We start from the raw sequence: 105,166 nt of genomic DNA on the forward strand, positions 1-105,166 counted from the left end.
CTTTTGGTCACTGGTTTCTAGGTCAATAGTTCGATTGTTTGGTCCAAATGGATCAACCCATGACATTTTGAAAAATAAAAAATGACCCAGGAATTGATTAATTGTCTAGTTCCATTTTATACCCAAGTGGTCAAACCATTCGAGCTAGGAATCAATCAATGACCCAATTCCATTTTATGCATGGCCAAGATTTTTTTTATAAAAAAAAACATCTTGGACTCCTGTCCCGAATGGTTGAACTGCTAAATTGTTCGATCTAGTAAATGGTTTTTTAGTTATTTTTTTTTATAACTATATTTTTTTTTCTAAAATTTCATGGGTTGATCCATTCGGACCGGACAATCGAATTGTTGACCTATAAATTAGTGGTCAAAGTGGTTCCATTTTAGGTTGTTTTTTAAATTACCTTACTTAATTGGCTTAGTTTACTTATTTAGATTGATTAGCTTTATTTATTTAATTTAATTAATTAACTGAGTTAAATAAGTTAAATACTTTAGTGTTATTTACTTAATTAACTTTATTAAAGTGGCTCGTTTTCAAACTTTAAGGCCGAAAGTAACATTTCTCAAACTTTAGCAGTGCCACATAATTTTTCAAACTTTAGGGCCGAAAGTAATTTACTTAATTAACTATATTTGTCAATGTTGTTTCAAATGCCGTTTGTGTTTGCATACAAATGGCCTTTTATCAAAGTTTGGGGTTGAAAAAGGCCCTTTTTATTCTGTAGGATCGAAATTGGCCTTTTGGCAAATTTTAGGGGTTGCTAGAGCCAAAAATCCTACATTTAAGGTATTAACTCTTAATCTCTTTCATTAAACCCAATATTTAAAGCATTTCTACTTTTTACCATTGATTTTCGTTGAAAATATCATTAATTAAATCTATAACACATGAATTTAATAGTATAGAAACCTATGTTTTTAAAATAACATAAAAATGCAATATTGAAATTATCATCTAATTGTTGACCAAGTCAGTAAGAAGATTTAAAACCAAGTATTTAAATTGGAAGGTAATAAATCCACTAGTACACCAAGTTTCCATTACATATCTTTATTACATGGGTTTTAATGAGAAATACAAAGAAACCATCGTGTCATCATTATTTCAAATTGCCATATGCAATAATAGTAGTAGTAGTGTATTAATAATAACAATAACATAAAGAAAATGAACATCAATTGAATGATGATGATGATGCATTATCATCATTATTTTAGAGAGAAAACTAGCTAAATGAAATTGACATGTATATATGTGCATGCATGCATGTATGTATGTATGTATGTATGTATGTATGTATGTATGTATGTATGTATGTATGTATGTATGTATGTATGTATGTATGTATGTATGTATGTATGTATGTATGTATGTATGTATGTATGTATGTATGTATGTATGTATGTATGTATGTATGTATGTATGTATGTATGTATGTATGTATGTATGTATGTAGGTTTGTATGTATGTATGTATGGATAAGGCATTAACTCTGAATCTCTCTCATCGAATATCCTACATTAAAGTATTTTTGTTTCTCATTATTGAATTCCACTAATTTTCAATGAAAACGTATTAATTAAATCTATAACTCATAATATAGATGGCAAATTAATGTATCACCCACCTAAGTCAAATGGATCAACCTATGATATCATAATTAACTAAAATTAACAATATATAAAATAAAATAATTACAAGAAAATATAAACATTTTGTAGAAAAATTGAGCACTTCTCTAATATTATAAATTCACCAAATCACACAAAATAAGTGTGATAAATAAGATTTATTTTGTTAATTATAACTACAGAATACAAAATTTAATATTTCCTTGAAAACAAAATCATTTTTCTTTAGGCAACAAGTTGACAACTCAACTATTTGGGTCAACACATGATGTCACAATTAAATAATAAAATTTAATAATAGATAACAGTACACAATACTAAATAAAAATATATCAAAATTAGGGCTAATCCCTAATATTATATATTCATCATACTAAAAAAGTAAATATCATAAAAAGAATTATTTTTATTAGTGACGAAAATGGAATAAAAAATTTAAATTAACATAGAAACAAAATCATTTCTCTATTTGAGTCTAACTAGTTAAAGCATGATGTTAATTAAATAATAAAATTTTAAAACTAGATATAAATATAAAAATTTACAAAAAAAATACAAAAGTTTTGTAGAGTAACCCAAACTCATCACTAATATTTTATATTTTTCATATTAAGCAAAAGTAACGGTGATAAATATAAAAATATAAAAATATAAAAATATAAAATTACAAAATTTAACAATTTTGAAAAATAAATAGAAATAAGAAAATACAAAAATTGCAAAAATTTGTAGAAAAAAACTTGGGCACATCTTTAATATTATATAATTATATTAAAAAATAAGTATGACAAATAAATAATATTTTATTAACAATGGAAATGTAATATAAAATTTAAAACTGACCTAAAAATGGAACTATTTTCCATTTAGGTGGTAAGCTAACAATTCAATTGTTTGAGTCAAATGAATTACACCCTGATGTCATAATTAATTACAAAATTAAAACTAAATAGTAATACAAAAAAAGATATAGAAATATATAGAAAATGCTATGCACCATCTCTTATATTATACATTCATCATAGTCATGGTTCAAAGTATTAATTGTCAACACCCAATTTTTGCCTATTCCCTTCACCCTACCTGTTTGTACCTTCATTTTAAACCCCAAAACTTGAAAAGACAACTAGATTGACTTAGGACATGCCAAAATCCAAAGTTTCCTCTTTTAATGCAATTCATATGGTAAACAAAAATATTTAGATCAACATTAAACATCCAATTAGATACAATCCTTGGACATATGAAATAATAACTAAATTGTACGTTAAAATTCATGACCAAATTCTAAAGATCCACCATTCATTGCACCAATTTTCTCTCTAACGGTCTCAAACTATGCGAAGTTTAAACCTCGACTCCATAACATCAACTCCCAAATCCCACCTTAAATCTACGACAATCAACCTCAATAATGTCAAGATTCCATTTCAACGGCCCTAAATGAATAGAGCCAAACAACCCAGATCAACAAAATCTTTCTCAAATCTGAACCATCCACTTGATTCTTCATTTCAATCCATGCTTACATGCCAAATTTCATTACAAAATTCTCTCATTTAACCATCCGGTCAACAAAGATTCTAATTTGACGCCAACAATTAAACCACACAAAAAGTCATATCCTAAGTCCATAATCCTCAAAAAAACCACCCACCAAATTCACCATTAAATTCCTCTCTTTCCTTCAAGAACAAGCAAGATTCCATTTTGTACCTTTCCATTGTCTAAAACCTTGACCTAAACCAAATCTTTCGATCCACATCTCCGATCATAGATCCATCACTTCCATCAAATTGAAGACATCCAAAAATGTTTACCCACCAAATTTCATCCCAAACTTTCCTTCTTTGACCCTCCATCGAGCCAAGGTTTCGTTTTAGTAGATCTCGTTGATTAGAGCATATTAGTCTTGGATCTTCATCATTAAAACCTTATTTGACCACTCAAACCTTACCACTATGTCCAAAAACCCAAAAAAAAAAAAAAAATAGTACATCAAATTTTACGACCAAACTCCTCCATTTTGATTGCTAAAAAAGTGAGATTTTGTTTCAAGTTTCTTCATTAATTAAAAAACCATAGGCTAAAACCTAGACTCAAATCAAATCTTTAAATCCACACCTATGATCAAAGATTCATCACTCCTATCAGATTTAGGTGTCCAAAAACATCTACACACCAAATTTCATTCCAGAATTCCCTCATTTGACCCACCATCAAGCCAAGATTATATTTCAGTAAATATCATTTATTAGAGTTTACTAGTTATAGATCTCCATTATTGCGGCCTTCTTTGACCAATAATACCTCACCACTATAATCAGAGACCCAAAAAACCCTAATACGTCAATTTTTCAAGACCCAATTCACCGGTTTGACCATTAAACTAAAAAGATTTGATTTCGACACACTAGAATAAATCACCTCTCTTCATTTGTCCCAACTTGAGACCTCAAAGGGGTGATAGCTGATGTCAACCCCATACATAGCCTATTTAAACACCTGGACCAATAAAATTGAGCCTAATAGACTTAGAAAACCCAAAACTCAAAGATACCCCTACTTAAAGATAAGAAAAGACAAAGTAGTTATTATTAGTGTGCCAAATTTACATTTTATGCCACTAGCAGCCCCAAATACGAGACTATAATGACAGATATGCCCCAAAACCTCATTAAAGGCACAAAACACATGAAAATCAACACCAAATTGAAGAGCGTCATTTCTCCAAGAAGGAAAGCTTGACTGAACACCTTTTTCTTTGAAAATTTTTAGCCTTTTTCATGAAAAAACTCTCTTGAAGTCCGAGCTCTTTAATTGGGCAAATTTCGGACTTATTACCCTTCTTTTTCTCTATAAATAGAGACCCAACTCAAGCTCTAAAGGCGATTTTTAGAATAGAGAAATAGACGGAAAAGCAAAGAATCATTCGTAACCCTATAGGTGCCCCATTCATGAGAATACCCCCAAGCATTTGAACCTAAAACTCCAAATCTGCCAATTGCATTTTAGATCTATGATTTGAAAAAAATCCCTAAGAATTTGATAGTTTCAGACTTCTCTTAAGCTCATTCAAGCACTTTCCTTTTAGTTTAACTACTAGAATCTCAGTGCCAATGTTGTAAACGAGAGGTAAGCCTCTCACTCCATCTTTTAGCTCAAATTTGTATTATTTGGGCTAGTCGATGTTCTGAGACTGGAGAATTTGTGTTCTCAACTTCTTTTGGACTGAAGTAAAGAGGCAGAGAGACAACTTGAGAATAGAGGCATCCTAGATGAGAACTATTGCAACTTGTTTCCCAAAATAAATCAACTTGAGAATTATTATATCTTGATGATAATACTTTTGTTGGTAGTTAGTAAATTTAAATTATTAATTTGGTTAATTACTTAAATATATCATGTGGTTTCACTAAACTATTTAAATATGAAACTGGATTCATTCCTCACAAAATTTGTCCTCACCCCATCCTTACAACATTTACAGTCATTCATTTAGAACATCTCCGTACTTCAATTTTTTATTCATAGGGAGATGTTCATAATGCAATATTGCAAGTGTTGTAAGGATGATGTGAGGACTGAATCCGGGTTCTTTAAAATACCCTATATAGGGTGGTCCCACTTAACACATATAAACCCTCCATTAGTAAAACATTTTAGACCATTTGCTAAATATAATACTTTACTAACATTTTCAAATTTACTATCGCTATTGTTTCTTTGAATTGGGTATTATCTTTAAAAGATTGATGTTGTTATAAGAAATCATGCTTAAAACCCTTCCCCCAAATACTAAGCTTCTTATTAGTTCAACAAGATGCAGTAGAATAAGGCTTAGTCAATGGATTCAATAGTTAATCAAGATGCTACTCTTAGTGATTAACTTCATTGTTGAATCAAGAGTTGCAACTATAAGAAACAAATAAACAATATAAGCAGGAGCTACAGGGATTAGCAATTAACAGATATAGAACAATGAAAGTAAATAACTACTAACGAGCAAATAGTAGCTAAAATCAAATGTAACAATCAAATATGCAACCTACTATTGTGTTAGTAGCAATGCAATTAGCAATAAATGCAAATAACTTCAAATTAGTAAAGGGCAGTTGAAAATAAATTAACAATAAAACTAAGAACTGCACTCCATCTCAGAATTCTGAATTTCATTGTAGACCTACAATAATTCAAAATTCAAAATAACTCCACTTATAACATTAATACTCGCCTGTAAATTAGCATCAATTCTGAATTAGCACCTATCCTATACAATGGAGTTGAGATTTATTGGGATGGACTGAACACTAAAAACCCCTAAAAGTAAATGATAACTACACTAGTGGTGTGTATCTAGATTAGCATCTAGAGAGAGAAAACCAACCACTAACAGGTAGCTAAGAAAAGGACCAGCTACAAAAACGTAACTGTGAGAAAGACTAAGTACTCAAATAATATCATTGAGATTTAAGTTGTTGGACTACTATCGGAACCTTAAGGACAAATCAAACTATAGAAATTAAGTAAATGATATAAATGAATAATAAATAAATAAGGAAAGAACTAGCCATTGTTGAATTTCAATGGCACCAAACACAACCTATATTTCAAACATGAGTAGTCTGCTTGTCGAAGTTGTTATTAAGGAAAGAACTAGCCTCAATACAAGTAGTAACATGTTTTGGATTCCTGAAATCAGTTTTTCTTTGAAGATGTTAGGGGATTGACCCATGATTCAGACCAAGGTTTTTAAAACCAGCTGGACAAGAAACTGTTGTGGGGACTAGTATTTGGGTTGAACGGTTCGACTGTCCAGTTCAAATAGACAGCCCGTTTTGACTTAAAAATAAATAAAAAAAATGGTCAAAACTGTTGTCCAGGTCGACGATTCAATGGTTCGACTGCCCAGGTTAGCGGTTTGCCAATTAAATTAACGTTTTTTGGTCAAAAAGCGGTTTTGGATGAAACGGAACCAGTCAAATGACCGATTTCTAGGTTTTCCAATCCGATCGTCCGATCTGGTCCTATTTTGAAAACCATGGTTCAGACTATTAGACTATTACAAACGCTATTAGCATTGTTTCAAACTCTATTCGACCATTACATTCAAAGTGAAAGTTAGGGTTGTCAATGGGTCGAGTCTGAGTCGGGACTAGCTAGAACCAGAACTGGTCCAATAGGAAATATTGAGGACCTAGAATGAACCAGACCCGATAGGGTCCGTAATTTTCAGACCTAGAACTGAACCAATCGGACGTTCTCGGGATAATCGGGTCTGACCCGGCAGACCCGGTTATAATAAATAAATAAATAAATGTGTTTAATATGTATTAAATATTATATATAATTTGCTATGTATTATATGAATATAACTGTCTGAATTGGTTCGGGACTGGCTGAAACTGGTTCCATACTAATAATAATTGGTTCCAATTCCTGTAACCAAAACCGAGCAATAGGTTCGGGTTCATTGGGTCCGTTGGGTCGGACCCGACCCATTGACAGCTGAAAGTGTCTTGCAAGTACATCACCCATCATTTTGCATGGAAGATCAGTCTCTCCATAAATTCATAGTGTTACCTATTTATCAGTTTTTGTCCATTGAAATGTTGAGAGGATGGATTTTAAAATGAATTGTTTTGAGAAGTCACAAATTAAACCATTAATTTAGCAACATCAAGGAAACTCACCCACAAGTAGGGTACTGATTTTGGATATCCAAGCTTATATATGATCTGCCCTTATAGGATATAAACAAACCATTAATTTAGCAACATCAAGGAAACTCACCCACAAGTAGGGTACTGATTTTGGATATCCAAGCTTATATATGATCTGCCCTTATAGGATATAAACAAATCCAGTATCTATTGGACCATTACATTCACTTATCAGAAATGTGCTAACATCATGCATATGATAGTTATTCACATAGGATACATTAGACAAGAAAAAAAAATTAAATTTGAGACATCAGATTTGTTCCTCGTTCATTTTTAGCCGTTGGATCTGAAATTTGCTGATTAGTAGTGTAAAAAATGCTGTCATCAATCTAAACTATTCATTGGGATCAAAAGTGTGTAGAGTCTATAGATTACACCATCAATGATACATACTATATTCCTTTTTCAACACTTGAAAAATGACAATAACAAACGTTTACCAATAGCATGGTTGGAGAAATCAGCACTCCCATGCATACGTGGCATAAGCTATGGCATAAACGTTATCAAACAGGAGTTTGGATCATTTGCCAACTAAACGCGTTCCAACCCTCTATCAACATTATCTCACGCAGCACATCTCATATATGGCGGGTCTCACTTTTATGGTGGGTTCGGGTCTTATTGTGAGATGTACAATGTAAAATGACGTTGGTAGAGAATTGGAATGTGTTTTGTTGGTAGATGATCCTAATTCGAAAAAGAAAAACTAAAACCAAAAGCCATATCAAACATTATTAAAGCTGCATTTGATATTTCTTATTTTAAGGAATTATTTTGTTTTTACAGTTAAAATGTTTCTTTCAACATTTAGATTTTAACAGTAAAAAGAAGATAAGACCTTAAAATAAGAAATGCCAAATATAGGTCAAGAGTTCCAAATTTCGATCTCCTCCCAACTAAATGCATTCCAACTTGTATGAGGTGTGATGTTAAATCAGGTAGGGGTGTTGGAATGTGTTTTATTGATGGGAGAGCTGATTATTAACATCTCTTCTAGTACATCGCTGGCCAAATGGGCGTAATGAATATGTACGGGAAAGGTATGATACATTAGAAATGCTGTTGGATGTGGGGACAGAACGAAAATAGGTGTTAGGTGTTCTCGTGTAAATAAAAAGGAAAGGTTGCCCAATCAAATTGAAGTGAATTTGGTTAGGTTTTTTCATCTATGTTTAGTTTAAAGGAAAAAGCAGAGAAAGGAAAGGAAAGGCAAGAAAGCCTTTACAAATCTTGTATAGGTTTTGATTTCTTTCTCTTCCTTTCCCTACCTTTTCCTTCAAACCAAACATAGCCTAAAAGGAAAATTCTCAATTAGTACCCTATAATTTGGGCTTAGTGTCACTTTTGTCCCTGAATTTTAAAATGCAACAATTCAATATTCGAACTTTCAAAATATGACAATCCAGTACCTGTTGTTAATTAGCCGTTAACCAGCCATTAAGTGGCATTTGAAAAAGACAAATGTCTTTCGAGTACCATATAATTTTCTTTATCAACCTTCCAAACATTGACAAAAAATTAACAGTCTCAGATCCTTGCCTTTTCTATTCAAGAAAGTTGAGGTCACCAGAATGCGCACTGAAACATGACCCCAACTTTCTTCAATGGAAAAGACAAGGATTTGGGACTATTAAAATTTTGTCAACATTTAGATGGTTGATAAAGAAAATTAAATAACACTTGAAGGGACAGCTGGTTAATAGCTAGTTAACCGCAAGTAGTAAATTGTGACATTTTAAAAGTTTGGATATTGAATTGTCACATTTTAAAGTTTGGAGACCAAAATGGCATTAGGCCCAAAGTATAAGGTACTAATTAGGAATTTTCCCTATATTAAACAGAAAAGTCATTTAGATTCTCAGTTTTAAATGAATTGAATCAAATTAAGTAAAAATGCTTATTCCCACTTTCAAATAAAAGCTTTTATTTTTAATATGTATTTATCTACTCAAAAAATATATAAAATTCAAGATAATTACCCTCATTAAAAAGAAAAAATAAAAACTTATTTCAAATTATGTAGGATCCATAAAATGGGGTTTTATTTATATATTAAATTTGATTTAATCTCCTAAGTCAAATCATAAATCTATATATATATATATATATATATATATAATATCAAATAACCTAAATATACAACATAACAAATGGATGTCAAATAAATTTTATAAGGATACATGAATTAGAAAAAAATATCAGATTACTGGCCCCACTGTTTTGTAAACAATTATCATTTTGTAAATTTTTTATGTATTGGTAAACATTTCTCTTTTTTTCGGGAAATTATGTGATGCTAAAAATATATGGTATGGGAAGAGTTTTGATCAATTAAAACACACCCATTAATTTTGATAACTAACACCTAATTGGCTGCAACTTTTATGATTCCAGTTGACTGATCAAAAAATTTCTCATATATTATATCTTTTTCATATTATAGTCGAACCCCTTTTTTTCAGTTCAGAAGCTCGGCAAAGAAAAGGTAAGAAATTTCAAACGAGTTAATTAGGGTTGATAATGCAACTTTTTATATGGTCCTAGAATGATGATGGCTTTTTTTTTTCCTTTTTGATATCAGTGTTGAAAGGTTGAAAAAATCAAATGAAGAGAGAAAATTAAAAGAGAACAATTACCAAAGGAGAAGACAGATAAAATGTAGGCGTAAAAAACTTGATTCACTAATTTATATAAGAGGCATTGCCCTGACACTTCTGTGATTGTCAAACCAGCTGGGTACTGGGTAGTCTTCTTTATCCAAAATAAACCTTTCATTTCCTTCATTACTTCTCAGGCCGATCTCATGGCATCCTTCACCCCTTCAAAGTATCCGAAGTATATGATCTATCATCCTGAGAAAATACGGATTTCTGATATACTTGGTGCCTTGCTGTTTAGAAGGAGGTTATCAGTGACCTCAAATTTTGTTGAAATTGGCCATCAAGAAGAAACCAAGCCTGGGATTTCCTTCTTTACTTTCATATCCCTTATTACACTAATCGTCGAAAAGATATTACTATTGCTTGACAGACCTTTATATTATCTTGGTTTCATTGTAGAGTTCACTTGGAATCTGTTTTCGCTTAATGGTGGAATTATTGGACTGATTTTTCGAATCATCAAAGGTATTTCCTCAATAAGAGCCTCTGAACTGAACATCATATATATACTCAGTATACTATCTGAAAATTTGCATCAAATGGTCGTTTCTCTCTCTCTATATATCTATCTTTCTTTCTGGAATTCCAGAAGTAAGTTTTGCTTAATTTTCTGTTGTGCAGCGTCAATTATCATACCAAAGCGAGACTCTGTAAATTTCCGGTCAATAGTTGGCTACATAGACGGAAGGAAGGATCTCTACTACTACAAAACATCCTCTGATCTCAGTTTGCTGCCCGAGCAGGCGCTGTTGGACTCTGCCGAAGCGATTAATCCAGTACTAGATCTTTGTGTAATGGCTGCAAAAGTAGTTTACGAGAACCGAGCATACGTGGAAAATGTTATTACAAACCATTGGAAGGTATTTTTCTAATAATCAACGAGAATGGGCAGGGATCTGCTGCCAAAGACGGTACATTGGAACATCTTTCCTGTCATTCATGGGTGGCATCGAGAATCTGCTCCTCATACATAGGCGCCTCACGGGCACATCCACCGTGTATTGAGAACATCTCCCGTAAATAATAATCTTATAAGTATGGGAGATGTGCCCAATACATGGTAGGATGTGCATGTGAGATTGCTGTGAAGAATAGATCCGGTCTCCATTGAGAGCATCTGATTTGGCAGTAGATCTGAACCCAATGAGAATAGGCCTGTTAATCAGATCAGATCAGGTGAAGAAGTCTACACAATATTACATCTGCACCCCGACATTATATCCAAACCATGCATTGAGAAGATCTCCCAGTGACAAGTACGGGAGATGTTTCCAATGCACGCTCAGATGTGCATGTGGGGCACAGATGTAAATTCAGTCTATACAATACACACCCAGGTATCTTCCATGCCGGAAGCTTTAGTCTTGATAATCATCTGTGAGCACAATGATTATCAGGGTGTTTGGTTCCGTTTATGTTTATTGAGTAAACGTTTTATACTTGTTTGATTGTAAAATCGAGAAAAGCAATTAATGAGGGTGTTTATGACACATAGGTGCTATTAGGCACCACATCAGCAAAATGCCAATAAATGGCTACCCGCTTCAAGAAGTTCCAAAATGAAACTTCCTGAAACGGGAGAGGCGCATAAAAACCAAAGGTTGCTTTTACAAATTTCGATACACACAAATGCAATTAATGGGGCATTTGCTGGTGAGACGCCTATGTGACACCGTCACTAAACATTTACTTAATAAACATAAACGAAACCAAACATATACTATATAAATACTCCATAAATTTTCTTACACTTGTCTCATAGAATCCATAAATACTCCATAAATTTTCTTACACTTGTGGGTAGGTGTGAGTACGTAGTGTTTTTGTGGGTAGCAGATCCAGACGTTTAAAACACAGTAACTTACCTTCGAATGCAAATTTCCAAGAGGGTTGAGTATTTATTGAATTAATGCTTATTCATCATGCTCTAAGTAGAATTCCCATGAGAGCCATGTGCACCCACACTACATCTCAACTATATATCGGAAATATATAGATGTTTTCACGCTGAGACGTGCATGTGAGACACGCTCTGTGGGGTGCCAATTGATCTACAAGGGTTTACAATCCAAATTGCTTTTTCAGCAGAAAACCTCTTGCCACCTATTTAGAATAAACAGTGAATTTGATTCTTTACAGCATGATATAGGATCAATCACAACGAATTTACATCTGCACTTTATAGAAGGTGCTCCACAGCATATCTCAAAACGTCTTCCACTGACAACTTCCAGAGATATTTCTAATGTATACTAAAATATGCACGTGGGGTGTTTGTGGGGCACTTTGGTATCACCCAGTTCATTTAAACGAATGAATTTGATCTTGAATAACCCCATTTTGTAGTTAGCAATTTTTTAAGTATTTAGTGATATATTAGAATATTTTGAACCTTGTTATTTTAATGAATCTAATCTTGAATAAACCTATTTTGTATCTTACAATTTTCTCGAGTAAAAATCACAAAACTTGATACACCATTGGGATGGATTTAGATTAGACTCGTAGGTTTATTGGATCTTACTAAATTAATGCTAAACATAGAACTCTGTCAATTAAAATTGAGTCTTACCAGATACCAACAGTTGTAATTAATAATGGGATCGATTTGGGTTTGTTATCTAGTTTTGGACTGGTTATGCATATTTGTTTACTGCATGGTTTTCAAAATCGGACCGGAAAAATTGGAACTTGAGCGGTTTTATTTTTTTTCAAAATCGTTGATTTTAGTCAGCAAACTGTTGAATCGGCCAGTTAATCATTCGAACCGTTTTTCAATTTTCTTAAAATTTTTTATTTTTTTTTTGTCAGAATGAGCCGACTGTCCAACCCGATAATCGAACTCCTGACTGGTTCGATCTCCAGATCGATTTTAAAAACCATGGTTTACTGTGACCCAGATCAGACCTGACTCACCGATGGCACTATGAGCTCAGAAAACATGTTTAATTTTTGTATTTGTAATTAAAATTTTGTTGGTACAAATAATTCTTGTTTTGTCTTATGCAGATGCACTTCGTCGGATTTTATGATTTCTGGGATGGTAAGGCTAACTCTAAATCTTCACACAAAGTGACATTTTCTTTTCAACATTGTTTGTTTGGAGCAAAAGAAAAGTTTCGCTGAAATTTAGTAGCTAATTTATTTATTTTTCCATTGGTTGTATTATTTTGTATGTATTTGCATTGAATATATATTTACATTTGTTTTCTTTTCAAATTGAGTCTTGATAGTGAAAAACAGATTTTTTCCTTTTATGTTAAAATTAAACAGCCTAAGTGAATTAATGAAAAAATAATAAAAAATGATTTAAATATTAATAATTTAACAGTGAATATATGATTCATGTGGCCAGCCCCATATAGGGATAAGGCATGCATAGAAGATGATGATGATGATGGTGATGGTGATATATGATATAAAGCTTTCAGTTTTCAAAATGAAAAAAAAAAAAAGAATCCCCTTCGGCTATATTTGCTTTTATGTAAAAGGTGTTGGAATGAAATTTCTGTGTATCAGCCTAACAAGGGAAAAATTACAAGTATTTCAAAACAAAAAATTTTGCGTTCTTACAGCCATGACTTCGTTTTCTTTCAAGGTATATAAGCAAATTCATCCATATAAAAGCCAGTTTTTTCACCAGTGTTATAATTTTAATGGATTGAAAATGGAAATTTTCCCAAGAACCTTCCGTGGACGTAGGCACAAAATGCTGAACCATATATTAAATCTTGTTTTTTTAATTCTTCTCTTCCTGTCACAACAGATATATTAATATTTAGAATCAAATTAAATCTTATTCATTAGATTCAGATTTAATGGATCAAATTAGGATATTCAATGCACTTATTAAAATAAATTAATAATGTTGTATAATTTTAATAAAACAAATTAAAAATAACTTTGGTATTATATATCATGAATAAAATGGCTTAAATTAATTTTCTACGATGCTTGAACCTGATTCTTTTAACAAACATATTATTTTAATTTTATGTAGGTATCAAATCACGTCTGATGGAATTGAGGTGGATCCATGTATGTAAAATCCAATTATAAACAAATTGGCATGGTGCCAACCAGTTGGTTGGGTAGGGATAGATTTGAGTTGAGCCGAGTCGAATATTTGATTATTTGAGCTCGGCTTGTCAGAAAGCTATGAGGTTCAAGTTTAAGCTCGGTTTGAGCTAGAGAGTTGAATTCAAGATCGGCTTGACTCAAAATCTTATAAGTTTGAGCTCCACTGTGAATCAAGCTTCTTATAAAATTAAAAAATTATAACTATATATTTTTTTATTTTACATATAAGAATTTAAGAATTATAAAAATTAATTATTGTTAGACATATAAAAATTAAAAATATTATATACATAATATATATTTGTGTATATTATCTTTATATGTATAATATTTTATTATATCTATATATAGGCCCAATTAGGTTCACGAGTCTTACAAGCTGAGTTACATTAGGTTTGAACTCGGCTTGATTAGAAACGAGCCTATATATTGGTCTTGAATTCGGCTCAAAGCTTGTTTTAGAATAAACTGAGCTCAAATAGCTCGTGAAAGGCTCAATTCATTTCCACTCCTAGTTATGGGTTTAGGGATGGGCTACCCCCATTGTATAGACATAAAGAGCAAACTTCAAAAAGTAAACAAATATAAACAAGTCGAATTCTGATTACGTTAATTCATCAATTTTATTCAAATTTGGATTCAAACAAATGGATACCATTTGCAACACTATTAAATGGATCTTATTTAACATAAATTCCATTGTTGATATGTGGAGGAGAGAAGATAAATGAAAGAAGCAAGAAGATATCAAAGAAAGCCTCTATACCTTAACACATTACCTATATCTATTTAGGTCATAAAAATTAAATCAGAATAACTTATATTGTTTCCCTTCTATCTTTATTTGCACACATGCATAGCATCTGCCTCTTTAAACTAGTTTTTGTTAGTTATTTTTGTATAGTAACTAGACCTGTTTATGGGCCGGGTCAGGCCGGGCTTTGCCCTTACATTAACAGAATATGTTCGGGCCCGAGCCCAGCCCAACCATCGAGCCTAGGTCTTGAGCTTGAGCCCGACCCTTATATAAAGCTTGAAGCCCGGGCTCAAACCCGAGCTGGGTTAGAAATTTGGGAAAAAGATTTTTTTTCCTTTTTAACTCAATTAAAAGTTATTTTATTTATACTAAAAGACCCCAAAACCTAAAAAAATAATGAAAAGTCTCATTATTACTTAAAAAAAGAGAAGAAAAATAAAGAAAATTATATTATATATATGCTTTTTTATTATATAAAATATATTTTTATTAATATAATACATTATCAAGTCAGGCTCGGGTTTGGGCTCAAGTCGAGCTTTTTTGAAAAAACCTAAGCCCAGCATGAAAAAAATCAGGCCCGATTTTTTAGGCCCGAGCGTGTGGACCTGAAATCTTGTCCAAGCCTGACTTAGGTCAGGCGAAGCCGGGCCGGCCCGTCGGACTACCCTGCCCATGAACAGGTCTAATAGTAACCGTGGACCTTACAAAAAAAATCACCCTTCTATCTTTACTTGCACATATGCATAACACGTGCCCCTTTAAACTAGTTTTTGTTAATTATTTTTGTAGAATAACCATAGACTTTACAAAAAAATAAAACCGTCATTTTTATTAGTTAACACATCCGTGATCCAACCCACATCAAAGTCATTTTGACCCGGCCCAATGTCCTCTAGGTAAATGGGCCTTCTGAAAAATAACTTGGTTGATCCTCACTTACCATAACAGATCCCTTGTTGCAGAGTATAGGAAGAGCAAGTCTACCCAAGCTTCCATCTTCTGCGACAGGGCAAAAGATGCTCGGCTGATTGTTGTGGCATTCCGTGGCACCGAACCCTTCAATGCCAAGGACTGGATCACTGATGTTGACCTTTCCTGGCTGTCTATGGGCAACATGGGAAGAGTTCACAGAGGATTCATGAAAGCTCTCGGCCTTCAAGATGACAAGGATTTTCAGAAAGGTTGGCCCAAGGATTACGACGGAGACAAAGAATTGGCTTACTACATCATCAGAGAGAAGCTCAAGACATTGCTTGAATACCACAAAGGTGCCAGGATAATAATAACAGGACACAGCTTAGGTGCTGCACTTGCGACAATATTTCCTGCTATACTTGCATATCACAAGGAAGATCAAATCATGGATAGATTGTTGGGTGTTTACACCTTTGGGCAGCCTAGAGTTGGAGATGAAGAATTTGGGAGGTTCATGGAGGGGAAGTTAAATAAAGTAGTTAGGAGGTATTTCAGAGTGGTTCATAGATTTGACATCGTTCCAAGGGTGCCCTTTGAAGATAATATATCACAGTTTTCTCACTTCGGAGGATGCATTTACTACAAAACCTGGTATAACGTAAAGGTAAGTTATATCTACAAGTAAATCAACTGCATGTCATTCATACAATCATCATCTGGCTCACAGCCCCATTGAAATCGGAGTCAGAATCAGAATTAAAATCCTTCGGAATGATTTATTCTCATAGTCTGTTTGCATGGTTCAAACAGTAGTGGAAATGAGAATTGGAATCAGCAGAAATGGAATTTTATTCCCAAGAGTAAGGTAAAGAATGTCATTCCAATAGGAATGGGAATAGGATTCTGATTCCACTCAACCAAATAATTAGAACTGGAATAACCCATTCTGATTCTGATTCTATACCCCTATTCTTGTGAACCAAATGGAGCCTTAGGCTTGGCTCTTTGAGGCAATATTAAGCTCGAGCTGCATTTAAGTAGCACACACTTACTTCACCATTAATTCAAAATCATATTCATCAAAGAAGCCCATATGATAAAAATCGTCATCGTTGTTCCATTGTTATCAGAGCCTTATCCCAACTATATTGACTGCCCTTCAATCCTATTTTATCATTATCTTTTGTTTAATGTCATATCTATTATTAAATTATTAATATTTAAATCATTTCTTACTTTTTCGACTCATGCCTTTTTTTTGTCTTCTCCTTTTCATCTTGCAAAGGAACATTTATTCTTATGAATGTTGCCAAATATCTTCTATGAATGTGATTAAACCATCTAAGTATAATCTCTTTCTCTTCTATGCATGTGATTAGACCATCTTAGTATAATCTCTCTCTCTTACAATTACTCCATTTACTATCATAAAGAATTGAATTGGCTTTCTGACTTTATCGGTTTATATTTGTTTGTATGGAACACTAGGTGCTGAAGGAAGAACCTAATAAGAACTACTTCGATCCCAAATACCATTTACCCATGTACTTTTACGCTTGGTTGGACATATTTCTAGCTTTGTTTGTGGGCATCTATGAAGGAAGAGATTTCCATGAGAGTTTTACTTCTATCCTGTTCAGGATTGTGGGGCTTTACATTCCTGGGGTGTCTTGCCACAGTCCAAGGGACTATGTTAACGATGCAAGACTTGGGAAATTAAATCTAGTGAAGAAGTCGGAGGATGCAGAGAGTCTTATTGTTTAATGATAACCTTTTATGTGGTTTTCATCATGTTCAAAAGTATCTTTATATATTTAGGTCATATATTATGTTTGATGTTTTAAATGAAAAATAAAACAACCAATCGACTGTAGAGCTCAATTGGTAAGTTGTCTGGCTGTTTGTAGTAGAGAACTTGGGATAAAATTCCACTGCCACCCGAGTTTGGGGGATGTTATGGATATGGGGACCTGCCCCCATTGTGTAGCCCTATAAAGTAAATGAAAATATAAGTTGATGTATTGTTTTAGTTATATTTTAGAGTTCATTCATGATTTAAGGAAAATTGGTCAATGAAATTTTGGTTTTATATCATAAGTGAGTAAATAAGGGAAAAATTATTAATACTTAGATGGATAAAATTGTCTTTTTCAATAATGACCTTTTATTAGAGGTGAGCAAAAAAAGCTGGAAAACCAAATTGACCGAAACCAAATCAAAAAATCAGTTAACTAAACCGGTCAATTTGATTTCAGTTTGATTATATTAAAAAACTAAAAATTTTGGTTTGGTTTCAGTTAACCTTATACAAAAACCGGTGGTTAACAGAATCGACCAATGTATATATACAATAATATATCTTGTATAATGTATATATTATAATATTATATACTATAATTTTATTTTTATTTTAAAAATTGAATAACCTTGCTGCTGCGCATCTGTCACTCCATCCGCTGGCGCCTTTTTCAAATTTCAAACTAAGTCCAAAAAAAAGCAAAGCACCTTACCTTTCTATATAAATTTATTATTTTTTAAAATCCAAATATACAATAAACAAACCTGCGTGCGTCTGTCTCCGCCTGACACCTTTTCACTTTCTCCTTTCCCCTCTTGAGACCTAAACCATGATAGGCAATACGCTTTCTCTCTCTTACTCTCTCTTATGATTTTTCACTTTTTCCTCCTTCACTCTCTTCATCTTCTAGTTTTTTGTCTAGCGCGTCCTCCGACCGATGACCTTTCAAGTCTAACATAATGGCTAATTCTCCTCTTGCTTAGGTATTTACCTGTTCCTCTTTCTCTCTCTGTCGTCTGTCATTTCTGTCTTTGGTCACTGCCTCAACTCCGCCAGTACCGTCACCTCCCAGTTGTTTCTCTCATATCTTATCTTCGCTGCTCTGTCACTTCTCAAACTAGGTAATTTTTTCTCTTTTTTCTTAATTTTAAATGCAAAAAAAAATCGAAAAATTGAGTCACGGTTAACCGGTCCATCAGTTAACACCGGTTAACCAGTTACTTCGATTCAGTTTTGATTTAAATTTTAAAAAACCGATCAAGTCTATTTGGTTCAAAAAAACCTCACAGTTCAGTTAACAGAACTATGAACACCCCTACTTTTTATGGCTAAAATAACTTTATTGTATTATTTACTTGAAAAAAAAGAATAGAAATAAATGTACTTACCCCAAATAAGTAACTTCCCATAAACAAAACAAAACCTAAGTAGAAAGTTGCAAAAGAGAGGTTTGGGAACCTAACTGTTATAAATTAAATTCAAGGAATTTTATTTGTTAATGACTCATTAACTTCGCAATTGACAACAACCATATATATGTGGGCTTTAGTTGTTCTGGTTCCATAGAACTATTTGACGAAATTGAATCAAATTTAAACATTTGTACATCTGTTCCTTCCTCTGTTCCAATACAATTCATTTTACTAATTTTATAGAAAAAAAGAGAGGAGAGCATCTTAGACTTTTGAGTTGAGGGAGAGTGAATTCGGTTCATATTGGTAGGGGTGTCAATGGGTCGGGTCGGGTCGGGTTATTGGGGTTTTTCCAACCGACCCGACTTGGTCGGGTTACCTGAGGTAGAAACCGAAATCGACCCGACTTGGTCGGGTTACCTGAGGTAGAAACCGAAACCGACTCACTGATAGGCCAAACCGACCTGGTCGGTTTGAGTCGGGTTGGGTCGGTTTCGGTTTTGCTCCTGTACAAAAGAACACCTAATTGAATTTTAATTGTAATTGCCTAATGGGTTGCCTATTTGGTGTAAAAGACTATAGAAAGTTAGAAACTATGATAGATTGCCTATTCTAATTGTAATTGCCTAATGGGCCTTCTAATTCTAGTAAAAGACTAGTTATAGTTAAGTAGGAAACTACTCAAACTAGGAACTACCGAACTAGTAGAAGACTAGTTCGGTTCGGGTCGGGTTGGTTTTGGTTTTCACACAAGAAAACCGAAACCGACCCGATATATCGGTTTATATATTTGCCCAACCCGAAACCGACCGATACTGATAAAAACCCAGCCAACTCGGGTTGGGTCGGTCCAGGTTGGTCGGTTTGGTCGGGTTGGGCTTTCTTATGAACAGCCCTACATATTGGTTCATTCGGCTTAAAGTCAACATTAGGTCTCTCCAGCCCAATTAAATTAAAATCTAACTCTATTCCCAACAAACCCAATCATAATATCAGGTCGGGTTATGCTTTAGTTGGGATAAGAGGCAGAGACAGAGCAGGGTGCCATAAAGGTCCACTGACAATCTGACACATTACTAGCCTCATAGATCGTGAAAGACGATCTCTTTTCTCAAAGATGGCTGAAAATTAGTGCTCCAACCTGGAAGAGAGAAATAAGAAGGCACGCGCCTACATCAGCTAGGGATGGCAAGTGGGGTGAGTTTGGGGAGGGCTTTCTATATTATAGATTTTATCCGTCTCTCTAAATGTTTCAATCAGTACTTATAAAACCCTCCCCAACCCTATCCTCCCCACATTCAAGGATAGGGCAAGTTGGATTTACAACTCGCATCCAATATATTATTATTTTTCGTCATGTATAAGCAATAAATAAGTAAAACAATATAAATAAAGAACAAAGTTTCTAATTATTTGATTAAAGTATTATTTGGGTCATGGTTGAGTTGGTCCAAAAAGACACGTGGTTGTCTAGTCATCACCTGGTCAACCCAGCCACATCAGCATAGCTTGACCAGATCCATAGCATGCATCCATTTCGCAGCCCAGGCTAGGCTACGCTATTACAGTGGCACCCCATCTTAACTCCTCAACCACGTCAACTATACGTCATCCAGATAAGAACGACTTCAGATAAGAGGAGGGAAGACAACTCCGCCGAGGATTAGGACTCCTATCGCAAGAACCTCGACGGAGAGTCTCATTCTAGCAACCCCGGAAGCCATGTCTAACTAGGACATGGACCTTCGACTATAAGTAGGTATTCTCTGCTCAAGGTAGGGGCATCATACTTCTAGCTCTTAGACTCTCTTATACTTGGCCTAACTTTCCTCTTGCTCGGTCCATCCTTCCTCTACCTCCTACTCACTTAAGCGTCGGAGTATCTACCCGAGGATAAATCCTCGGGCCTCTGACATCCTTCTTGGTTGCAGATCTTGAAGCGTGGTTTCGTCCTTCCACCTCGGCTTTGCCCTGTTGGCAAGGATTATCTAGTTGCTCTCCTTAGTTCGTGCACTTCCTTGTATTGAGCAGCATCAGATTGGTGCCGTTTGTGGGAAACGCACAAAAAGCCTTCCCAAAAACTCTTTCTCACCGCACAGTCAAGAAAACAATCAAGATGAACAAGAACTAGTCTGAGCGATCAACATGTCTATCCCCATCTTTGGAATCCCGACATCGTAGCCCATCGCACCAAGAAGTCCCGCTAGTCCGATCAATGCAAGCAAAAGGTTGACAAGATCTTCAAGTTGATGCAGACACTAGGATCTGTGACACAGCCCAACTGGGTCGTACCCCCTCTCGCTCCAATGCATACCAAGGACGATCCTCGCTTGAACGACCCCAAAATGCATCGGTTAGACAAGAAGGGAGCATGGTCCAAACATGAAAGACAAGACACAATAGAGAAGACCACCTCTACAGCCCGCTCTCGAGAGTGTGACGACTGAAGCAAGACACGTCAGACCACATAGGTTCCTGCAAAGGAGAGGCTCGGCAAACGGACACTACCCTACGTGGTCTCCATTTTCGAGTCCAACTCGATGAAAGATTGCCCCGCATGGTCCAAGAAAGAAAGAGCCACACATACTACAGTACCAAACAATAAGGACACCAAAATCCAGGATCTCCAATAGTACTTAGAAGAGCTAGAGCGCAACTAAGTCCAGAGGAGTGCAGCACCCATAGATCAGCCTGCACAACCGATAGCTATGCTTGCCAAAGAGCCGCCTTTTATTCAGGAGATCATGGATGAGCTACCCCCTGCCAGATGGTGAGCACCCCAGTTTGACAGATACGACAGAAGTTCCAACCCCGGAGATCACGTTGTCATGCTAAAGGCCCAGATGATGCTACATGGAGCTTCCAGGGGATTGATGTGCAAGGCACTTATGGCCACCCTCAAAGGCCCAGCCTTGACATGGTATTCCTCCCTTCCCCCACGATCTATATCCTCGTGGGAGCAGCTAGAAGAACAATTTCTGGCACAATTCACCCCAAGCCAGAAACACTAGAAGACCTCGGCTAGCTTGATGCAAGTAAGGCAAAGGAAGAAAGAATCTCTTAGGGATTACCTGGCGAGATTCAATACCGAGGCACTCCAAGTCTGCAACCTGAACCAGTCAATGGCGGTCATATCCATCCAACAAGGACTCCGCCAATCCCCCTTTAGTTTCTCCATCTCTAAAAATCCTCCTCAAACCATTGCCGCACTAATGACTCACACGTAGAAATACATTAATGCCGAGGAAGTGCAGGCACTGCTACACGATGAAGAGGAGAGACCTAAAAAGAAAAGAAGAGATACGGAGGAGCATCGGATGGAGAGAATGAACCAAGATCACAAGAGATAGGATCGCCGACCCGAATGTCAACCAAGGACACTGCCACTGACCTATCAAAACTCCACGCCGCTAAATACTCCATAGTCTGAAGTTCTAGTGTAAATCTACAACCGCAATTACGTTAGGTGGCCCGTGAAGATGAAGACATAGAGCAACAAAATGAACTACAACAAGTATTGCGAGTTCCACAAGGACCACGGCCATGACACAGAAAACTACTTTGACCTGTGTAACCACATCAAAGACCTGATCAGGCATAGATACCTTGGCAACTTTATTGATAGAAGTGAATGACCGAACCAAGAAGAATGGCGTGTAGAGGATGCTCAGGAACCACCATCGGAGGAGAGAGTAGCTCAGGGCATAAGAAGTATGCCCGACTGTGCGAGATCGATGACTGGGGTCACAAGAAAAAGCACGGCCAATCAGTCACCTTCACTGGCAATGACCTTTGCAAAGTGCAAACCCAGCACGACGACGCCCTAGTAATCACAACCGAGGTGGCCAACTTCAAGGTGCGATGGATCCTGGTCGACATGAGGAGCTCCGTCAACATGCTCTTCGTAGATGCATTTGAGAAGTTCAGCATTGACAAAGAGCGGCTCGCACCAATCAACACTCCCTTGATGGGATTTTCCAAGGAGTCCCTCTTGCCCACTTGGAGGATAACCCTTCCCCTCCTGATTAGGGACGATGACATCACCGTGACGGCCATGGTGGACTTCATCGTGGTCCATTGCCCCTCATCCTACAATGTTATCCTTGGTAGATCGACCCTCAATGCTCTGTAGGCCACGATCTCTACATTCCATCTCACCATGAAATTCCGAACCAAGTACGACATAGGGGTAGCATGTGGAGACCAGAAGATTGCATGGTAGTGCTCTACTCTCTTGCTGAGGACCACACCTAGTCACAGAAACCTTGATGGCAGAGGCCTACAACTTGCGGGACGAGGTAAGAGCATAGCACGGCCAACTCGTGGAAGACCTCATCCAAGTGCCACTCAATGAAGAAGACCCCGAGAAAACGGTCCAAGTCGGCTCCCTTCAAGATGATCGCCTCCGGGAAGAACTCGTACAACTGCTGAGAAGCCATGCTGATGTATTTGCTTGGTCGGGGTAGATATGCTAGGGATTGATCCCGAAGTCATCACCCATCGCTTGAACGCCGACCCTCGCTACCGACCTGTCAAGCAAAAGAAAAGAAGTTTCACTACAGAATGGTGGCAAATGATCGCAGATGAGGTACAAAAATTGCTCGACGCTGGCTTCATTCGGGAAGTCAAATACCCCAACTAGCTGGCCAACGTGGTGATGGTGAAGAAAATCAATGGGAAGTGGAGGATATGCATCGACTTCACCAACCTAAACAATGCCTATCCTAAAGACAACTTTCCTCTACTAAGGATCGATTAGTTCGTCAATGCCACGGCAGGCCATGAACTCCTAAGCTTCATGGACGCTTTCTCTAGGTACAACCCGATTCGAATGCACCCTGACAACTAGGTGAAAACGGCTTTCATCACCGACCACAATTTATATTGCTACAAGGTAATGCCCTTTGGCCTCAAGAACGCTGACACCACTTATCAGCAGCTGATGAATGAGGTATTCAAGGATCAGCTCGGCTGAAACATGGAAGCGTACGTCGATGACATGCTTGTGAAGAATAAGAAGGCCGAGCACCACCTTGCTAACCTAAAGGAAGTATTCATCACCCTTAAGAAGTATAAGATGAAGCTGAACCCAACTGAATGCACTTTCGGGGTCGGCTTCGGTAAATTTCTGGGGTTCATGGTGACATAGAGGGGGATTGAAATCAACCCAGAGAAAATACAAGCCATACTCGACATGCAATCACCCCGATCTCACAAAGAAGTGCAACGACTCACCAACAAAATAGCCACCCTTAGCAAGTTTATGTCCAAATCCACGAATAGGTGCCTGCCCTTCTCCAAGGCCCTCAAGCAACATAAGGACTTTTAGTGGACCGAGGAGTGCAAATGGTCATTTCAAGAGCTAAAGCAGTACTTGAGCTCACTACATCTCCTCACCAAATTGAGCCCAAGGGACGAGCTACTGCTCTACCTCTTGGTCGGGGTTGAGGTCGTCAACTTGGTATTGGTAAAGGAAGAGGATCGGGTACAAAGGCCGATCTACTATACCATCAAGGTCCTCAACAACACAGAAACCCGGTACTCCAACTTGGAGAAAATGGCACTAGCATTGGTCATTTTGGCCAGGAAGCTCAGGCCATATTTCCAAGCCCATAGCATCAAATTACTCATTGACCAACCCCTCAAGCAGGTCCTTCAAAGGCCGGAAGCATATGGCCGCCTAATTAAGTGGAGCATAGAGCTCAGTGAATTTGACATCGAGTATGCACCCCCGTCCTACGATCAAACCAGTCTCTGGTAGACTTCATTGCCAAGTGTACCTTTACTACCGAAGACCTGGCCCTGCCGCCGCGAGTATGGACTCTGCATGTGGATGGTTCGTCGAATTGATAGGGCAATTGGGTTGGCCTCATCCTCCTCGGTCCAGACAACATTGTGCTAGAGTGCACTCTCAGGTTTGAGTTTAAAGCATCTAATAACGAAGCTGAGTATGAGGCTTTATCGCTGGACTTTGCCTCGCCCTGGACCTAGGCGCTTGGAGAATAGAAGCATTAAGTGACTCTCAGCTAGTAGTCAACCAAATCCACGGCCAGTTCAAAACACGAATGCCCGCCATGGCGAGCTATCTATAGAAGGTGCAAGATCTCGTCCACCAGCTCGAGCACTTCAACATCCATTTGATCCCTCGAGTAGAAAACATATGAGCCGATGCACTGTCCAAACTAGCTACCTCTCCTAAGTCCGACCTTGACACGGTAGTTCGAGTAGACACCCTAACCCAACCAAGCATCACGCTGATAGCCCTCCTCATCCTCCAGCCCATTGTGGATGGATCCCATTGTATAGTACCTCCAGAATGGCACACTCCCAGAAGACCAGACAGAAGCAAAGAAGCTCTAACATTGGTCAACCCGATACTGCCTCATCCAGGGGCAGCTCTACCACCACTCACACACTCTTCCCTTCCTGAAGTGTCTCCCACTAGTCGAGGTAGACTATGTCCTCCAGGAGATCCATGAAGGCATCTGCAGAGATCACCCCGGCGCATGCACCCTAGCGCACAAGGCGCTCTAACAAGGTTACTACTGGCTGGCGATGAAGCAAGATGCAGCCCAACTTGTTCAGAAGTGTGATAGTTGCCAATAGCATTCCAATCCCCATCATCTGCCCGTAGTCCCACTGAAGCCGATCATCAGCCCATGGCTATTCGCATAGTGGGGTATGGACATCCTCAGACCATTCCCCACCGCGGTGACCCAAAAGAAGTTTCTCCTAGTAGCAGTGGACTATTTCACTAAATGGGTGGAGGCTAAGGCCCTGGCCCGCATCATTGCGCACAATGCCCGCAACTTCTTTTAGCAGAGCATTGTGTGCCGATTCGGCATCCCACAGGTCCTTATCACCGACAACGGGACACAGTTCATTGATCAAAAATTTGAGGCTCTCTACACCGACCTGAAGATCGACCATTGGACCACCATCATACATCGACCCTAGAGCAATGGGTAGGCCGAGGTAAAAAACACATAAACTATCAATTATCCTTCACCTAAAATTCAAAATATTATCAAATTCAAGACCTAATACATAAGACTGTGTTTGGTTGCGGTATAAATTTATCTGAACTACTACAAATGCATGGGAGTGCAAATAAAAAAAATGCAAATTCTCATTAAATTTTGTTTTGGGTTTTACTTTATTCTGCTCCATGTCATAATTTACTTCATTTGTACTGTAACCAAACAAAATAAATTAAAATGTGAAACAAAATAGGTTAGAGTTTACATTCAAATTATTTGCACTGCCATAGTTTTGTAGTAGTGCAAATTTATTTGCATTGCAAACAAACACAGCATAAGTTTATATGCTTTCCAGCAATATACAGGTTGGGAAGGGTTGGGTTTAGCCTAATATTGTACCCTACCCATACCCATATGGATTGTCGAATCCCAAAACCCGTCTCTGCCCAATATCCATTCTTCAAGCAAAAATACCTACTCTATCGGGAGGGTAGGAGTGGATACCCACCTGAGAGGCTAACAATATTCCTACCAAAAAAAAGGATAGGCTAACAATAGAATAAAATACACCTAGGAACTGTTTTATCCGAATTGGCCAGAAATTCATTGGAGACTCTTAACCCTACCCAATATCTGTTTCTATATGTATTTAACTCATAGTATCTATATATTAGACCTGATCCCAACGTTTCAGTCCAGCTTTTTAGGTTAGGGCTAAAACAGAATTGCATGTTGGGTCTTTGACACCATAGCAGATCAAGCCCCTTCAGATTAGATAACTCATGGTATCTATATAGAGTTTAAATCAGCCCCACGCAAGATTGCTCCCCACAACATCTCACAGTACATTCCGGTTATGTATTAGAAACATCTTCCAATGATAACATCATCATTTTTTATATTATCATTGAGAAATATTCCCAATACATGGCAGAGATGTGCCGTGGGACATTGTGGGTGGCAATCCTATGGGGGCTGATTTGATCTCATTTATATACTCTTCACCACTCAACTTACACTAGGCTAAACGGCTTTCCCGCTTACCTAATAAGAATTGGAAAAACTCTTATGTCGTCCAATGTCATCCAATAATAGTGGTATTTATGTGCATAAAAAATATTCATTTCCAAGGAAGTAAATAAATAAATAAAATTTTCTTTTATAAAAAATAAATATAAATAATAACAATAATATAAAAAAGGAAAATATTGTTTGTGCATGAAAATGTTATACAAATATAACCAATCTTACATTAACATATGATTTATTATATGTCCATTGAAAATTTTCAACATATTGAGGATCAAATGAGGGCCTATAGTCATTTTTCCATTAGAGTTATTACTTATTAGAATCTGTAGCCCACACCTCTATATTTGGAGGGATACATTGACTCACCCTTCACCTAGCTTGGGGATCTACAGGTTGGGGGAGGGTCATCCCCTGTTGTATATATATCCCATTAATTAAAAAGGAAAAAAATTAATCGGACAACGAGGAACATCTCCCATACCTGTCATGGGAAGATGTTCCCAATGCATGGGTCTGATGTGTTATGGGAGCACCTGTGGGATGAGCACTATGGGGAGCTAATGCTAATATTCGTGTACGAGTGGCTCAGTTAATGCCTTTAGGAGTGTTAATGACCGAGAGATGAGGACCTGGCACATAGGCTACTATAGTCAGCAATTAAAGAAACAATTTGTTCAGTGGAAGCTTCAGATAAAAAGAGATTATTTTCTGTAGATCTTCTACGATTGTTGTAATCGGTCTGAGGAGTAATGTGAATTTAACCCCTAGAAGGCTAAATCTTAAGGTGCAATGCAAATTTGAAGTAGATACAAATTTTGCACTGGGTGTTTAGCTTTTCAATTGTTTGATTATGATTTGCCTTCTTACCTGATGCAAAATTTGCATCACTTCAAATAAATAACCTTCGTCCCACCTCATTTTTCTTTGTATAAATGGAGACCACACCATTTTACTTCCTATTTCACTTCTTACAAGCAAATAAAATGAGGTCAAATCTAAAACAATGTAAATAAGGATTTACACTCAGTCCATTTGTATTCTTATACATTTAAACCAGTGCAAATGAAATTCAAACTGCAAATCTACAATCAAACAGAGCCTAAGATTCACTTGGAATGCTTTTAAGAATTGCAAAACTAGTACTATGTTTTCCTTCATCTAAGCGCAAGACCGATACGTTAGGAATTTGCTCTCATTGCAAAACTAGTACTATCTTTCTGATGGTTTCTGCAAATTATACATTGCCCTTTTAAGGAATAGCCATGTTCAAAGGTTTTGGTATAAATAACTTAGGGTCCATTTGGTTTGTAGTCGGAATTGGAATCCTTTAGAATCGGAACTGGAATGGTCTATTCCCATAGTATGTTTGGTTCAGACAGAAATAGGAATGGAAATTGAAACCAACATGAATAGGATTTCATTCTCAAGGAAGGGATAGGAAATGGCTATTCCCTCAAATGAGAGAATGTCATTTCAGCAGGAATGGGAATGGAATTTTGATTCCACCCAACCAAACAGTTGGAATCGGAATAACCCATTCCAATTTTCCAATTCCAAACCCCTATTCCCGCAAACCAAAAGGAGCCTTAATTATGACCTCACTTAACTAGGTCATTATTATTCTTACCATAGATTGAAGTTTTTCCACATGTCTACTTTTATGGAGAAAATAGTCACCACCCCAATATATATAAGAAAGCAATAGTTCCATTAAAAAATATATATATTTTATTGAAGACTTTTAGGGAAGGTATTAGAGTATTAGACACCACCCCTAGAGAGTTAGCTTTCACAACAAAAAGTTTGGTGTGAACGCTTAGTTTGGACTTTGGAAGGATTACAAATAATATGTAGAGTGCAAAATCTTGTATTTTGTATGTATTTATATTTGTATTTTTTCCAAATTAAACCGTGGCTCAGTTTGGAAAGAGTACAAATATAAATATGTACAGTACAAATACATGTAAAATATAAGGTTTTGCACTCTATAAATTTGCATTTATACTCCTTTCAAACTGAGCCTAAATAAATTTGACAATGCAAAAGTTCTTTTTTTAGTCTTTAAACACCAAATATTAAGGATGTACAAAAGTGGTTTTTATACACAAGAAATTAGGATCATTTACTTGGACATTTTCTATAATTTTGTGTATTTACTAAAACACATCCCATAGTTTGCATATTATTAAACACCCCTATAATTTGCAACCACTTTACTTATCATTAGATTTTTTAGATGGGAGTAGAACCTTAATATCAGTTAAGACGAAATTAATCAAAAAGAAATGAAAAAAAAAACAAAATATTAAAATTTTCCCTATGGTTTTGTTTCTCAAGGTTGATATGAGAGCTGCTATGGATATTTTAGGAATACCCAGATGTAAATACAACAATTACTGATAGAAGATCAACCAAGTAAAGTGATTATAAATTACAGGAGTGTTTTGGTAATATGCAAAATATAGGATAGGTTTTAGTAAATGCGTGGTCTGTATTTACATGCTTGAGGGAGCAATCCTAACGGGTAACTAGCAATGAATACCATTGATAGCATATCCCAATAAAATAGGAGTCCGGATCCCCTGTTCACACAAACTATTCCCACCTTTATCGCAGCGACACATGGAGAACATCTCATCCTCTGTATAGTATTATGCAGGGGAGATGTTCCCAATTGACGGGAGGTAGTGTATTGTGAATAGATGTGGGCAGAGTTCTCATGGACAGGAGATCTAGAGTCATAAAATAGAATTGCATATGAAGTAAATTAAGACTCAAAGAAAAAGTGTATCAGAATTTGCATTCTTCTCATTTTTTTCTAAGAAAACTCAACTCACTTTCATGACAAAATACAAGCAATTTGAATGTGGATGTCAGACATGGCTCAAACCATTATTTAGTCGGTTTCATGCTTAATGAGTTGAGCTTGTGATGAACTTGTGATGATCGTGTGTTTTGCTCTATGGGTCCAAAATCAACATTTTTTCATCATATTCATCCATACGCATTGATATTTACAAAAGTTGCTTTTGATTTATGTGTGCATCGACGTGGAGGAAATTTCATTTTAACGCTTCCCCCAACAGTTGAGCATTTATTTATTATTCTAATGATGTGGCACCTAATTGTCCATAATAATTTATCAAATACTTTTCTTGATTTTGAAGACAAATAAAATACTAACATTTATTTAATAAATGGAAGCTATACCAACCACATACTCAATGGGTACAGTCAAAATAGTGAAACGGTAATCCCTCTAATTTGGGCTGGACTATTGATGAATCAACCGTGTTGTCATAGTTAGACCGTCCACAAACCATGACCCAGTGATGAGTGATCTGATGGGCTATGTAGATCCCACCTATTTAACAGTTCTAGTAGGGCTGCAATTTGGATTCTATGCATATATGCATATTTATGCATTCATACACATACATATATATATATATATATATAATATGCATTTATGTATTTATGTTATGTATGCTATATAATTATGCATGCATTTTTATTTTAAAGACATTTTTTTAAAACGTGATGTTTTAGGCGTAATTGTGCTAATATTGAATTAAACATGAATCCTAATTCAACTCAAATATGACCTTGAACTCAACCCAAAATTTTAGGATTGGGATAGGGTTAGAGTTGGAGGTTCAAACAACTTGGATCGGGTTTGAGTTGGCTTAAACCCGACCTAATCAAGTCCGATTTGCATCCCTAGTTCTAAGGGGTTATATCAGTTAAGGGCAACTTTTGGGCCCTAATATCAATAAAAATAACATATTTAATAAAATTGCAAAAATAAGTTAACTTTGTAAAAATAATATCAAAAGGGGGCAAAGTTACTATTAATCTTCTTCTTAGAGCAGGGGTTACCCTACTCCCCTCATACGGAGCCAATTGTGAAGCATTCACATGATCATTCCAAGACTGTTGTACGCTTTTGTATGGCTCCCATCTCGGGCGTTCATCTCCACCTACCTCCAGGTAGCTCAAGTATAAATAGGGGTGCCCCCCTCCAGGTAAGGGGAGGGAATCAGAGCTAATCTGATACAATCTACATCTGGATCCGAAACTGGTCTCAAAAACTATATTCTGGTTCCCCACTTTGTACCTCGTACTAATTTGACCGTCGAAGACTCTGCCTCGGGTTCTCACCCGGGTCCTCTGACGCATTCCATCTTGTAGTGCCTCGGCCATCTACCTTCGGCTTCTACAATACTCGGAGCCCATTCTACCTCGGCCTCAGCACAAGCCCTCCAAACCCTCGAAGCCTTCGGGGTCTAGGGGCGAAATTACTTTGTTGTCCTCGGCCAATCCGAGCACCAACAATTGGTGTCATCTATGGGATACGTTGCTAAGACGTTCCCTAAAAAGAACTTTAACAAGCTATCAAGTCCCTAAGCTCCAACTAGCCAACATGGTACAACGAACAAGAAATACGCAGAATCTTGTCACCAATGAATAGTTCCAGGCTATACTCAACCGCCTGGAGTACTTGACACAACGAATCGAGCAGAATTACCCCCAGGCAAGAGGTCGCCCCCAGGGTGACCGCCCCGCCGGGGAGTTAACACAGCCTGGCCGGCATGGATCCACCAGCCAACCGATCCCCAACCTCGGCCATGCGTAGCGGGCCGAGCCCTCAAAGTCTGGTAGTAGTTGTCCAGCCGACCCGCTCTCCAAGACCTCCAAACCTCCAGACCTCCCAGCCAAAGGGAGGAAGAACCGGCATGATCGGAGGATAACCATCAGCCCTCCGAGCAGCATCACCGATGCCGAAGGGCTAAGCCGAGGGACGAAGGCGGACGTCGCGATTGCCCCAGCGCCCACTCCAAGGTCGAGGGCCGGCGTCGAGTCTCTTCCCCTCATGTCTCGGACCTTCGGGACATTCTAAACGACCGTCATGCTAAGCGTGAAGCACACGGTCTCGCCTCCGAGCACTCCAGAGTCCACGTCGATCGCCATCGTGCCCATGAAGACCGGGATGGCACACAGGTCATGCCCAACCCCATGTTCGCCGAACTCTGAGCCGAGTTTGGTGCTGCCAAAGCCAAGCTCCGACAGGTTAAGGAGGGCCGAACCAACACCTCGGTTGGATAGAGCAATTCCCTAGGGAGAATGGATGCCTTCTCCCTTGATATCGTCGTCAAGCCTCTACCCTCGAACTTCAAGGCTCGCACCTTGGAGATGTATGACGGGAACACAAACCTGGACGACCACCTAGAGAGCTTCAGGGCACTCATGATCCTGTATGGGTACTCCGACGCCTTGACGTGCTGGACTTTCCAGGCAACCTTCAAGGGAATCACTTGGCGGTGGTTCTCCAGCCTCCTACCTCGATCCATCACCTCATGGGAGTAGTTTTCCAACATGTTCCTTGCCCGCTTCATTGGCAATCGACACCCCCAAAAAAGAGTTATCTCGCTGATGACTGTCAAGCAGAAATGAGGAGAAAGTCTGCGGTCATACATCGATCGCTTCAAAAAAGAACTCGAGGTCCGTGACCTCGACCCCCAGGTTTCCATGCATGCCACCATCAGCAGGCTCCTCCCTGACTCAACTCTCAAATGCTCCGTTGCCAAAAGCCAGCCAAAGATGAAGCTGGAGTTCCTAGAAAGGGCCTAGAAATACATTGCTGCCAAAGAGGCTTTCGCTATGGATGCCCATGAGAGAGGCATAGAGCACCAGAACGGAGCCCCCGGGAAGAAGAGGAAGAACGGAGACCAGGGCCGCAGCAACAACAACAGGAAGCCACTGGCCTCGGCCTTGGCTTACAATTAGTACACGCCACTCAACTCCACCCATACACAAATTCTGATGTTGATCGGGCAGGAGAAATTTATGAAGTGGCCTAAAAAGTTGAAGAAGAATCCCCGTCGGGGGAATCCCAAGAAGTATTGCAAGTTCCATAGAGGTACCGGCCACGACACCGAGGACTGTTAGGATCTCAAAAACAAGATAGAGTCCCTCATTCATCGAGGCTACCTCAAGCAATACGTTGAAGGCGAGGTTGGCGCCTCGTCCTCTCAGCAGCAGCAGCACCAACAAGTATCCGGCGTCATCGACATCATAGTGGGAGGCATAGCCTCGGGGGGAGCTTCGGCCTCAGCCCGCAAGGCCTATGCCAGGAAGTTGAACATCCATGGGCCGGCCCTCAAGAAGCAAAAGCAAGAGTCTCTCTCCTTCACGGATGAGGACCTGAAAGGGGTAGCAGCCCCCCATGACGACGCATTGGTGGTTTCGGCCATCATTGAAAACTTCATAGTCAAGAGGATCCTTATTGATAGTGGCTCCTCAGCCGACATCCTTTTCTACAAAGCTTTTGAAAAGATGAAGATAGCTCCGGAGCACCTCCAGCCAGTAGAGGCCCCGCTAGTTGGCTTCTCCGACAACATCATCAAACCAGAGGGCAAGATCTCCCAACCAGTCATAGTGGGGACGGAGCCCCAGTAGATGATGAGGATGACAGAGTTCCTAGTCGCGAAGATCGGCTCACCCTACAATGCCATTATGGGGAGGCCAACTCTTCATGCACTCCGAGCAGCTATCTCCTCCTACCACCTCACCTTGAAGCTCCCCACCAAGCATGGTGTCGGAGTTGTTCGTGGGGACCAGCACGCCTCTCGCTAGTGCTATGTGGCAGCACTAAAGGGCAAGAATAAAGAAGCTCTGCCACTAGAGGGTCTTGACCTCAGGGAGGAGCTAGCGAGCCGAGGCCAACCGGCCGAGGACCTCGTCTTGGTCCCCTAGACGAGGACGAACCCGACAAGATAGTCCGAGTGGGGTCCAACCTTCCTCCCGGGAGCCTATCCGAACTGGTAAGTTTCCTCAGACTCAATGCTGACATCTTTGCTTGGTCCACAACTAATATGCCCGAATTTGACCCTTGGTCATTACACATAGGCTAAGCATGGACCCGAGCTCTAGGCCAATCCGGCAGAAGAAGAGGAACTTTGCACTAGAGCGTTGGAAGGCCATAGAGGAGAAAGTTGAAAAGTTACTCGACGTTGGCTTCATATGAGAGGTACACTACCCTAACTGGTTGTCAAATGTGGTTATGGTGAAGAAAGCTAATGGGAAATGGCGAATCTGTATTGATTTCACAGACCTTAAGAGAGTCTGCCCCAAGGACAGTTTTTCTTTGCCAAGGATAGACCACCTTGTTGACGCCACTATAGGGTACGAGCTACTTAGCTTCATGGATGCCTTCTCCGTACACAATCAGATAAAGATACACCCAGATGATGAAGAGAAGACCTCGTTCATCACTGAACATGGGACATACTGCTACTGTGCGATGCCCTTCGTCCTCAAGAATGCTGGGGCCACCTACCAGCGTCTTGTCAACAAGGTGTTTAAAGAACAGATGGGGAGGAATATCAAAGCCTATGTGGATGATATGGTAGTGAAGAGCCTGAAGGCCGAGACCCACATCTCAGACCTAGCCGAAACCCATGTCTCGGACCTAGTCGAGACCTTTGACACCTTGCATAAGTACAAGGCCGAGACCCACGATCTCTACATTACACCTTGTAGAAGTACAAGGCCGAGACCCACATCTCGGACCTCGTTGTCACTCAAAGAGGCATTGAAGCTAATCTTGAGAAGATACATGCCATACTAGACATGGTACCCCCAAGGACGGTGAAGGAGACCCAAAATCTCACCGGCCGAATAACAACCCTCAATTGCTTCATGTCAAAGTTAGCCGAGCACTGCCTACCCTTCTTCCGTGCCATCAAGAAGATGAAAGAGTTCCAATGGACGGAGGAATGTCAGTACGCCTTTGACAAGCTCAAGGTGTACCTTACTTCGCCTCTTCTCCTCGCCCGGCCGGTCGAGGAGGAACCTTGTAACTGTACCTCTCGGCCGGGGATGAAGCAGTCGGTTCAGTCCTCATCAAGGAAGATGGTGCGCAGAAGCCAGTGTACTATGCTAGCAAGGTCCTTTGTGACGCCGAGACCAGGTACCCCAAGGTAGAGAAGTTGGCTTTTGTCCTCGTGGTTTCGGAAAGGAAACTTCGGCCATACTTCTAGGCCTTTGACAAGCTCAAGGTGTACCTTACTTCGCCTCTTCTCCTCGCCCGGCCGGTCGAGGGGGAACCCTGTAATTGTACCTCTCGGCCGGGGATGAAGCAGTCAGTTCAATCCTCATCAAGGAAGATGGTGCGCAGAAGCCAGTATACTATGCCAGCAAGGTCCTTTGCGACGCCAAGACCAGGTACCCTGAGGTAGAGAAGTTGGCTTTTGTCCTCGTGGTTTCGGAAAGGAAACTTCGGCCATACTTCCAAGCCTACACTGCAGTGGTCCTGATGAACCAACCCCTTCAGACTGTCCTTGCCAAACCCGAGACCTCGGGATGCCTGACAAAGTGGGCCATTGAGTTGTTTGAGTTTGACATCCAGTACCATCCGAGGCCCGCGATCAAAGCATAAGCTCTGCCAGATTTCATAGTAGAGTGCAGCTTCAGCCGAGCCCTTCACAGCCCCCAAAAAATGCTGAGGGGGATCATGTAGACGATGAGGCTCAACCCCAATAGAAGCTCTTTGTCGACGGCTCCTCTAACGCTAAAGGAAGCGGAGTGGGCCTCATCCTTCTCACCTAGATGATTTTGTCCTGGAGTATGCACTAAGGTTCGACTTTTCAGCATCAAACAATGAAGCCAAGTATGAGGCCCTCCTCGCTGGTTTGCAGCTTGCTAGGGACCTCGGCTCCTCATACATCGAAACCTTCAGTGACTCTCAGCTGGTGGTGAATCAGGTGAACGGTGAGTACGAGGCCAGGGAATAAAGTATGTCCAAGTACCTCGCCAAAGTCCAAAATCTAGCCCACCACTTCCAACGCTTCTCCTTGCAACGGGTCCTGCGAGTCGAGAACGCACGAGTCGATGCCTTCTCCAAGTTGGCAAGTACCTCGAGCGGATCCCCTGGCCGGACCGTGCACGTCGACAAGCTGCTTCGGCCCTCCATTGAAGAAGCCCAAGTACTCCCAATAGAGGCCAAACCTTCATGGATGGATCCTATCGTCAACTTCCTATCAACTAGACGGCTACCTAAAGATAGAAATGAGGTAAAATGACTCAGACGACAGGCAACCCACTACACCCTATTGGAAGGGAAACTATATCGAAGATCCTTCACCTTGCCTTACCTCTGATGCCTTCGTTCGGAGGAGGGCATCTATCTGCTACGAGAAATTCATGAAAGCATCTACGGTAATCATCTCGGCGGGAGAGCCCTAGCCCAAAAGTCCTAAGGCAGGGTTACTTCTGGCCTACCCTCCACAAGGACACAACTAGATTGGTGCAAAAGTGTAAACCATGCCAGAGGCACGCCAACTTATGCCACCAACCAGCCACCACTCTCTCAACCCTCAGCAGCCCATGGCCCTTTGCCAAATGAGGCATGGACCTCCTTGGCCCCTTTCCTCAAGCCACGAGGGGAAGAAAGTACCTCGTTGTTGCAGTAGACTACTTCACCTTCGGAGATTCTACCTCGGGTTCTCACCCGGGGCCTTTGACGCATTATGTCTTGCAGTGCCTCGACCATCTACCTTCGACTTCTACAGTATTCGGAGCCCATTCTACCTCGGCCTTAACACAAGCTCTCCGAACCCTTGAAGCCTTCGGCCAGCCTTCGGAGTCTAGGGGCGAAATTACTTTGTTGTCCTTGGCCAATCCGAGGACCAACATAAACAATCCATGAAAGCTTTGTTCCCAGTCTTCATCACTAGTTAACCTGAAAGCTCTATTCTCGGTCCTCATCACCGGTTAACTAGAAACATTAGCAACGATGGAAATCTGACCTTTCCATCCTCCCTTTCCGTTTTGAAGGAAATTTACATTTAAGGGGATCGTCATTTCCCATCAAACTTTCGATCGCAAACCATTTCGCCACCGTTGATTGAGAAAACAGTTCGGAGCTGAGCTAACTGAAATCTCCCGTGTACATCATCCTCAATCAGTTCAAAATCTGCCCAAGTAAGTCCTGCTTGCGTCATTTTCTTTTTTTCTGGGTAAAATGCAAAAACCTCCCCTGAAATTTCTGACAATCATAAAAACCTCTCCTATAGTTTCATTTTAGCAAAAACCTCCCCTCTATTTTTAACAAAATTAACAAATACCTCCCTTCTGTCAATTACCCAGACGGAAAGCGTTAAAGAGATGATATTTTTTTCAAAATACCTATTTTACCTTTTCTCGAACACTGTTCATCTTCTTCCCGTTCGAACCCAGAAGCAGAGGTAACGGCGTTACCCCTCTAAATCCGATCTCTTCCTCATCTCTCATATTCTTGGACTTATTGTTCTTTTTCGTACTTCTTCTTCTTATCCATCTTTTCTACTTATTCTTGCTCTGCTTGTTCTTCTTCTTCTGGCATTGTCCCCTTCCATCGCACCTATTTTTTTCCACCGCCATTGCAACTCTCAGCAGCGGCGGTGCTTCATGCGAAACCTCTCCCTTTCCGCCATTTTCTCCCTGTTTTCTACCATCTTAATGATCTACTATGTGTTTGCATTAATAATTCCTTTGTCCGCAATTAATTTGATGGTTGGAAGCTTGGACTGAATTATAAGCTGAGGAGCCCAGGATATGCACGGAAACCCTCAAAGAAGCTTCCAAATCTATGTGTGTGTTGTGTACCTTATTTTTTATTCAGTCGGTAAAGAACTAAAGATCTCTCTCAGACTGGTTTTTTAATAATTTTTCGGTGAGCTGTTCTGAAGCTTGGTTTGCTACCTACATAAAAATGCATTTATTTTAATGATTTCACCGCTCAATTAGTGTTTAGAACCACTAGGCTCAGTCACCAATTCGCTATGGAAGGAGTGGGAGCTCAAGCCGCCGAAAATGGTGGTGCCGGTGTAGGAAGCGACGTTCAAGCCCGACAAAGTCAGAGATTGGCTGATTTCTTACAAAGCGTGAACGTTAAATATGTGAAGTTGGGGTATCATTACTTGATGAAATATCTTGTCACTTTATCTCTTGTTCCGGTGATGGCTGTGACCTTGGTCCAAGCGTTGTAGTGGAGCTTAGAGGATATCCTTGAGCTATCACTTGATTCACATCAGCTTGAGAACAATTTGGTGAGTGTCGCCATTTGCTCTGCACTGCTTGTATTGGGTGCTACCATCTATTTCATGACACGACCACGCTCCGTGTATCTGGTGGACTTTTCCTACTACCTCCCTCCCTTAGACCTGAGGGTTAACTTCAAGGATTTCATGGAACACTCAAGGCTCATTGGGGACTTCTCCGCTCAAGTTCCAACTCAAGATCTTCAAGCGCTCCGAAATGGGTGAGGAGACGCACGTCGCTGACGCGATGCACTACATTTCTCCACGGCCGACGATGGATAACACTAGGGAGGAAGCCGAGTAGGTCATGTTTGGCACTCTAGAAAACCTCTTCTCTAATACCTCCGTGAAGGCTAAGACTAGTCGTGAACTGTAGCTTGTTCAATCCGACCCCTTCGCTGTCTGCCATGATTATCAACAAGTACAAGCTAAGAGGTAACATTAGGAGCTTTAATTTGGGCAAAACGGAATGCAGTGCGGGAGTGATCGCCATCGACTTGGCCAAGGACATGCTCTAGGTTCACCGCAACACTTTTGTCATCGTTGTCACCATTGAGAACATCACCCATAACTGGTACTTCGAGAACAAGAAATCATCATCTCGAAGAAGATGAGAGAAGAGGAAGAGATCGGATTTAGAGGGGTGTCGCAGCTGCCTCTGCTTCTGAGTTCAAACGGGGAAGAAGATGAACATGTTCGAGAAAGGGTAAAATAGGCATTTTGAAGAAAAATATCATTTATTTAACGTTTTCCATCTTGGTCAAAGGGAGGTATTTGTTAATTTTGTCAAAAATAAAGAGGAGATTTTTGCTAAAATAAAACTATAAGGGAGATTTTTATGATTGCCAGAAACTTCAGGGGAGGTTTTTGCATTTTACCCATTTTTTTATATATATTTCCGTTCCTTCTCCTAGTTTCTTGCCATGGAGTTATAGGCGTTGGGCCCGCTCTCGGAGCCAGTGAAGAAGCTCCCTGCCGAACCAGCTTCAGTCAAGTTCCTAACACACCCACCTCTACCGTATTCCACATACTTAATCTATGGTTAACTAGTTATTTATCTTCTTTTAGTTGTGCTTATCTTTTGCGATTCTGAATTAATATATTTGTTAGAAGTTTCTTAGAAAGAATCAATATCTTTTGCGATTCTGAATTAATATATTTGTTAGAAGTTATTTATCTGCAACTTTTTTTTTTATCTGTTTTTGTTTTCTCTTCCGATGATGCTTTTGCTTGCCCATGGTGCGTTAGTTTTCTTTTTCTTTTTCTTCTGTTCAAGGCTTAGACTCTGTTTAGAATAAAAAGTCTGAAGTTTCAAATCCTGATGTATCATTCCCTTTCAATCAGTAGTTCTATCGATCTGTTATTCGTTAGGTTTGCTTTACTTAAAATTGATACTGGCATGGAATTTGCTCTGATTTCAAGAGTTATATTTCTTGTTCTGTAAGTTAGATTTAATGGTCTTGTTGTTTTTTTCTTTTGAGACTGAGATGAGAAACATGAAGTCTATTTAGTTGTTGGATGTCACTGAATTATGATCTCGGAGGCGATTGTTGGTGTGATACTCCCGATTCCCGATGTTCGTTTCATCTGCCTCCGCCCACCTCCGACAACATTGTCGGAGGCGGAGGCGGAGGCGGTGGACGGCGGTGGGCAGCGTTGCTGGTGAAAAGATTGCAAGAAGAAGAAGATAAACAGTGATTTTATCCTTCATTATATTATTTTAAAAAGTTAATCATTTTTTATTTTTTTTAAAAAATATTATTTTATTGATATTAAGGCCCAAAAATTACTCTTATATACTATTATCCTTAATTCTAACGATCTGAATGAATTAACCAGATGGTTAACCAAGTAAAACCACGACCCAGTGGGCTTTACGGTTTTTGATCGACCCAACAATGCCTTGGGCTTGGATTGAGTTTAGGCCGGGATCCATAAACTCAAAAAATACCGAATCTGCTTCTTACAAAGGGCGCCTCACACCGATCGCACACGCACATCCATGGAACTTCTCCCGTACCTATAAGTTATTATTCACGGAAGATGCCTGTGAGGCGCTCCGTGTGATGTGAGGCGACTCGTGTGAGGAGTAGATCCCGTCTATGTTGCCACGTCAAGAATGGACACTTGATTACCGTCTTTGCCACGATGGTCGTTGCTTTTCATGCCCAAGTCGTCTGCAAACTGCAAAGCTTCGACGAAACCCATCGCCATTAGGCTTTTCATGCCCAAGTCGCCTGCAAATTGCAAACTTCGACGAAACCCATCGCCATTAGGGTTCTTCATTTAGATTGTTGGACGGATTGCTTCTCATTTATCAACTTGTAACGAAAAGCATTGGCTTTTCTAATCCCATCGATGTTGGAGTTCCGGACCTTTCTGACTCTGTGATAGCCTGAAATTTCACTTCACCATCGGGCATTTCTGCGACATCAAAAAGGTAACTTTCTATTCTTCTCATCCTATTTCCCCAATTTCATTCCTATGCATCTGTTTTTTTTTATTTTTTTTCTGCATTTCTTCTTTTATTGGAGACATCTTGTCCGGGATATGGGTTCAATTTGAAGCAGAGAGGATCTGGCGTTCTGCAAAACCCTAGGGGCATATTTGTCATTGTACTGTGCCTCATGCTTCTGCGCTGTTCCTGGATTCTTGGAAGTTAGTTTCTTCGCGGCTCAGTAGGCAAAATACCAAAAACACCCTTTCTTGTACTTGTAAAGTGTAAACTTGGGTGTTTTGGTCGAATTGAAGTTTTTTAAGAGTATTTTGGGAATCTCACTTTAGGTCCTGGACTTTCAAATGCTCACACTTTATTACCTGAACTTCGAGAAATCTATATCTATACTACCTATAAAAGAGCGAATGAACCTTCTTTCTGTAATTTTCATTGGACATTTTCTACCCATTGTCTAAGCATACAACGGGCATAAAGAGCGCATATGTCCTTTACTCTCACTTTCGAAACTGCCCACTTATAACTGTTCAGAAACTGCCCATGAATCATAAATAATTTTGTCTTAGAGATATTTCCACTTGCAAATGCAAGTGCATGTTTACTAATATACATTAAAGCCCGAAACTGATAAACTAAGTGCTTGTTCATTTGCATCATAGTTTTCAAGGCACCAAGGCGCTTTGTCGCCTAGTCGCCTATGTGATGGATTTTTTATGTAGAAAACATAGATCCTAGGGTAGTTCCCTAGGTATCATAACCACATTTCCTTAAGAATTATTCATAATTTTCATAAGAAAAGTATAGAATTCATGTTAAAGTATAGAAAATCAACATATTCATGAGAAGAAAAAGAAGGAAAAGAAAAAAAAATATAGGGGCTGAACCCTTATTTTTGTTATAGGAAAAGAAGAAAAGAAAATGTGTTGATAAGTTCTTCCTTATTGGTTCAGGTTTTAAAGTCTTTGGGGGTTCAATACAGCATTTAGCAATGTTTATATTGATTAAACCCCAACAAATAACAAAATAATAAAAAGAAATTAGTATATAAACACACAAAATGAATATTTTAGTTTAATAGTGCCTATTTTATAATTATACTATCAAAAAATAAAGAATAGCAAAGCATTTTATAATACATAGCACAAATCTGTTTGGCGATTAGGCGAGGTGAGCCTCAAAGGGCACTTGTCGCCTAGGCGTCGCCTTGACAACTATGATTTGCATTAAAGCCCAATTTGGCCAATATGTGTCGAAATTTCAAACCTTGCAATAAACTCCCCTTTATGTGTTGCAATTTGCAAGTTTAATATTGGATCCTATTAGCATGGTGGCTTGAACCCCACTACTAGTCTCTTGAGCAAATGAAGAGCATAATTACATTGTGAAAATCTGATCTCTAATTGTGGTCAACATATTTCAATCCCAAGGAAGTACCTCAACTTCCCTAAGTCGTTAGTATGAAACCCTTTAAAAGAAGACATAAGAGCATTAATTCCACATTTATCATCACCTAGAATAAAAGTAATATCGTCTATATAGATTATGAAGATGATTGGCTAGAAGAAGAGCTCCGAGAAAACATCAACAAATTAAACTAGTATTTTTTTAACCCAAAGTATATTACAACCTCACTAAACTTACTAAACCATGCATGAGAGGAATACTTAAATTCATAGATAGCCTTTCTGAGATCATAGACCTTCCTAGACTCCCCTTGAGCAACAAAACTAGGGTGTTCTCCATAAACACCTTTTAAATGTAAATCACCATGCAATATCAAGAAGGCATTCTTCACATCAATTTGAAGAAGTGGCTAGTTAGGTGATCATAGGATGGGCTGAATTGGGCCTTGCACCTAAGATAAGGGCTATAGCTGAAGCCTAGCCTAGTCGGGTCTCGAGCCGGAAATATAATCCCAGGGCAGGGCTTTGGGCCTATGTCATTAAATACATTTTACTTAATAAATAAAATAATTTGTATTATATGACATATAAGATATGTATAATTTGTTATAATTTTTACAAATATAAAATACTACATATACTATCTTATATGTATCATTTTATATATATATATATATATATAAATATATAAATTAAACATATGAACATACATACATGATACATGTAAGTAACTTGCATGGAAACAATAATACATATAAAAGATACTTGATAACAACTAGAATGGTCTCAACATCATCTCTGCCATATGTTTTAGTAAATACCTTATCAAGAAGATGAGCTTTCAAGCTCTCAATAGAGCTACTCATTAGATACTTTATAGTGTATACCGAACAACACTTGATGCATTTCTTATTAGGTGGTAGCAAGACAAGTTCTAGTGTACCATTGTCATGTATGGTTGATATTTCTTCTTCCATCTAGCCTAGGCCAATGTAGCTTCCTAAGTAGAGGAATGGTTATAGATGATGAAGATGAGATAAAGCCACGGTTAGTGTCGGCTGTATAGGGGCAGTTTGGTCCTTTTATTTATATTGGGAGTGGGGTGTAATGTTTGACTTGAATGATCTGTGTGATGTGTCCCACACTTTAAGTAGGGGACACATCTATGGATGCCTTCTACGGATGCCTCTGTGAAGGAGATGATGAGTGTCCCATGTAGTGTTTTAAAAGCGTAAGGTGCAAAAAAGGCGTAGGGGTCAATTTGCGCCTGAGGTGCAAGGCGAGGCACGCGCCTTTTTGAAGAAAGGCACAAAAATACAAAAAAATAAAAAATGTTAGAAAATTCAAAAAAAATATTAAACATAATATTAACAAAAAATATAAACTTAAATTTTAAAATAATGTTTTAAAAAACCTATTATCTAAAATTAAAATACATAAACATAAGATGTAAAGCATATTCAAATGAGAATTTAAAAATAAAATCAAACATATAAAACATTTTCAAGCATGTAAAACCTCTAATCTCTTTTTTCACTTAATTGCATTACTTCAAGTAGTTAATGTAATGTAAAACATATTACATTCCTGATTTTATGAGCCGCCTTTGTGCCACGCTCCTCGAGGCAAGCCCAAACAAGTCCACGTTAAGTCTTAAATTCTTAGTTTTCACACAAAAAATAATGATTTTATAATTTTAATTGCTTTTTAAGAAGATATTTTATTAGGATGAATGAATGAATAACATTACCAAATTGGGGGTTCTCGGAGCTTCGGTTACTTGTTCTGTCTTTGAGTCGTCTTTTTGTTTTGGATTGTGAGTTGTGTCAGTTAAGGAAGCATCATTGTGTTCCCTTTAGTCCTAGGTTGACAGTTATATGTTGTCATTTTTCTTTAGTTAATTCAGACATTTGGGGTCCAAATAAAATAGTGTCATATAATGGTTACAGATGCTAAGTAATTTTAGTTGATGATTATTCAAGGATGACGTGACTTTACCTTATGAAAGAAAGGAGTGAGCTGTTTTCCATTTTTTAAAAATTTTATACTGAGATCCACAATCAATTTGGTTTGCACATTAAGATTCTTCATTCTGATAATGGTCAATAGTACTTTTATACACCGTTTCAGGAATATTTGGAACAACATGGCATTATCCATCAGACCTCATGTACCTACACCCCTCAGTAAAATGAGGTGGTTGAGAGAAAGAACCGCCGTTTTTTGGAAACTTCTCGGACCCTTTTGCATCATATGAATGTACCCAAATGTTTTTGGAGTGATGCTATGCTTACACCTTGCTTCCTTATTAACCGGATGCCCATGCCCATCCTTGAAGGTCATTCTCCCTTCACCACTTTGTTTCCTATCTTGTCTCTGTTCCCTCTTACTCCCAAAGTTTTTGGGTGTGTGTGCTTTGTCCATAATCTTGGGCATGGAATGGACAAATTATATGCACGATCCACCAAGTGTATCTTTCTTGGATATTCTAAGACTCAGAAGGGGTATAAGTGTTACTACCCCAGTTCTTGCGTTCCTTTATGTGTCCTGATGTTACTTTCTTTGAGTCTATTTAGGGGTGGATGCGAGTTAATCCGAGCTAAATAGCTAGCTATTTTAGTTCAACTCGCTAAGGAAGTTTGAGGCTTGAGCTCGGTTCGAGCTAGAGAGTTGAGCTTGAGTTCGACTCAAGTCAAAAGCTCATAAGCGCGTAAGCTCGAGCTTGACTATAAGCTAAATGTGTTATAAAAATAAAAGATTATATTTAAAAAATATTTTTATTTGATAATTAAAAAATTAAGAATTATAATAATTAGTTATTATTATATATAAAAATAAAATATTATATATATAACATTTTTATTTTATATATTATTTTTTATGTATATATATATATGTTTGTATACATATATACATATATGTAGAAGCTTGATTAGGCTTGCAAGCCTCACAAGCCGAGCTTTATTGGGCTCGAGCTCGGTTTAAACCCAGCCAAGCCGAGATCGAATAGCTCTTGAAAAGCTCAGCTCATGGCCACCCTTAAGTTTGTTCCATGTTTTTTTCTAGGTTGGATGTTTCTTCTTCTTTTTCTCTACCTCCTCTTCCAGTTCCCGTTGAGGATCCCATTCCTCTTGTTCCAGTTGTGACCAATCCTTTGCCTCCAGTGCAACTTCTTGTTGAACGACCACCCATCCGCCAAGTGTATACGCATCGACATGTACCAGCTCCTCCAACTATTTCACTGTCGACAGATCTGGTAGTTGTTCCCACACCAGCCCCACCCTTGTCTCTGACTTTGATCTTCCCATTGCCTTGCGGAAAGGTAAACGCAGTTGCACCCTTCACCTCATTTCAAATTATGTTTCTGTATCTCACCTTCTTCCCATCGCTAGTTTGTTTTTATGTTGTTTTTTGTTTCTGTTCCTAAGGATGTCTAGGAAGCTCTTGCCTTTCCAAGGTGGCGCCATGCAATGGAAGAAGAACTCTTCGCTTTGGCTCATAATCATATGTGGGATCTAACCACACTCCCTCCTGGTAAACATGTTGTAGGTTGTAAGTAGACCTGTTCATGGGTTGGGCTCGGGCTTAGCTTTTGCCAAAATTTGAATGGGGTCCGACCTGAAGCTCGAGGTCGACACAGTGTAAGTCAGGCTCAAAGCCCGACCCATGAACAGGTCTAGTTGTAAGTGGGTATACAATATTAAGTATTACCCAATGGTAAGAGCGGTTGAAAGCTTGACTGGTTGTCAAAGGTTACTCCCAAATGTATGGTATTGACTACACAGAGACCTTCTCTCCTGTTGCTAAGATTGGTTCAGTTCATGTTTTGATATCTCTAGCCGTTATGTATGCTTGGCCTTTGTTTTAATTTGACATCAAGAATGCATTTTTACATGGTGATCTCCTTGAGGAGGTCTATATGGAGCACTGGGGTTTGTTGCTCAGGGGGAGGATGGTAAGGTGTGTAGACTAAAGAAGGCCATTTATGGACTTAAACAGTCCCCTCGTGTGTGGTTTGGTAGTTTAAGTGAAGTGGTAAAGAAATTTGGCAAGAAACATGTCAAGTTGATCACTCAATATTTAGCTATGATTCAGCTGTTGGGAAGATTTTATTTGTAGTATATGTAGATGACACTATTATTACTGGCAGTGGTAGGTTGGGGATTGATAGGCTGAAGACTTTTTTGAATGATCACTTCCAGACAAAGGACCTTTTTTGGATAAATCATCTAGACAAAGGTTTCTTGGGGATAGAAGTAAGATCTAAGCAAGGTATTAATTTGTGTTAAAGGAAGTATGCTCTTGATTTGTTGGAGGAGACAGGATTGTTGGGTGCCAAACCAGATGAAACACCTATAGAACCAAATGCCAAGTTGAGTAGTGATGCAGGTGAGGAGTTTGAAGATCTCAAAAGGTATAGAAGGTTGGTGGGTAAATTAAGCTACCTAACCATTACTCGGCCAGATATTTCATTTGCAGTTAGTGTGGTGAGCCAGTTTATGCAAATCCTTGGATTCCACGTTGGGATGTAGTCCTAAGGATTGTACGATATTTGAAAGGAGCTCCTGGTTGTGGCTTTTTATACAAGAGTGGAGGAAGCCTTGAGATAGAGGGATATAGAGATGCTGATTGGGTTGGTTCTGTATCTAAAGAAGGTCCACTACAAGTTATTGTACCTTTCTTGAGGGTAATTTGGTGACATGGCACATACAACTTGTGAACTAGTGTGGTTGAGGAACCTCTTACAGGAGATGGGGGTATTTGATTGATACCCCTATGAAGCTTTATTGTGACAACTACGCTGCAGCCCACATCTTTTCCAATCTAGTTTTTCTTGAGAGAGCAAAACATATAGAAATTGATTGTCACTTTGTGAGAGAGAAGGTACTCAGTGGAGTGATAAGTACTGCATATATTAACACAGGAAGTCAATGGGCAGACTTATTCACAAAAGAATTGAGTTGTGGGAGAGTGGACTACATATGTAACAAGCTGGGACTATATGACATATACAAACTAGCTTGAGGGGGAGTGTTAGTGTCATCTGTATAGGGGCAGTCCTTTTATTTATATTGGGAGTAAGGTGTAATGTTTGACTTGAATGATGTGTTTGATGTGTCTCATACTTAAGTAGGGGCATAATAGTAATTGTGTTTTATGTTAGTAAACTATAAATATATCAACCTAGCCGACTAGAGAGAGATTTTTCTCTCTTGCTCAAACCAGTTTTTTCTTCCCCTCTCTTCTCCTCTCTTCCTCTTCTCTCTTCTCTCTCATTCAATATCTTTCTACTATTGTTTTTAATCCAATACTAGTGCAGATCTGAATTTTATCAGCCACAATTAATGTTTTGAATATCGTAATTGTATTGTAAGTCGTAGATAAAGTTGAACTGAATCAAATTGTGAATTGTATAATAAATTGAAAGACTATTTCTATTTTTTATAAAGTTCTCAAAAAATAAAGACATATTAAAAGGCTGAATGTATATAGCCAAGTAACTTCACCCTATTTTTAATCTATCTACCATATATATACTTAAAACAATAGAATTTACTACTTATAATAGAAGCCTAAAATGATATAATCAAGTTTGACTTGGAAGTCAAATAAATCCACATACAATGGCTCTTTAACCTACATATGATGGAAAATTAACTCAATTTCTGGTCTTAAATAACATAAATAAATCATTTTCTAGCAAGGGCTCTAAAAAAGTCTCCCTTGACAAAACTAAATATAAACAAAAAATAACAAAGTACAGAACTGATTCTTAATTGAATTTATTTGAATCACAGTGAATCATAGAAATCATATAAATTGTAGGATTTGTGAACCAAAACATAGGATTCAAACAAAAAATCATAAGATTTTTACAGAAAAGGATTCAGACATAAGATTCGAATTAAAACCCTTGAGATTCATGATTCAAATCATGAATCATACCATAAGTCATAAGATTTTGACAATATTCTAACAATTTAGTAAACATTATTGAGTGTCTTATTCTCCTAGAGTCAATGATCATGTGTCTAAGAGTCATTTTAATTAGTGCGTTAAGTTGTTTGTGGTCTCGTGCATATTACTTCTTATATGGGATATCTGATATTGGTATTTTGTTACTTTTGTAGATGATTATCTCTATAACATGGATATTCTTAACAAAAGATAGTTCTAGACTATGATACCCAAATACCTATACATGCTGAACATACCAATGTTGGATTTGATAACTGATACTACATTGGAGACTTCTAAATGTACTTTATAGCATTGAAAATTTTAAAATATGTAAAATGGTATGCTTTAACAAATTATAATATGATAAAAAATCTACACGACAGAAATTTAATTAAATTTGGCAAGACAAAAGTCTTGAAAACAAGCCAGATCTTGATGTTATAACCAATCATGTGATTATTTATCAAATTCGGGGAGGGGGATTTTGATTTGTCAAAACCCTTCCGGTATAATGTCTTTCCAGCAACATAGTTTTTTCCTTGTGGAATAGACCCTCTATTTGAATAAATCCAAAGAGGGAATGATCAAATGGTGATATGAAGACTGTAGTGAGCAGAATTGTTCAATGTCTGATGATTTTGAGGTGTCCTTATGGTTGTGATGCTTGAATTAAAATTGATGAGTAATTTATGGCAATTGTTATGTGATCTAATGGCTGAGATGCATTGTGAAGTGTGACAAACTGAGTTTTATGAGGTATAGTGGCTGGGCCTGGGCATATGAAGCTGTGAAATGTGGATTACTGATTGAGTTTGTATATACTATTTGTGACTGCCAAGCAACTATATAATTAATACTTTGGTTTGTGCCTTGAGTATTTGTAGAATAGGATGGACACGTAGGCATCATCCAAGCTGTCATCTGATTTTTTCTCTATTTAGATGGCATCCATTAAGTTGACTGGTGAGAACTATGCTGAATGGGTCAGTAAAAGGAACTTATTTTAATGTAAAAGGGAAACCCAAATATTTGTTTTGAAGAAAAGCCCAAATCTGAAATTCTAAATGGATACAAGAAGATTCACAAATCAGAACTTGGTTGTGGAATAGTATGGAACCTATTGAAGTTCGACCTGCCCTAGAGTTCTGTTATGTTTGTTGACTGAAAAGTAAAGTAAACAGCAAGAAGTAGGAGAGGAAAGAAGAAGGAAGAAAGAGGAAGAAGGAGAGAAAAGGTCTAATTCGAATTAGAGAAAAGTATCTCCTAGTTTCGGCCAGACCTGTTATTATATTATTAATTTAGTGGAAAAGACTTAAGTGCCCTTATTTAAGTAAGAGGCACTCGCACTAACATAACAGTACACATCAGCATTCTCAACAGGTACAAAGACCGAAATACCCTTTCACTAACACCATTAACACTCCCCCTCAAGCTGGTGAGTATATATCATATAATCCCAACTTGTTACATATGTAGTCCACTCTCCCCCGACTCAAACCTTTTGTAAACAAGTCTGCCCACTGGTTTCCCGTACTAACATATGCAGTCTCTATCACTCCATTCAGCACCTTCTCTCTCACAAAATGACAGTCAACTTTGATGTGTTTGGTTCTTTCATGAAACACCGGATTGGAAGAGATATGAACCGCTGCCTGATTGTCACAATAGAGCTTCATTGGAGTACTGATGTCATATCCTATCTCCTGTAGAAGGTTCCTTAGCCACACTAATTCACAAGCAGTATGTGCCATGGCCCTATATTCTGCTTCTGCACTGCTTCTTGCCACAACTGTTTGCTTCTTACTTTTCCACGTTACTAGGTTACCCCCTAGAAAGGTGCAATAGCTTGTGGTAGATCGTCTATCAGACATAGAACCTGCCCAATCAGCATCGGTGTATCCTTCTACTTCTAGTTTTCCCCCACTCCTGTACAGCAAACCACAGCCAGGAGCTCCTTTCAAATACCTCACAATCCTTAGCACTGCATTCCAATATGGGACCAAAGGTTTCTGCATGAATTGACTCACCACACTAATCGCAAATGAAATATCTGGCCGAGTAATGGTTAGATAGTTTAGTTTGCCTACAAGTCGTCAGTATCTGCCAGGGTCTTCAAATACTTCATCTATATCACTGCTCAGCCTCGTATTTGTTTCCATAGGTGTCTCAGTCGGTTTAGTACCCAACAAACCTGTTTCTTCCAATAAATCAAGTACATATTTCCTCTGACACAAATTAATGCCATGCTTAGATCGTGCTACCTCTATGCCCAAAAAATATTTCAACTTGCCAAGGTCCTTTGTCTGAAAGTGTTCCTGTAGGAATGCCTTCAGTCTGTCAATGCCCATTTTATCACTCCCAGTCACAACGATATCATCTACATACACCACCAGTATTATTTTGCCTGCCGGAGAGTCAAGACTGAAGACAGAGTGATCAACTTGGCACTGTTTCATACCAAACTTCTTGACCACCTCACTGAACCTACCAAACCATGCTCGAGGGGACTGTTTAAGTCCACATATAGCCTTCTTAAGTTTGCATACCTTACCATCCTCCCCCTGAGCAACAAACCCTGGTGGTTGCTCCATGTAGACCTCCTTGAGCAAATCACCATGCAAAAAGGCATTTTTGATATCTAGCTAATGTAGAGGCCAATCATACATAGTTGCAAGGGAGATGACGACACGAACTGACCCTATCTTAGCAACCGGGGAGAATGTCTCTGTGTAGTCAATGCCATAGGTTTGGGAGTACCCTTTGGCAACCAGCCGCGCCTTCAGGCGCTCAACACGACCATCTGGCAAGTACTTAACAGTATACACCCACTTACAACCGACAGCCTGCTTCCCAGGAGGAAGAGCGGTGAGGTCCCAAGTGTGATTATGATGGAGAGCAGAGAGCTCTTCTTCCATAGCACGACACCACTCTGGAGAGGTAAGGGCTTCCTGTTCATCCTTAGGAACAACCACGGAGGATAACAAAGAGATGAACTGGCGATGGGAGGCGGAGAGGTAAGTGAAACAAAATTGGAAATAGGGTGAAGGGTGCAGGTATGTTTACCTTTCCGGAAGGCAATAGGAAGATCAAGATCGGAGGCTGGTGTCGGAGCTGGAGCTGGATCTGTCGACGGTGATGAAGCCGGAGGAGTTGCAGCCGGTACACGTGGGCGATGTGTATACACGTGACGGATGGGTGGACGGTCAACAGACGGTGGCACTGGAGGCAAGGACGTAGGCACGACTAGAACCAGGGGAGGAGGATCAGCCACAGGAAGAGGAAGAGGAAGAGGAGGAGGTGATGTGGAGGAAGCAGCATCACCGGACCCGACGAAGAACGGAGTAGACTCGAAGAATGTAACGTCAGCACATACCAAGGAACGACGAGAACTGGGATGATAACACTTGTACCCTTTCTGAGTTCGGGAATAGCCAAGGAAGATACACTTCAGGGAACGTGCATCTAACTTGTCAGTCCCGGGACCCAGATTATGAACAAAGCAGACACACCCAAATACCCGAGGAGAAAGCGGAAATAGAGACATGTTGGGGAACAAGACACTAAAGGGAGAACGACCATCAAAGAATAGACGTGGGCATCCGATTAATTAAGAAACAAGAGGTGAGCATGGCATCGCTCCAAAAGGTTTTGGGAACATTCATGTGGTGCATGAGGGAGCGTGCCGTTTCTACAAGATGTCGGTTCTTTCTCTCAGTAACCCCATTTTGTTGTGGAGTGTAGGTACATGAAGTTTGATGTATAATGCCATGTTGGTCCAAGTATTCTTGAAAAGATGAAGACAAGTATTCACGGCCATTATCAAAACGGAAAATTTTGATGTGAACTCCAAATTGATTGCGGATCTCAGCATAAAATTTCTGGAAGATGGCAAATAATTCACTTCTTTCTTTCATTAAATAGAGCCACATCATTCTTGAACAGTCATCAACAAAAATAACAAAATATCTGTATCCATTATATGACATCACTTTATAAGGACCCCAAACATCTGAATGAATTAAAGAAAAAAGACTCGACACACGGTTATCGACTCTAGAACGAAAGGGAACACGATGGTGTTTCCCAAACTGACATGACTCACAATCTAAAACAGAAAGTTGACTCAATGAAGGGACTAAGGACCTCAACACTTTCAGCGAAGGATGACCAAATCTACAATGCCACTGGAGAGGAGAAATGGATGACTGAAGGGCCGTTGACGTTCTTCCACCACCATCAAGATAATACAGTCCACCGGCTTCCTGCCCTCCACCAATCTTCATCCCCGTCTTGAGATCCTGAAAAACACACATAGAGGGGTAAAATGTGATGGAGCAATTAAGGGATTTGGTCAGCTTACTAACAGACATAAGATTAAATGGAAGCTTAGGTACATATAAAACAGAGGATAGGGATACAGTGTCTAGGTCAACATTACCAACACCACAGATAGATGATGTGGAGCCATTAGCAAGGGTAACAGATTGTGATGTTGAGCAATGAGTGAGAGATGAAAACACACATGGAGTTCCCGTCATGTGATCGGAGGCTCCAGAGTTAATAATCCAGGGGTTGGGTGTGGATGCCAAACAAGCCATACCTGAGTGTGCAAAGGTAGCTGTGTTCTGCTGCGACTTGGATTGAACCAACCTTTCATACTCATCACGAGGAACACTCACCATCTCCTTGCCTGGACCATCTGAGGGAGTAGAAGGCATCGGGTCAACTGACCGGTTCTCCTGTCTAGAGCTGGAACTGGTGTCACTAGTCATGGCATGGTTGGCCCACGTCGAGGGTGGACCATGTAAGTCATAGCAGTAGTTAATAGTATGTCCATCCAAATCACAAAGAGTACACTTCCGTGGATGTGTAGATCCACCACTACCACTCCGGCCAGGCTGGGCTCCTCGAGCCCCACTTCTGCCACCTCGACCTCTCAACACTGCAAATTCTGATTTATCTGAGACATTAGAGTCCATAGATCCAATGGAAGCCCTCCGAAGACGAGCAAACACCTCCTCTAAAGATGGAAGGGCAGATCCTCCTAGTATTTGGGCTCGTACTGGTTCATACTCAGACTTCAGCCCCACCAGAAACCGAGTCACATCAAGCTGCTCTCGCTATTGTGTTGAACTTTGACATCAGAAGTGAGAGAATGATAGACATTTAACTCATTCCGGATATTTCTCACACTGGCATAGTACTCCTCCAGGCTCTGATTTCCCTGTTGCAGATTGAAGTATTCCTGATACAGTTGATATACCCTAGTGGTATTATCCTGACCAGAATACAGTTTCTTAGCATGATCCCACACCTCTTTGGCTGTGTCAAGAAACATGAAGTTCACACTGATTCTGGGTTCCATACTGTTCCACAACCATGTGATGATCTGTGCATCTTCCTGTTCCCAGTCTTCATATTCCTGAGAATTAGCAGGGGGTTTCTCTTCTCTTATGTGCTTTACTTTCTTCTTCGCCTTTAGAAAAACTTCTACAGACTTGGCCCAAGGGACATAATTCTCTCCATTCAGTTTAATGGAGGTCATTTGGACATTCAGGTAGTCAGTAGATATCATGACACTAGGTTTACTATCACTGTTAACTGCCATTGCCGAACTCCCTTATCACTGAATTCTGAGCACTACACAATGCACACTGCACACTACACAGACACTACACCGAAATCTGCACACTGAGTTCAGCAATAATAAATGCTGAAAACCGCACTTGTAATCACCACAAACCCTAATCCACAGCTATCGGAAGTTTCACCATTAAGTAGACACTACTGCCCTTCGTATCACACACAAACCAGCATAAACCCTAGCATAAACCCTAGCATACTGCAATCTGAAAACCCATCATACGAACTGTACCACACCTCTCATGTATTCCATAACAGAAAATATGCATAAAAAGGAGCCTTTACCTCATCGCCTGAAGGCCAACCACACGAGGAAATGAAACACCACTGCACCACACGTACCAGCCCTAATTAGGGCTTAGAAACCACAGCAACCAATCACCAACGACACAACCGGAGGCATAGGAACCTCCAAGGGAAGAGGGCGATCACTCCTTTTCAGCCCTTTTCCTAGTCTCCAACTCACAGCTGAGAAACCCAAGAGAAACCCTAGTTCGAATGCGCAGAAAACAGAATTCTAGCTAGTCTGATTTGTTTAATGTTGCTCTGATACCATGTTGAAGTTCGACCTGCCCTAGAGTTCTGTTATGTTTGTTGACTGAAAAGTAAAGTAAACAGCAAGAAGTAGGAGAGGAAAGAAGAAGGAAGAAAGAGGAAGGAGAGAAAAGGTCTGATTCAAATTAGAGAAAAGTATCTCCTAGTTTCAGCCAGACCTGTTATTATATTATTAATTTAGTGGAAAAGACTTAAGTGCTCTTATTTAAGTAAGAGGCACTCGCACTAAAACCGAAATACCCCTTCACTAAAACCACTAACAGAACCTAAGATATTTGGTTTTCCTTGATGCCACAATGGATATTTGGTTTACCCTAATATGCTAGGTGTTTTAAAAGTTCTTTAGCATACAATTGGGTGATAGGAGTATTACGAAGTACTATTCTCAACTAAAAAGGTTACATAAAGAGTTGAATATTTACCAATCAATTTCTCCTGATGTAAGGGTTATGACAAAACAAAAGGATGAATTTTTTATCTGGCAAGATTCTTATTTGGTCTCAAGGCGATGTATGAACCAGTTATAGCTTTGATCTTAGGAAGCCCAGAGGTGCCATTGTTACCAAATATTCCTTCCAGGATTCAAAATGCACCATTATGTAGACATGCTAGCTTTGATAGAGGGAGTAATGTGGAACTTTTCATGGAGGTAGAGAAAGCACATGTGGTGAATGTAGTGGTGGTGGAAAAACTCCAAAACATGGTTGTGGGAAGGATACTCTGTCTTGCACATATTGTGGGAGAAAGGGCAGACTATTAATTACTACATGATGTTCATGGTGTTTGAATACACTCTGATAGTGATACTATGTGTTAAAACAACCTGACCTTCAAAGAGCACTATAAGGAGCAAGAAAGAGAGATGAATAAAGGAGAAGAAAGAACAGGTAGAGAGAAAAGGAATGATCATATGAATCAAAAAGTTCTAATCTCTCCCATACATCCCACCAACTATATATATAATGATAAGGTGTCTTAGTTACATGGACCATACTAAAGAGAAGAAAATGACCACTCTGGTACTTTTAGTAAATAGATTATTAAAGGACTAAACTACCCTCTTTTAGTAATCAATAATGATGTCCCTGTTAAATAGGCAATGAGAGAAGAAACAAAACTGACAGGAAAAGAGATGTACTATCCTGAAGGGATGATGAGAGGACTACATTATCAGACTTCAGCAAAATCTGGGTTGGGAAGGGATTTTTTTGTATAGTGCAAATTTCTATCCTTTTTCTTGAGTGGGTTTTTGATCTTGTTTTCAAGCCCCTGCTTGTACATTTTCTCATGTACATCCTTCCCTTCTCTTTTGAATGAAAGTTACCTTTTCTCAAAAAAAAAAAAAAAGAAAGATAAGAGAACCACATAATGGCATGGGTTTAACAGAAGCCAATATAACCCTTTAGAACAGTCTCATGAAATTTTCAAATGATGTCCATTTTATTATATATGCAAATAATTCCTAACAGTGACCATCAAGTATCAACTGTTAAGCCATTATAACAGGGCCCCATTATTAAAACCAAAAAGCCTATAGCCTTATCCTTCCTAATAGTAAGATGAATCCATATTAACTAAAATACAAGGGAGCTTCAAAATGATAACTATTGAACAATCCTAGAAAAGAAACAAAATGTAAGGTTCTTTTCTTTAAAGAGTAAAGACATAAAGTATAATGTATTAATATTAAAAGTATAAAAGGGCCTGTAAGGTTCTGAAGGAAATACTCACAGAAAGATTATTGCAAGAACAGAATAGTTTTTGTCTAACTTGTTCTGATCAAAAGAAGCTGTCTTTTCCAGTTGATCTTGCTGAGAAACCTCCCTGTCTATTTAGTTAACATAAAAGTCATAAACAAATAAATTAATTTTAACAGAAAAAAAATCATAATCAGAAAAGCAAAATGAAGAGTTAATTCAAGGCGGTGATTCAATCAACTTGCAATTAGATAAAACTGAGAAAAAAAAATTCAACCTTGACACCCTCATCAAAGAATGGCAGCATGGGTTGGTCCTTGTTCTCGGATCGGACACCTTAAAGGATGCACTTGCTGATATCAGATATAGAACTTAAAGCTCAACCAAAGAGTAAGAAAAAGACACCTGAGAAGGATGACTAGGGTACATGGGGAAGTCAGAGAGAAATTGAATGAATTAAACCACCTGAATGCAAGTTAGCATAGAGAAGTAGTTGGACTTGCAGAATTGAATCAGCACACACACACACACTGCTTCAAGTTAATAAAATATTTTCATCACCATTAGCAGATGCAGCAACCAGAGTCTGACATGAGATTTGGTAGTGCTGGCTTTGACAGCCCGGAGCAATTTCTTTCTGATCTCGTTGGAGTAAATATGAAGATTCTGGGCCCCATCATCTTCAGCCGAGGCGGTGATGGTGGCTGAGAAGGTGGAAGTGGCTACCTTAGTGACATGCATCCATAACACGTTGTGAGATAAAGAGAGTAGAGATAATTGGATTTTGAAGGTTGAATTCATCATCATGTGGATTGGTTTCCAATAGATGATCAGATTGTGAGGGTTGAGCTTGTTGCCACCAATGAAGGAGAAAGGAGAAAGTAGAGGCAGGGTCAAGGGTTTTGGGTTTCTCTTATGTGGAGAATAGCAATAGATTAGGTAATGGGAAATTTTGTCCAGAAAAATGCTGAAAATATCTCTGACAGTGTTTAGAGGAGAGATATTCTCAGAAAGATTCAGAGTTTTCTTGATCATCAGAGGGTGGGTATGTGAACAACATGTAACTGCTGAAAAGAAACTTTTTCAGTGATAGGAGGTTTATCTTATGCCACTTACGTAGGAAATTTTGAAATTCCTGGGAAAATACGGTCATATTCTTTTTCTAAAAAAACTTCCTGGGAAAATATATACCAGCTATTTGTTTTTGGCTTCAAATATACCAACTATTTGTTAAGTGGGATAGAACCTGATATTGATTTAAATAGCTTTTTATATCCAGAAAAATAAATCTAGAAATGGTTTCTCTCCCAAGAGCATCTCAGACTCTCCATCTCTTTCCATAGTAGTTACTTCTATTAATTCCTTGTTACTTCTCTCATGTCCCAATTACTCAACAGGAACCCGCAGAAAGTCCCACAATGTCAGTAGCAAGACTTGACAAGACTGCAATGAAGATATCAGCCGATTTCAATGGCAATCCAGCTTCACATAAATGGCCCCAAGGACGGGGAATCCAAACTCCCATTAGAGCTACTGGTGCTGGTTCCAGGTTCTTGCAAGTGGGTCATGACGAACTAAGATCTCATCGTCGAGTTCCAACAAAACCTATGGGTGCAAAGGGTGAAAATATTCCTGTTAGATTTCAAAGTGTGAGTGATGATTTTCCTGTATTTATAGAATGTTTGGTTTATGTTTTCCACATTTTCTGTATGTTTTTCATTTGATGGTTTGCTGCCTGCCAGGTTTTTGGAATTATGCATCTCATCATTTCACTTGGGATTATCCTGGTGATGGATAAATTCCTGAAGCGAGCCTTTGTAGCTGCTGCCATCAAGTTCCCAAGTGCCCTTTTTGGGATGTTCTGTATATTTTCTATTCTGATGATTCTTGATTCTGTTGTGCCATCAACTGCGATGAGTTTGGTAAACTTCTTTGAGCCAGCAAATATGTTCATTCAGAGGTGGCTCCCACTGTTTTATGTTCCCTCATTGGTGGTTTTACCTCTCACTGTAAAGGATATCCCTGCAGCTTCAGGAATTAAGATCCTTTTCATCCTAGGTGCTGAATTCTACCTTGTTCTTTGTGTTTTAATCCTTTTGAACTTATGGAATTTACTCAAAGTGTTAAATGGGAATGTTGTACTGCAAACCAGTTTCCCCTTTTTTGTGTGTGTTTATGATGTTGTTTTCTTGGAATTTGATGGATCTTTTACACCATTCAATTGGCTTTGTTTTTCTTTTTTTTTGATAAATGAATTTCATCAATTTTCATTAGAATCAAAGGATAACATCTGTTGCAAGCATCCCAGTGGGAGGTGCAAGGTGCAGCCTCACTCTTTAACAAAGAAATACAAAGATTTACAAGCATCTCATTCAATTGGCTTTTTTGATAGTTTTTTTTTTTGGTTAGGAACAATAATAGTTCCAAAAATATAATCCTCCTGACTGTAAAAAAAATGTCAGCATTGTAAACTGTAGAACTAATACACCCTCTTTGTTGTGTTGCTATTTTTCAAATCCTCATAATCACACTATAATTCTTTCTACCATTTGCACAAATTATCAAGGCATCCTGATCACAAGAAACCCAGCATCACCATGCCCATACCTAAAAAGAAGAATACATCAAAAAACCATAATGGTTTGCATCATATTCATCCAATAAATCATAAAACTGTTAAAATGCCCTTTCTAAACATAGTCTCCTGAAAGTTCAGATCAACAATTTGCAACTTCCTTGTGATTACTCCTAATTGTTCCTTTGGTGATCCTTTCTTGCACATAATTTCTCCAACTAGTTTTGTTAACTGTTAAAAAATCTGATAATGATTGATAAAAGTAAAGATGAACAGCAGAAAAAAAATGGAAGAAGAAAGACGGAAGAGAGGAAGAAGAAGAGAAGAGAAAGTTGGAGGAGAAATCACTCAAAATTGTGGGTTCATTGATGCAGCCCACTATCTTTTATATTAACTGATATAAAAGAAGAGGAAAGCTGCAATCATTCCCCTGATCAGGCGAAAGCATCATCATCATGATCCAAGCCTTATCCCATTTATATGAGATTGGATACATGAATCCTGTTTTGCCGGTCTGAAATCATTTCTTACTACTTCTACCCGTCTTTTTTGGTCTACCCCTTGCCCTTCTAGCCCCTTCAATTTATAACAAATTACTTCTTATGGGTGCTGTTGATGGTTTTCTATGCACATTACCAAACCATCTTAGGAGCCGTTTGATAACAGCTGGAGATGCTGGACTGAAAAGCTTATTGCTTTGTCATTTAATGAATAAGTTTTTAAGGAGGTTGTGGGCTCCTTAATGGCTGAAACTGAAGTTGGGTAGATCACTATACCCTTGAAAATTTTATTATTTAATTATTTAATTATTTTAACAACTAAAAGGCAAAGCCGTAAGTTTTTCAGTTAAGCAGTTATCAAACAACCCCATAGTGTACTTTCTCTCATTTTATCACCTATTGGAGTCACTACAAAGTTCCTAAGAATGACTTCATTTCTGATCCTATTCTTTCTGTTTTTTCCACTCATCCATCTTAGCATATGCATTTCTTCCACATTATTTTTCTGGACATGTTGTTTCTTGACTGCCCAACACTCTGCAGATCAGGCAGAAGCAATACAGAAATAAAAAGAAATAAGGCTTATAAGGCCCATAAGCTCAATAAACAAATAGTCCAATAAGAAATAAAATGATTAGACAAACAGCAAGACATGGCAGCTAATATGGACCATTATCATTATCAACTCAACTAAACAAAGCCTCATCCCAACTATATGGGGGCAGCTAAATGAATCCTGTTCCACCATTTGTTCTATTCAGGCCATGTCCATTGTTAAATTATGGGCCCTTGAATCATTTCTCAATACTTCAAACCATGTTCTTTATGGCTTGTCCTTAGCTCGTCTAGACCTTTTAACTTGGATCAGATCACTTCTTCATACTAGCAGATGGTGTTCTATATGCATGTCTGAAAAGGGCCAATACCTCAACGTTGGTCCCAGCTATCTGGGGTCTTGGAAGGGGTAGACTGGGTACAGTCCTAACCTTAAGCATTTTTACCCATAATGTGGGGACCCTCCGACAAACATTCCATATACATGTCTAAACCATCTTTTATTCATGTTAGTCTACTTGCCCTCATTTTATCATCTATCAAGGATACTTCCAGATTCACATAGATATGGTTTTACCACTCATCCATTTCAATATTTGTATATCTATGCTGTTAACTTTGCTCTAAATCATCGAATGGTTGTTTGAATCAAATGTATTTTTGTATTCTCATTTGCTTCTTATAACATGCTTCTCCGGTGAAAGCCATCAGGTCTCAGTTTGAGTATCATGTAGCTAATAGACTTCCTGATTAAACTAGTTCCTATGTTTTATCTTGCATGTCCCCATTGATTGTTTTTACATGTATGCATAACCATGCAATGAATACTGAAATTAGTGTTTGATAAATGGAAGTTGATGGACTTTATTTAAGTACATCAAACTGGATACAATGATTTTATGAACTTTGAAAAAGTGTCTATACAAATAGTAATTATCATGCTAGTTTAGATTTTAGAACATTAAATAGACGTGGACATTTTTTACCAGAGACAGTCTATTAAGAAGAGGTTTGCAGATCCAGGATCTGTCATGTGGGATGTCTGGGAGGCTCCCAGAGAGCAAATACCATCTCTTCATATACTGTTCTGTCACTCAAAGATTGTGGGGGCACTTGCTGGAGTCGACTAGACTCTTCTGAGTCATGCCACACTCTTTTATTGATCTATTATTGAGCGGGCAGCAGCAAGGCATGTGTAAAAAAGGGAAATTGATGTAGAATATGGTGCCTGGAGTTATTGTATGGTCTATCTGGGCTGCGAGAAATAGAAGGGTCTTTCTCAACAAAAGTAAGTCTTCAGATGAGATTATCAACCTCTTGGTTGGTAAGATTGGGTCATGGGCCTTTGCTGTCAAGGGCAGTGACTTTTTATCCCCTTGGCAGTCTCTTAAATGTATTGGTCTCTGGATGTAACTCTAGTGTGTCTTGTTGTGTAGGTTGGGGTTCGAACATATTGTCTCTGGGTCTGTGCCTCTTGTTGTATTATCTTCTCCTGGGTTCTTGAATAAATTTTAATTTGCCTTTATTCAAAAAAAATATTTAAATTTTAACTATGTAATGATTATTTCTCTTTTAGGAAATTAGTGAAAGTTCTTCCTTTTGTTTTCTACAGTTGGGGGTTGGCTGGCTTCGTTGTCTGTTGCAGGTTACACAGCCATAGCAGTACGGAAAATTGTAAAGACAGAAACAGTATCTGCAGAGCCTATGCCAAAACCTTCTCCATTCTCACAAATTGAGCTGTGGGCATGGACAGGGATTTTTGTTTCATCATTTGTTCTTGCAGTCCTATATCCAACTGCACTTGGAACAAATGCAAAAACATGTCTTCCTTTCTTACTTGCAGCTACAGTTTTAGGTTACATGGTTGGTTCCAGGTAAAATGCTTGTTTCCTACTTATTTTATAAAGAACAATGTCTGTTCTATCTAAATGTCATGTCATTTTTCCTTTCACTGCAGCCTGATTATGCTGCATGGTTTTGGTTATAGGTGGCAATCTGATGCAAAGAAAGCTCTTCATCCAATTATTTGCTGTATACTCTCTGCAGATCTTTCAGCACTAGCTTATGGGTATTTCTCCCAGTCTGGACTGGATGCTGTGCTAGGTTTACAACCTACTTAATTGTCTATAATTCTTTTGTTTATTCAGTAATTGTTTTCTCTTATGTTTTATTGACATGTTAGATCTCCTTAAACTATGCAGAAGGATATTTATAGGTTAAAGTCTATTTTGAGGATACCTACCCTTGGGTTCCACTACAATATGCAGAGGGTTGGGGTCTATCATCTGAAGGTTCTTTCTAGGAAATATTACCAACAAATATATTCTTCCTAATGTTGTGGTCCCAAAATCTAATTGTAGGCTTACTGTTATTGATATAGAATTATGCTACAAATGCAAAATATCAACCAGCAGGCCCAAGAATATTACTGTGAGCCCATGTGCATGTTAGCCTATGCTCCAAGGTCAGATGTGAAGACTTTAGGAACTTATCAAGTTTTATGCTTAACTTCTAGAGTTAGAAAGCTTTTTTTTATATGAACCTATTAGCTTCTAAAGGTTTTCAGAATGTTTTAAACCTTCGTATGTAGGTTTAATTTTTCATCAGGTGTTTGCACAGAATTAAGGTTACCTCATAGAAAGTCAGGATGATTTAAATTTATCTTAGGAGCATTGATATGCAACTTAAATTTTAAACACACCCATGAAGCTTATTCCTTTTATGATTTCCCTGTTGTCTTGTTTTTGTTGGATCTTAGTTATTGTGTTTTGATAGGTTCGATTGGTTCAGTAAAAAACATTTTAATTCTTTGGTTGTAAGGTTGATTGCATCAAGCATTTCCATGAAGCAGTTGCTAATGTGCCATAGATGCTCCCTTATTGCTTGATCTGATGAATCCTTGAAGACCTTTGTGGTTCAAGATTGGCTGTATTTAGTTGCATGTAAAGCAAAGGAAACAATTTGTTTTCTCATGGAATGAATCATTTCCTAATTTTCCAGGTATTTGGCTCAACCTGTAAAACAAACCTAGATGCTCTGGACAGACACTCAGACAGGATGTCATGCATTTTAATTAGGAAGCTTGAACCTCCTTTAAGAAAATGACAAAGAAGATTGGAAAGATAGTCATTTTCCTTCAACTACTCATTTTGTACAAAGTGTTTGTTTTCCACAGCCAATTATGGGAAACCAAACACCATAAAATAGTATTTCTTATGGAAATCTTTGGTTTTTCTCTACTTCAGTTGCAATGATACTGAAATTGTAAAAATAAAAAAAAAAGAAGGGGAAGAAGTAGCACAACCATTTTTCTCTCTATTGCTCTATCTAGAACATATAAAAGAGAATTTTTGTATTTGAATTGCCTAAATAATTTCTTTTGTATAAAAAAAAAATTTCCTGTTCGAAGAGATGAGAATCAAGGGGAAGGTAAGCCTGAAGGTAAGGGAAGCGAAAAAGGGTACAATATTGCTGGAAGGATTAGAAGTGATTGAGTGGCTAAGAGAGTTCATAGCTGGAGCCTGTTCAAAAGGTAAGCAGATAAACTGGCAGGATTTTAGTACATTAGAAGGGAGAAGATATGTTGTTGAATGTAAGAGGAATAGAAAAGGCTTCTTCATAGCTTTGGCTGAATTTTTTGGTAAGGGATGAAGGCAACTGGTGTGTCTACCAGCAGGAAAACAGAGCCAAGGATGGGGGGGAAGTTGACTGGTTGCTCAAAGAGTTTTTAGCTCATACTCAAATGATAAAAAAGCCTCCATAAGGGAGAAGAAGGCATATCTCAGCAACAGCAGGGTAGAACAAGGGCCAGTGGTCATGGCAAAAACAAAAGGCCAATGCAGAATGGTGGGAGGTCTAGAGAGAGAAGAGTGTGATAGTAAGTTTGTGATACAAGCCAAGGAAAAGGTTAATGATTGGAGGAGGGTAGCTGACTTACTGGCAACCAGGTTGAAGCTGAAGAGTGTCTTCATAGTAACCCCCTTTGATAACTGTAAAGCCCTCCTAGATCCAGTAGAGAATGAATTGGAAATATCAGCTATCAATATTCAGGCTGATTTCGGATCATTCACAGTCTTTAAATGGAATCCAATATCCAACACCAAGGATTTATTTGTCGAAGATGGTGTGGTGGTGCGTGTAATAGGCTTGCCATTTCATCTGTGGAAACAAGAAGTAGCAGAGTCTATAGCAGTATTGTGTGGAGGAATCTTGAAAGGAGCTTTCTGGGGTGATCTTTATTCAGTAGCAATCCTGCTAAGTGGTGTGAAGCCAGAAGACATTCCACGAAAGGTAGAGGTACGAACAGAGGGGAGTTTTGTCTCTGTGTGGCTAGTGTCCTCCATTGAAGCAGGGCTGTGGAAGGAGGCTCGTATGGTAGGAGGGGAGAAGGAGGAAGAAGAAGCATTACGTGGACTTGTGAGATTGGTTAATTCAAATGGGAAGGAATGTTTCACTAAAAAGGGCCAACAAATTCTGGGAAGCCAAAAAGCTTTGGGGCAGATGGAAGGTCAAACCTATAGAAAGCAAAAAAAGGCTATGACAAATGGCAGATCTTTTGCGCAGGTGGTGTCAGGGGAAATAGACAAAAATATACCAGTGTCTAAAGGGAGAGGGCTGAACCAGCAACCTCAGACAAGGAGGGTTGCTGGTTCGACCATTAAAACAGGGGGGCGTGACTTGTTAAGTGGTCACGTGGGAGGAAAAGACTTAGAAAATGGGCCCAGTTGAGTGGATCCCTTTTCTATTGGGCCGGAGAAGGCAACTCAAGTAAAGGTTTTAAAGCTGGGTTCTTATATTACAAGTTTTGAGCCCAAGGCCCATTACAAGACAAATGGGCCAAGGGACCCTTTAAGTAAGCACGTGACTAGGAGGAGGGATGAGCTGATATACGAGATTAAGCGTCTATCTTCTTCTACCCCGAATCCCTCCTTTCAGTCGAACAGTTCAGGCGCAAAATCTCAAGACTCTCAGTCTCGAGGCTCTCTACAATGGGTCCCATCCAACCTGGCAAACCGTCTCTCACCAGATAGGCGCAACCTGAGATACTTGAAGCCTAGTGATTTGAACAGAATAGGGTTTGAAGATTGGTTGAGTGAACAAAACAGCAGTGACAATTCTGATAGAGATGAAACTATAAGTTTGGGAAGTCTGTCTCCGAAAAGCAACAATGATTTACTTGAAATAGAAAGTTTGCATACAGAGCTGTTATTTTTAGAGGAAGAGATTGAAGAGGCAGGTGGCGGGAAGACTAGAAATGGCGAAGAAAATGGTCCTAAAGCTGTGAAAACTCCTCTTCTCTTCGTCGAGGGAGCTGACCCTAAGTCTAATGAATTATAGGATGTTGGTGGAGAGGGACAAGAATCGGCCGTGAGGATGGATGTGGGTATTCCAGTGTTGGAAACACAGAGAAAGGATTTCCAAGTGGGTAGGTCGTCAGGAAGTGATTCTTTCACCATGTCTACTTCACAACTTTGTCCAAAAAGGGGAAAGGCCTTAAAACCATTTGTTGCATGTCAGCAACTAAATTCCAGTGATTCTAGTCCTACCCTCGTCCTACCAAGTATGGGTGTCAATTCTCTTATAGGTACTGACTTGTGTGCTATGCCTGTAGCAGGTATGCCAACTTCCCATCCAGGAGGTTCTGATGCAAGAGAGAGGGTGATAGTGGAAGGAGGAGAGAGGGTGATGGAAGGAAGTAGTAAAGGGGAGGCAGACAGAATTTGGGAGTTGATCTGTACAATGATAGAGGAACTAAAAAAAAAGGAAGGATTCTTAGAGAGATGTTGTAGCCAAAATAAGTGTGAGCAGGGTCAAATTCTTCCTCAGACATTGGCTGGAAAGGGTGGAGAAAAGAAAGAGGATGATTGTTGTATTAGGAAGGGGGGGGGGGGGGGGAAGGAACAAAGAAGAAAAAAAGATCTGGAGTGGAAAGGCTAATCTCAGACATTGAGAGAGATTTAGAATTTAGTGGTAGAGGGGATAGGAGGAAGGGCCTAAAATGTGGAGATTATGGCCTTTTCATGGGTGTTTTTGCTATTTTGTCTCGATGAAAATTATTAGCTGGAATGTAAGAGGGTTAGGGAGTGTAAGAAAGAGAAGGGTGATCAAAGACCTACTCCAAAGGGAAAAACCCGATATTTGTGCTGTTACAAGAATCCAAAATGATGGAATTAGATGGGAGATGGGTGAGGAGTTTTTGGAGGTCTAGAGGTTTAGGTTGGAGCTCGTCTCCTTCTTGGGGAGCCTCGGGGGGGATTGTAACACTGTGGAGGGAGGATGTGGTGGAAGTAGTGGAAGAATTGAAAGGCAAATTCTCAGTTTCCATTAAGTGTAAGAATGTAGAGGATGGGTGTGTATGGGTCTTAACTAATGTTTATGGCCCTAATTCCTATAGAGAGAGGAATGAGATGTGGGAGGAACTATATGCAATCAAGGGGCTATGGTATGGCCCTTGGTGCCTGGGCGGGGATTTTAATGTCATTAGATTCTCTGATGAAACCAGTAATCCCCAACAGGTAATTACAACAAGCATGAGGAAATTTAATGGTTTTATTGAAGAATGTGAATTGAAGGAAATATCTCTACTACAAGCTAGTTACACTTGGTCCAACCTTCAGGAAACCCCTTTGTGTTCGAAGTTGGACAGGTTCTTATTTAACCTTGCCTGGGAGAATAGTTTGGAAAACTTGGTTGCTAGAGCGTTACCCAGGGTCACCTCCGATCACTGTCCTATCCAGATAGGTACTGAGTTTTTTCCTATAGGACCCAAACCTTTTAGATACGAAAAATATGTGGCTTACCCATCCAAATTTTGTGAAAAAAGTGAAGGAATGGTGGGGTGAGGAGGAGAGGGGGGGGGGTAAGATGGAAGGGGATCAAGTTTCATAAGAAATTAAAATGGTTAAGAGCCAAAATAAAAGAGTGGAATAGAGATCATTTTAGTAGAATTGAGGAGCAAAAATTGTGCCTAATCTCTCGAATAGAAAACTTGGATGTAAAGGAATCTCAAAATGGGTTGACTGAGGAGGACAAAGTGTTAAGGAGACAATTGAAAAAGGATTTGGAAGAGGTGTTACTGAGGGAAGAAATCAATTGGAGACAAAAATCTAGACACAAGTGGATTAAGAAAGGCGATGGGAACACTAGATTTTTCCATGATTTGGCAAATGGGAGACGAAGAAAGAATCTTGTGACCAAGCTAGAGATAGGAGAGGAGGTGATTACCAACCAAGATGACATAGCCAGAAAATTTGTGGACCACTTCAAATCGATTTATAGAAGACCTTTGAGTGAGAGCAGTTGTGGAAGGGGTGGAATGACCAAGAATTGATGATGGAGTGGCAAGGTGGCTGGAAAGGGATTTCGAGGAAGAAGAGATTAAGAAAGCTGTCTTTCTAATGGATAGATCCAAGGCTCCAGGTCCTGATGGCTTTACAATGGGTTTTTATCAAGATTGTTGGGAGGTGTTGAAAGAGGATTTAGTTGAAGTCTTTAAGGAATTTGCAGACAATCACATTATAAGCCCTGGAATTAATTCCGCCTTTTTGGTCTTGATACCTAAGAAGAATGATGCCAACCACCGAAAAGATTATAGGCCTATTAGTCTGGTGACAAGCATCTATAAAATTCTGGCTAAAGTGCTCTCGTTGAGGATCAAAACAGTCCTCCCTTCTATCATTAGTGAAACCTAGGGGGCTTTCATCCGAGGGTGACAAATAACAGATCAGATCTTAATTGCGAATGAGTGTGGAGGAAATGAAAAGGTCTAGGAAGAGAGGTTTCATTTGTAAATTGGATCTTGTAAAGGCCTATGATTTGGTGGACTGGGAGTTTCTATTAGAGGTTATGCGAAACTATGGATTTGGGGACAAGTTGTGTAGTTGGATTTTTGGGTGTATTAGTACTTGTCACTACTCTTTTTTGGTAAATGGTATGGTGAGGGACTTTTTCCAGCTTGCAGGGGTGTCAGGCAAGGGGATCCACTCTCACCCTTCCTTTTTACCTTAGTAGCTGATGTAATTAGTAGGATCATTACTAAGGCTGATAGTGAAGATGCCATTAGGGGTTGGAGAATAGGGAGACACCAAGTCCCCATCACCCACCTTCAGTTTGCAAATGACCTAATGATCTTTTGTGAAGGAGGTTTTAGCGAAAAGGTAGCAAACCTAAAGGAGCTAATCAAAGGATTTGAAAGTATTTCTAATTTGAGAATAAATTTGGAAAAGAGCTGCATAGCGTGTATAAATTTGGAGGTAGGGGAGGTCGAGGCTATTGCGGAGTGTCTCGAGTGTTCCACCTCTGCTTGGCCTATGTCATACTTAGGATTTCCTTTAGGGGAAAATCCTAGGGAGAGTAGATTTTGGACCCCGGTGATAGAAAAGTTTGAGAAGAGATTAGCCTCATGGAAGAGGAATTATGTCTCTTTAGGAGGGAGAATTACCCTAATAAGAGCTACCTTGGCTAACTTACCTACCTATTTTTTGTCTGTTTTTAGGATACCAGTTAGGGAAGCTAGGAAACTAGAGAAGTTGATGAGAGATTTCTTATGGGAGCCGGGACAAGAAAAAAAGGATCACTTGGTTAATTGGGAAATTGTGTGCAGAAGTAAAGAAGGGGGGGGGGTTGGGACTTGGGAGGGTAACTAGAAAAAATCAAGCTCTGTTAGGGAAATGGTTGTGGCGATGGCCATTGGAAAGAGAGAGATTGTGGCATGAGGTGGTGGGAAGCATTCATGGGAGGTCAGAGAATGGATGGGATGCTGGTGTATCAAGGCAAGCTAACCTAGCAGCACCTTGGAAGGCTATTCACAACACCCTTCCTCAATTCCTCAATTTTATCAAGTATGAAGTTTGTTCTGGCAACACTGTTCATTTTTGGGAGGATATTTGGGTAGGAGACACACCTTTAAAGGATCTGTTCCCTTCGCTATTTTCTGTTTCTTTGTACAAAAAAGAGGTGGTCTCAAAATTTGTCTCACCTTTGGGAACACCCTTAGATCCTACTTGGGATTTTGGGTTTCGTAGAGGACTTAAGGGTGATCAAATTGAATCTCTTTCTGTCTTGCTTGGTTGTCTTAATCAGGTTTGTTTGGATCCCTCCAAGCCAAATAAGAGGGTATGGACTCCTAGACCCAATGGAACCTTCACTTGTGCTTCTTTCTTCAAGTCCATCTCTCAACTTTCTACTCACCAACCCTTTCCGTCAAAAGAAATCTGGTGCAGGCCAGTTCCCCAAAAAATTATGGTGTTTTGTTGGGAAGTATTCCATGGGAAAGTAAACATTCTAGATAACCTACAAAAGAGAAGACCTTTCCTTTGTATTTCTCCTAATTGGTGTATCCTCTATAGAGCTCACGGTGAGGATTGTTACCACCTATTAATGTCTTGTCCCTTTTCTACAGACCTTTGGGCTTGGCTACTTTCATTGTTTGGGAGTAGTTGGAGTCTACCAGTAGAAGTTCACATGCTCTTCAACCATTCTACCTTTTATTGGCCTACAAAAATAGGGAGAATTATGTGGAGATGTGCTCGTGCTGCCTTGATTTGGACTTTTGGGAAGAAAGGAATGCTAGAATTTTTCAAGAAAAGGAAAGGAGCAGTCAGGAATTGAAAGACTGTGTTTTAAATAGGGCAATACCTTGGCTGAAGACCTTGGAAATCTTTCATCAATTCTCCTTTAATGACCTTTGGAGAAATTGGTTAGCAGTAGCGAGGTGTTCATCCCTAAAGGACAAATCAATTACAAGCTGGTCTCCTCCATCCGAAGGCTCACTGAAGTTGAATTTTGATGGAAGTAGCATGGGTAATCCAGGATTATCCGGAATGGGGGGTGCTTTGAGAAATGAGAAGGGAGAGATTTTGTTGCTCTACTCAGGTCCCTTGGGAATTGGGGACTCCATCAGGGTAGAACTTTTAGCTGCTGTACAAGGGGTGCAATTTGCAAACCAGATGGGGGTACAACACCTAACAATCGAGGGGGATTCCAAAGTGGTGGTGGGTTGGTTGAAAAATCCTGAAGAGGCTATGTGGCGTTACAAGAATGAAATGAAGAAATTTAGTTGGTTGACAAGGAATATGTTGGTCACTGTACAGTGGGTGGGGAGATCAGAAAATACTTTGTCAGATGTGTTAGCTAAGCAAGGGGTAAATAGGGAAGAATTGTTTTGGGCTCAGTTGTGATTCTTGCTTTTCTTTCCTAGTTTACTTGTAAGATTCAAGGAGGGGCTGCAGCTCGCGCCTCTCCTTGGGATGTTGTATGAACTCACTCTAAATCTGCTTCTGATTTAATAAATTTATTATCATTCATAAAAAAAAAATATTTCTTTTGTATATGGTATATATTGTTGATTTTTGGTTCTTGATTAATTTTTAGTTTCTTGGCCTCATGAACCTTCAAAAAAAAATCTTCAATACTAATAGTTCAGTTCTTAGGCCTCGTTCTTTTTCCGGAAATGTTAACTGGGTAAGTGAGACAATTTACCAGAAGATCCCTAACTTTTGTGTGCAATCAGGGGCGTTTTAGTCTCACATAGTTTGACCAATTATCTTCCTCCATGGGTAAGTGATTTACCCACCTAGGGGAATAGTAAAACTAACTTTCCCGAGTAAGTTTCACAAAAATTTACCGAAGGGAAAGTTCACTTTCTGTAGGTCCAACACTTCCAGCAAAAGAATGTGGGGATGCTGGTCAAATTCCCTATTGACCCATTCCCCCCCCCAACTTACCAATAAATGAATGGGCCCTCAATCTTTTAACTTCCTGTTAGAAGCCTTATTTCCCTCTCGGTCAATATGTCATTCCAGGTCAATGGGTCAACCTGTGATGTCATAACAAAACATTCTCAAAAAATAAGATAAAAAAATTCGTAACCTGTTGAATGGGTCAGACAGGTCAATGATTTAATCGTCCAGGTCAATAGGTTGTTGACCAAGTTAACAGTTTTTTTGTAATATGGTGGGTTAGAGGTTGACCCAAACTGGAGCTGTGACCAGATCAGCAGGTCATTGATCTGCTGGCTGGGTGAAAAACAGGTTAAAACATTGCATTAATTTGACACCCTTGGATATCCTTTTTTTTTTCTCTCAGAACCCCTAAACATCATAGTTATACCGGATATTTTAAATAAAACACAGAGATCCTTTCTCAGTTTAAAACATTAATTATTTACTCCTAAAACACTATAACTTGTTGGCTAATTATTACTTCTGCAGTTTTGCTAAAAAGTAGAGCCTTCACATACTTCCCCAATGTCTGTCTTGCATCTACCCATACCCATATATTTATAGAGCCCTACTTATAACCATGTACAACAAATATGCCTGTAGTAGATAATCATTGGGGTCCACCAGGAAGATTCCTAATATTTTTTTAATGATAAGGGATCTATGTCTAGTGATGTGTGCAGTTAAGTAATAAATAGGAGTATAGGAGTGACAGTGGGTGGCCTGGCCCATCCCAGAGTAAGGACTTGGCTGAATGGCAAGTAAGGACTTGGCTGAATGGCATTTCTTTTTTCTTGTACTAAGGCCCATGATGACTTGGGCATGGCTGAAGGCCAGATCATGTATGGGCTGGGCCATGATATGCAGGCTCAATCATATGGATGTAATAGTATTATATATTTCACTTTGCTGCTTCTAACGACAGTTCAAGATGTAGCCTAATGGTTTATGTTCTACACTCCTACATACATATCTCAGTTTCAATTCTTCTCCTTAGAATTTTCATTTAAACTACCTTTCCTTTCATAGATATGGTATAAAATATATAAATAAATCAATATTATTAATAACTCAAATACTGAATATGTCTCATAAAAATGATATAGAATATAAGAATATTTACTTAAAATAATATAATAATAATATTAGATAAGTATTTATGGCCCAACAAATGGGCTTGCATCTTGGGCCAACCCCATATCCTATCCAATGTTTTAAAGCGGGGAGATATGATATTAGGTGTTCCACTACCTAGAGGTGTGAGGGGTATTTAAGAACACAAGACACATAAGCCTTCTAAGGAGGAAGGACATGGGAGGAGGAATAAGAAGCAGAAGACAAAGATCTTAAAATTTTATTATAATGAAATTTTTATTACAATATTACAAATTTACAATAAACAAACTTGGAGGGTTTTCATCCTCTATATTATGTCAGTATATAATGGGAATTGATAACGTGGTTCTACAATAGAGATGTAAAGGAGTCTTTGTGAAAGGAAGACAGATAGCTCATCAAATTTTAATAGAAAATGAAAGTGTGGAGGATTTCAAGAAGTCTGGGAAGAAATGAGTTGTATGAGTCGTTTGCAAACTTGATTTAGAAAAAGCTTATGATTTGATGGATTGGTCTTCTCTTCTTGAGGTGATGGTGAGCTTTGGTTTTGGAGACAGATGATGCAAATGGATGATGGGGTGTGTTAGAACTTGTCATTATTCTATCTTGGTAAATGGGACAATGGCGGATTTTTTCCCAGCCTTGAGGGGTATAAGACAAGGAGATCCTATTTCCCTATTCTTGTTTACCTTGGTACCAGATGTCCTGGGAAGATTAATTTCTAGAGCAAATTCTAGGAATTTATTAAGAGGTTGGAGAGTGGGAAGGGAAGGGGTACCAATCACTCATTTGCAATTTGCGGATGATACAATACTTTTTGTGTGAAGGTGGTGATTTGAGTTGAATCAGGAACTTGAAACTTACTATCATCTTTTTGAGCAAATGTTGAATGTAAATGTGAATTTTGGGAAAAGTTGTATAGTTGAAATCAATATGGAGGAGGATGATGTAGTAGAGTGTGCAGGTATCTTCGAGTATGTGGTGTCTAATTGGCCTTTGAATTATTTAGGAATGTGCCTAGGAGATAACCCTAAGAAAGGAAGTTTTTGGAACCCGATCGTAGAAAGATTTGAAAGGATACTTGCTTCCTGGTAGATGAATTATTTGTCCTTTGGTGGGAGAATTACATTGACTTGGCCAACTTGCCTGTCTAATTTTTGTCAGTATTTAAAATTTGGAGGGGACAATTAGGAAGTTGAAGAAACTAATGAGAGATTTTCTTTGGGAGCCAGAGGAAGAGAAAAAGGACCATAGGATTAGATGAGAATTGGTAAGTAAAAGTAAGAAGTTTGGAGGTCTGAACCTTGGGAATATTTAGAAGAGGAATTTGGCCCTCTTGGGGAAGGGCTGTAGAGATTTCCATTAGAGAAAGAAAAGTTGTTGGCCAAGGTGGTGGTTAGTATTCATGGACTTGCATATAATGGATAGGATGCTGGAATTCTAGTATGATTACAAGAGCATCACCGTGTCCAAGCTATTCTACCTCTTTCTCCATTGCATCAGGTATAATTTGCATTCCAGTTACCTCATTAAATTTTGAGAACAAGTCTAGGTTGGGAATTCCTCTCTGAAGGACCAGTTTCCTTCTTTGTTTGCCTTGTCTAACTTGAAGAATGAGCCTATCTCCACCTTTCTAGTACCCTCAAATACAAGTTCAAGGATCGGTTGGAATTTGGGTTTGAGAAGGGCCATCAGGGACATAGAGTTTTTTTTTTTTTTTTTTCGATAAATGAAGAGGAATTTTATTAAGACACTATGAGAACCGTTACGGTCAGGGACACTAAGTTAAATAGTACCTTGACACTTTTGGGCCTCCTTGATGGGGTCTACTTGGATCCTACAAAAGATGATATGAAGATTTGGACTCTACTCAGTCTCTAGTTTGTTCACTTGTGCCTCTTTTTTCAGAGCCTTAACTCAATCGATGGATAATCTTGTGCAGTCTTTCCTTGTTAAGGAAGTTTAGTGTAAACATATTCCACCCATGTTGGGAGTTTTCGTTGGGAAGCATTCCTATAAAGAATCAACACATGTGATTTGCTTCAAAGAAACAGACCTAAAAGTTTCTTATCTCCTCACTGGTATGTTCTCTACAAGGCTGATGGTGAGAATGGTTCCCACTATTAATCTCCTACCATTTTGCTAAATGTATTTGGGATCTGTTTTTTTTCCTTGTTTGGGTGTAGGTGGACCCCCTTGCCAGATGTGCAAAGTCTTTTTACCCCTACATTGTTCAAGTAACCAAAGAAAAGAGGGAGAATTATGTGGAGGTATGTAAGGGCTGCGGTTTGTTGGACCATTTGAGAAGAAAGGAACTTAAGAATATTTTCAGATAAGGAGAGAAGCCTACAAACATCCTAGAGGTGATTCACATTAGAGTGGTTCATTGGCTCAAGTCATTGGAGCTGCTTAAAGACTTCCAACTGATGAACTGGTAAGAAATTGGAAGAAAATTGCAAGTTCAGTTCCAGCTAAGGAGACCTCTTTACATACTTGGATCTCTCCTAGTGGCTTTACCAAGTTGAATATTGATAGTAGTGCTGGAAATCTGGGGCCTTTAGGCATTGGGGGTAGGGGTGGATTCGAGCTGAGCCGAGCCAAATATTTGGGTATTCGAGCTCAGCTCGGTAGAAAAATGCAAGACTTGAGCTCAATTTGAATTGGAAATGTAAGCTCGAGTTCGGCTCGATTGCAGAATTCCTATCTTCGAGCTCTGTTAGAGTCAGCTAAGGAAGGGTATTCAGTCTTTTCATCATAAGTTAAGATGTGTTGTCTGTTTGGTACTGTGTTAAGTCACATGTCCCATACTTAAGTGGGGGCATATTTGACATTGTACCTTGATTTGACACACACACACACACGCACATATATATAGATATATGGTCGGCTGGGAGGGTCTCTTTGACTTCTCAATTCGACACTTCTTCCTTCTCTCTTCTCTATCTCTGAAACTGGTTCGACTGAACTATTATCACATGGTATCAGAGCATCGCTAAACAAGAGAAAAGGAGAGATGAAGACTACAGCTTCATTCGATCAGATCTTCTTCCCCCTTTCTTTCTTTTATTTTTTTTTTCTGTTCTGCGCAACCTGGAGTAAGGGTGTAAGAAGGCTGCGGCAATCCACAGAGGACTGTGGTAACCTATTCAGGTGTTCCTAAGGTTACTGTGGCCTAGTTACAGGTGAAAGAGGAGTCCGGCAGCCCTAATAGGAGGTTTCTGGACTGCTGTCACCATGTGTGACAGCCTTAGTGGTTGTGTGGTTGTGGTTGTGCTGTCACCGACTGTGGTTTTATAGAAGTCTTTTTTTTTTATGTTAACAGAAGTGGTTGAATGTGTGCTTGGGTAGTATCGTGGTGATTGGATGAGGAGGTGCTGTACAGTGGTGAGTGTGTTGGTGTAGTACTCAAAGAACAACAGTCGGTGTGTTTGGACTGATAACCTTTTTTTTTTTCTGGAAGGGCAGAACCAGTTTCATAGATTGAAATCTTGATGGCATCAATGGGAGATGTCAGTGATGACCAAAAATCAAGTGTGATGATTTCCTTTGATTTTTTTTTACGTGTGCAGATGACATCCATCAAACTCAACGGTGAAAACTATGTGCCATGGGCTAAATCGGTGGAAGTGTTTCTTAAGGCTAAGAAGAAAGTAAAACATGTGCAGGAGGAGAAACCTACAGTTGAATATCCGGGTTTTAGTGATTGGGAGCAGGAGGATGCTCAAATCATGACGTGGTTGTGGAACAGTATGGAACCTAAAATCAGTGTTAACATCATGTTCTTAGACACAACAAAGGAAATATGGGAGCATGCTAAGAAACTCTATTCTGGACAAGACAATACTACGAGAGTTTATCAGCTTTATCAGGAGTACTTCAGTTTGCAGCAGGGAAATCAGACCCTTGAAGGGTATTATGCCAGTATGAGAAATCTTCGAAATGAACTTAATGTCTACCACCCCTTAAGTCAGGATGTCAAAATTCAACAACAACAAAGGGAGAAACTTGATGTTACCCGATTCTTAGTGGGGCTGAAATCAGAGTATGGACCTGTCAGAGCACAGATATTGGATGGATCTACCCTCTCCACTCTAGAGGAAGTGTTTGCCTATCTCCGTGGGATTTCTCTTGGACCACAAAGAATACTATACCTTCTAAAAGATTAGCATTTGTTGGAACACGAGGAGGAGCTTATGGAAACAGAGGAGGAGGTCGTGCAATTCAAGGGGGTTGTGGTAACCCTATGTTTGTCGTAGTCATGGTATTGGTGGAGGTCATGGCAAAGGAAGGGGAAGCACTACTAGGAAATGTACACACTATGGAAAAGACGGACACAATTAACTTCTGTTATGATCTACATGGGCCACCCTCCACATGGGCTAATAATGCAGTTGTTGGTGACAGTGAAGTCAGTGATAATCAGCCAGTTGATCCAACACCTTCTACATCCACAACTACTTCTGGGAAGGAGATGATGAGTATCCCAAGAGATGAGTATGAGAGATTTCTTTAGGCTACTCCACATCAGAATACTGCCACCCTTGATCATTCAGGTATGGCTTGCCTAGCATCAAAACCTTCCCCCTAGATAATTGACTCTGGAGCCTCTGATCACATGATTGGGACTCTAGGTATGTTTTTTTCCTTTTCTCAGACCTTCACATCACATAATGTTACCCTAGCCAATGGTTCTACTTCCCCCATTTGTGGTGTTGGTAATGTTGACACTGCATCTCTTTCTTTGTCTTCTGTTTTATATGTACCCAAGTTTCCATTTAATCTTATGAAGCTGGTGGATTGTATTACCTTGACGGGGGTGGTTCTACAATTGCACTTCAAACTTCTTTGACCCCTCTCCAATGGCATTGTAGACTTGGTTATCCATCTCTTAAAGCTCTCAAGCTACTTGTTCCGTCATTGAGTCGTTTGTTTTCTTTTCAATGTGAGTTGTTTCAATATGGGAAACACCATCGGGTTTCCTTCAATATTAGAGTTGATAGTTGCATATTGAGTCCTTTTGCTTTAGTTCATTTAGATGTTTGGGGTCCAATTAGAATTGAGTCCTATAATGGTTATGTGTATTTTTTTTTTTTTGTTGATGGTTGTTCAAGAATGACATGGATTTATTTAATGAAAGAAAGGAGTGAATTATTTTCCATTTTTCAAAAGTTTCATGTTGAGATACGTACACAATTTTGTGTTTCAATTAAAATTCTCTGTTCAAACAATGGCAGAGAGTATTTCCTTAATTCATTTCAGCAGTATTTGGAACAATATGGCATTATTCATTAGACATCCTATGCATACACTCCTCAACAAAATGGGGTGGCTGAGAGGAAGAACCGACATCTACTTGAAACAGTTCAGTCTCTTCTTCATCATATGAATGTTCCTAAACAATTTTGGAGTGATGTAGTGCTTATCACTTGTTTTCTCATTAATCGCATGCCCTCATTCATTCTTAACGGTCATTCTCCGTTCTTTATTTTGTTTCCCACTTTGTCTCCATATCCTTGGACTCCCAGGATCTTCGGATGTGTGTGCTTTGTTCATAATCTAGGTCCTGGTTTAGACAAGTTGGATGCACGCTCCATTAAGTGTATCTTTCTTGGCTACTCTAGGAATCAGAAAGGGCATAAATGCTACAACCCCATTACTCGAAAGTCATTTGTCTGTCTTGATGTTACATTCTTTGAGTTTGTGTCGTACTTCTCAGGTCCTGATATGTCTCTCTCTCCCACAGAGGTTCCTCTTCCTCTTCCTCTTCTAGTTGATAATTCCATTCCTCTTGTTCCTATTGTGACTGAGTCTCCACTTCCTCCAATGCAGGATCATACTGAAAGATCACCAATCTGTCGAGTGTATACTCACCGACAAAGACCAGCACTTCCTTCAGCTTCTACTTCGTCTGCAGATCCAGTTTCTTCTACACCTGAGTTGCCTTCTGACCTTGACCTTCCTATTGCATTACGGAAAGGTAAACATAATTACACTCTACATCCCATATCCAATTATGTTTCTGTCTCTCACCTTTCCGCTTCACATCACCAGTTTGTTTCTTTGTTATCTTCTGTGTCTACACCTAAGGATGTTTAGGAGGCTCTTACCTCACAAGGGTGGCGTAAAGCTATGGAAGAGGAACTCTCTGCCCTTAATCACAATCATATGTGGGATCTCACCAATCTTCCCCCATGTAAGCATGTTGTTGGTTGTAAATGGGTGTATATTGTTAAATATCTACCAGATTGGAGAGTGGAACGACTGAAAGCCTGTTTAGTTGCCAAAGGATATTCTCAACTATATGGTATAGATTATGTGGAAACCTTTTCTCCTGTTGCTAAGATTTGCTTACGTGTGTTGATTTCCTTAGCAGTCATTAATGATTGGCCTCTATTTCAGCTCGACATTAAAAATGCCTTCCTCCATGGTGATCTTCTAGAGGAAGTGTACATGGAGCAACCACTAGGGTTTGTTGCTCATGGGGAGGATGGTAAGGTGTGTAAGCTCAAGAAGGCAATCAATGGGCTCAAACAGTCTCCCCATGCTTGCTTTGGAAAATTTAGTGAAGTAATGAAAGAGTTCGGAATGAGACAATGTCAAGTTGATCACTCAGTGTTTAGCTATGATTCTAAAGTCAAGATGATCTTGCTAGTGGTTTATGTGGATGACATAGTAATCACTGGTAATGATAGACTTGGGATTGATAGATTGAAGGTCTTTCTACAAGATCACTTTCAAACAAAAGATCTTGGGAAGTTGAAGTATTTCTTGGGTACAAAAGTTGCTAGATCGAAACAAGGCATAAGCCTATGTCAGAGGAAATATGTTCTTGACCTATTGGAAGAAACAAGCCTATTAGGTGCTAAGCTAGCTAAAACTCCCATGGAACCGAATGTGAAGTGGGGCAGTGATACAGGTGAATTATTTGATGATCCCGGAAGGTATAGAAGGCTAGTGGAAAAACCGAATTACTTAACTATTACTAGACCAGATATCTCATTTTTTGTTAGTGGGTTATGCCAATTCATGCAAAGCCCTCAAGTTCCTCATTGGGACGCAGTCCTTAGAATTGTGCGGTATTTGAAGGGGGCTCCAGGCCGTGGGTTACTGTATAAGCCAGGAAGTAGTCTCGAAATAGTTAGCCATACAAATGCAGATTGGGCAAGCTCAGTATCTAATAGGAGATCCACTACAGGTTATTGCACCTTTCTTGGAGGAAATTTGATGACATGGTAGAGCAAGAAGCAAACTATTGTAGCAAGGAGTAGTGCAGAAGCAGAATACAAGGCCATGGCACACACTACATGTGAAGTAGTGTGGTTGAAAAATCTTTTGCAGGAAGTTAGGTTCTCAATAAGCAAACCCCTGAAACTATACTGTAACAACCAGCTGTGATTCACATCTCATCCAATCCAGTTTTTCATGAGAGGACTAAACACATAGAGGTAGATTGCCATTTTGTAAGGGAAAAAGTCCTTAATGGTGTCATAAGTACAGAGCATGTGAGAACGGGTGATCAGTGGGCAAACTTGTTCACAAAAGGATTGAGTTCGGGAAGAGTGAACTATATATGTAACAAGCTGGAACTATATGACATATATTCTCCAACTTGAGGGGGAGTGTTAGAGTCGGCTAAGGAAGGGTATTTCAGTCTTTTCATCATAAGTTAAGATGTGTTTTCTGTTTGGTACTGTGTTAAGTCACATGTCCCATACTTATGTGGGGACATATTTGACATTATACCTTGTTTTGACATATATATATGGTTGGTTGGGAGGGTCTCTTTGGCTTCTCAGTTCAACACTTCTTCCTTCCCTCTTCTTCTTCTTCTTCTTCTTCTTCTTCTTCTTCTTCTTCTTCTTCTCTTTTTCTCTCTTCTCTATCTCTGAAACTGGTTCGACTGAACTATTATCACAAGCTTGATTCAGCCAAGCTTGATAATGAACCGAGCTTATTCAAGCTCAATAATGAACTGAGCTTATTCGAGCTCTCTAGTGAACCTATTTGGACAAAGTCCTATTTCCTTCAATACATTTTGACACCATGAAAATGCCGAGTGACTACTCCATCATCCTCTGTTTTTCTGGCAAAATAACCTGTATTTCAACCATTTCAACCTGAAATCTTTTAAATATTTATTGTTTATAAATAAGGGCTGCCTGCTCTTCCAAAGGTCACTTTGTCTTACAATTGGGTAGGTGTGTATTATCTCAAAGTCTGCTTCATTTTCCCTACCATACTGATTTTTTTGAGCTATATTATATAGATGAACAAACTGTTCATACTGGTCCCAGCATCCAAGGTGAGTCTTTGTTTAATTAAATGCAGTATTACAAAAATAACCCCAAGACTTTGATAACAAAATTCATTTACACAAGTTAATATACATCATCAACAAGCAGGACCAAAAAGAGAAAATGCCTAAGAATTCCAACCAACAAAGAAAATAAAACAAAACTGACATGGAAAGTTTGATATCTAGACATTTAAATCTAAGTCCTAAAAAGGATATATCTCAGTTATGAATCTATATCAGTCTTATCAGATGAAAGACAAAGGAAAATATGCATTAAAGAATAAAGAATACCTGTATAAATGGATAATTTTGCAAATACTCCCTCGTATTTATGAGATGCTGGGAATTGAGGTCCACAAAAGAGCACATGGGTCACTTGGCTATCACTGTTCTCAACCATTTTCTCAACCTTCCTTGAGAAATCTGCATTGGATAATCTAAATGCTTTAATAATATACATTCATTTTTTTTTGAATAAGGAGTTTAGTACACTTAAACAAATATACATTCATTGTTTTCCTACTACTTACATTCATATAAACATTTTCTAAAAAGAGAATTATAGAATCAAAGTTATCTAATAACACAGTAGATGAGTAATGAACAGTATTCCTAAATAGCTTTGGCTCAGTATGTAATCATATTAACTGCATCCCAATGCTCTTGATCGATAAAAGTGGATGTAGTCCTGTAGTAACACTTCAAGGAGAGCCATACTTTTTACAGGATTCTTCAATTAACAGTCAATTGAATGAACCCCAGGAATTCTCACAAGGTGATCTCAATACTGTCTACTTGATATGACCTGTGTGACGATTTCAGTTTCAGTAGAAGAGAAGAAGTAAGAGAGAGAGAGAGAGAGAGAGGGAGGGAAGAAGAGGAGAAATCGAAATAGAAGAAAGAACCTGTTCGAACCCAAGAGAAGAGAATTGTTCTTCCCCTCCCCCCTCGGGCTTTATAAAGCTGAATTTTGATGGCAGCAGTGTAAGGAATCCAGGGCCCTCTGGGATTGGAGGAGTCTTCAGGAATGAGGAAGGGATTGTTACTGCTTTATTCTCTGGCCCTATTGGAGAAGGTGACTCTCTTAGGGCTGAGATCCTTGCAGCGCTTGAAGGAATTCGAAGAGCAAAAGATCTTAATATTAGCCGTTTGATTCTGGAAGGTGACTCGAAGGTGGTGGTTAATTGGTCAAAGACAGAGGACAGTGGTTTGTGGAACTTTAACAATGAGAAAAAACAGTTCTTATGGCTGGGTAGGGACATAGAGATTCAGTATAGCTGGGTGAAGAGGAGTGCCAACTCATTTGCGGATGGGTTGGCCAAGCAAGGAGTGAATAGGGAGGCTGTTTTTTGGGCTAGCTTTTAATTTTCTTCGCTTTCCCTGAGTTTTCTGTTTTTTGGGGAGCTAAGCTATTTTATCTCCCTTTGTATTCTTTTCCCTCTATTCTCTTAATTTAATGAAATTGATGTTATTGATCAAAAAAAAAAAGAGAATTGTTCTCATTCTCTCTTAGGTCGGCCAGGATATATAAATTACTAAATGAACAAAAAAAGACTTTTATGCCCCTGTTTAAGTTGGGATACATCAGCACTCACTAAAAGACATAACACCATATTAATAAATCTCAATTGACTATTCTACCCTTCTTTACTCGACACTAACACTCCCCCTCAAGCTGGAGAGTGTATATCATATAGTCCCAGCTTGTTACATATGTAATCCACTCTTGCCCGACTCAACCCTTTGGTGAACAAGTCTGCCCATTGACTCCCTGTATTAACATATGCTGTACTTATCATTCTGCTAAGAACCTTTTCTCTTACAAAGTGACAATCAACCTCTATGTGTTTTGTTCTCTCATGAAAAATTGGATTAGAGGAGATGTGAACTGCAGCTTGGTTGTCACAATATAGCTTCATCGGAGTGGTAATCGAGTACCCCATCTCCTGTAGGAGATTTCTTAGCCACACTAGTTCACAAGTTGTATGTGCCCTGGCTCTGTATTCGGCTTCTACACTACTTGCCACCACGGTTTGCTTCTTACTCTTCCATGTCACCAAGTTACCCCCAAGGAAAGTATAATAACCTGTAGTAGACCTTTTGTCAAATATAGATCTAGCCCAATCAGCATCTGTATATCCCTCTATTTGAATATTTCCACCACTCTTATATAGCAAGCCACGACCAGGAGCTCCCTTCAAATACCTTACAATCCTTGGGACCGCGTCCCAATGTGGAACCCGAGGATTCTGCATAAATTGACTCACCACACTCACTACAAATGAGATATCTGGCTGAGTGATAGTTAGATAGTTTAGCTTGCCCACCAACCTTTTGTACCTTCCTGGATCTTTCTCAGACCATGATTACGTCCTCTACCACGAGCTCCCCCTGAATCTTGACCACCAATACGCCCACCACCACGACTGTACATGTGTCCACCTCTACCACCACGGCCTGGCTGGCCCTGATGAGCTACTCCTCTACCACCACGGCTGCCCCCTCTAGCCACCGCAAGGGCAGTCCTATCGGATATGGTGGGGTTCTCTGGAGTGCCAATAGAAATCCTCCGAGAGATGGGCAAACACCTCCTCGAGAGAGGGGAGGGCAGATCCACCTAGTATCTGAGCCCTCGCCGGTTCATATTCAGGCTTCAGTCCCACCAGAAATCTGGTTACATCAAGGTGCTCTCTCTATTGTTGCTGAATTTCAACATCAGATGTAAGGGGGTGATACACACTCAACTCATTCCTCAAATTTCTCAGACTAGCATAATACTCTTCAAGACTCTGGTTACCTTGCTGCAGACTAAAATACTCTTGATAGAGCTGATATACTCTAGTGGTGTTATCCTGTCCTGAATAAAGCTTCCTTGCATGATCCCAAATTTCCTTGGCTGTGTCTAAGAACATGAAGTTTACACTAATCTTAGGTTCCATACTGTTCCACAGCCAAGTCATAATCTGTGCATCTTCTTGCTCCCAATCACCATACTCCTAGGAATCAACTAGGGGTTTTTCTTCTCTTATATGCTTTGCTTTCTTCTTGGCTCTGAGAAACACTTCAACAGATTTGGCCCAAGGTACGTAATTTTCTCCATTCAATTTAATTGAGGTCATCTGTACATTGAAATAGTCTTGAGGGATCATAACTGACTTATGTTCATTATCTCCCATGGCTGTATTTTTTTTTTGTTTCAACCTGCCTTACCCAGTGGTCACTACACTGCACTCCAACAACACTGTACTTCACTCCTGAAGTTAATCACTCACCACCATACGATTGACCACTGCTGAAACATACACTGTCACAGGTTTCAGCAATGTTGACCTCTACTATTGTCGCTTTCGGCACCTCACAAACACATCACACACAAGAGTACCACACATCTGCACCATACGACTGATACTAATCTGAACCACACATCTGCACGTACCACGAAACCTACTGTTGCAGCCCTCTTCGTTCCATCGAGTAGAGGGTTCTCTACCAATCACCCAAAACCACAGCTTCACACCCAACCGAACACATTAAAAACTCCAGAATGAAGATACGGCAACTCCTTTTCAGATTAAAAATTGAGAGATTACGAACAGAACAGATCTGGCCTGACTTCACCTGGCTCTGATACCATGTGACGATTTCAGTTTCAGTAGAAGAGAAGAAAAAGAGAGAGAGAGAGAGAGGGAGAGAAGAAGAGGAGAAATCGAAGTAGAAGAAAGAACCTGTTCGAACCCAAGAGAAGAGAATTGTTCTCATTCTCTCTTAGGTCGGCATGGATATATAGATTACTAAATGAATAGAAAAAGACTTTTATGTCCCTGTTTAAGTTGGGACACATCAGCACTCACTAAAAGACATAACACCATATTAATAAAGCTCAATTGACTATTCTACCCTTCTTTACTCGACACTAACAACCTGTCATACTAAAGAGATTATAGTTTGTCAGGTACAGTTTGTCTGGTCTGTTTCATACAGTTTGGTATGAAACAGTGCAAAGTTGACCATTCTGTATTTAGTCATGATACCATGATAGAATTCAGGTCTGCCTTAGAGTTATGCCTGTCTGAGTTCAGTTATGTAGAAGAAGAAAAGGTGAAAGAGAGAGAGAGAGAGAAAGAGAAAAGAGAGAATTCTGGTTCAAACTGAAAGAGTCAACATGACTTCTCCTAGTCGGCCAGGAAGTATTTATATTATTATTAAAACATAACTGAAAAGACCTATGTGCCCTTACTTAAGTTAAGAGCACTTGTTCCAACACAACATTACAGATCAGCAACATTAATCTAGGTATAAAGACAGAAATACCCCTACGCTAACAAATGTAAACAACAATCTTCTGAAAACCAAGCACCAGTGGTTCCAGCACCGGAAAGAAAGAAGCAACCTTTCCCAACAGAGCCATTTCAAGTCTTTTAATCACCTAATGAATTTCCTGCCAAAGCATCTAAGTTCAACATGTATTCTCCTTCAAATTTAGGTCCCAAACATTTGATGAGATCTTTCCTTCGTCGCTAAAAGCTAATCATCTTGGTGTCTCACATGCAGACACCACAAATCATAGAATCTTGATAACAAAATTTTCTTTTTCATAGAGAAAATAAATAAAAGCCCAGAGGTTTTGGGAAAAACAAAAAAGAAAAAGAAAAAGAAAAAGAAAAGAAACTCAAAATAGGGACCAAAAGCTCTGAGGATAGGTGAAAGCAACACCTTTTTGGTGGTAGGGTAAGTGGTTCAACACCTTTTCTTGGCTTTCATTTGAGCTCTTCTGTAGGACAGAATCTTCATCATGAAGAATCCTTAACTGTTGTTTCCTGTATACATAATACTTTGTGATGGCAGGTTCATGCGTAAAAAATCCCATGAATTAATTCAGTATTAATAAGGGATTTATTAGGAAAAACATCTATGAACCAAGTGATTATCAAATTCCAAGTATTTTAGATGAAACCAAGTGAAACAGCACTGCTGTAACAGTTACTTAGGGGGTTTTTGCCAATGCATATATGACTGTTTTTGAAGCTTGTAAGTGACATCACTTGAGAGGACTCATTCCAAGGTACCACAGTCAACTCCATATTGAACCATCGAGCAGGTTACAAATGAGACCAGTCCAAGTTGCCTTTGGCTCATACGACAGAATTTGTGTAACCTCATACCAACCAATGGCATGAACCCACATTGAAGGGTGAAATCCATATCAGACTGACTAGGGAACTTGATGGTAAACAAGAAGAATGAAAATGTGGCTAGGAAATAAATAAAAATAGCTGAACCATAAAATACAAGACTACTATTTGCAGATTTTCATATATAAAATAATTAGGAAAAGCTGAACCATAATCAAACAAAAAGAATCCAACTCAAAAACAGCTAAAAATCTGATCTTATTCTTTGTTAATTTAATCATGGTTTAAGAGAGCTCGAAGAAGGGATACCTAGTTCACAATCTCTGTCATCTTGTTCAACTGGTGGTTCATACAATTTTGAAGGGTCCCCTCCATAGGCAACTCTCTCCCTCTCTCTCTCTCTCTCTCTCTCTCTCTCTTCTAGAGGGGTTCCAAGCTGAAAACAATAAAAGGATTAGAAACAAAAACAGAAAAAAGCAAAAAAGAGACTTGAATATAAGATGGATAAGCTGAGAATTACCTGCTTCTCTAAGCTTCTCAACTTATGCAAGCATCCAACAATTTCAGCAAATAGCTTAAGAACATCTAGTTGCCAAATCAACAAAACTAAGAAAATCCAATTGAAAAAGAATGCCAACTAAACTTTCAACTACTAGAAAAAAGGATTAGAAAATCATCAAATAAGTTCAATAGTTCAAAAAAGTAATAAGTCCAATAGTTTGACCCACTTATCAAGCAATAGTTCATTCTTGGAAAGAGGGAGATTATGGCATGAGGTGATAGCTAGTATTCATGGTCACTCGAATAATGGTTGGGATGCTGGTGTTTCTCGATGGGCTACTTTGACAACTTCTTGGAAAGTGATTCATAGCATCCTTCCCCAATTTCTTAATCTTGTCAGGTATGATGTTTGTCAAGGAATTTTGTTATCTTTTGGGAAGATGTCTGGGTGGGAAATTCAACCTTAAAATACCTTTTCCCTTTTCTCTACTCTATTTCCTTGTTTAAGAAATAAGGTTATCTCTAACTTCCTTCCCTCCCCCATTTTGCCTTTGTCTTTAAATTGGGATTTTGGCTTCTATCGGGGCTTGAGGGATGCTGAACTTGGTGATGTTTCTCAACTTCTTTTGATTCTTGATAATGTTTCTTTGGATCCTTTATAGTCAGACAAGAGGATTTGGTCTCCCCACCCAAAAGTCTCCTTTTCTTGTGCCTCCTTTTTGAAAGCCCTTTGTTCTTCCTCCACTTAGTTGGTTTTTCCTATAAAGGAGCTTTGGGCTAAGCCTATTCCCTCGAAAATTATCCTGTTTTGTTGTGAAGTGTTTTATGGGAAAATCAATACTCTAGGCTGCCCTTTGTTGTTGCTATTTGGGATTGGATGTTTGCCTTATTTGGTTGCAGGTGGAATTTACCCACTAACGTAAGTTTGCTTTTTGACCCGTCGGTCTTTGTATGGCCCACAAAAAGAGGGAGGATCATGTGGAAATGCATCAAGGCAACTACACTTTGAACAATTTGGGAGGAAAGAAATGCAAGAATTTTTCAAGAAAAGGAATGAAGTCTCCTAGATATCAAAGAGTGTATATCTTAACAAGGGCAATTCATTGGTTGAGAACTTCAGAATTCTTCCATTTGTTATCCTTTGATGACTTAAGAAGGAATTGGATAGAGGTGGCTAGTAGCTCCCTCAAGAAGGACAGGACATCTATAGTATGGAATCCGCCGCCGAAAGGTTGTGTAAAACTGAATTTTGATGGAAGCAATCAAGGCAATCTTGGCCCCTCAAGTATAGGAGGGGTTTCGAGAAATAAGGATGGTAATATCTTAGCCTTGTACTCGGGCCCAGTAGGAATAGGAGACTCAAATAGGGCTGAATTGTTGGCAACTTTACAAGGTATTCAGATTGCTAATTAACTTGGTGTAGAGAACCTTCAAATTGAAGGTGACTCCAAGATTGTTGTAGGTTGGTTAACAGATCCGAACTCAATTATTTGGTGCTACAAGAACCTATCAAAGAAGCCCAACTGGTTACTAAGAAACATGGATGTTAGCACAGTGGGTTGGCAGGTGTGCAAACGCTATGGCAGATTATCTTTCTAAACAAGGGGTTTTGAGGGAATATTTGTACTGGGCTACCTTGTAATCTTGATCCTTAGTGCTATGTGATTTTCACTTTTTAAGGGAGGTCGCACCCCATGCCTCTCAGTGGGATGCTTGTAATAGTTCTCATATTTTCTTAATAAACAAATCAAAGCATAAATAAATAGAGTACTACTAAGCAATAATAAATAGAAGTTAAGTGTAATATACCTTCTATTTTTTCTTCACCCCATGAAGAACACGAATCCAATCCCTCCATAAATCAGAGCTTGAACAGATTCTGGAGTTAAAGATGCACGATAAGGATCAATTGCCCTACCACCAACACTAAATGTAGATTCTGAAGCTATTGTGGATATTGGAATGGCAAGAACCCCAGTTGCCATCTTCGACAACACCCGATTTTCAAATTATTATCCTTCCACGATTCTAAAGCATTGAATTCATAATGCGATCTTTCATCCTCAAAAATATATACACCCTCCTCAAGGTACATATCCAACTCTAATTTTAGTGAGGGATGGTCTCAACTCTCTTCACATAATTCATCAACTCTACCATCCCGAACTTGATAATTGAGAGTTGGAACTAGAACTTGTAGAGAAACCGCTGTGGGGCCACTCTGTTCGTAGGGTAGAATGTGTACCTAGTCTATCTGTTATGTTATTCTGTTATTCTAGTTGTTGTTTACTTTTCAGTTTTATATTGTTAAGTGTTATGATGTAAACACCAAGGGCAGATGTGTCCTTTCATGTAACTAGCATAACATATAAATATTAAATTGAAGTGGCGGCGGCAGATCATTCAGAATCTGTCCTTCCTTTCAAAACTGTGTTCTATTGCTCTCTCACTACTCTTTCTCCTCTTTCTTCTTCACTTTCTCTTCTGTTCGAACCTGAAATTTCTTAGTGCCCAAGACTGATAGCAGTCTTGAACATCTTCATGGTATCAGATCCAAGTTAGGGTTTCTTATGTGAGTCTAATACCAGTTGACCACATGAGAATCTCCTAGGACTGGAAGCTGAAAAGGTGGAGTTCGCAGACTGATTCTTGGAGATCGCCAGAAGTGCTAGCAGCTGTTGGAAGTTTTGTTATGGTTGCAGAGTATTGGTGGTTAGGAAGGATCAGAGAAGACTAGGGTTCGGGTAACCCTAGAAGGCAGCGAACAATTCTTTTCTTGTAAGTCACTTACTTTTCTAAGAAAAGATAGGTTGGACCTATCTGGAGAGGAAGGCTGAACCATTCTAGGTTTTCATCTCTTCGATTCACTAGGGTTTTACAGCAAACCCTACTGTTCTGCTGTGATTAAAACCCTACTGTTTTACACCGAACTGTCTCAGCCTTGTTTCTTTCTGCACTAGAGTTTGAAAGTGATCTTGCGGCAAGCCCTAGTGTTGGACTAAACCTTGTGATCTACCTAGAGCTGTCCTCAAGTTTATTGTTAGCATTGATCAGATTCTAGTGTTTCATATTAACCCTACTGCAAGTCTATCTATACAGTACTGATTAGATTGTGCAACTGAATTGATCACTTTAAGGACTGATTAAAACCCTAATTCTGCAAAAGCAAATCATACCTCCTTCTAAGTTGTTTTTCAGAGTTTTTTGGGGTTTTCGAACTCTCTTAAAGGGGTTAGAGCTCTACGGACAGCCACTGTTGTGTTTGTTAGTTGATTTCAGATCAGAGTTATCCCAGTTTTGTGCACATACACTGTGAATACAGATCAGGCCTATACTGTTTTTGATTGTGATTGGTAGTCCAAGTGCTGTTTTAAGACTTGACCGAGATGGAGTTTAAAAATCAGGCAGAAGGCAGCTTTGGGAGCATCAGTTATGGTAGTGTTTCTGAGATGGGTGGTCAGATTACAACCGTAAATTCAGGTACTCTAGCTTTAGCCTACCATGCCTCAGCTCCAGGTACTACTGAACCTTGTTGGGTAATAGATTCAGGTGCATCCGACCACATGACTAGCTTGCCTTCACTGTTTACCTCTTACCATTTGTCATCTGGTAGGGATAAAGTATCTATTGCTGATGGCTCCCTGGTTCCCATTTCTGGGAAGGGGGACATTAAGCTATCAGATACGATCTCCTTGTCTTCTGTCTTACATGTTCCTAAGCTTGATACTAACCTCCTTTCAGTCAGTAGTATTACCAAACACATGAACTGCTCAGTAACTTTTTTCCCTGACCGGTGTGTTTTTCAGGACCTGGAGACGAAGAAGGTGATTGGGACTGGCCGTGAGACGAATGGGATCTATCTGTTCGGGGAGAGTTCTCGTCGAGAAGAGTCAGTGGGTAAGAGGTCACTTGTTTCCCAGAGTGAGTTCGGTTATGCTTTGGCATAACCGATTGGGTCATTTGTCTTTTCGATCCTTAAAGAGTCTGTTTCCTACTTTGTTTGAGTCTGTTGAGTTGTCCCAGCCGCAATGTGAAAGCTGTGAGTTTGCTAAACATTGTAGAAACTCTTATTCATTGAGTAATAAAAGGAGTAATCGTCCTTTTGATCTTGTGCATACGGATGTTTGGGGGCCATATCACATTCCTTCTATGGGTGGGTACATATATTTTTTGTTATTTGTTGATGACCATACCCGGTTTTCTTGGGTTTATCTTATGCGTTCACGAGATGAGGTTCCCGCCTTGACCCAAAACTTTCACCAAATGATCATAACCCAGTTTGATGCCAAGATTAAAATTCTTAGATCTGATAATGCAAAGGAATACATTGCTAAGCCATTGGCATCTTACCTTCTTACTCATGGGGTTATCCATCAGAGCTCTTGCCCTCATACACCTCAATAGAATGGGGTTGCAGAAAGGAAGAATAGGCACATCTTGGAGGTGGCTAGAAGTCTTATGTTTACCTCCAATGTCCCTATTCGCTTCTGGGGTGATGCTATCCTCACGGCAGTATATCTTATTAATCGGATTCCTTCCCGGGTTCTTGATTTGTGATCTCCTTTTTCCCTTCTATACCCACATGAGGAGTTGTTTTCTATTCCCCTTAAAACATTCGGTGTACCTGCTTTGTTCAGCTTCTCGGACCCCATCACTTCAAGTTTGAACCCAAGGCCTCCAAATGCATTTTCCTTGGTTATGCACAAACTCAAAAGGGATATTGCTGCTATGATCCCGTCTCAGGGAGGAAGTTCGTCTCCATGGATATCACTTTCTTTGAGGAGACACCCTATTATCCTCGGGTTTCTCCTCAGGGGGAGAGCAGTGAGAGTAGGGGTTTAAGTCCTTGTCCTCAGGGGGAGAGCAGTGAGAGTAGGGGTTTAAGTCCTTGTCTTCAGGGGGAGAGCAGTGAGAGTGGGGTAGTTCCTTTACCTATTCCATTGGGTGATGAGAGCTGCAATGGTGAGGGTGGCCAAAGGGATCAGGAGTTGAGGGGGAGCTGCAATGGTGAGGGTGGTCAGAGGGATCAGGAGTTGAGGGTCTATCACAGGCGGTGCAGGCAGGCTGATCCCGATCATCAGTAGTCCAGGCCAGCTCCAATCTCATCTGCGGCTCTAGGTCCAGGCATTACAGTCCTAGGACCCACAGAGACTTCTTCTATTGTTGCCATTTCACCTCCTACAGATGACCTTGATCTTCCGATTGCAGTCCGTAAAGGGAAACGACATTGTACCACATCTACAGCCCACTGTATTTCCCATTTTTTATCCTATGATCGCCTATCTCCTACCTATAGGTCCTACCTTAGTTCCATTTCCAATGTCCCTATTCCAAGAACAGTGCAAGAGGTCCTATCAGTCCCGTAGTGGAGAGGTGCAATGCAAGTTGAAATGGATGCCCTGTTGAAAAATAATACCTGGGAGCTAGTTGACTTGCCCAAAGGAAAGAAACCAGTTGGATGCAGATGGGTATTTACTGTGAAGCACAATGCGGATGGTTCCATTGAGAGGTACAAAGCTCGGCTAGTTGCAAAAGGGTTCACTCAGACTTATGGTATAGATTACTTGGAGACATTTGCCCCGGTAGCCAAGATGACCACCATTCGGGTTCTATTATCTCTTGCAGCAAGCTACACTTGGCCTTTGTACCAAATGGATGTTAAAAATACCTTCCTGAATGGGGACTTGTAGGAAGAGGTTTACATGCAGTTGCCTCCTGGATACTATGATACAGAGACAGGTAAGAAGGTATGCCGGCTCAATAAGGCATTGTATGGTTTGAAGCAGTCACCTAGAGCTTGGTTCGACAGATTCAGACTAGCTCTTGGGAAGTTTGGTTATGTACAGGCCCAGTCAGATCATACACTGTTCATCAAGAGGGTGGAGTCTTCACTGACACTACTTGCAGTATATGTTGATGATATTGTGGTGACAGGAAATGACAGCCATGTGATTGAGTCCCTCAAACAGCTCCTTCATCAAGAGTTTGAGGTGAAAGATCTGGGTGTACTACGGTATTTTTTGGGTATTGAGGTTGCTAGATCTAAACAGGGGATCTTTGTCTCTCAGAGGAAATATGTTTTAGATCTGTTGGCTGAAACTGGAAAGCTGGGTGTCAAACCTGCAGATACACCCATTGAACAGAACCAAAGGATTAGTGCAAAGAGTGGGGAGCTGCTTGAAGACAAAGTTATGTTCCAGCGGTTAGTGGGAAAGCTCCTATATCTATGCCTCACTCAGCCAGGTATCAGTTATGCAGTTAGTGTTGTCAGTCAGTACATGCATTCTCCTAGAACCACGCACCTTCTAGCAGTAGAAAGAATACTAGCATACTTGAAGAGATGCCCGGGTAGAGGTATACTATTCAAGAACAATAACCACATGAAGGTGGAGGTCTATACGGATGCCGATTGGGCTGGGAGTGTTGATGACAGACGATCGACCTCAGGATATTGTGCCCTTTTGGGAGGAAACCTTGTCTCCTGGAGAAGTAAGAAACAAAGTGTTGTCTCCCGGTCTAGTGCTGAAGCAGAATACAGGTCCATGGCCAACGGAGTGGCTGAAATCCTATGGCTAAGATCTCTACTTGAGGAGTTGGGTATTGAGTATGAGAAGCCTCTGATGCTGTGTTGTGATAATCAAGCAGCCATTAATATAGCACATAATCCAGTGCAGCATGACAGAACCAAACACATTGAAGTTGACCGGCATTTTGTACGAGAGAGGGTTTCATCTCAAGAAGTATGCCTCCCTTACATCACATCCAGTATACAACTAGCAGATATCCTCACTAAAGCCGTATCAAGAAAGAAGCTAGAAGCGGATCTATCCAAGTTGGGAATGATAAACATTTACTCCCAACTTGAGGGGGAGTGTAGAGAAACTGATGTGTGGGGCCACTCTGTCCATAGGGTAGAATGTGTACCTAGTCTATCTGTTATGTTATTCTGTTATTCTAGTTGTTATTTACTTTTCAGTTTTATATTGTTAAGTGTTATGATGTAAACACCAAGGGCAGATGTGTCCTTTCATGTAACTAGCATAACATATAAATATTAAATTGAAGTGGCGGCGGCAGATCATTCAGAATCTTTCCTTCCTTTCAAACCTGTGTTCTACTGCTCTCTCACTACTCTTTCTCCTCTTTCTTCTTCACTTTCTCTTTTGTTCGAACCTGAAATTTCTTAGTGCCCAAGTGATAGCAGTCTTGAACATCTTCAGAACTTGAAGAAGATTTGTTGCTACCATTCCCTTGAGTGGAGGATTGCTCACTACTAGCATTATAAACAGTCACATACTCATTATAAAGTTGGTATAAAGCCCCTTCGAACCTACTCAATGTTATTTCTAGCTTTAACTTCTAGATATACTTCTGGAAAACACATCTCAACCAGCCTTAGTTTGCACCTCGGGTCCAAGATGGAAGCCACAACAATTAATAGATTGCATTCATCAAGTACTTATCAAACTTCCCCTTCATCTTTCCAACCATCTCTCTAATGAAATCATTTTCATCCATTGACTTCAAGTTCAAAATTTCCTTCACCCTATATATCTCACTGAGGTACAAATTAAAAGTAGGATTGTCACTACCAGAAATAATGTTCGTGATTATATTGAAAACATCAAATACCTCACATACTTTCTCCACCTTTTCCCATTCTTCAGGAGTTGGCAAGTAGTCATAGTTTGGTTCCGTTTCTAGAAATCTTGGAAACACATCTTTGAATTTTAAAGCACATGACAACATCTCAAATGTTGAATTCCAATGAGTAGTACAATTAATAACCAACTTCTTTGTACCGAGTTGTAATTGTTGTACAATTTCAGAAAATGATGTGACCAATCTCACTAGGACCATCTTGAACCAACATCTCAGACTAGTTAATGTATTTGACACTTTCACATACATTTTCAATGATGTGACCAATCTCACCAGGACCATCTTGAACTAACAAGTTCAAAATATGTGCACAACATCGCACATGGAACAATTTTCCATCACAAAGCAGCTTCTTATTTCTAGAAAAAAATCTCTCTCAAAAACCTCAAACATAAATCATTATATGATGCATTATCCACTAAAACCGTAAACACCTTGTTCTCGAGGCCCCAGTCTTTTAAACACTTAGCGATATCAACCCCACGACGGGGTGGAGGAACATGGACAAAACTGAGAACACGCTTCTATAACCTCCAATTAGCTTCTACAAAGTGACCAATTATCACCATATACTCTATCCTTTGGGTTTGTGACTTCCAAAGGTCAGTGGTTATGCTAATCTTTGAAATACTCTTTAAAAGATTATTCAATTCTTTTTTTGATCACCATACAACTATACAATCATTCTTTGTTGTCTTCCGAGAGATCTTCTCAAAATTAGGATTACACATCTTCATCATGAAATTAAAGCCTTCCTCTTCCACTACGGTAAATGGATGGTCATGCATAAGCACCCAATGAGCAATTGCTTCCCACATTTTAGAATTGTCATACTTTGCAGCAATAGTAGAATCTAAAAGAGGGGGCCTACAATGTCTACATCAACATTGGAATCCATAGGTTGGAAATTCAAGATCATTTGCTGCTTACGCTGTTTCTCAGCTTTTTGAGCCACTTTTCTTGGTATACATGTTTTTAAATGTCGGCCCATATGACTTGTTGCCCCAGTAGATTGCATAGATAATTTACTCTTGCAATGGACACATTGCGCCTTTTTCATTCCATCAACAAGTTCAACCTCTTTGAATTCCTTCCATACATCTGAAGTTTTTTGTCTTTTTGACTTTGGTATTGGACCATCTTCTTCAATAGGGCTCTGAGATCCAGTCTAAGTAGCATTTGTGGTAGGAGAGGTAATGGGATTGCTTGCATTATTTTCCGTTTGACTTGTCTCATTTGGAGAGGAGTCATCAACAATGTCAACCATGATTATAGGGGAAGGACCAGACATAGAATGTGAGGGTGAGGGTCCTATAGAGGTTGAGGGAACATTTGTTGATTAAACATTGTGATCATGGATGGGTGATGATGGCATTCCTGCATAAATGGAAACCTTGTGATCTGTTAAATTGTTAAATAAGAGATATATTACACTACATATTTGTTTTCTCCCCCAATGGTCAACTCACCTATTAAACATCTAAACAATTAGGACTCACCATTAAGTTAATAAGAACTTGCAATGAGTTTAGGTTACAAAATCAAATAAAAAAGGCAAATTATAAACAAAAATAATAGAACTATTTTTACAAATAATGAAATAAACATATAATTCTCACTTCAAAATGATTTTTTTTTTTTAATTCACTAGCACTTAATGAAAATGAAATTAAGACTAAAGTGTTTTGTATAAGTTTACATTTGATATGAAATTAATTGTCTTGTTTAGTATAAGTTACTTTCTAGAGTGTTCATTTTTATCCATTCATAACTCATATACTTTCTTTTTTTCCCCTTTAAGGAGCTTAAATAAGGAGTGGGGTAGTTACGCAACTACCCCCTCCCCCAAGGTGAAGGACATCTGTCCTTCCCACTTAAAGAGAGGGAACTCCCTACAAGACACCTTATTTAGTTTTCAATATTTACCTAGCACACTAGCCAACCCACTTACTTGGGTTATAAACTATTTAAATATTATTTGGTTTAAAAAAAATTCCTTCAATAGTAGATAATTACAAAATTTGAAGTGCATAACTATAACTTGTGATGGAAAAAAATTCAGGTAGTAAATTGTGACAAATTATTCTTGTTTGATGAATAAATTGTGACAAATTATGAATATGATGTTCTCATAATCACACTTATTGACAGATTTAGACCATGATTGCATGACTAAGAAATGCTGAAGATACTACACTTGTTGGAGACTAGGAAATATTCCTGTTTTCTTTCTATGCCTTAGTTTGGGCTGCAAGGCTATCTTTCTGGGGGGGGAGTGAGCTTAGGAAATCCTTTGGTAATACCACACTTTGTCAAGGATTTATTTCTTTTTCCTTCTTATCTTCTGAGATTTGATTGTGATGTTTTAGATTCTAGTGGTGATACACATAAGGATAGGGAAAATACAATTAGCACTTACCCTTGGCTAGAGCCAATAAATAAAGAAAGTTAATATTACTGTTGTAGCTTGGCTAGAGCTACAACAGTGAATCTGATCATTCTTTGTAGTTTAAAAATTACTGTTGTAGCTTGGCTAGAGCTACAACAGTGAATCTGATCATTCTTTGTAGTTTAAAAATTACTGTTGTAGCTTGGCTAGAGCCAATAAATAAAGTTAATATAACCATGTAGTTTAAATCTATTAAAATTTAAACCCAGCTCTGTGCAGTGTAGCCATTTCTGGGGTAGTGTGCCAGTGCTGCAGTGGTCCTGCGAATGCGATGCTTTGATTTGGGTGTTAGCTATGAATGTGATGCTTTGATTTATTCACCTTTGTGGGGGCAATGCTGTAGTGGTACTTGTTGGTACGAATTAGTCCTTCCAACTTCCAAGTCCCAACTGTAGAAAGGACAAAGAAGAGCCCCAAATCAGAAGAATCAAACCATTTTACAGAGAAGCTAATGCAAGCCAAACTCAACCGTAGAAAGAGTAGAAAGAAAACTTTCGGCTGTTGGACGTCAGCTGTGGCCTGTGAGAGCACTGAGAGGTGAGAGCTGAGACTGTTGATCGGTGACCGCCATCTGTATCTCTGTGAGAGACTGAGAGTTGAGAGCTCAAGACTTGAAACTTTGAGACTGAGAGGCTGAAGCTGGGAGCCTAAGACGGGGAGACAGAAAATCTGAAAGTGAAAGGGTTGAGGTTTTTATCGAAGAGGGTTTTTTTCTGATTTTCCCTCTCTAATCTCTCTTACAAAAGAACAAGTATACTATGTTGAAGGACCACAATACAACTGTATCCCTACCAATAAAATTTTCTCAAAAGATATAATACATGTATAAAATCTTATATACATAATACATATAAAATAGGAATATATATAGAGGCTTGATAGGCTCGCGAACTTAACGAGCCAAACTTTAAAATGTTCGAATTCGGCTTGATTAACACACAAGCCATATATAAGGCTTGAATTCGGTTCGGAGCTAAAGTTGGGTCAAGCCAAGCCGATCTTGAATAGCTCGTGAAAAGCTCGGTTCATGTCCACCCCTAATTGGGGGCACTAAAGAATGAGGAAGGAAACACAGTTGCTCCTTTTTCTGGACCAATTAAAATGGGTGGTTCACTTTGGGCTGAGATTATGGCTGCTTCGGAAGGAGTACAAAGAGCTAAGGATTTGAACATTAGAAAACTGGTTATAGAAGGAGAAGTTGGTGGTGGGCTGGCTGAAGGAAGAAATAACTGGTTTTTGGAACTACAGTAATGAGAAGAGGAAATTTAAATGGTTGAACAAGGAAATTGAAGTAAAATTGAATTGGATAAAAAGAAGTGCCAACTCCTTTGCTGATGGGTTAGCTGCAAGGGGTGAACAGGGGGTTGTTTATTTTGGGCTCAGTTGTAACTTTTGCGTTTTGGACTTTTCAGTGGGAGAGTTAAGATAGCTTAACCACCCCCCCCCCTTCTGTACTTAAACCTCATTGTTTTTTTAATGAAAGTTACACTTGTTATTGATAAAAAAAAGGTGTAAAGCATACACCTCCAGGGTTTTCTTGTCACCTCACCTAGAAGGTGTGCCTACAGTGCATTTTTAAAACACTAACCTTGTCCTAGGTCCAACCACCTAACCCAAAAGCCTGGTCTAGTGGATGTCTGCCCCTAATAAAGATTGCATTGCATGTTTGTATATAATCTACAAGTGTTGGACTCTGTCCAACACAAGCACCTCTTTGAGAGTGCAATCTCCTTGAGATGGAAATAAGAGAGAGAGAGAGAGAGAGAGAGAGAGAGAGAGAGAATTGGAAGGTATGAACTTGCCTCTTTATTCCTTTCATTCTCTCTTTTTTTAGAAGTACATCAAGAATCAAGAATCACACTACTGCAAGTCTGTTACAATTCTCAACAGCTCTAATTTTTCTCATTTGAGTTGCTAGCTGTCAGTTGGCTTTTGCTGACCTGGCTTTTCTTTCTTCACCTATAGGCTTGCTTCCTTTGTTCTGGTCTCAACATTTCCCTCCTCCCCAAGAGCACTCTCGTCTTTGAGGGCAAGATGTGGAAATTGCTACTGCAGCATGGAGCATGGTTTCCAGGTTGCATCTTCCTTCAGTAACCCCTCTCACTGGACAAGAGCTTCCTTGCTGAGGCGCTTCCTCGTTTGAATCCACCTGTAGTTCATGATCATTTGGGGTTGCAATTGTAACTTTCCATTGTCATCAAAGTTTAGCATGGACGGTATTTCCGTGATATGGGGCTGAAGGCATGGCTTGAGTCTGGATACATGGAAGACTGGATGTATAGTGGACTCGGATGGCAGGTCCAATTGATATCGTACAGGCCCAATGCGCTCCAGGATCTCAAATGGGCCATAATATTTGGCTGAGAGCTTGTTCCAAGCCTTGCATGTGACTGAGGTCTGGCAATAGGGTTGTTGTTTAAGATATACCCAATCATTGACTTTGTATTCAACATGTCTATGTTTGATGTCACAATGGGCTTTCATTTGGGTTTGTGCTTGCTTGAGGTTGAGCTTTAGTGCCTTCAGGATGTTGTCTCGGTCTGTCAGCTGCTCATCAATTGTTGCAACTTGGGAGGACCATTTTTCATATGGTAGTATGGATGGGGGGTCACGTCCATATAAAGCCTTGAAGAGTGTCATGCTTGCTGATATGTGGAATGTGGAGTTGTACCAGTATTCAGCCCATGGAAGCCAATAAACCCAATGTTTTGGACTATGTTTCACTAGAGAAAACCCAATGTGGAGTTGTCCTCAGAATTTTTGAATGTCCACCTTGTGGGGAATCATGGAACGATTGCAAGAGTTGTTATAGATGAGCTGAAGTGGAGGAGATAACCAGTCGTCCTTTGTAAACAAGGTCTAGACCTTTCAATTCATGCCCAGTAATTCATGGGATCTTGGGTCAACTGTGCATGCACTGTCTGTAGTGTTGTGTCACACTGAGCTTCTTCCTTTTCCTTTAGTAGCTGTAGCAAGGGGTATATTTGGTTTTGAGACTCTGATTTGTTGAAGTCCATGCACTCTAGATAGTGCATCTGCTACTTTATTGGCTGATCCTAGCTTGTATTCAATAGCATAACTATAGCCCATAAGCTTGTAATCCCACTTTAGTTGGTCATCGGTGTGGATACGTTGTTCCAATGAATAGGCTCTCCATCTTTGTATAGCCATTACTATTGCCATGAGTTCCCTTCCATATGTGGATTTGGATAAAACCACACCAGAGAGTTTTGCTGAAATACACTATGGGCTGACCTTCTTGCATAAGAACAGCCCCTAATCCTTTTCCTGAAGCATCGCACTCTAGGACAATAGTCTTGGAAAAATCTGGGAGTGCTAATGTAGGTGGGCTAGATACTGCTGCCTTCAACTGTTTAAAGGCTCATTGGGCTGTATCTGACCATGCAAATGAATCCTTACAAAGTAGTTGGGTCAGTGGTGCTATGGACCCATATCCCTTAATAAACTGCTTGTAATATCCTGTTAGGCCTAGGAACCCTCTTAAACTTTTGACTGAAGTGGGTTCTAGCTAGGATTGAATGCAATCCACCTTAGAAGGGTCAGCCATGACTAATCCTTTGGTGACTACATGACCTAAGTATTGAATTTGAGATTTTGCCGAAATCACACTTGGAGGCTTTGGCATATAATTGATGATGTCATAATGTAGATAATGTAAGAACAAGGTGCTCCATATGAGGCCAATCTAAAAATGTCACAAAAAACGAGAATAAACTGATGCAAGAAGGGGCGGAATACCTCATTCATTAACACTTGAAACGTTGATGGCACATTAGTTAACCCAAACGACATGACCAGAAATTTGTAGAGGTCGTCATGAGTGTGGAAGGCAGTCTTGTGGATGTCCATTGTGTGCACTCTCACTTGGTGGCATCCAGACCTTAAATCCAGTTTAGAAAATATTGTGGGTGATTGCAGTTCATCCAATAACTCAATGAGTGGGATTGGAAACCTACCTTTTATTGTGATTTTATTTAGTGCTCTGTAGTCAATGTAAAAATGCCAAAGTGTCATCTTTCTTTTTTACTAAGGGCACTGGTGATGAAAATGAATCAATCTCTTTCTAAGCATGGGTATACCTGTGTGGTCTCACGTTGGTCGGTGAAGCACCTTATACAATATGATATGATGATCCCGGCTACAGTGAGGTGGCAATTGCTGTGGTCACTGAACTCAGATAAAATCCATTGCAGTTGCTTCATGCCTCCTTCTGGGATGTGGTTTTTTGTGGGGTTTCTGAGTAAAGGGCCTGTTGGTTCCAGTCCTATTTGCCACAACACACGAGGTTGAGATTATTTGCAGTACTTCATAATGGTCCTCGGGCTTTCTGCTCTTGGTTGGGCTGGTCTTTCTCCTTGGATGTGGAATTGTTCCCCACCCATCTGGAAATCCATGGTCATTCTTTTCCATTCACAAAGAACAAGCCCCAACTCTCTAAGCCACTAGATGCCTAGTAGGCTAGTACCACATCTACACCTGTGAACTTAAGTGGGTGGAAATCAGCTTGCAAGATGTAGTGTTGTACCTGGATAGGCACGGTCTTGCAAATTCTTTCACACCTAATTCTGCCCCCATTTGCAACATGAACATCGAAAGGAGGAATATATTGTGGTTGTTGCCCAAGCTGTCTAGTTAGGTCCATAGTGATAAAATTGAGAGTATGCTACCACTGTCAATTAGCACTGATATCCTTCGGCCCTTTAACAGACCCTCCGCTCCACTCATTGTTTGGGGTGAGTCTTAGCCACTTGAGGCTTGTGGGTAAATTTCTGGGCCCGCCATGCTCATCAAATCTTCCCATTTGATTGTCTCAGGTATTTCAGCTCTCAAATGATCAGTCTCTGGTTTGTCAACTTGCAACATGTAAGCACATTGAACCTTATATTGATGTCTGGGGTCGATCTTCTCATCACAATTGTAGCATAAAACCACACTCGAGACAGGCTTGCATCTCAGCCCATGCCAATTTCTTGTAGGGTGTTGTGGTCTGGTTATGAGGGTAAGCCGTCCTTTCTTGGGTGCTTAGTGGATTGTAGGGCACTATAACCTGATTATAAGGGCAATTCATCTTTTCTTGGGCACCCAGTTGAGCTCCCAGTAATTTGGGTGGATCTTTAACTAATGAGCCCTAGAATGGGCCTAGAATTACTTCATTCCTTGCATCGGTTGGTTTGAACCATCATTGGACTTGTTCACCCCTATATACTCTGCCAAGCCTTCTCAGGCAGTTTAATCGTTCTTGTAGTCTAGCTATTCCAACAGCAGCCGCTGCATAGCCTTAACTTCTACTTTGATTTCTTCCTTTAGTCCACTGATAAAACAGCACAAAAGGGCCTTCTCCAGCCAATCCTAAACTCGAGTGGCCAACTTCTCAAACTCTTGTTAATAATCTCTTACGGAGCCTATCTGTCGAAGCTTGGACAAGGATTCATTGAAATCCTCGAATCCAGAAGGACCAAAATGAAGGCATAAAGCTTCTGTAAAATCAGCCCAAGAAGTCTGAGGGTGGGTTCATTTGAACCATTGGTACCATCCTATTAGCTTCTCCTTCCATGTGGAAGGAAGCAACCAAAACTCGTTGGTGTCCAGGGTTTTTGTGGAATTCAGAATACCCTTTTGCCCTAAAATTCCAGCTCAGAGGATTGCTGCTGGTGAATGTTGGCAAGTACAGTCATGCAACATAGGTTCTTCCCTTGCCATTGCTGCCACTACTGTGCCCCTGTTCTCTGCCGATGACTTATGGTTCTCCTTCACGGTTGCTCCCTGTTGTCTCCTTGTCCAGCTGCACTACCACCATGGCCATCGTTTCCTTCAAGTCTTAAATATCGCCTGAGACTTTACGTAGGTTGATTTCCATTCGATTGATCCTATCTTCCATTGTATTTGAACGAGTGCTCAGCATTTTTCCTTCTTCCAACAGCTCTGATACCAAATTGTTGGACTCCATCCAACACAGGCACCTCTTTGAGAGTGCAATCTCCTTGAGACAGAAATAAGAGAGAAAGAGAGAGGAAGATAGAGAAAAGGAAGGGTGAGATAGAGAGAGAGAGAGAGAGAGAGAGAGAGAGAGAGAGAGAATTGGAAGGAATGAACTTGTCTCTTTATTCCTTTCGTTCTCTTTTTATAGTACATCAAGAATCAAGAATCACACTATTGCAAGACTGTTCAATTCTTAACAGCTCGAACTGTTCTCATTTGAATTGCTAGCTGTCAGTTAGTTTTCTAGTTGGCTTTTGCTGACCTAGCTTTTCTTTCTTCGCCTAGAGTATACCATTTGTATTATGGGCTTGCTTCCTCTGTTCTGGTCTCTAACAACATGTTTGTTGAAATGGTGTCAAATATAGATGATTTTCATTGAGAAACATTTGCAGTACACATGTTAAGAATTTTCTTTTTATAACCATTGATTGGCTTCAAACATTTTCTGTAAATATCTTTTGAGCTTTTTATATTTCTACCCACTGTATATAGATGCATTTGTAGAATGTTTTATGCAGGATACTACCTCACAAAGCTATCTTATAATCCTGGAGCTGGTGACATCCTAATGGGATTTTTGGGATCTGTAATCATTTCTTTTGCATTTTCAATGTTCAAGCAAAGAAAGGTAACAAGCTAATCTTTTCATTTTGTGGATTTTAAATCCAAACAGAACAGGGCTGCTTCATTTTGTATGTTTTGTGGTTAGTTCTTAATTCCCAAGTAAACTTTGTTGCATGGTGTTTTAGTCCAGAGACACTATTGCCAATAACATGATTGTATGTAGAATGCATGCATGCAAAGAACCACCATTCTCTGGAAGACTGGAACCCCTTTGTCCAAAATCTGCCACCCAGAATGCAAGGGCATGGCTGTACAGGATGTCAGATATGGAATTTAAAAATTGAAGCATCTTCCACAATATGGCACCTTTATTTAGGTATCCAGGTTTCATGATACAAAATCCACCAAATTACTTTATCATAATAATGCTTTTTATAATACCATTTTGAGAAACGGAAGATATGCAAGCTAGCCTAGAAATACGAAAGATATTCAAGGTGGGGCTCATTTTATTGTGGATCCACTTCCAATGTATGCACACATCAACCAGCTTGGTGTAATGGTAAAATCACAGGATGGTATGCATGAGAACATGGGTTCAAATCTGATCCAAGAGAGACCACTTTGAGTGAAAAAAAAAATGCCAAAGGTTAGGACCATACCCAATCTACCCTTCCCAAGACCCTAGATATCTGGGATCAACATTGGTTAACCACAATGGCTTTTTTATTGCCTGTTGGAAATTATATATGTTGTACATTTTTTTGCAGCTTGTCAAGAAGCATGCTTCAGAGATTTTCTCATCGGTGGTCATATCAACAATATTTTCATTGTATTCAACTGCTCTCGTAGGGCGCCTTATTGGGTTGGAACCTGCTCTGACTATTTCTATTTTACCCAGATGTATAACTGTGGCATTAGCACTCAGCGTTGTATCCTTTTTTGAAGGTAAAGCAAACTATGATACTCAGCATCTATAGGTAGACAATCTAGCATTGTGGAGAGATATTGGTTTCCAGTAATCATGACTTTTAAGTCGAGGGCCATAGAGATCACCTTCTTCAAGTTAGTTCAGATGACCAATCACCTGCTAATGTCCTTTCCTTGGCCAATGGCATCAAACGATACTTCTGTGTTCCTTGACTAGAAAAGAAGAAGAAGAAGAAGAAGAAGTTAGTCACTGTGATACTAAGTTGCAATTAAAGTTCCTTGAAGAACAATGAGAGAGAGAGAGAAATAATGAAGGAAAAGAAAATGCAGAGAGAATAAGAGAGAAACAAGTGGGAAAGAATCAAATACTTTCTTAGGCCTGTAGGCCCTTCTTATATGATACATAATGGGAAAACACAAGACTGCAATAATACCCCTACTAATATCAGTAAAAAGACCATACTATCTTTTCCCAATATTAACTAATAAAAATTAAAATTTAACTCTTCTCAGCATAATTTTCATCCATCTGAGCATTCTCATCCCTTCCCCATTTGTTTCATGGAAGCACTGCTTCTAGTAATAAGCCAAATAAAAAGTAAGATGTGTAAAGGCAGACAACAAGTATTACCACTTAAAAAGCCTTCTTTTCTGTGATTAGGCTTTAACAAAATTTTGCTTCCCTTATTGATTATAGGTGCCAATGCATCTCTAACAGCTGCTGTGGTTGTACTTACGGGTCTGATTGGAGCAAACTTTGTACAAGCAATGCTTAATAAACTTCGCTTGAATGATCCTATTGTTCGAGGAATAGCAACTGCCTCTAGGTAGGTATGCACCTCTTTTTTCTTTGTAAATAGTAAATCTACTTCTACTCAAAAACATAATGTTGGAGTTTGAATTCTCTGGATCCTGCAAACTGCAGAATTTTGAGCCTTAAGATTTAAGCAAAAAATGTTATCACATCCTCGTGTTTCAGTTCAGACACCTTGTCATTGTGATATCCAAATCCTGCATCTTAAGCTACAAGTACCAATGTTGAGATGGTATGACATAGGCGTATAGTATGGGATATGCCTCAGGTCCACCATACCATCCCCTTTTGGTCTTCACTTTTGATGGGCTGGTTAGGTTGAGTTGTTTCAACCATGGCTCAAAGTATTGGCATGCTCTGTATTGAAATTTCAAGTCTTAAGTGTGTCAACAGCTTAATACTCTTTCTTTTAGACAGTTTGATTACTTTACAAATGGATCTGATAGGATAGGTATTAATGTTTAAATCCATTAAAAGGCTCTAACTCATTATTTAATGTATCAGTAACCCTGAAAACCAATATATATCGTATGATAAGGTATGGTTCGCATCAATACTTTGAACCATGCTTTCAACTCAAACGTCGATAGCTGGAAGGTTCAAGCTTTTTACTGGACTATTTGACTGCTCACTTTCTGGGTTCAACCAATTCACCCAGCATTTTTTTAAGAAAATGGTAGAATAAATTCAAGGTGCAAAATTATCCACACTCCTTACAAGTTGGTTATTATGTTGTTGTTTCAGTTCTCATGGATTGGGGACAGCAGCCTTATCAGTAAAGGAGCCTGAGGCTCTCCCATTCTGCGCCATCACCTATGCCCTCACTGGTATATTTGGATCATTGATTTGCTCAGTGCCAGCAGTCAGGCAGAGCTTGGTTCTTGTGGTTGGTTGAGACTATCAGCAATTCATCTACAATTGCATATGCCATATGGTAGTTGTACCATCACACACATCTCTTGGAATAACATCTCAGCTTTGCAAAAAGATTATGTCAGTTAAATGGTTTGGAACATACCACCTCTTGGTATGAAGATTCAAGAACAATATCCCTTGTAGTACGATGTCATAAGTTGAGGTTTTTGAACATTGTCATAGCAGTTGGGGCTCTATTGGACAATCCTTTAGAGAGATTATAGTTTACAAGGGGGAATGTTAAACGTGAAGCCGTGAGGATTTTGATGATTGTGATAGTAGGTACTCTGGTTATTCAAAGATCAAATTCATTTTCCTTTAGTATGGATATGATCAATTGGAGGGGGAAAAACTCATTTGAAGCTTGTAAGAGTTTGATGGTTAAAAAAAAACATCTTACAATATTTATCAAAAAAAAAGAAACATCTTACAATTAAGTTGCGTCCTAGGCCACAAGCTTTCCCATTAAATAGGCCAATGTCTAAACTTTTAGAGTATTCCTTCTATTGTTTTTGTTACTTTTAAATTGTTATTATTACAGTTTTCAGAAAGCAAAGGGAAGTTCAGTTGTTGATGTAGATGCATGTGGGAAATAAATCTTTCTTTTTTATTGGTTTAGCCTAAATTTGGCATACTTA

General features: G+C 39.3%; 2 protein-coding genes and 1 pseudogene across 8 annotated transcripts; all 3 read left to right on the forward strand.

The window, feature by feature from the left end:
• The first annotated feature begins 10,020 nt into the window (after positions 1–10,020).
• Positions 10,021–17,814, forward strand: LOC104611428 (triacylglycerol lipase OBL1-like). Its single transcript, XM_010278456.3, has 5 exons — positions 10,021–10,491; positions 10,648–10,886; positions 13,036–13,069; positions 15,829–16,445; positions 17,270–17,814. The coding sequence occupies exons 1-5, from the start codon at positions 10,170–10,172 to the stop codon at positions 17,543–17,545; spliced, it is 1,488 nt and encodes a 495-aa protein (XP_010276758.1). The 5' UTR covers positions 10,021–10,169; the 3' UTR covers positions 17,546–17,814.
• A 20,012-nt stretch (positions 17,815–37,826) lies between these two features.
• LOC104611490 (3-ketoacyl-CoA synthase 4 pseudogene) lies at positions 37,827–38,698 on the forward strand (annotated as a pseudogene).
• Positions 38,699–39,024: 326 nt separating this feature from the next.
• On the forward strand, positions 39,025–104,951 carry LOC104611429 (plastidal glycolate/glycerate translocator 1, chloroplastic-like). Of its 7 annotated transcripts, none has more exons than XM_088901155.1 (10): positions 39,025–39,102; positions 39,924–40,524; positions 57,196–57,447; positions 57,541–57,856; positions 61,041–61,302; positions 61,416–61,531; positions 101,824–101,933; positions 102,640–102,817; positions 103,518–103,630; positions 104,358–104,496. In XM_088901155.1, the coding sequence occupies exons 3-9, from the start codon at positions 57,217–57,219 to the stop codon at positions 103,628–103,630; spliced, it is 1,326 nt and encodes a 441-aa protein (XP_088757281.1). In that variant the 5' UTR covers positions 39,025–39,102; positions 39,924–40,524; positions 57,196–57,216; the 3' UTR covers positions 104,358–104,496. The 7 variants fall into 7 exon arrangements, with proteins under 7 accessions (XP_088757281.1, XP_010276761.1, XP_010276762.1 ...); XM_010278459.3 differs by having other exon boundaries at positions 39,029–39,102; positions 103,518–103,626; positions 104,358–104,951; XM_010278460.3 differs by having other exon boundaries at positions 39,031–39,102; positions 103,497–103,630; positions 104,358–104,951.
• The last annotated feature ends 215 nt before the right edge of the window (positions 104,952–105,166 follow it).

This window comes from Nelumbo nucifera, chromosome 3 (assembly GCF_055504915.1).
Source record: "Nelumbo nucifera cultivar China Antique chromosome 3, China Antique-T2T, whole genome shotgun sequence".
Classification (NCBI taxonomy): Eukaryota; Viridiplantae; Streptophyta; class Magnoliopsida; order Proteales; family Nelumbonaceae; genus Nelumbo; species Nelumbo nucifera.

Coding starts and splice junctions, on each gene's coding strand:
- LOC104611429 (XM_088901153.1), top strand. CDS start 57,217: ATGTCAGTAGCAAGACTTGACAAGACTGCAATGAAGATATCAGCCGAT. Junction 57,448..57,540: donor TTCCTGTTAGATTTCAAAGT/GTGAGTGATGAT, acceptor GCTGCCTGCCAG/GTTTTTGGAATTATGCATCT. Junction 61,532..101,823: donor TGGACTGGATGCTGTGCTAG/GTTTACAACCTA, acceptor TGTTTTATGCAG/GATACTACCTCACAAAGCTA.
- LOC104611428 (XM_010278456.3), top strand. CDS start 10,170: ATGGCATCCTTCACCCCTTCAAAGTATCCGAAGTATATGATCTATCAT. Junction 13,070..15,828: donor ATTTTATGATTTCTGGGATG/GTAAGGCTAACT, acceptor CCCTTGTTGCAG/AGTATAGGAAGAGCAAGTCT. Junction 16,446..17,269: donor AAACCTGGTATAACGTAAAG/GTAAGTTATATC, acceptor ATGGAACACTAG/GTGCTGAAGGAAGAACCTAA.